Raw genomic sequence first — 144179 nt, forward strand, 5'->3', positions numbered from 1 at the left:
ATCTGAGTCAGAAAGAAGTTAAACAATCACGCTGTCATGAGCAAGCAGCTTGGGGTAAGATTTCGATGATGGTTTAATTCCAGGCAGAGGTAATACACAGGTAAGCAGTCCAAAAGGGCCAAAGCACAAAAACACGTGGCAGAAGGCAAGATCCAAAAACTTGAAAACGAGGTTGGATAACTACAAGGCAAACACAAGACTTGACTAGACTTGGCCATCGTGGCACAGGAACGCTGGGACATGGTAACGAGGTAAATACTCACAAGAAGCTGGTAAACTCATGCGAGACTCACACACACTTGTGCAAGGAACTGGCACGACACACGTTTAAATACATGGCATGATTATCCTCAATGAGGCACAGGTCTGGAGTGGTTCCCAGGAGCAGTCACTACGTATACGCCAGTGGCATGACCACGCCCTTGACACGGGCCTGGTTTAAAAATCTGGAGAATTAAGCAAAGAGCATAAAGGAGACCATATAGGTTCATGCTGGTGAAGTTTTTCTCTGCAAATGTACTGTAAAATAAAATATGAAGTACAGCACTGTACTTTGTTAAACTCTGGCTGCAGTGGCAGAAAGTAAAATGTGCTGGCTGCTGAAAGAAAACATCTATGAGAGGAATGCACTGTGGTGAGTCGCATTTCTGGAATGGTCATTCATAATTAAGTCTTCAAATTCTGCTCATATGTATTTTGCATTTTACTGCGGAATGGACTGATAACATTTTCCGCTAATTGTTTAGAGCCAAGACTGTGATTTTTTTCGTCATTAAGATGAAAGATAAAAATGTACTCTTTCAATTTAAACTGATTTCCAAGTTGTTCACATCTTAGAACAGATAAATATCTCGAGACCAAAGGGGACTTTTCATCCCCACTCCACTCTGATGCTGTGTTGCAGCTTACATGTTGTTCTTTTTTGTTTTATACTCTAGACACAGTTCTATTGGCTTGGCCATGAGAGGTCCCTTCACGTCGTAAAATACACGTGAACCTGTGTTTCATTCTTTCTCCAATAATAAAATCAATTACTAAAAGATTATTGTCATGTTTCTTAATATCTGTACACACCAATGTATCAGAATAACAATATATATTTCATGCTACATTGTAATTTATTTTCTTTTGTGACAAAACAACTGGAAATACAAATGTATGTTTAAAGAATGCAGGAATTATATTTTGTTCCCTAGTTTTTAACATGACGCTGCTAATGGCAAATACATCCCTTTGTTTGGCTCGTAAATTTGTAAATCTGACTCTTATGTTAGTGACTCATCAGCCATTAACTTCATCGCACATCACTGCATCAGATGCATCGTCTGGCAAATTCCAGATAATTAGTTGCTTCCAATACAAAGGGTTATGGGTAGTGGTTCTTGGCGGTAAACCTTCTAGTATGGTGCTGGACAATGACCTGGGAAAAAGACTGCTTGAACGATAATGTGAAAAGCGACAACTGCACAAATGTTGGGTTTGTGTCCAAATCAATAAAAACATCAGACAAAAAAAATTTGTGAACAAAAAAAAAGTCCAAGAAGACCATTAACCCATAAGCAAAGTCTGTTGTTTTACTTGAAGCTCACAGGACAGATGTTAATGCATTTTGCAAAGAAGGGTAAAAATGACAAGTTAGTTTTAAGGTTAAAAAAAGAAGAAGAAAATGCACTCAGACAATATGGATGCATCTATCAGTAACAGGGAGGCCGAAAGTGTATCTAATAGTCCTGTGGATTGTCACGAGTACAATCACCAATGCGGATTTACCCTCCTTGTTGAATTGTCTTGTGTTACAAACGGCGCATTACCCTCATGGAAGATAGTGAGATGTGAACCTCCCCCAGCACCCACCCCAACACACTCATTTACACACATCACTTCTGTAATTGGCCATACTCAAACAAATACAGTGTGACAGCCAAAATCAGCAGACAAGTTGGGACATTATGCTAATTATGATGTGTCATTAAATCTTTAAAGGAACGGCTGGCGGGCTCGGAGCAAGGACGGGTGTCGACGAAAGCTAGATCGGCGCTAGACCAATTCATTAGATGCCCTGCTACATACCCAGAATTCCCTCCCCCCGCATTGCTTCACTCTTTAACATCTCACCCTTTGACACCAGCACCCTAAAGCCCTGTAATTGTCTAGTCTGACCCAGTTAGGCGCGCACACCATCGCTTTGACACATCATCACAAGGTCTCACCTCAACAGGCAACGACAGAGAAATACTGCAGAATTCTACTAATGACAACAAACATACCACCGACATTGCTATTATATAATTACTGTCATTTGCTACCCAAAACTGCACCGACAGCATGTTATAAGGTCAATAAAATCAAGGAGCTCTTTTTTTGACACGGTTGCACATTTGTCATCGTGGTCAGTTGGGTTTTGTTTTGGTCATTTTTAAAAACTGGTATAAATCATAGTAGTCTAGCTACATATATAGATTGTATGTATTTTAATTCATCAAGACATTTCTTAAATGTAGATTTTGACAACACCAAATTTCTCGATAATATTCTCGACTTATTTTTTTTTTTTTTTTTTTGGGAAGCTACTGAAGTAATGTTTATCTTAGTAATTGTCCATCATGCTGGCCTTTTGGTCTTGTTGGTCTCTCTGTTGGTGTTTCCTTTCTTTTTAATAATGAACTAAACTGTTGGTGTAAGGGTTTTGAGATCAATGTAAAAAATTTTCACCCTAACAATGCCACTTGCGCTGAGATGCCCTGGGACTTCATTTTGGTAGGACCAGTCAAACAGCTGCCAAATGCCAATTCAGTACCTAAAATGAACTTTTAGCTGCTTTGCTCAATTTATCTTGAGACTTTGTCTTGTCTTGCGTGTACTTTAGGAACCAGTGATAGAATGTGGCAATACCTAGAACACGAGGATGTTTTGTCATAAAGTGTAATTCCAAAATGCCAGTGATTGTATTTTTAGTCAAACCTATTAAGTAAGTCAACAATTCAACGCAATTAATACACAAACTCAATTTCTTCTTCTTCTTTTTCTTTTGGCTTGTCTCGTTGGGGGTCGCGCATCTAAGCCTATCTCGTGCATTTTTCTCTCTAACTGTCATGCTCCTGGCTTCCTGCCCAGGCTGGGCGTGGCCAGCCAATTAGTCAGAGCACACCTGCACCTAGTTCAAGCTGATGCCTCCCAGTATATATAGGACTTGGGGGACGACTTGTCCTTCGCCAGATCGTCATCCTTGATGCTTCGTTCCCGCACTCCCATTCCCCTGACTTCTGCTCTCCGTGTACCAACCTACGCCTTTCCCTTGACCCCACTCTTGAGCCTGCCGCACGATTACTTCTGCCTTGTTCGGACTGCCTGCCTGATCCCTGACCTTGGACCGAATAAAGGTTTCCTCTATACTGTCGGCCTGTCTCTGGAGTCGTGCATTTGGGTCCACCCTCGAGCCCCGTTTGTGACAGAATGATCTGGCCATAACATGGATCCAGCCGACTCTGAAGCCCAGGGCAAACACCTGGTCGAGCAGGAGGCTGTTCTCCAGGTTACTAATCAATGTATCCATGAGCTCTGTGCCCGGCTGGAACTGTGGCTAGCTTCTCAAGCTAGCGCAGCTGCTACGCCACCGATGGCCGTTCCGCCTGTTACGGAGCCCTCCCGTGCCGGCATAACTCCGCTCTCCCGACCAGAACGGTTCTCAGGCGACTCCGGCAACGTCAAGGCCTTCCTGGCGCAGTGCGACCTCCATTTTGAACTGCAAGCGTCTGCTTTTCCCACAGACCGCTCCCGTATCGCCTTCGTCATTTCCCACATGACGGGGAGGGCAGAGGCGTGGGCCACTGCAGAGTGGAGTCGCAACTCAGAGATCTGCCCTTAATGGACGAGGTACGTCTGCGCGCTCACGCAGGTATTCCAGTACGTGGCTCCGGAACGCAAGGCGGCATCCTCTCTCATGACAATTCGTCAAAGCTGTCACCGCGTGTCTGACTACGCCATTGAATTCCGGATCCGGGCTGCCGAGAGTCGGTGGAACGAGGAGGCCCTCCATGACGCATTCTACCAGGGACTTTCCCCACAGATCCTTCGCCACTTCGTTGCCACGGATCTTTCGTCTTCACTGGACGCCCTCATCGCACTGGCCCTCAAGGTGGATACGCGCCTGACCGTGCAGGGGCAGATAGACGGCCTGAGGGAGGAGGAGACGGAGAGGCTCAGCCCGGTCACTTCCCGGCCACCTACGTTGCCTTCTACGTCGGAACCCATGCAAGTGGGGGGGCTCGGCAGCCCAGCGGAGGAGCGCTTACGTCGGCAACGAGATGGGCGCTGTTTCTATTGTGGTTGTCTGGGACACCTAATCGCCCGCTGTCCGGCTCGGCCGAAGCGCCCCGACCTTGGGATCTCGACGCCGGTGAGTGTGCGCTATACTGGCGCTAAGTCCGGGCGATTGCTTTTGCACCTCACAGTCGGGACAGACTCTCACTCGTGCGTAGTGACCGCGTTCATTGACTCCGGTTCGGATGCGGACCTCATACATCCTCGGGTGGTCGAAGCGTTACGGGCGGCAACCTTCCCCACACAGCGTCCTCGTATTGCTTACGCCGCCAATGCCAAGTTCCTCTGCCGCGTTACGCACCACACGCAAACCATACGTATGGACTTTCCGGACTCGCACATGGAGCGCATCAGTTTCCACGTTTTCAATTCTAGCAGCAGTGATATAATCCTGGGGAGCCCGTGGCTCAAGAGGCACAACTCCCACATTGACTGGGTCACGGGTTGGATTATGGCATGGAGTGAGAGCTGTCGCAAGCAGTGTTGCACCGCCGGGGAGGACGGAGGGATCCAAGTTGCTGAGCTTAGCACCGCCCCCGAATTAGCCACGGTACCCTCTTGCTACCATGATTTAAAGGAGGGTTTTTCAGAGTCAAAAGCAAGATCTCTGCCGCCGCATCGGCTTTATGACTGTGCTATCGAACTCCTCCCGGGTACCTCACCCCCCAAAGGGAAACTGTTCTCTTTGACAGGACCGAAGCACCAGGCAATGAGTCCCTGGCTACCGGACTCATTCACCCGTCATCCTCACCAGCCGGTGCAGGGTTTTTTTTCATTAAGAATAAGGATTCCACCTTGCGACCCTGCATCGACTACAGAGGATTGAATGACATCACGGTCAAGAACAGGTACCCCTTGCCCCTGATAGCTACAGCCTTTGAACTCCTCCAAGGAGCCCGGATCTTCACCAAACTGGACTTCCGCAGCGCGTATCATCTGGTGCGGATCCAGGAGGGCGACGAATGGAAGACGGCTTTCAACACTCCCACGGGGCATTATGAGTATCTCTTCGGACTGACCAACACCCCAGCCGTCTTTCAGAACTTCATTAACAACGTGCTTCGGGAGTTCCTGAATAAATCTGTCTTTGTATACCTGGATGACATTCTTATCTTTTCGGCAGACCTAACCTCTCACATTCAACAGGTCAGAAAAGTGCTCCTGGCGTCTGTTGCAGCACCAATTGTTCATAAATATGGACAAGTGTGAGTTCCACCCAGCATCCGTGTCCTTCCTGGGCTTCGTCCTGGTGGAGGGAGAGATACGCATGGACCCCGGGAAGGTCGACGCGGTGCTGCGGTGGCCTACCCCCGCCAGCAGGAAGGACGTACAGAGGTTCTTAGGATTCGCTAACTTCTATAGGAAGTTCATAAGGAACTTCAGCTCCGTGGCCAACCCTCTGCATGCGCTCACCTCACAGCACACTGCCTTCGCGTGGTCCGGGACCTGCCAGGAGGCCTTCAGCAGGCTTAAGGCAAGTTTCACAGCCGCGCCCGTTCTCATTGTTCCGGACCCAGATAACCAGTTTATGGTGGAGGTTGACGCATCTAATTCAGGAATCGGAGCCGTCTTGTCTCAGAGGAGTCCCAGGGACGGACGGATCCACCCGTGCGCGTTCCTGTCTAGGAAGCTGACCCCGGCAGAGAAGAACTACGACGTGGGAGATCGTGAACTGCTGGCGGTCAAGACCGCGTTGGAGGAGTGGCGTCACTGGCTGGAGGGCTCGCAAGTACCGTTCATCGTCTTCACTGACCATAAGAACCTAGAATACCTGAAGTCCACGAAGCGGTTGAACGCCCGCCAGGCCAGGTGGGCCCTGTTCTTCACCCGCTTCCGCTTTACTCTGTCCTTCCACCCAGGGTCCAAGAACAGCAAGCCGGACGCACTCACACGGATCCACGAGGGAGGGCACATGGACTCAGAGGCCGCTACTATCCTGCCAGAGGCGTGCTTCGTGTCCAGCTTCACTTGGGCGGTCGAGTCGCGCGCCTTTTCGTCGTTCAGTCTCTGCGGGGAGACGTCGTCAACTGGGCTCATACCAACAAGACGGTCTGCCATCCAGGTATGGCAAAGACTCGTTCAGTGGTCGAACAGAGGTTCTGGTGGCCCAACCTTAGCAAGGACGTGAAGGACTTCGTCAATGCCTGCCCGGTATGTGCGGCCAATAAGTCGTCTCGCTTACGACCTGTAGGCGAGTTGCGTCCGCTGTCCATTCCTTTCCGCCCGTGGTCACACATTGCGCTGGACTTCGTTACCGGCCCGCTCCCTCATCAGGGACTTTCACGCGGCTCATCCTGATGCTCGTGGGCCGTTGATGGGCGGGGGTGGGGGTGGGGGGGGACTGTCATGCTCCTGGCTTCCTGCCCAGGCTGGGCGTGGCCAGCCAATTAGTCAGAGCACACCTGCACCTTGTTCCAGCTGATGCCTCCCAGTATATATAGGACTTGGGGGACGACTTGTCCTTCGCCAGATCGTCATCCTTGATTCTTCGTTCCCGCACTCCCGTTCGCCTGACTTCTGCTCTCCGTGTACCGACCTACGCCTGTCCCTTGACCCCACTCTTGAGCCTGCCGCACGATTACTTCTGCCTTGTTTGGACTGCCTGCCTGATCCCTGACCTTGGACCGAATAAAGGTTTCCTCTATACTGTCTGCCTGTCTCTGGAGTCGTGCATTTGGGTCCACCCTCGAGCCCCGTTCGTGACACTAACACCCACTGTCCTCATGTCCTCCCTCACAACATCCATCAAACTTTTCTTTGGTCTTCCTCTCGCTCTTTTGCCTGGCAGCTCCATCCTCAGCACCCTTCTACCAAATACCACCCTTTTGTCAATTATATTTTATCTAATGCAAAAACGACATCCAAAAACCACAAATTCAGCATTCTTGCATTCATTGAATGTCTATCAAGAGTTTGAAGAAATACTGTTAACATTTGGTGGCTATAATTATATCAGCCGGTCTTGTCAATTTAGCAGGAATGTTGAAACTATAAAAGTCAACAACTACAGAGATGTGCTTTCTGCCTATGAATGAGATTGGATTGAAGTCAAATACAAAAAGATGAATAATCTAGATGGTAATAGGATCAGTGTTTGCTGTTTGTTTGCTATGGATGGTGTATTAAGTAGGAAACCAGGGTTAAAAGCAAGGATGATGAGCACAGGCCGCGTGGTTATCACTGTAGTTATCAACAGCCACAGACTGAGCTCATTTGCATGAGAAGATAATGCTGGCATTGTTGTACGAGTGTTGCTGCTAATTAGAGGTTGTGCGAATACTGTTATGATGCATTAAGCCCTTCATCATTAACACTGAGAAAAATTGGGGGGGGGGGGCCTAAAACAGGAGCTTGAAAAGATTATTTACAGGGTGTCATGTTGACTGACAACCCCACCCCCTAAAGGGTGTCAAGGGAGGGACATCTTGCGCTTATACATATAATCTATGTCAGAAGAGAACCCATATTGACATGCTATTGGATTTAAAATGATTGTAGGGTTGTGTGTGTTTTCACTGAGTCAACACGGATGCTAATCATGCAGACTTGTGAGCGATGCGTGTGTTTTTCTTCAGCGTACTGCACATACGTGTTTGCGTTATCTAAATTAGCTAATTAAATAGCAGAGTGGAATTGTCATTTAGTTTTAATTATATGCCATAAATGAAGAGAAGAGCCATTTTGCCCCCCCGTCTCTCTGTGAACCAGTCCTTCAAAAATATCACTGACTAAAACCCTAATATATGGTTGAGTTCGGAATTACAAAATCTGATGAGGCTTGGGGTAGGTGTCGAGCAGGGGTACAAAGGGAGCCGGTGCTAATTAAAGTCAGCTCTCTGTCAGTTCTAGTGGATAAACACTTGAAGAAGCTTTGCAGATAGACGAGAGATGCCTTTGTGTCAGAGAAAGCTCTCTTACGTGAAAACACACTCTGCAAAGGGTGACAGTCCCCAGGGAAAAACGTCTGATGAGGACCTTGTCTCCGTTTTTAAAAAGACAGAACAGGCCTCATTAAGATCCAAAGTCATATAGATATGCCCTTTGTCTAGTTTTATACCGTAGCTGGCAATAAAAATGACGCGATGTGGAACGAAAAATGGATCAGATTTGAAGCTAACATTTCAGACTATCATTTTTATTTTCCAAATAAATAAAAAAAATATTGCGGTCAATGGTTAGAATGTGTTACGGTCACGTTATTTGTAGAATTTGTATGCATTGCACTATAGTGGACCTTATTTTATCAAATGAATAGAGTGTATTTAGCAAGGACTCCTAACAGCAAAAAAACGCCTTCACTTTGCCAGGTTCTGTTGCCTTGACGATGATTTTGCAGAACTTCCTGGTCACGAGACACAGTCCAAGGCCTCAGTTCTTGTCCGTGTTGTTGAGGGTTAAAATGAACGGCTGCTGTGCCCGCAAGGGTGGCAGTGCCCGTAGGCAAAGCTGACCCTGTTGTCCTCCTCCAACTGTCTGCTATGAATCGTCAATCCTTGCTTCAGGCTATGAACACACAATGGGGGAGGATGGGTGTTTGCCCGGGGGGGTGTGGAGGTGCTGATACGGGCAGGCTGCATGGGCCAAAGACTCATTTTTGCTGCTATAATTACACGAGCAGCTTCTCTGCAATGCAACATCTTAGACTGTGTTTAATCCCTGTCAAACAAGGGGTTAATGAAAGTCGGGGGTGGGGGGGGATGGGGGGTTGAAAGATTAGGAGATTTGGGGGTGGGAGGTGGGGAGGTCAGTTTTTTTTCAAGGTTTTCCCTGAAGTCCTTACTCATTAGCTGATGTTTCCACATCAAAAGTGAATAACGGCAATGCCCCTTTAAAATATCTATCTATCTATCTATCTATCTATCTATCTATCTATCTATCTATCTATCTATCTATCTATCTATCTATCTATCTATCTATCTATCTATCTATCTATCTATCTATCTATCTATCTATCTATCTATCTATCTATCTATCTATCTATCTATCTATCTATCTATCTATCTATCTATCTATCCAAATCCATGAATCCCTTTTGGCTAGGATGACAAAGGCTCTGCCATCTTATTTTGGGACCATTTCCTCTAAAAACTGTGTTGTGTCGGCCATCCGGTGGTATGACCTAACATGAGGGTAATTGTGTTTTCAAGACTAAAAAATCTTCAGCGAGCAACCACAAAATCACATCATGTTAATAGGAAAAGCAAATGTTTTCAAATTGAAACACAAGAACTAGCACATTTTCCAAGCCTCTTATCCTCACAAGGGTGGTGGGAGTGCTGGAGTCCATCCCAGCTAACTTCGGGTGAAAGGCAGATTACACCCGGAATTGGTCTTAATCCATTACGCTTAAACTCACGATGGCAGAAAGATGTGTTCAAGATGATGTAAGAACGTGTCCAATAAGTGTACATGTTGGTGGCGTAACTGGTTAAATCGCTGGCCTCACAGCACACATTAATGCATCCATCCATCCATTTTCTTTGCCGCTTATCCTCACGAGGGTCGCGGGGAGTGCTGGAGCCTATCCCAGCTGTCAACGGGTAGAAGGCGGGGTACACTCTGAATTGGTTGCCAGCCAATCGCAGGGCACATAGAGACAAATGGGCACACTCACAATCACACCTAGGGGCAATTTAGAGTGACACATTAATGTAACATACAAATTGTTTTTCATTGTCAAATACCTGAGAAAACTCACAGAAGCGCTGGATGGGCACACATGAAGGCCAATAGCCATGAATCCTGATTCCGCAACCTTTTTGCTGTGAGGGTCCTATATCCAATTTAGGGGTAAATTATGCACTCCTTCTTGGATTTGGAAATGTGGCTGTTTGTAAACATTTTTGTCAACAACAACAAAAAGGTTTTCGCCATTCAACCAATACTGTACAAAGGTTGCTTCTCAATGTGCATCAGACACCGTGGACTCCTTGTTTGGACTGCTGAATATAAGTTAAAGAGGCAAGCCTGAGCTGGCTGTAAAAATATTGAAATTACGTCCACAAGAATGACATGAAACATTTGTATTTGAAATACTTTAAAGGTCTTAACACGCTGAATATATTAAAAACAAATTCCGTAGTTACCCACTCATATCAAAACCCTTTCCTACTTTCTGCAATGTGAATTTATGACATGATTCATAATTTTGCTGCATCAATTTACTCAGTAGAATTACAACATCTTGGGTAGTCTGTGTCCAATGCCCAGGGCTATAGGATGTTTTTTTTCCGTGGGCTACTTAACTTTTGCCTACAAAAGTTTGCTGTCCAAATATGCAATGACACCACAAACTCTAGAGGGTACCTCCCTCATACCAACCAGATCCTGATTGATCACTGTGTTTATACATTTCACATATTTCTAAAAGATGACAAAATAAAGATTTTTTCCCTCTTGAATTATACACAATAAACCTGCAAAATGAGTCCATGAATTCATCTTGTCGAGAGAAAAAAAACACCTTGAGAGACTACTCTTGATTTTCTACATCCTCACTCATGCTATATTGGATAAAAAGAAGGCTTTTTCTATAAAGTGCATATTTTTCCAAAATGTGACATGTTGGTAATGATCATCGATCGGAATTATTAATTACAGGCTGTATCATTTCATGATAATAATTTATTATAGTGAGCTTTGGTTGTTTTTTGTTTTTTGCCAGTCCTGTTTTTTTTTTAATCAAATTAATGAATCAAATGATTTCAATGAAACAAACTCTTGGGTGTAGTTGCCAATTATATGTCTGCGTTACTGTGCCAGGTCAAGAGGTATAGTTTGAGCAATGCCTTTGTTTGTTTTTCTTTGTGTAGTTAAAAGATTATGATAAAGTTCCAAAACTAAAAACCATGGTGTTATGTTCCTGGGTGTTTTAAAGTTTCCAAAATGGAGATTGGTGGGTGGAGCCTCATGTATAGCCGGCCGCAGCCTGGTTCATAAATGCAGCAGTGGCAGAAAAAAAAGGTGCCAGATTATGACCTTGTACAATGTCTTTGTCTCTTGCTGGAGTAATACTTACTGTATTATGTATCGCTGTCTTTTGTGATTGTGATTTTTTTTTTTTCATTGTTGAATTTTATTATGGTCAGATGGTGATTTTGGTTGCCTTGGGATCCTTTATTGGGCCATTGTTGCACTTTGGCACAGGGAGATGCATGGCAGCACATGCGCTTCACAAGAACCACTTAAATTTTGGTGTGAATTCATATAAATATGCAAATTGAGATTGTAGATTGCAGATTATATTCCATTTTATGAGAGTGGAACTTTTCTCCAGACCAAAGATTGACAATGGTCAAAAGAAGTGGTTAAACAGAATAGTCTCGTAGTCGATGTGTAGACTTTACTGCGTCACAACGACAGTTATTGTACAAGTTCCAACTGCTTGTGAGTCTATGAATGTATCTGAATGTGATCAGATGAGCAAGTGCCTGTGCAACTGAGTGAGTGAGCGATCTTGTGTTTGTAGGCGCGCACACCAAGTTGATGACTAAAAACTATTTCAGAGACCCCATCAATTAGTCCCAATGTCGACTCAACTATCATCACCTCGGTGTTGAAAAAAAATCCAGTTGCTGAACCCAGGAATATAATGTAGCTTGGTTGATACGTATACACCTTTTAGATGTATTCCTCCTTCATGATAACTATTATGAAGGCCACCGTATGTTTTAACTATCCGAGATGGATATATTTGGTATCTTTGTTCATAATAGTAAGGTAAAGATATTCATTGTGTATTGGCAACTGTTCCCATAAAATAGAATGTACGTCAATTTTATTTCACACTGTAACACTGTATGGAACATACAAGGCCCTGTGAAAGCGAGCAGACGTACAAACAAAAGGTAGTTGGCGATGGGTTTTTGGGAACTACACTACATTTCTCTTTGAGTGACAGCCAGTGGTATTTTCAAGGCTTTGCTTCCTAGTGAAGCCTGGGCGACAAACTGCACATCACAAGGCAGCCAAGATGGCATCCATTGCGCAGCCCTGCCACTGATCTCACCTCCATGGGCCGCCAATCAGACTCATCACATAGCTGCCTTCTGCTTGGTGACAGCAATCGGAGCCAAAAAAGTTAACTACTCCTGCTCCGGCCTGGATTGAAATTGTATGATGTATTTTTCAAAGTCACTCTTCCTCACCATTTGCGGTCACACTGCAGTGATGAGAACTCACTTCAGGATCCGGCTAAACCTTATCACTGTCAGTAGGATGGATACGGAGGCAATGTTTTTATTAAACAACTAGGGTCTTATCATGTTAGTTTACATCCCCTGTGCTGTGATCGATTATTGTTTTCACATGTTTTGTGAGAACATTTCTTAATTGAGAATATTGAATAGCATAATTAGATATTTGGTGTGACATGTGGTGTCTAATGGGCTTGATGCAGAGGTCTCATATTGTTCCCATAGCGAGAAGGATTTGTGATATGTTGTCAGGTCCTACTAAAAATAACTGAAGTGACAGCAGTGACTTGGTTGTCACTGTTGTCGAGGCTGTTGCGGATTTTCACAGTTGTGGCTCCTGTGCATCCATGTGAATGCGTGTTCCTGCGTACGTGTGTGTGAGCTCTGTGAGTGCAATTGTGCAGTTGTGTGTACGTGAGTTTGTGTACCGCAATGTTGTGGGTGACAGTGCTGATCGCTCTGTGATGACAGCCTATCATTGTCGCTGTGCAAGAGTGAGAGTGGCAGGGGGGCCTTTTCGGCATGTGCTTTCTCCACGCCTTCATCTGTCTGGAACTTCAGCTTGGCTTAACAAAGGAAAGGCATGGTAGTGGAGTGGTGTGCGTGTGCGTGTGTGCCCATGCGTGCACATGCAAGGTCGCTTGGTTTATGTTAGTCAAATAAATTTAGACACAGTTGACGACCACTATTTCCTACGAATCGTGAAGTTATGTCACTATTGTCACTTGCTGATATGTGATTACGCGATGATCCCAAAACACCTAAATGGCATTTTAAAGGCTTACTTTACAAATATCACAAAACAACGCTGTACTCTTAAAAATCCCATACTATAAACTGCTTAAAGCAAAGCACACAGGTGCAAAATGTACAGTACCTATACATGTAAACAGTTCCGATGTTGATGGTAAAGAATTATTGTAGTCCAGTTGAAAACAATGAACATATGATTGCGCAGTAAAGTGTTGGCGTTACATCGATGGTGCTTCCTGCACTGGTGGGATACTCAGCTGCTTTGTAGGCTGCTGAGACCGAACAACATAGCGGTTTTTGCTGGAATGGTTAGCGCTTTAGTGTTTACTGACCTGAAACTGCTGGATGCATGCATGGACAACATAAACTGGCGGTCAAAGATACACTTCGGAATGTTCCACTGAGCAATCAGAATCAAAATCTGCTTTAATGGCCTAGTGCGTAAAACACACAAGGAATTTTTCGGTCGGTGCTGCCCAGGTACGACAATCAGAACAAAAAAAAAGTAACAACAAAGCAACAAGAACAAAGAAGTAGAGACATTTCTGTTTATAGGAACTATTCCCTATAAGACGTGCAAAATGTAAAATCTATATACTGTAGATAAGTGTGTTAATGTAAATTGTGGAAAGGGAGCAGTTTAAAGTGACGTATCGTGCGGTCTACAAAATATGAAAAAAAAATATATATATATATGTATATATACATATATATACATACATACATACATATAGAGGCTTGTCCCATTAGGGGTCGCCACAGCGTGTCATCTCAGATGAACGCATATTTCTTTGGCACAGTTTTTACGCCGGATGCCCTTCCTGACGCAACCCCTCTGCATTTTAGCCGGGGAGAGAAGCTTACCGCACCTGGTATTTCCAGCCGGGCTCCCATCTAAATACTAACCAGGGCCAAACCCGCTTAGCTTCCGAGATCTGAGGAGATTGTGAGTTCTCATGGTAGACCGTAAGCCATATATAATAATATATATTACTAATACCAATACTGATTGAATGTGAGTGTCCTAAAATGGCACAAGGCAGAAAAATAGAGGGTTCTCTAACTAAATTGCCAGAGGGAAACAACAGTTTGAATGCCTGCTACTTTTGACTTTCAATTATCTGTCGAGTTTTCCTGACAGAAGGAGCAGGAAGAGCTGGTGGCCGGGGTGTGGGGGGTCCGAAAGGATCCTGCTTGCTGTGGACCTATTTCGCGTTGTGTGCAAGTCCTCGATAGTGGGTCGCGTGGTGCTGACAATCCCTTGAGCGGTTTTGATTGTCCGTTGCAGTCTGCTTGCCCTTTTTGTGGCAGCCCCAAACCGTTTGATGGAGGTACACATTGCTGATTGTATGACCGCTGTGTAGAACTGTCTCAGCAGCTCTTGTGACAGGCCATGCTTCCTCGGAAGCCGCAAGAAGTACATCCTTCGCTGGGCTTTTTTGAGGATGGAGTTGATGCTCGCCCCCCTCTTCAGGACCTCTGAGACTGTAATTCCCAAGAACTTGAAGGTCGCAGCAGTTGACACAAGACAGTTAGACTGTGTCTGGGGCAGCTGTGGGGAAGTTTGCCTCCTGAAGTCCACAATTATCTCCGCAGTCTTTAGAGTGTTCAATGCCAGGTTGTGTTGACCCCACCAAAGCTCCAGTCTGGCCATTTCCTGTCGATACGCAGACTCGTCGCCGTCTTTGATGAGACCGATGACCATGGTGTCATCTGAAAACTTCAGGAGTTTGACAGTCGGATGCCACAAGGTGCAGTCATTCGTGTAGAGCAAGAAGAGCAGAGGGGAGAGGACAGAACCTTAGGGTGCCCCAGATAGTGTGTGTGGATGAGATAGTGTCCCCCAGCCTCACCTGCTGTGTCCTGCCCGTCAGGAAGTTGTAACTCCACCGGGAGATGCCAGGCAAGACGCTGTGCTGGAGAAGTTTGGAGGAGAGGAGTTCAGGGATGATGGTGTTGAGCGCAGAGCTGAAGTCCACTAACAGGATCCTCGCATAGGTACCCTCACTGTCAAGATGTTCAAGGATGAAGTGGAGACCCATGTTGACGGCATCATCTGCAGACCTGTTAACTCGATAGGCAAATTCCAGTGGGTCCAGTTGGGGACCTGTGACCATCTTGAGGTGGTCCATCACAAGGCATTCAAAGGACTTCATGACCACAGATGTCAAGGCAACAGGCCTGTAGTCATTAAGACCTGAGACTGCTCCTTTTTTGGGAACCGGTAAAATGGTGGAGCATTTGAAGCAGGCTGGGACTTCACACAGTTCTAGAGACCAGTTGAAGACTTTTGCAAAGACAGGAGCAAGTTGGTCTGCGCAGACTTTGAGGCAGGATGGGGACACAAGGTCTGGGCCTGGTCCTTTGTTGATCCTTTTTCGTTTGAAGATCTGTCTAACATCCCCTTCATGGATGCTAAATGGTGGAGAGGAAGGTGGAGTGGAAGGTAGTGCGGCTTGGGTGCGTAGTGTGGAATTGTCTATTTTGAATCTGCAGTAAAAGCTATTTAAGTCATCGGCTAGCCCGCTCCTGTTTTCCTGTGTTTTTTTGTTTTTTTATTGGAAGGATTCCACTGTTTTGTTTTGTTTTTCGTCACAGTTTGCTACAACATAAACTAACTATACTAAAAAAAACATGTCCATGCTAAGAAATAAGACTTATTTTGTGAATAACAGTATCGGATTCCCGCCCCCAAATATCTTAGTTTGTAGATCCTGTCGTGCATATATGCCAGGGTCCACTGTACATGACAATCCAGTAAGTTTCAGGATCACAACTTGGTCCATATCAATAGCAATACAACTCATACACTGAATCAACACTGCAACTCAAAGTTCACTTTTATGTTGTCAAACATTATCATGTGGAATTATTAATTTCTTCTTTAGGGACTGATTTACACTGAAGGCAGTGCAAAAAGTTGCAAGGGCTGTTTTGCACATGGTATGCAATATCCAAATTGTCAAAACAAAGCTCTGCAGGGCTTTCGAGATGCTCACCCTCCTCCTTCTACTGTGTTCATTTATATCTTAAATGCTTGTATTGAAGAAACAAGCAGGGTCTATATCAAATTGAATACATTTACTACATTTAATATGGTGTGTTATTACAAGAAGGCATGTCGACTGACTGGTTAGCACATCTGCCTCACAGTTCTGAGGATGGGTTCTCTTCCTGTGTGGAGGTTGCATGTTCTACCCCGTGTCTGTGTGAGTTTTCTCCAGTGCTCCAGTTTCCCCCCACATTCCAGAAACATGCATGGTAAGTTAATTGAAGATTCTAAATAGGACATGGGTGTTAATATGAGTGCAAATGGTTGTTTGTTTCTATGTGCCCTGCGATTGGCTGGCGACCAGGTCAGGGTGTACCCCGCCACTTGAAGAAGATAACTGGCGTAGGCTCCAGCACACATGTGACCTAGTGATGATAAGAAAATTGATTGACTGATGTTATTACATATGAGTAACTAAAATGAAAAGTTTTTTTTTTTTTTTTTCACATTCATGCCTTGAGGAAAAAAAAGATAGTGTCCATTCTGGCTTTAAGGGTACAGCAGATTACCTAGAAAAAATATTTGAAATCATTTCATTTCTTGTTGTCCTCCTCCTGACAGGTTTCTTCCAATCGTAGATATTCTCTACTCTACCAATCATCTTGCAAGCACAACATATTTTATGTTCAATAAGGATGAAAGTGGGACAGAGGTGACAGAAGTAGGATGGATACCTTTGAGGCCATTAGTGGTGGGCCCAGCTTGTCAGCAGAGCTTTGGACCCCAGACGCGGGTGAAGGTTTTGATCATGTGAAGAAGTGTAGGGTGGTTTGATGAAACACTTTGTTTGTGTACATGATCTGGAGTATATGCCATTTAGTCTAACTCTTTGTTGAATTGTTCTGGACAATAACTGGTAACCGTCCTAGGTCTTCCCTAACAAATAGTAACTCAAGTGGGTTGAATTGCATGCCCACTTTGTTGTCCCCAGTTTGATTGTCCCTCAACACAGGTGGCTCCTGTGCGAGGTGGGTGAAGCATTTCTGAGATCTTAATGGGGCACCTGGCTATAACATGACCCTCCCGTCACAGTTCGCTTCCATGGTTTTACCTGTGTGTTTTTCCTTCCACCTCTCCATTGTTCCAGTCTGCCGGTTAGCCACACCCACCTCATGAACCACCAGGACAAAAAGGTGCTTCAAGTCATCAATAACCCACTATTTGAGCCTCTTCTGCTCACTCTCACATTCTTTGCCAGACTGTACGTCTGTTCTCATCCAAGACTCCCCAGAAATCGAGATTTGGATTGATCACAGGTTGTTGACCATGCCAATGTTCCTTCCTTGTCATTTCCTGTTGTCCCATCAGCCTTTTGTCTCTAAGAGTTCTGCCTTGGCCTGTCCTGCTCTCTGTTTGGCGCTGTAATGACATCACAGCATGAGTTTCTCTTTTGTCAGAGGATTATAACCGCAGGTCTAGGCTTTCCCTGGCTCTAGGGAGTTCTTGGTCTTAAGTTGTTGAACTGTATTACTACTCCCTTTTTTTTTCCTCTGGTGCTGTCACAATGAACATTATAGTAGTATAGTAGTAAAGTAAATTTAATCTCTATCCATCCATTTTCTGAGCTTCTTATCCTCACAAGGTTAGCAGGAGTCCTGGAGCCTATACAGGCTATCTTCGGGCAGGAGGTGGGGTACACCTTGAAGGAGTTTCTAGCCAATCGCAAGGCACATATAAACAGACAACCACTTCTACTCACATTCACACCTATGGGCAATTTAGAGTCTCCAATTGATGCATGTTTTTGGGATGTGGGAGGAAACTGGAGTGACCGGAGAAAACCCACACAGACATGCATCCTCCACACAGGAAGAGAACCCATCCTCGTAACTGTGAGGCAGATGTGCTAACCAGTAAGTCAAAATGCCTTCTTGTGAACATGCAATTCCACACTGGTAGGTTGGGATTTGAACCCTAGTCCTCAGAACTATGAGCAGATGCTCTAACCAGTTGCCCACCATGCCACCTTAAAGTAATTTTTTTTCCGAAATAAATTATTCACTGTACACTTTTGAACATAAATGCTGAAAAACATGTAATAGTTGAACTCAATCTGGAGGTATAGCAATAAATTGTTGTTGTTGTTTTTTAATTATTTAAATGTCACTATCTTGTGATGCATTGGACGAGCCTGCAGCCTTTTAACCAACGCGCCAACTTGTGACTAGTGACTAGCTTGTGACTATATTCAAGCAATTAGAGGCTTCAGGTGCATATACTGTACAGTGTTTTTGTGGCTCAAACAAATAGGCATGTGTGGGTAACAAAAAAATGTATTTGCTTGAGAAGTGAGTAGGGTGTGGTTTCACTGCATTGGCTGAGAGCGCAGAGAATGGCTTTCATTTTTTTATTTCATTTTTTTCCCACAATTTTTATTTTACTTGTCAGCTTTAACTATTTAAATTTGGCATGCTTGTTTACCATACTATTCTCTGTTGCACATCAAATTTTAAAATTTAGTTTTAACTTAGAGGGGTTTTATGAATTGATATAATTTATTACTGTAGTCTAGTATATTGATTTTGGGTTTTACTCATGCTGTGACATGAAGTCACAAATTTTTTCCCACTTTGTATTGTGCCATATAATCTAAAGTTTCAAAACTACTGTATGCTGTGTGCTGCTATTCACATATAGTGTAATTCCATGATAAAGTAAATGTTCGTGGGTGCCCCGTAAGTGCTGTAGAAGGTGAACAAAATGACATGGGAATCTTTTATGCCAGAATTAACCCATCCATATGCTGTTTGGATTTCATATATGATGATGCCTAAATGTTGTACAGATCTACAGATGCTGTCATTTGTTTTGTATGCCCCTTATGACAAATCAGAGTAAATTTTGGTCGACAGGAACAGGTGGACATAACATCACAGTTGCAATGGTTGTGTATTGATTCCTGAGAGAAGAGTTTTTTTTTTTTTTGTCAGATGCGAACTGCACATGAAAAACTTCAACAGTTTTTCCAGTGTCAATACCCCCTATAATTTAAAAAAAATATATGGTTACTCAAAATGACCACACAGATAATGTGTTTTTAACCCTACTATTTATTTGATTTTTTTTTTTAAATCAGAGGCCCCCACGAGCAATGGTTAAAACTGAAAGTGTACAACTATAATCATGGGAATTATTATTATGAATGAATGAATCAATCAATCAATCAATTCAAAATTAACCATATAATATCATATACTATCAGTGGGACAGGTAATAGGAACATCTACTTTACTTACCTACTCACCTACTTATTTGCTGTCTAAGGAGACTGAGCCATTTTTTATTCACAAAAATGTGTTCATTCAAAAATCAACGTCAGTTGAATCAGGGACAGTAAATAGCATATTTGGAATACCATCATAAAACAAATAAGACTGATATATTTTCTTTTTTTCCATTTACTATCACCACAAAAATCCCTATATCAACCCAAAAAATGAAAATTTAACAATGTATATTGGCATAATTATGTTCTAAAGACTCTACAGATTTTACAATGCTTTCTGACTCTAATTGTTTGAGCTGGACTCCGTTAAAGCACGTACGGTCAACTGACTCAATTGTTCCCAAAGGCCAAAAAATATTCACTCGATCAACATAAACATGTGACATTCTAATGTTAAACGCTGGCGACACGGTGAAAAAGCTGTACAGCATTGGCCTCACAGTTCTGAGGATCGTGGTTCAAATCCGAGCCCCGCCTGTGTGGAGTTTGCATGTTCTCCCCGTGCCTGCGCGAGTTTCCTCAGGGCACTGTGGTTTCCTCCCATATCCCCAAAACATGTATTAATTGGACACTCTAAATTGCCACAAGCTGTGATTGTGAGTGCAACAATTGTCTGTCTCCATGTGTCCTGCAATTGGCTGGCAACCAGTTCAGGGTGTACCTCCCCTCCTGCCCTATGATAGCTTGGGTTGGCTCCAGCACTCCCATGACTCTCATGTGGATAAGCAGCTCAGAAATGAAGAATTGTTGGATGTTAAATGCTTCTTTTGGAGATGAATGACAGCATGCAAGTCAGATAATAAAGTGACTAAAGTGATTTTTGTGATTCGCTTTTGTGTTTATGGTTTTGTATTTAGTGGCGAATGATTCAGTGGAAATGAACATCATATTTCCATCAAGCAATAAGTCCCATAATAATATTGGACAAGTGACCTAGATGACTGTAGGACCTCCAGATCTTTATCCATGCCTGCCCTGGATGTGGTCTGCCTAGAAAAAAGGCCTGAGGGCCCGTACTCTACCTCATAGTGATGTCTAATCTGGTTACCTCGGCAACAACAGGGATTAGGAGAATGATGAGGGAGGGGCTTTTCTAACGAGACTGGTCATATGCATAATTCATGTAAACGAGCAAAGAAAGGAGGGGCGCATGAGTATCTGATGGTTGATGAGCTTTTCTCCAATGGATGAGAGAGCCAAAAAAATATGTGTATGATTCAGAAGTATCACTAAAACTGAACCATAACCACTGCTTATTATAATGCTAGCTACTTATGAAGACACACCCACATTCATTTACCATTTCGAATGAAACCGGGAGTTTACGGTCATGCAAATTCAGTTCTGCTTTTATTGCTCGAAGGTGCGTTGAAAGAAAACATTACAGACACACATGCACATGTATTTATCGGGAAATATTTTATTGAATCAGTGGCGAGAAAATAATGTGAGGCTGATGAGAAATGGTGGCAGCCACGTGTTAATACCACTCTGCAGCAGTATCTTGGAAAGCTGTCATCCAATAAAATGACAGCAGGTCAATTCCATGGTATGAGTCACTCACTCGTGAGCAGATGTCTTGAATCACAAGATTATGGCTGCAATTTGACTGTGACTCAACATGCATAACACAAAAGTGTGAATCAAATGACTATTTGTAAAAAAACAAAAAAAAAAACGTGTGTCTGTATTAGTGTATCTGAATTCACTTGTTTATGTAGCTTCTCAGTGGACATGACAAACATGTCGCCCCTTCAGTGTCTGCTACACCGAGAGGCTGCGAGCGCCCCAACTAAACATACACATACACACATATCCTGCCACCTCTTCACCCTCTCCCTCCTCTTCAGCCCATGCATAATCACCCCCACCCAGCCTTCCCTGCCAGTGCACCCATGTCCAAACCAAACACAACAGATCAACAACTCGGCATGCAGATCATGTCATGAGATAAATTATGCGCAGCGTGTCAGCCTCATACGTGGGCTCTCGGCTGGCTGTCCGTGACATGTGTCAGGGTGCCCCTGCATCTCTGTCGCACGACGCTAATGACGTGATGCTGGGTTAGTCTGCATCGCACCCCACCTCATCTTCCAGCCTGCCCTCAGCCACCCCACCCCAGCAACCCCATCGCCCACCCATCACCAGGCGACAAGACAGCGTGTCACCTCCAGAGGGGTCGGAGGGGACAAAAATGTTTTAGAGGAATCAAGATGGACAAGAATAATAGCTAGTCCAGTACAAGGTGAGCCTTTTATTTCCAGCATATACTGTACATAGCATTTTCTATTCCCTTAAATATTTATGTCTGGCTTTGTTTATCAGCTCAGTGTAGCATATAAAACATCACATTTCAGACCTTTTTCAAATAATTTACTTGGCTCCCCTCCGTCCATCACTATCCCCTGCCCTTAAAAATATTTCCTCCATCCCCCCTCAAGATGGTGCATTTTTTATTGATGTTTTTTTTTTGGGGGGGGGGATAGTCTTTGTATGCAAATCCTGTCTGACTTGTCTGAATTATGTGTGTCTGTCCGGGAGCTTCTGTGATTCGGAGTGACTGAGGATTGCACACACGGTGATTGCATCCACTGGGCCTACTCTGAGCCTTGCATAAGTAATTGAGATGTCAGTATGTGTTCTCATATTCCTGCAACAAAACTGTAGAAAAACATGCACTGTTGAAGGTCATTTGAATAATTCCTTAATGGAAGGCAGACTTTGTTTTTCTGAATGCATGAAAAACCAAATGTCAATGATCAAAATCAAGCTGTGTCATATCTCATAGAGGCAGCCCTGATTCCTGGAGCACTTCACCCTCCATCTCTTTCTCTTTTGCTCTGAAAAGATAGATAAGGGAGAAGTGTCTTTGTGCATATCAAACACAACACAAGCCACTATTTTCTCTAGGGTCTTTTTGAAACACAAATTGGTTTGGAGACATTTTCCATGTTGACCTCTTTGATTCAAAATGGGAAATGACAGGGAAATGGTAGTTCTCATATTTAAATATAATCCTGAGAGGTCAGTGACGGAATTGCATATACAGCATACACACTGAATAATACAAAACCCTGGAAATCTTTGGAATAAAGAAGATTGTAGCTATAGACATCTCCTTACGGATCAGGTCATATCATTTTCAGTGTTTAGCTTTGTTGAGTTCTGTGAAGGGTTTGTTCTGGACAGAATTTGTTTTTAGCAATACTATAAACTAAGTACAATACACACCTAAAATCTCACCCACAACCTAAACAAAACTAATGCCTCAGAGATTATCTCCAACATCCATAAATCTAATGCTGTTAAACACATTACGTTAGGCTATCAAATAAGCCCTCCCACTGCAATAACATGCCATCAAGAAAAACTACAGCTTGTCCATCAAAAAGATATTCTTCGTCGCACAGAGGTTGCTTCATTACACTGGATACAGCCATGGCATCATATTACTAAGTGATATTCTCTTTATTATGAAAAATACAATCTTCGATATTTATCATATTGTTAAGATCTCGCAGTTGGTCCGAAACTGGTATTACGACATATGGAAGACGTGAATGAAGAAAAGCGAATGGACACTTAGATGAGTGGCTGCTGAATAGTTGTGTTCTGTATACAAATGGTGGACCTAACATTACATTCGGTACACCTGCACAAATTATCAGGTCAAAAGCGAAGGTGGGTACAGCAGCCAAAGATTCTAATGAAGTAAGAGTACTATTGCTTTAAAATAATAGAACTCAAGTCCAATTAAAAAGTTGTCCAAATCATTACTTGATTCAAAGTAGGAAAGTACTCGAGTAAAAAAACTACAAGGTACTGAGTAACTGGTGAGGACCTTGTCATTAACTTTTAAATCAGCATGAATGTCAAACAAAATGCAGTCAATTAATAAAATGTGTATAAATTCAGAGATTTATAAACAAGATCACTTACAGTAATTAAAATAGCCATCCATCCATTTTCTACTGTGGTTACCCTCACAAGGGTTGTGGGAGTGCTGGAGCCTACCCCAGCTATCTTTGGGCCAGAGTCGGTGTACACCCTGAACTGGTCGCCAGTGTGTTCTAATCTCACAAGTATATTTTGAATGTGAATCACTGAGAATAAAAATGATCTGTTCCAACATCAAATTGTTATAAATGACTTTAACATTCTTACCTTTCATATGCAGGTACGTAAAAATGAGACTTAAGAGAACTACAATGAAAAAAGAATCGCTGTTTGTCACCTTCTTATGGCGTGAATCTAGAATATTTTCCTGTGGAAAAGATGAGAAAGGCTTGCTTAAAGCAGGTGTGCATCCTTAAACTTCACAGTAAAATTCACAGTAAAGTACAACTGACACCTGTAAACACATAAAAGCACTTACCAGAAACGCCAACTTGCACGCTCGCCATTTTCAAGGCTGCCATTTTTTTGTACGGTGCCGGTATTGGTAACAGGAGTTCCGGGTGCCCACAAACAGCGACAAGCACTTGCATTGACTTGATACTGCATGTAATTACATTGTGTGAATAGTACAATTTTAATCTGCTTTAGATGGCCAGGTTTTTGAGTGACTTTTATTGTATTTTAGTTGAACTTTAGAAACATTCATGTTTGGAGGTTCCATTTTGTGGGGTTACCATGAGTACGATTAACATAAAAGCCTAATTTATGATGAATCTCTTATGTAATTACAGAATTCTGAAAAAATAAATCTATCTTGGATTGCTGGATGTTAACTAAGTTGAGGTAAAAATGAAGAGAGGGCTGTATAATAATTTCAATCTTTTTAATGTTAGTTGTTTTGAGAATTGAAAGACGAGTAAAACAAGTGTTACAGATCCAAAGAGACATTTTTTTTCTCTCTCAAAAAGACAGAAGCGGCTCTCTCTGGAGTGCACACAGACCCCGCACATTTTACATAGCGAGGCTCGGCAGCATAATTGAATCAAGTCCACAAGCTGACTTAAATCAACATAAAAATAGACTGAGGCAGGTAGAACACGTGAATACTGATAACTTCTCCCTGAATGCAATTTCCACAATGAAGCATATCATGAGCCAAACAGATTTCCCAGACTTTAGTTTCTGATCCAGAACAAAGTCTCTTAGCCGTTGTTGCTTTTCTTTGTTGATTCTCTGTCAGACATTGTTTGTTTGGTTTGAAGCGTTTTGGAAGGGAATTAAACTGTGTTGAGGTTCTGTACAAAGTTGGAGGTTTTATAGACAGCACACATGCACGCAGCGAGATGCTCAGTGGGAGCTTTGTCTTTGTTTAATAGTGACAATGATCGTCATGCCGCTATCATATACAAGCCAGGAGCAAGAGCATATGAAACCAAAGGAAAAGACTTTGAAAACTAGCAGGGTGTGTGTCTTTTCTCAGAGCAAACGTTTACTCGCACACACCTCCAAGCTTCAGAGCCTCAGAGAAAAGACCCAAGATGGATTAACAAGCCCTCTGTGGTTCACCTTCACATCCGAGTGACACTTCTGTTGCATTATCTTGACCAGATTCCATGGCTCTTTGGGTCCAATAATATACTGAATAGTATCATTGTGTCCTGCTGTGTGTACCTGGGTTCTTTCTAGGAAGCGTCAGACCTGAGTAAAGGAGCTATGAATTCCTCCTCATGTTCCCACTAGACTAGGTACGGTAGTTTTGTTATTCCGTCTGTGGCCTATGCCCCCACCCGATGCTGTCTGCTGTACATAATGCTTGCGGCCCTGAGAGGAAGCAGGCATTTACTTAAACAAAACCTTGAGGAAAGCCCTACCAATCCTCGGGGCTCACGTTCAGCAGCGCCCAAAACACAAAGGCTATGCAAATCTTTCCAGGCTGTGTTATCTACGCTCAGTTTCCGCTAGCACCACGGGAACCTGCATTGTGCCGTGCACGGCGATTATCGCATGTAATTTACATAGAATATGCACAAGAAACAGTGCACTGATCTCCAACAAAGCAAAGAAGAGTATCTGCTGAGCAGCTATCTGGTGCTACAGAAAAATTATAGGTTTAGCTGTGTGTGTATTAAACCGACAAAGCTTTTTTTTTTTTTTTTTGTGAACACTGTATCCTCCAAATGTTGCTTGTTTATCTATCTCTATTTGTTTTAGAAACCAACTCAAGCAGCACATATGTAGAAAGTTGAATCCTTCCACCAGTCTAATCTGCCCTTTGCCTGTGTTTCTTTTGTCATTGAATCCGTGTATCAACACAGTGAGGTGAAGCCCGATCGAGGAGGTGTGTAATCGCACAAAGCCGCTGCTGCTTAAATTGCTGGAGGTTCCACGTCGGACCAATAGTGAACGTAAGAAGTTGGAAGTCAAAAGACTGCAGGACGATTTCATTCAGACAAACTCTCTCTGAAACCTCAGACAGAAGGGTGCGATGAGAGATGAACTTCCTGATAGAGATGCTTTACCTACGAACATGCTGCAAAACGAAAACCTCCAAACCTACACTATGTTGAGGTGGGAGTCATCAAGAGGTCACTGTTCCTAATGATTTCCTTTCTGCTCTCTCTAAAGATGAAGGGTAAGATGCAGCTATGTATAGAATGGAGTGTAAAAAAAAAAATTAAAAAGAGAGAAAGCTTTAGGCGAGTATCGAAAAACAGAAACTGTCCATGCAAAGGGTGGTGCAACACAGATGCTGACAGTGAAAGACTTGAGGCTGTCCTGGTGGAAATCTCTCCCCCCAGACATCAGAAACTTCTACACTGTTGGATGTTGGAATTTGGTCAAAAACTAGGGTGGCTCAGTGAAAGACTGGTTAGAGCATCTGACTCATCGTTCTGAGGTCCGGGGTTCAAATCCCAGCCCACCTGTGTGGAGTTTGCATGTTCTGTTCTGTGTGGGTTTTCCATGGGCACTCAGGTTTCCTCCCACATTCTAATCTATGTATCAGGCACCGTTTCTGTATTTTTACTTACTTTGCCCCACACATCTGTTACTTGGTTTGAGATGTATTGCAATATTGTTAGAATTTTTATCTTATTTTGTATTGTGACCATTTTCCTTAGTGGTTTTCTTCAATTCAGCAGACAATGATGTCTCCAGTCAATGGCAGGGCACATTCTGCACATAAAAGAAAAAGTAAAACAGTTACATTTACACCTATTAACAACTTAGAATCTGCAGTTAACCTAAAATACAGTCCACATTTTTGAGGGGAGAACCCGGAGAAAATCCACACAAGAAGGACAGAACACTCAAACTACAGACAAACTAGAGCCAAGTTTCACAGCGCAAACCTCAGAAATCTGAGGCAGATGTGCTAAACAATAATCCACTGTGCTGGACACAGTAAATACAAAATAAAATACATTTGATGGACTATTTGGTTATTTTTTTGTGTTGTTTTGTCATTACTTTAAGTAGCTATGAAACAGCAAACAAAAATGGAGCGACCCTAAAAAAAAAAAAGAAAAAGCACACGGAGTATGCAAATTCATACCATGGTTTAAATATTTATCACATGTGAAATTAATTAGTGAACAACTTTGACTGTGGCAACATTTTGCTCTGGAGGGATAAGTTGAAATTTTACCGTGATTCAAACCATACATGAACACAACAAATCCCATCTTAACCAGAAATGCTCATTCGTAGACAGCCGTACATAGTGTGCGTATGTATACAGAATATTTTATTTTAAAAGTTATTGAACAAAACATTCAGGCCTCCCTGCAAAGGACATTCGTTTCCACAAATGTGATTAATTTGCTTTCATCTCACAATGACGTACACAATGCCATGTCATTTTGCTCTGGAGGGATAAGTTGAAATTTTACCGTGATTCAAACCATACATGAACACAACAAATCCCATCTTAAACAGAAATGCTCACTCGTAGAAAGCTGTACATAGTGTGCGTATGTATACAGAATATTTTATTTTAAAAGTTATCGATCAAAACATTCAGGGCTCCCTGCAAAGGACAATCGTTTCCACTAATGTGATTAATTTGCTTTCATCTCACAATGATGTACACAATGCCATGTCATCCAATTAAAAAAAAAAGTTTCCATGCAAATAAAAAATCCTCAATTTTGATAGTGACACTTTCAGGATGGTATTAACTCAATGTCAAGTTTCAGTGGAGTACAACTACACTTAATTTAATATAGAGAAGTTTTCTTCTGCCTGAATTGATCAGAATCAGGTTTATTGGCCAAGTGTGTAATTTTACTTTATTTGATCAGAATACACTTGTAAAAATAATTATACAAATATCAGATTGGTATATAAAATGGGCATTATCTTGCACAAAAATATGTAAATACCCACAATGTCTACTCTTGCGTTGTGTTTGAAATACATACCAAATCAATGGATTCTTGGTACTTATTCTTTATGGTTACAGTTCTCAGTGAAAATTACTGTATGTATCCTAATCAGTGAATAACACAACCACAAAAGCTCATTGAGGACAGTAGAGCAGATTTGGTAATAAGATATTATTTCCTGTGTACTATTAAAAATATACATTTGCTTTTCAGTTAGCCTCATGTCAAGAGACAATGTCAAGTAAAAGAGAAAAGCCCATCTGATGGGCGCACAGGCTCAAGTACACTGCTGCCATTAATAAATATAACAGTGGCGTTTCAGAGAAGGCCCTCGGAAGGCCAGTCACAAGCCGAGCATGAGTTTCTGCAGCACAATCGCCACTCTTAACCGGGTTATCAGTCCTGTCATCTTTATCATTGTTATAATCATTGCTGGTATGATGTAGCTCTGTCAACAGTCCTTTTTCTCTTTAATGTTGTAAACAGAAAAGTAGTGTTGCTTCACAAATAGCAAGCGCAAGGAGGAAATTGCAAATATAACAAAAGTGAGTGAAAAACAAAAGTATTACACTGGGCTAGGGTTGGGTTTTGCCGTGATTGCTTTAATGTGCAGCAAACAGGATGATGCTACAGAGCATATACGCAACTTGATGCATCATGATGACAAATGAATACACAACCAGAAATGGATGACTTAACAACTGCTTTGGGGTTTATTTTACAATTGACACAGAAAAGAAACAACCTAACCGGAACTAAAAATGTTTCTTTGTTTTTACAATTAATGTTGATAAAACATCGAAATGTATAGTCATTGTGCATCGCTTATTTATTTTCCACACCATTTCATGCATCAAATCGGATGCAAGTATAATTAAAATCATTTCTGTAAACCAAGCCAAAGAAGCTGAATTTTTATTTTTCCTTAAAAAAAAACTTTGTAACTCTACAGCATATATCTATGTACACAATCTGTTTTTTGTTTGTTTTGAATCATTTTAGTATATAAAATGACAATACAAAAGTTAGAGAATGCACACACCTTAAGATACAAAGACTGCAGTCATTTCAAATGATGAGATATGTCGAATGGGAGTACTGACATTTACAACTGTTCTCTTTGCAGCTGAAAGCAACATCGTTAAAAGAAGAAAATTGAAAAGAAAAACAATCATAGTTATTAAATTTGACAATAGGTGATACTTCACAAGTTGTTTGTTTTCTTTTTTTTTCTTTAGCAAACTTGCATACAGTGGCCACTTATGACTGACTGGAAGCAGCATTTCAGTTGTTCCAAATGTTCGTATAATCTTTTTTTAATACAATAAGCAGGCCATTCTTCTTCAAAACATTTCAATAACAGGAACTCAAAATTATTGTTCTTTTTACAAACGCAAAGTTTAAAAATCTAAGGTGCTACTTCAGTCTCTCAGCTTTTAGTGAACTATTTTGGGTGTATACATTAATTTTTTTTTCTTCATAAGTATAGTAGATTGCCATTCTTCCAATGCATTTTAAATTTTATCATTGAAACAGTAGTTGTATTTTTGCCATGAGAATATTAAAGTCATTTTTTAACCTTGATTCACGAAAATACATGCACAGATCAGACAATTAGCATATAAATATCTTGGGAAATAAGTGTAAAAAAACAACAAACAATTTGAAAAAAAAAAAAAACATCAACATGGTCCAGTCAGGCATTCATTACAACAGAAAAAAAAGTATTTTTCTGTTGGCTCAGTTCGGCCCAGTGCAGTAACTGTGAGCAATGTTGTTTTAGTGCAATGAAATTCTAGTCAGTTCTATAGCTGTCCATGTCCCTTCTCATTGACACCCTCCTCAAACTGACTCCATTTTGTCGAGTTTCTCTAGTTTTTCCAAAGCTGTAACAAACACCAGGTGGTCCTCGGGAGACTTGCCATGGGTCTTACTGAGGTGCAACTTGACTGCGTGTTTGCTGACGAATGTCCGATTGCAAAGTCTGCACTGGTACACGGAGCCAATGTCGTCCTCTGGCGTAGTCAAGGCTGACAGGGAACTGCCGAATGTCATTTTGTCCGTGATCACCTTTGAGGCAGCCTGCTGCTCCCGTAGGTGTTCAGCTGACAGTTTGGACAGGTCCTTCAAGCTGAATCCCAGGTGAGACTCCAGGTGGCTGATATAGGAGGAGGGAGTCCTAAACTGGGAAGCACAGTCACTACAGAGGAACACAGGCTGGCACGAGTCCATATTTTTGAGAAACTTAGTGCCACCAGTCCGTCGCAGCTGGTACTTTACATTGGCTAGCCAGTGGGATATGGTGGTCATGGAGAGGCCGGTGAACTTACAGATGTGAACCCTTTCTTGAGGTCCCAGGTCAGTCAGAGCGTAGCGGCCTTCTGGGGTCTCCCGCAAGCTGGAGGCAAACTGTGCCTGCAGGATGAGGAGGTGTTGAGGATTCCAGTTGGATTGCCTCCCTTTTCTCTTCTGCACTGGCGAGAGATCCTCAAGAGCATCCTCAAATGCACTGCCATCAGCATCTGATTTTTCTGAGATAGAGGAAGGCGTTGACGATTTGGGAGTCAGTCTCCCAGTGAGGTTCTTTACCATATCGGAGATATCCATGAGAGCGTTCTCTCTCAAAGGGGAGGAAACTGTCTCAGGCATGGTAATAATAGTTTTGCTACCATTTACAATATTGTTGACCACACTCCTGCTGTTGTTATTGTTACTGTTACTGTTATTGTTAGTGATTGACTTATTTTTACTTAGGTCTATGGGTTGGTCACTGTTTTCATACAAAGGAAAGTGGTTAATGGGCTCAGCAGTTTTGCCTTGAGGTATTGGGGTGAAGGCTGGCTTATCCATCATGCTGTTACTGATTTTGTAAAGCATGGACAGTGGGTCTGCAGCTGGGGTTACTGGTTTGGACGCCTTACCTAGGTGTGTGTTCATGATTGACTGGAGTGCACTCAGAGGGTTTATAAAAGGACTTTCTGGTGAGTGATCAGTAATGATGCCGAGACTGTTGCCGTTAGTCACCGGCGATTGGCACGCCTCGGTGCCACTCTTTGAATTGTTGTTATAGACATCCACAAGACTTTCTTTCGGCTCCTTCTTGCAGATAAGCTCGGACTCTACACTGCCTGGGCTAGTACTTCTCATACCAGATGCTCTACCTGTCGTGAGGTCATTTGGGGAACCCTGTTGCTCTCTCTGCTCTCTCAGTGCAGGAGAGGGGGACTTAACCAACGATGGAGGTCGGGCTCGCTCCACGCTCACCATCTTCTCCTCCTTTTCTTTCTTTACTGTGGTAGCTTTCCCTGTCACTTTCTCTACCAGCTCCTCCATGGCAGTGACATTGCTCCTGAGTGGAGTAGGTGAAGAAGGGCTCCGAGGTGAGTGGATGACTGAATTGGGGTCACTCACAAGCCCTCGAAGCCCACTGTTAAACATTGGCTGCATCTGGACACTTTGGATGGTGGGGGGCAGAACAGTAGTCGAGCTTTTTAGAGCACCTTGCAGCTGATATGCTGCATGAATGCTCGGATATCCACCCCACGTGGGAGTGCCTGTCTGAGCCTTGCTAATGGCGCTTGACACGGTGTTTTCAAGGGATTTAAGAATATCGAGACCTTCTTTAGGAGTTTCCTCCAGATCTTCTTCTCTAAGATATTTATATGATGTGGTGTCAGTCTCAACTTTCTCACCCGAGTCATCTCGCTCCTCTTTAATTTTTTTCTCCACTGGCTCCCCACATTCAACTTTCTCATCCTCACTCACTTCCCTCTTTTCCTCTGAGCCAGAGGAGAGGGCAGGGGACACAGGCTGAGACTTAATACTACCAGGTACAGGGAGTCTGGTGGTGGTAGGTGGCAGTGGGATAGACTGAATCTTTTCTTCTACTACAGGATCAAAAACCAGTTGCTTCCCTTTCTTGGATGCAGAATTTGTGACTTTCAAAAAGTGACCTGTGACCATCATGTGAGCAGTAAGCTGCTGCAGCGTATCATGAGAACTACCACACTCCATGCATTTCAGTATCTGAGCTTTTCGTGCTTCAAACTGCCATGTATAGCTGGCACCATTCTGGTAGCCATATCGGTTGTTTGCCGTTACATAGGGATTAGCTGCTGCTTTTGCATCTTTGCTGATATCACCAAGTGATAAATTGCATCCCCCACCCCCAGGATGGACAGACTCTGGAGAGCAAGGAGAAATGATAGTATCTTGCATCGCTCGTTTTTTAGTGGAGGAGGATACTAATTTAGTGGCCAAGGCTGGCACTGGTTCTTTGAGAGGCACTTTCTGGTAATGCTTGGTCTTGATCATATGAACACTGAGATCCTGCAGCGATTCAAATGAGTGGCCACAGTACATGCACTTCAGTACCTTCTGGGCATCCTCTTTGCCTTCCATCTCCATCAGGGAGCGTTTGCGGGGTTTTGACCAGCGCTTTCCCTGATCCTCCTCTTTGTCCTTGTTGTCATCTCGATAGTGGCCAGTCTCATTCATATGGACTGTCAAACCAACCAGAGTGTCATAGGCAGCACTGCAATCTTTACAGCGGAATTTGCTTGCACCAGTAAAGACAGAGCCATACAGCTTATTGTTTTGACGGTACAGCTGCACTGTGCTGAAAAGGCTAGGCTCTGGTAAAAGATGGTAGGGGGTCTGCTGAAGAGTCTTTGCAAGTGCTGCCTGGTGCCAGTCATAAGCCACACCACTGCCATTACTAGTCCCTCCACTGCTGTTCCCACTACTGCTGGTTGCATTCTGGACACTAACAGAGCTAGCTGCTGTACCATTAGTGTTAACAGTTGTGGTGCTAGTGTGGCTGACAGTGGTGCTGGAGCTCTTGCCATTATGATGACTGGAGACTGTGTTGACCCCATTGCTCTTGTTTGTGTTTGTTGTTGTTGCTGCAGAAACGGGAGCAGAAGAGGCAGGTTCTGAAGTGATGAGGGTACTGTTGACACTGCCAGCTGGAACAGACTTGGATTTCATGATGTCCATTGTAATGCTGGACCAAGAGGCATCTGAAATGAGGTTTGCATAGACTGCTTTCATCTGAGCTAAGCTATCTTGGAAAGATAGGCCATTGTTGGGTGAGAAGGGGAAAGTTGTACCTTCCTTCTCATGGCCATCCCGAGAGGAAGTGCTTTTGAAGTCTGTAAGTCGGTCACTAGAGTCACTAAGCGGGGACCCATAGCCAGCATCAGGGTTGGTGCCATTGCTGAGGGGAGAGTCTCTGTAACTAGGTGGTTGGCCTCCTTCCACATCATCCTCTTCCTCGTTGCACAGGAACTCAGTGTCCTGGCCATCTAATGAGAGGCCATCATCCTGGAGGTGCTCTTCCTCCTCTTGAGTGGGAGGCTTAAGTTCATCTTCAGGCATGTAAGCTGGAGCACAGACAGAAGACACAAGTTGAAGGAAATAAATTAGATTAGTAGAGTATATGTGAAATTATACCAAGAGTGATAAAAACTACACAAACCTAACACTCCATGTAAAATGTAGGCTTTTATTCTTACCCACTTTAGTTTGCTATCTCCTTATATTCATGCGTTACTCTATATTTTACACACATGTGATTATTAAAGCGTGTGGTGAAAAAAAGCCTCCTAGGGAAATATAAATCACTGCACTTCTGACAGTTGTCCTTTTCTTACCCAACTCCCTATTCCTTCACACATGCCTCATGTTTCCCAGGAAATGACTGGCTGTTTGGCCTTGTTAGTTAGCTGCATGTCCAACTCCCTTTTTCACTCTGTTTTTCTATTCTCTAAGCTTTATTGCCTCTCAATCATCCAGTCTGTTAAGTTCAACTCCTCAAATGTTAAGATTATGCAACGGATCTGGAGAGGGGAAAAAAAACACTAATTGGAAGGTATTGCAGCTTTTCCTAACCCACTCAACCAAGCTAAAGGTCACTCCCATTTCAGAGAATAAACACAGAAACTGACAAAACAAGGAGAGTATCTGGTAAACAGACAATACATTGTAAAAATAAAGAAATATTAGAGTACACAAACCAGAAGATGGAAGCAAAGTGTGTGCGTGTGTGTTTGTGTGTGTATCCTGGGTCAGGAAGTCACTCCAAGCATCTATAAGGAAGAAACCTATGTAGCGGTTTGGGGAAAACGTGAATGAAAAGTAGATCCTGCGAATGAAGAACAAGTGAGCACGACATGTCGGGTTTTATAGCTGAGATGGTGGGAGCAAGTACAGGAGAAAGAAAAAAGAGAAGGTGAGAGAGGCAGGGAGACAGGAAAGACAGCCCCCTAGCTTCTTCCTTTATCTCCTTCCTGCATGGTGAGATGTGTGTCCTAGATGCCAGTATCAATCTTTCCTGATGAAACAGATGTGCTGTCAGCCTCAAACGGCATGCTAACCTGTCATATCATAATCTAAGTGGACATAATACCTGATATATATACACTGGCACCATTTACTGCTGCCTGAGAGGAGATGGGTGGATGAGGTGGGGGAAGTGAGCAGCTGCACTGTGCACTGTGACTATGTGATGATGTGCATTTGAGCGCATCGGTTTGGGAATGCACGTTTTCCTGCACGCTCACCAATCACAATGCAGCTCACACTTAGCTGCTCTTACAGTGCAAACGAGACTCCAGCCACAATATTGTCTATAAATCAAGAGTGTGCTGTGTGGTGCTGATACAACCTTCTCCAAATGAGCAACTTACCGACCCTCTCTTCCCACCCCCAATGCCATACAGGATTTCAGTGAAATGAGAGCACTACAGGAGAACCTGGCTGCGCTTCAATCCCACTGACAGGCTGAGACAGAGACAGTTTCTAAAACTCCTGAAAATCCCTAACACAGCAGATTAGCATTATGTGATGTACTCTCTACAACACATCTGCAGAGTGTCTCCTATTAGGGTGCCTTCCTGCACAAACCTGCCTCCAGAGCATGAGGATGTCAATGCATATTAGGTATTTAATGTACACCGCATTCTGCAGAATGGCTCTAGCTATCAGTCACAATCACAAATGTACAGTAGGACTAACATAGCTGCGTCACTCACATCAGCTGCAGCCCAAAAACAGCTAAACCCAAATAGTTGAAAATATAGAAATCACAGCAGGAAAGACAAAGACAAAATCTGTGCTGAGTGACAAAACACAGACTGCAATAAGGAGGGGCTTCAAGCGATGAGCAGGTCGCCAGGGAACCCTTTGACGATCCTTGTCAATCAATTCATGTCCTGCCATGTTGTCATGGAAACAACAAAGAGGAAGCTATCAAAAGCGCAGAGACAAAAGAGTGGCAGAGTAAGACATCTGTAAAAATCATAGGCGGTAATCCAGATTGTTTTGCAAACCATAAATGTACATTAGTGATGAAACGCGGTTAAAGTTAGCCTGAAATAAATGATCTCTACCTTGCCTTTGAAATGATCAAAAGACAGGATGCTGAAAGCCGAATTGGCAATGAAAAAGTAAAAATGTTAAGAGCTACACATAAAACGTGTCGCTTCAACCACTGATACTTGAAGATGTGTGATTTTAACTTGCAACTAGATTAACCCACTCCTAAAAAAAAAACCACTTTGTATCAGATTTGTGTTCTGGATGCACATACAATATGCAATGTCACAGCAGGAGGAAGGGGCAGACTCAGGGTGGACTAGGCCTGGCATCACAGGCGGTTGGGTTGCAGAGAGGGTGATGGCTGTGAGCAGGGCCATCTGCACGGCCACCAATGCACTTGTCACTTTAGCTCGGGAACGTGCCGCCATCAAGGAGACAGGCGGTAGCTTGGCCAGGAGAGTGCCAGGATTCACTGTCACAAACTGCAGCGATCAAGCCCCGCCACCAGCCGCTCTTGCGACAACACATACCAGACCAGCAGGACATTAGCTTCTCAGCATATCACACATCTACAGTGTCCACGCATATGGTTCATATGCCTTGAATCATATCAAATACTGTACATTAAGTACTAAAAAGGTCGAGGTGTGTTTCTGGATGCAATGAAGGACCCCTTGAAAAGGCTAATGCACAAATGGAGTGACACACAATAAAGCTTTAAAGCGTTGGACAAACGGCTAACTGGCTTTAATAGGCTCAAGAAGAAAGTGTGACTCTTCTTAAATTCTTATGTGAATAAAAGGAAAGAAAATGCATCTCTTTCATAGAGTATTAAAATTTGATCCATCATAAGAAATTGTGTCATGGCAGTCTGTGGTGTCCTATGTAAATATTTGTTCTTGAAGAAAAGAACATGGGCAAGAACATGTGGTCCAGACATCCACAGAGGACAGAGACAGACAGTTGATTATATTTGGCAGTGAACGCCCTTCATCTTGTCTCAGTATAAAATTGGGCTTCACAGAGAAAACAAGCCTGACCTAAGTAGAGATCATCTTTAAAACATTCTCTCCCATAAACAGTGACTTATTTTATAACTTGGATTTCTATAAATTATACCATATTGAATACAACTAGTGTTCACGTCTGCATTTTGGCAACAAGCACTTCTTTTCAAAACTTTGCTCTCTCTTTTGCTCTTCTGCTTTCACCCTTCTACACAGAGAGACTGCTTGGTTGTTAAATCAATAATACTCACAGAGCTTCACCATTTGGCCATTGTCAAAACCAAACAAACCAGATAAGAAAAGCAGAAAGGAGATGAAACTAGAGTGAAAAGAGATAGATGAAACCAGTCAGCCTCTCCTCACCCGCCGCTTTTCTCCAACACCCCTTCTTCTATTTATTTACACACATTATTTATTTGATGTGCATTTGGGAAGAGGGGGCAATCACAGCAGTCATTTGCAGCACTAATGTCCAATCACAGACCCCTTCACTCATGTGATTTAGGCAGTGCAAGAGCGGGTTGGCGGCGAAGAATGCTTGTGTGGAGGCGGTTGTTATGTGGTGGGATAGGGGGGATCGTAGGCCGGGGCCATTTAGGCTGGTCCCTAATAGGAAACTGGCAGTCTTATTCCTTCCCCAGATTCTGTTTGTCACCTTGCTCTCCATTACATGCCTCTCAACGCTGATGGCTTTGGACAGCAGCTGATCAAAAAGCCATTGCTTGACCTACACGTTGTGGCAGAATGAGACGCACCCTGCACGGAGAGAATGGGAGGCGGGGGGTGCAGAAGGAGATGAGATGGAAAAAAAAGTTGTTTCGTATGGCAGATAGAAGCGAGAGTGCAGCAGTGAAAAGGGTTGGAGGGGAGGGGTGATTGCTCTTGGACCAGGACAAGAGGGCTGTAAATAAAAGGACATTATTATTTCCTCTGTCCCGTCATGTAGAAAAGCCAATTATGGTAATGCTGCTGCCGCCATGTCAGAGAGAATGTTGGGATGTGGTTCTTGTGAAGCGGCTAACATGAGAGCCATGGCCTGGTGAGGAACACAGACCTAATTTTGACAGGAGATTGTAGAGAAAATGCAGAGGACGGAAAGAGAAGGACACTAAGATATAGGAAACATAAAGTTGTACCTGAGCTTTGTTCCCTTAAGCGGTGATTCCCAACCAGGTTTCGTTGAACAGCAGTGTGCTGTGAAAGATGATCAGATGTGCGTGGAAAATTATCCATTTTCACGCACTTGGTCCAAAAATTCTGATTGATAAGTGCTTTTTGTTCACATATCTATGCTACCAACGTATCGTGGCAAGTAGAACAACCAAGCTCTTAGATTATGCTCATCAGATGGCAGAAGGCACATGCATCCAAACATCAATTTTATGTACCACTTATCCTTACAAGCCTTTCAGGTATACCGGAGCCTAACCCAGTTATCTTCTGGTGAGAGGCAGGGTACACCGAAACTGGTCACCAGCCATGTAGGGCACATTCACAACCATTCACACTCGCATTCACATCTTAAAGGAATTTTAAGTCTTCAATCAACTTATCATGAATATGTGTGGTATGTGGGAGGAAACCGGAGTGTACTGGAGAAAACCCACGGAAGCACGAGGAGAACATATAAACTTTACACAGGCAAGCCCGGATTTCAACCCGGGTCCTCAGAACTCTAAGACAGATGTGCTAAACAGTCTTCCACCATGAAGGAGGATTCTTAGTGGTAATTTAATCCAACATGCTAATTGATTTTTTTTCTGAAATGTTCACTGTTTAAATACTTGTTTGAAGGTTAATTTAATTAATTGTATTTTTATTTTTGTATTTATTTAATTGTTTGTTAGTTTTTTTAACGGTGTCGCCTTCCAGTTAGCCACTTTGGAAATGCCATAATTGTTGGATGCCCATCAAAAGCAGAGATCAGTGATTGAATTTCTTGCTTTGAAGGAGCAAGAAGCACTAAAGCTTTTCAAAAGGTTGCAAAATGTGTACAAGGAAGCTGTAATAGGCTACAGCAAGTTAGTCTCCAGGATCAAAGGTGAAAAACAAGAGACTGCTATAGGAAACCAAGGTGACAAGTAGATTTAACACCAATCCGATCGGCCTGAATTGAATAGTTAGCATTTTGTGCTGATCAGCTGATTGGCTTTAATGTCATAATTCGCTGATCCAATCAATGACATAATTGATTGGTTCCCTAAAAGACATTTACCTCATGTCATCGTCGTATACAGTATATCCAAATCCAAAAGCTAGTTTATTTTATTTTTGTCGTCTTTCTACGCTGCACCATAAATATATATCCATCTATCCATTATCTGAGCCACTTATCCTTCTAAAGGGTCGCAGGAGCATTAGAGCCTATCCAGCTTACTTCGGGCAGGAGGTGGAGTACACCCTGAACTAGTTGCCAGGCAATGGTAACACTGTAAATATCCGACCACCAATAAAGTTATTTAAAAAAAATTTGACGAGTGGGACAGACAGAACATGTTACATGGGATAACATGGGACAGACTACAAGACGAAGTTGGCCTTTCATGAATGTACTATGTCATACAACTGCTAGAAAATAATGTAGTCTGATACCACCGCATCCCATCTTTTGCGATCACTGGGCTTCATCTTGGCAACTCAAACATGACCGGATATGCATTTGAGTTACCATGGCGATGAGATGACAATCATAATGGATCACGCCATGTGTTCAAAAGAACAAGATGTGGAAAAATGTGTTAGTGTTCGCCGATGCTCGGGAAAGGACGTTCGCTTGCTTAAGATAAGTTCACGTACTTTTAATACGATACCACTCGCAAGCAAACAACAAAACATTATATAACCAAGTAAGGCCGAGAATTCACAGTTGAGAGAAAGCATGCAGGTAGAGTAATTTCTTTACAGTAAGTTAGGACCCATCAATTCTGTCATATTGGTTTGACCTGACCGATATGAATACATGACGTGACTAGAGCAGTGTTTTCCAATTTTTATTGATCCAAGGCACATATTTTGCATTTGAAAAATCGGATGATGCTGCAAATAGTGTTTGGGTCGATTCAGTGATCAAAACATTGTAGAGTCACCATTGATGACATCCCCATCATGTACCATCATTGATGACCTAACCCCATACACAGTGTGCAAACTTTTGAAAATGTTTGCGGACGGTTCCCCTTTCAAATCAAGTAACTCAATCACAGGTGTGCTTCTGGTGGGCATCCAACAGTTATAGTGAAGAAAATAAGTATTGCTATATTGCAAGTTCTTCTCCCACTTAAAAATCATAGAGGGGTTGGTCCACTGTGAACAAAATCCAGAAATCACAATGTATGATTTTTTTAATGATTTATTTGTGTCATACAGCTGCAAAAAAGTATTTGAACACCCATCTATCAGCTAGAATTCTGAGCCCCAAAGACCCATTAGTCCGCCTTTAAAAGTCTATCTCCACCCCCTGTATTATCCTGAATCAGATGCATCTGTGTGAGGTCGTTAGCTGCATAAAGACACCTGTCCCCCCCATAATAATCAGTAAGACTCAAACTTGTAACATGGCCAAGACCAAAGAGCTGTCCAAAAACACCAGAGACAAAATTGTACAACTGCACACGGCAGTCATTAGAAAATGGAAGAAGCTAAACATGACGGTCATTCTCAATCGAAGTGAAGCTCCATGCAAGATATCACCTTGTAGGGTCTCAGTGATCTTTAGAAAGGTGAGGAAACAGCCCAGGACTAGACGACAGGACTTGGTCAATGACCTGAAAAGAGCTGGTACCACCGTTTCCAAGGTGACTGTTGGTAATACAGTAAGACGTCATGGTTTGAAGTCATGGATGACAAGGAAGGTTCCCCTGCTTAAACCAGCAAATGTCAAGGCCCTTCTTAAGTTTGCCAATGACCATTTGGATGACACAGAGGAGTCATGGGAAAATCTTTTGTGGTCAGATGAGACCAAAATTGAACTTTTTGGTCATAATTCCACGAACCGTGTTTGGAGGAAGACGAATGATGAGTTCCATCCCAAGAACACGATCCCTACTGTGAAGCATGGGGGTGGTAGCATCATGCTTTGGGGGTGTTTTTCTGCACATGGGACAGGACGACTGCACCGTATTAAGGAAAGGATGACCGCGGCCATGTATTGTGAGATTTTGGGGAACAACCTATTTCCCTCTGTCAGAGCATTGAAGATGGGTCGTGGCTGGGTCTTTTAGCATGACAATGACCCGATGCACACAGCCAGGAAAACCAAGGAGTGGCTCCGTAAGAAGCATATCAAGGTTCTGGCATGGCCTAGCCAATTTCCAGACCTAAACCTAATACAAAATCTTTGGAGGGAGCTGAAACTCCATGTTTCTCAGCAACAGCCCAGAAACCTGTGTGATCTAGAGAAGATCTGTGTGGAGGTGTGGGCCAAAATCCCTCCCGCAGTGTGTGCAAACCTAGTGAACAACTACAGGAAATGTTTGACCTCTGTATTGCAAATATAGGCTACTGTACCAAATATTAACATTGGTTTTCTCAGGTGTTCAAATACTTATTTGCAGCTGTATCACACAAATAAATTGTAAAAAAAAAAATCATACATTGTGATTTCTGGATTTTTCTTTTTAGATTATCTCTCTCACAGTGGACATGCACCTACAATGAACATTTCAGACCCCTCCATTATTTCTAAGTGGGAGAAATTGCAAAATAGCAGGGTGTTCAAATACTTATTTTCTTCACTGTATGGAGGAGTAATAATACTAAGTTTGTTTTTTTTTCCATTAGAGAGATATGGGTATTACATATATGTGAATAATTTTTGTACAAGTTATCCATGTATCCACTTATCATTTATAAAACTGAAAGATTAACAATTCGGTAAATTTGGGGATAGTGAGATGTGGCACAATATTTGTTGTGTGCCACGAGAGTTTTTAAATGTAAAATATAGGACTTGGTTCAAAAAAAAAAAAAAAAAAGGGAAACATTGCACTTAAGTGACCAATATTCACAGTGTTCAAATACTGCATTACAAATACTAGAGAGCAGACCTGGGCATTTTATAGCCCGCGGGTCACATTCAGCCCGATGAATGACCCTGTCCGCCCCGCATGAGACCAATCATAAATTATCAAATAAATTTAAAACATTGCCATGCATGCAATACAGCTGTCTCTTTTATTTTGTAAAGTGTTACGTTCGCATTTACTTCCACGTAGACGCATGTGCAAGCCGTGAGCCGTGAGTGTAGGTAGACAGCAATAAGTGTTGCGAGCTAGGTTACCCTAAAGATATCAGCTCATAGCAAGGAAAAAATATATATAATGAATGCTGTATTTCCAACAAGACATGGACTACCAAGTACATCTTTACAGAAGTCAAAGGTGAAGCAGTCTGGTTAATTTGTGGTATACAGGTCGCTGTGTTAAAAGACAACAATTTGAATCTCCACTACATGACCAAACATGAGGGTAAATACAGAAATCTGTCTGGTGAAGAGTGCGCAAGGGAGTCTGAGTCTTTGCCAGCAAAACTGCAAAGCCAAAAAGGATTCTTTTTTAAGAAACGTTACACACCCAAAAATGTAGCCATTTATCACAAACTCCCCACAAAAAGTAGGGTGTATTCTGACGTGGAGTTTATTAAGGAGTGCTGATTAGAACCTGTTGTGCTGATATGCCCGGATAAAAGCCGAGCATTTGAGAATGTGCCACTCTCCCGACGCACTGTGACGAGGGGGGTTGAGGACATCGCTTGAAATTTGGAGCTTCAGCTGAAGAACAGAACTATTTTTCTGTGGCGTTGGATAAGAGCTGCGATTTTTGTGACACTGCCCAGCTGCTCCTCCCCTTATGTGGGACAACTGCAGACTTTCATATGACAGAGGTGCTAGCAGCAATGCAATAAATGAAAAGGAGCACCAATGGGAGTGACTTGTTTACAGAGGTAACTCCATGTTTTGATGATGTTGGGACTGAAATGGGACAAGCTGGCAGTTGCGACGACTAACAATTGTTCAAATCTGACTGGGAAATATGTTGGACTTTTGAAGAGAATGCAGGATAAGGTGACAGAAATTAATCCTGTGCAGAAATTGACATTGTTATTTTGTGTAATAGATCAGTGTTGAAAATTTTCCACGTTGTTGGTGCTGTAACTAGAATAGTTAATTTTATCACAGCAAACGAGACGAAACATGGTGAGTTGAGGTTAGTCTCGCTACAGGATTTTTACTCTTCCCTCAAAGAGAATCATTTTCCACACAGGAGAAGGCATGCTCAGGAGATTCTAGTCTTCTTTGGATCAATTTATATATGTGAACAGATATTCTCAGTGATGAAGTGCAATAAATCCAAACACAGATCCTTTATCACTGATGACCACTACTCAGCTGTCCTTCGTAAAGCCAGCTCAGACATTCAGAAATTTCGACGCCCTTGTTTGAGCCCAAGAAGACGGGATTATTCTCACTGAGGAAGTAAAAGAAGTGAAAACAAGTTAGAAGTTTCAGTGATTATGGAGATTAACAAGATAAAAATAAATTGCTCCGATGTAATGATTGTTTTTGTTTATTAGTTTGACAGGAAAGGCATGGTGGAGGAAGTGGTTCAAGCATTGGCCTCACAGTTCTGAGGACCTGGTTTCCCAGCCCTGCCTGTGTGGAGTTTGTAGGTTCTCTACGTGCCTGTGTTAGTGTTCTCCCGGCACTCCGGTTTCCTCCCACATACCAAAAACATGCATTAATTGGACACTCTGCCTGTAGGTTTAAGTGTGACTCTTGTCTCTTTCTATGTGCCCTGCGGCTGATCAAAATATAGAATGTAATGCATTTTAAAATGTGACAAAGTTGAAAATTAAGTTCTAGTTATAAATGATGTGGCCCTCTGACACAATTCTGGTTTCTCATGTGGCCCCTTGCAAAAATTAATTGTCCACCCCTGCTCTAGAGGAAAGATATTTACACGATGACATTTTTTTTTCAACTGAGAACAGCTTGACGATAGTGTTATGATTGAGCTAACCACATTCAGAAAAGATTTCAAGCTAAAAGTTAAGGAGTTCATCAGTTCCACTTTGTCATACCTGAACATTTGATGAGTTGGATTATGCAAAGATGTCAGCTAAAGAGCCGGATATTGAGGGTGAAGGCGAACATTTACTAATTCGTTGGTATCTGATTGTGGCCATCTCCTTGTATTCAGTTTCTTTTTTTAAAAAAATTGGATTCCTCCAGAGTGCCCTAGGGAGGCTCATCTTCAACTAACACCTCTGGTACATTTCCCCTTTGACTCCTAATAACCCATCCTTTCTCATTTAATACCATCAACCTCTTCCTCTCACCCGGACGTGCTCACATAAGCCTCGCTCCAAGTGGAATAATGGAAGCATATGGCCTAGGCAGCACCTACAGGGCCTTAAATAAATGCTGTAGCATTCCACCTCGATGTACCAATTTATCTCTCACCCGACTCTCCAGCCCGTTTCAAAATACCGCTAGCCTGAGTTGAGCTCAGCAAATAAAGGCAGATGGGACATGTTTTTCTACCGATACATTGGGTTGCATAATGGACCTAAGCAGAAAGTGCTGTCTGAATGTGAATAAGCCCTGTGCTAATAGGATTATTGTAAAATTCTGCACTACAGGCAGATATTTAGCCAAGCACCAGTAACAACAGTTTGCTAATAGAACCATGTAAAGTCTGTTTTTAAAAGAAAGAAAAGCATAAATAAAAAAAATCACGCTGGGTGGCGAGGTTCAATGTCTTCAGCAGCTGCCGCAATAGTGATGCAGGAAAATCCTCCATCAGCTACTTGGTCACCTTGAATAAAAGCGTCATGCCTAAATGTATCCAGTGGGGCTTAAGGTTGGGAATACAAGACTGTTGGTCAAGCAGAATGGGTCAGAGGTCAGACAGATAGTCAGTGTTAAGGTTGTAGAGGTCACGCTCTCATGTAAATATGTCAATATGTCCCACAGACAGCCTTCCCCATGACCTCTAAAAAGTGAGCTATGGCTTCATGGACACTCGGTCTAAATAAGAGTACATGTGCATATGACTGCGTGTGTAGATCCATGTCAGCCTGTTTAGCATGTGTATGCACGTGTGTGTGTTAGTGAGTATCTGTGAGGGAGGTGGGGGACGAAGGAAAGTATAGAGTGAATGAGAGAATAAAAGAGTCAGGAAAGAAGTGTGAAAGGTACTGCTGTTATATTTATAGAGTAAGTACTAGTTATACCAACTCAAAGATCAGTTCAGAGAAGCAGCTCGTAAGCCATAGCCAAGATTACGCTCAATTACAGAGGGGGTTTGTGCACGCACTCAGACACACAAACACAAGAACACACAGTAGAAGTTGAATGGCTAAAAATTTTTTTGTCGTTGATAGGTTATAAATCAGGCAGCACGGTTGCGCAGCTGTAAAGGATTGGCCTTACGGTTCTGAGGACCCAGGTTCGATCCCCGCCCAGCCTGTGTGGAGTTTGCATGTTCTACCTGTAGCTGCATGGGTTTTCTCCCACATCCCAAAAACATGCATTCAGTGGAGACTCTAAATTGCCCCGAGGTATCATTGTGAGTGCGAGTGGTTGTTTGTTTATATGTGGCCTACGACTGGCTGGCAACCAGTTCAGGGTGTACTCAGCCTCCTGTCCGATGACAGCTGGGTTAGGCTCCAGCACTCCGGCGACCCTTATGAGGAGAAGCCATTAAGAAAATTGATGTATGGATGGATTCAATTTACAACCAAACCATTACCATTAGTTTTACATTTAGTTAGAATCCTGTGTGTTTCTTATCAACAAGTAACCCGGTCTAATAATCCAGAGCATAGTGTGTTGTTAAATGGAAAATCATAGCAACGCTCAGCAATATTAAGCTTTTGGGGTTTTTTTTCTTTTTATATTTCACTTGTGCTTTTGTAAAGTTACAACATTTTTGGTAAATTATTCAACAAAAAAGTTTGGGCAATGAACGCTGCTGGCCTCGTTCCTCGCTGCCAGTCTTTTTGGTGCCACTAATATGAATATTTTTGGAGTAGCTGAAACTAGCCATGCTAACCTCTATTCTGGTGCACAAATAAAGAAGCTTGTTTTCACATTCTCAACCTATGCATGAAGAATGTGTCATCTTTTTGGCAAGACATTTCGCTGCTCCATTAAGGAGCATTAAAATGTGATGACAACAGCAAATGAGCGAGTTAAAAGTCCACTGTAAATTGGACCCTTACAAGACAAGCTGCCAAAAACATATGATTGGCAGTTAGGCTACGTTCACAGTCTAAGGCACGATGCCCAATTTGGATTTTTTATTACATCTGATCTTTTTATGTAAGCGTTCACATTACCAAAAAAATGCACCTTATACTGGAATGGACGTGTTGGTGACGTCATAAACATGCGCACAAAACAGGACGACACATTATGTGTGCACACAAACAAACACAAGTCGCGTATGTCTCATCATGAATTTGTGGCGATTTCAAGAAATTTGTGCAACCAGAGCCAAAATTTTCCAATATTTATCATTTCAAAAGTATATTATTTTTCGCCACTGGCAATTTTCAATTTTATGGTGTGTTTGTTTTGTCAAACAAATGTGACATTTGCCACCATTTTAAGACAAATGGCTGCCCCATGAGGATCTATACTGCACTCGCGTTGGATACATATCTGATATATATCCACACATGAAATAGGCCTAATATAAAAAAAAAAAACGGGGATTGTATTGTTCACATTGACAAGAATAAACAATGATAGATATCACGTTGGGCAAAAAAAACACATCGGAATTGATCTGCATTATGAACACAGCCTTTGTCAACTTCAAGCTTGAAACATTGACGCAGTAGTAAAGTCAACTCAACACTTAACCCTCTAACTCGGGCACGCACACACACACACACACACACACACACACACCACACACACAGGTGATGCTGCGAGCAACATTGGGTCTTCTTACACATGCAGTAACAACACATGGAGGTATTGACAATATATACAGCTCTATGTCAGTTGGGCAAGAGTTTTTTTTTTTTTTTAGCACACTAACTCTTCTTCACAGAATACAGAAGGCTTTAACATGCTGAGGATCAATACAGTGAACCAGCAGCAATCGATAGTAATTCATCTGGCTTTTTTTTTAACGTTCATTCTCAGTCACTCTCACAATGTACAGAACCACAGCAGCGCAATACATAAACACACAATCATGGTCATAACAGCATAAACACAGTAACACACACCTGAATGTCTGAAACGATTGCAGTCTCTATGCAAATGCAAATTCAATAAACCTGTGAGGAATTTATTTATTTTTATTGAGCATATCAACCCATCCTGCTCTCCTCTGCATAACAAGGCTTGTATAATTAAACCATAAATTTAAGGGTGCTCCTTTAATTACCACAGAGAATGTCAGGAGGCAGCAGAATAAACAAATGGCTTTGAAGTGAACTAAGAAAAAACACTTCAACAAACCCAAGGAATTATTCTATTCATTGTTGCACTTGAAAAGGATGACATGATTATATGTGTAAAGGGAGAATGAAATGCATGTCCTTCCTTTTCCAAGGAATGTTTAGAGTAATGAAGGTTTTCTGCGAAGTGAAGAGCGTAATAACCAGTATGAAGATTTCCCTGTTAGCATGACGATGAACAAATCTGTCTCTGCATGACGTAGGTGGGAGAATGTTTCAACGTGTGTTGACGCATTTGTCTCCCTTATGGGTTATACAGTTAGTGTATTGTATTTGTGTGTAGGTGCATAAATGGGTGTGTGCGTGTGCATGTCTGCGCACACAAGCACATTTCAGGTCAATGTCAACATGCAGGCCTGCTTCCCAACAGCTCAGCTAATTACACAAGAGCCCCGAAGGCCACTTAGAACAGGTTAGCTAATTAACAAACAGACTGATTGCAGATTAATTGAGAGGTGTTCCTAATCCCCCCCCCAAATACAATGACAAATGCTAACTGGTGCTAATTAGGTCGGTATGGAAGAGTTGATGTTGTATTTACAGTTGTAGTGGCTCATATGACGTACCTTTAATGCAGAGGCTTGTTATTTCTTCACAAACAAATATATAACAATAAAGAAAACTATAATTTAATCATGTAAATTATTTAATTCAGTTAGGACGTACTAGTAACTAATGGGCTACAGCGGATTGCCACAACAAATGAAAGAAAATATTCCACTTTATCCCTCTAACACACTCCTTCGTTGCTTCTCTCATATTTATCAGAAAAACAACTCCCTCTTGGTTTGGTCACTTCATTAGGCACAGCCACAGAAGCTAAACTGATTTAATACAAAAAAATAACTGGCTGGTAAAGCCTTCATGTAAAAAGACATTAACGGTCATTTTATTCATTTGGTTATAGTTTGAATGGATTTAGAGTGAATGTAATTAAATAAATACACACAATATTACAAATAATATGGTGCAATTCTACATCACATCTTACTATCATATATACATGCATCCAATTTTTAATGCTTCTCCTGCCCCGGGTAATGGGTAAACAAGGCAAACTCCATAGAGAAAGCCAAACGTCAAAATTTTGGCCAGGAAACTTTGGACTTAGAAACAGACATGCTAACCTAATACTCCACTACTCATTCTTCTACAAATCAGAATTGACAGCTCATAATGGGCTCATTAGAGGACACAGGTGTGCCTAATAAAATGGCCAGGTATTGGCTCTGATTTATCCAGCGCAATGCAAAGGTACACAGATACATACGTTCAAACAGACACACCTGTGATTTTTTTTAGCTGCCCCACTTGAATACACGCACTCATATTTCACCTTTCAACCTCTGACCTCCATCATCATCTGAGTCTCCCTTCTTTCTGTAGTCTTCCCTTTGTCTATGCACTCTTTTCTTTACCACCACCTGGACCTTTTTAAATCCCACATCACCTGATCACATACAGTGACTACAAATACACCCTCAAGCACAAACCCATATCCCACAGAACATTAAGCATACACATGCACACACACGCACACACACACACGTATATATGTGGCACGGTTGATGACTGGTTGGAGCGTCTGCCTCACCGTTCTGAGCACTGGGGTTCAAATCAAGGCCCCACCAGTGAAGGAGTTTGCATGTTTTCCCCGTGCTCAAGTTGAATTTCTCCAGGAACTCTGGTTTCCTCCCACATCCCAAAAACATGCATGGAAGGTTAATTGAGGAATCTAAATTGCCCGTAAGTATGAGTGTGAATGGTTGTTTGTTTAGAAAAGCCCTGTAATTGGCTGGTGACCAGTTCAGGGTGTATCCCGCCTCTTGAACGAAGATAGCTGGGATAGGCTCCAGCACTCCCATGACACTTGTGAGGATAAGCGGCTCAGACAATAGATGGGTGGATATATATATATATATATATATATATATATATATATATATATATATATATATATATATATATATATATATGCACACACATACACACAAAAAAACATGACAAGACAACAGCCAGGAGCAGCTGCTTCCATCTCCTAGCAACGGCCAGCCTGATACATGACCCAACGATGGATAATTACCGTAAATCACCACAGCTCACACACTAACAGGGAGCTCAAGGTAGGAGAGCTGGGGAAAGAATGGAGAACAAGGACATAGGGAGGGAGGAAGCAAAGGGGCGGGGGGAGATCAGAACTAGTGAGTCCAGACTGGTCATGTGTGGACTAATGCACCTTGAATAGCTCAAATTCATTTGCTTTTTGAAGCACACATCCATACTGTCTTTGGTGTGCAAATGCACTCTGTCACAGACAGTATACACACACCACAATGGTAAAATGGACGTACCAAATATATCCATGCATGAACACATCCATGTTAACCACAAGTTTTGTTTCTCACTGTGTTTCAATACCGTGGAGAAGAAAAAAAAAACATCCACCTGCAGCTACACAGGCTGTACGTATTATCATTGTAATCTGAAACTGTCGGTCCCGCCTCCTACTGAAGCTCTGTCAGAGGATTCAGCTCTGTAACACGCAGGCACCAATAAAAGTCCAGACAGTGCTGAAGGGTGTGATGTGATGACTCGGGAAAACAGCTGCATTGCTAAAAAAAAAAAAAAAAAAGCACTACTTGAAAATGAAAATGATGTGTTTTCATTTTCAGCGTAATTGGTTCACATTTTGTAGATGTATTGATTTGCTACAACTTCTAATTTCCTCCAGTGTTATTGTATTTTTGTGTTTAAAATAATTCCTGCATGTTTCATTCCTAAATAATGTGGTTTTAAGTTGCAAACCTTACTACAAATTTAAATCGGACTGGTTTTTAACCCTATCACATGTATCTTCTTTGTCCTTTCTCATTCCTTGCTCACTCTCCCTCCCACATCTTTTCTTTCCCTGTGCAAGTCCTGACTTTTGCAGACATTTGATTTGGTTGGCTTGATAGATTGACAGGTAATGAGGAGGTTGAAGGGGCAACGGAGACAGGAGCAGGTGTTCAGCACAGTCTTCTTGGGAAGCGCTAAGCTGCCATGTCCTTCATAGCTACACCTTACCATGCCACTCTTCTTCCTTGCTCACTTACTATATTCTTCCTCTCATTTCCTACCTTGTCCTCATTTTCCCCATCCCCCTTTCTCTTCCCGAGCAAAGAGGACTATGCAAGCCATCACACAATGACATGCTTGGACATGGATTGTCTTTCTAAGAGGGGAAAAACAGAACAGAGATGTGGAAATAAATGGATAAAGGAACAAGAGTCCCGTGGCAGAGGGAAACTAGGACTTCAACTGGTTCATTCAAACTGTTTAAGGAGCTGATGAAACTGATTAGTAGCATCTGATGTAGAGGAAACTCTTTTTCATCAGGTTATAGAATAACTATCCCCAATTATCCCAGAAATTATGATTGCGTCTCCACTATTGCACTTAGAAACCCAAAAAGACACATTTAACTCAAACATCTCAATTCTTGAAATCACAAGTGTGCAACTGAGGTCAGTAATGTGACATTTCATTTGACCTTTTAATATCATCTGGTTTCTATAACGATCCTTCATTTAAAAACCAAGCTAATTCCCACTGACTGATTCAATAGATAAGGTCTTAACGAATGTGTAAAGTATTTCATTTAAGTTCGAATGGTATTAATGTGGCTGTGCATTTCACACTTTCAGGGTCCATGATGGGGGCAGCAAGTACTCTCCCTGGCATGTTTCAAACCAAATATGTGTGCAATGAGAGTTTTTTTGAGAGTTTCTGCTTGAATTTTTTTTTAAAGATGTCAGAATAGACTCCAAGGCTCCCGTTTAGGTATGAACTGCTTCTGACACTCAACAATTGTTACTTTGTTGAGGATGCTTCAAAGATTCTCAACGGGGTGGTGGTCAGGTTATAATGATCATGACTCTTGGGTCTCCTTTTATGTGCATAGCAGCAAATTATTATTATTATCTGTAGTAGTGTACAATTGTACTGTAGGAGAATTAGTGTTTGCTTAACTCATGGAGCCACATGAAGAAATGAGGGTATGATGTAGCGCAGTTCTACATGAGTGTAGAAAATAATACGTGTTACTCAATAAATAATTTTTTTGACACCATGAATCATAATAGAAAATGTATATCTTTGTGTTTGTCTCAACAGTGTTTCTATATAACTCATGTTGGATTTCAATTGATTGTGCAGATGTGCATAATCACGTGTCCTCTTAGTTTGAGTCACTCTACTACTGACCTGTTTCAGTCCTGCTGACTCTGCACGACTAAGCATCATAGCTCGCCAACTAAGCACGCAGGTGGAGCACACAAGACCATTTAGTACGAGCAGATTTCTGAGAAGAATGAAAAGGAAGTATGGATAGAATTGAAAAGGTTCAGCGAAGGCAAAGATATTTTCAAAGAGTAATTTTATTCTGAAGCATATAGCCTAGTGTGCTGTTTGCATTTAAGGTTGCTTTACTCACAAGTTAAATGGCTAACTAACCACAGTTGGAAGAATATATTTTCAAGGCAGGAAAGGAGGGGCTTATTCTGCTGTCAAAAGTGCAGAGACAGTAGAGTTAAAAAAAAAAAAAAAAACAAGGCTCAGGCCCCATAAATTCATCCTTCTGGTTTATAACCAAACACTAAAGAGCAAGTCACCCTCCTAAATCAGCAGGCCTAGAGACTGTAGGGCTCAAAAGGGAAGCCTTTGCATGTTTCTTCAGGCATTCCTAAGAGGTGAACAAACTAAGGTGAAGCTTGATGAAGAATGTTGATTACACTCAACATGATGGATGCCATTGATTCACCGTTATAAAGGACTTTTATAAAGTGGGGGTTGTATTCAAATAAATATTTTATCAACGTTTGCTTTTAAATCTACAGCCCCACTAGGGGTGTGAAAAAACATCAGCTAACTCGGGCACGGAAATTGGTTGACGCAAAAATCTCTGCCTCGAGATAATAAAAAGTATTAATAAAAGCATATTTGCACTGCCCAGAAACATTTGGCTAATGTCCATATTTACCACATCGACATTTGTTACAGATGGACACACCGTTGGGCCAATGGAAAACTTTTGCCAAGAATGACAGCAACGTGCATGTAAGCGAGTTTTAAGACAATATCAGATGTATGTACTACTGAGATGAATGGTAGTTAGCATTTTCTATTTGCCTAAAATAGTAATCACTAAAGCACTAATGCTAATTGTGAAGGCTATCCGTTTTACAAAAGCTGTTCTTGTTATTTTCATTTCTGTACCATGTTTATACCATACACTCAGTACAGACATGCAGTTTCATGATAGAGGTCCAGCCCTAATAAATAAGAAGAAAATTCATCCTTGATGAAATAGAATCAACTCCGAAAAGATTTGATAGTGACAGCCCTAACACTCACAATGGATTTCATGTGGAAAACCAACACTTGGGCAGCATTCTTTCTGATTCATAGTTACGTAAATATTGCATCATCTGGACAGTCACACAGGTGCTTTAATTTTTCAAATTAAAGCCAGATGAGAGTGTGTAGCATTAAAGAGGAAACCTCCCAGCTTAAAATGAGCCTTCCTTTGATTGTCAGTGTTCTCAAAAAGAACCTGGTATGTGAAGAAAAGTAAAAAAATGTCACTGATGCACAACCACATTCAAACATACTTTTCCATCATTTAATAACTCTATAGCCACACACGTGCACAAACTTACATGTGGGCGCACACACACACACATACAGACTAAACACACAAACAGACATCCACATTTACACAATTTTTAAGCCCTCGCTTGGCATCAGCTGTCACGCAACCTGTCTCGAAAAACTAAGCAGAGACAGACACTGTCAACTTAGAGTGCCTCAAATGCCCACATTGAGAAAAGCAGAGGAGAAATCAGGCCTGTCTCCCGGTATAATTTGCACTAATCCTTCATGGGAGATAGTAAAGTCTATGGCATATCTGCCTAATAGCATCAGTCACTGGCAGGTTCTAATCTCATATTTAGACCCATTTCCATCACGGACTGACGACAAAGCACCAGCACACAGTGTGATTACCTTCTTCTTCTTCTTCCTCTTCTTATTTTACATTTCTGCATGACTTGACTTCTGATAATGGTGGGAGTTTGAAAAAAATGTAAGAAGCAAAACTTCATCTGTGTGGAGCTGGAACGAAAGTCATTCCAGGCAACTATAACACAGCTGGATTGAGGGGAAAGGAAGAAAGCACCTGGCTGTGTACTGAAAGTCCACACCTGTTGAACACACAATCATGCATCTGAACATTTACAGTCATCCAAAACAAATGTGCAACCAATAATGGAAACACACACACACACACACCTTTTCAGAGCATTTACAACATGTGGTGTTTGTCCTGCTCTGTTGGCTGCTTTACCACGTGCATTTGAATGCGGACTGGAGTGCATCCCTCTCTTTCAGACAGCACCATAAAAGACGACACACACAATGAGGGCTCTTTTCAGTCGAGTGGGGCTTGCCTGGGGGTAGGGAAGCACCTCCAAAACTGCCACAGTGCTTTAACTTGCAGCACAATGAGGTGCTAAGCCTTTCTGAATAATAAGAGATTACTCATAAAGATGACAAACAGAACAGAAACAAACTGAACAAATGCCCTTTAGTTGGAGCTTTTTCCCTACAACTGGGTGTGCATGTGGGGCTGTGTGCCTCTGCTGAAAGAAGGGAGACAAAAAGTAAGGGCAGTAGTGCAAGGATCCTAATGAAGCTGTAAATCAGAGTCCGATGAGAACAGACTGTGAAGGGAGATCACATCACTGGAGATCAGTCCAGACAGCAGCATGCATACGCACGCAAACACACACATAAACACACATAACAGAATAAAGATGAGAAACAGTTAGACACAGGCGAGCGTTCCAAGCGAGGCCAACTTACGGACATACAAGTGAGAACGTGTGCAAAAACACAGGGAGACCTAATTGCACGAAGTCACCTCTAAAACTCTATTAAAGTGTTTCCATGATGTCCCACTAGAACCCACCCATAGGCTCAGGAGTTCCACCTCTTTTGTTCAACCAAGCTCGTCGGAATCACATTGGTGGTGATGTATGGTGCCATAACTCTGATAGCCACAATCAATCTCTGGTCTAAAGACACATCCATCTTCTGAAATGCTGATGGTGGGGAGTCGGGTAGAGGTATGAGAGGCAGGAGGAAGGGGTGCTGGCCTGACCTCATTGGAGGAGGGTAGGATATGTTTGGGCCGTGGGGTACTACTGGAAGATGTGGGAGCCACTGAGTGATAACAGTCAGCTTCCATTGGGCTAAAAAAAAAAAATTTAAGACAAGACTGAGAACGGTGTCTTGCATACCCAAACTGTTCCACATAACATCCACGAAGGAACGGACTAAAATTTTCCCCAGACACACTCCAAAATCTTGTGAAAAAGAATATTTACAGAAGAGTGGAAGCCGTTATAACTGCAAACGCTAAATATTGCTAGCTGCTGCAATATTTATAGCAAAGTCTCATGATACAAATACACAAATAAGCTGAGTAAGCCTACAGTACACCAAATTTTGCTTATGTTTTCAAACACTGTAAGTATGTAGCTTGACTATTGAACCTAACACTTTACTCTGGACCAAAAGCTTTTCTTGGCTATTGTACGACTGAAACATTCAGTGTTGGAACTCCCACATGACACACAACCTTGGGCTGTGTGTATTGAGGAGGGGGTGGGAAGAATTACGTTGACTGAGACCAAAGAGTTTAAAAGAATGAACTACCCATGACCTCTAAGAAGGGTCACCACTCGGTAATATTGCCGCTGAAGATTTACCTCAGTGATGTGTCTTTTAACCCTTGTCGACAAAGATGGCCAACATTTAGACTGTCAGGAAGGCTTCTATGTTTTGGTCTTTTGGGGACTTGGCTCACCTAAATAGCTCCTTCTCCTTCTGGTTACCACCTCATAATACCCAAAGTTGGATTTTTAATTATTGAACGAAGACTCTTAAACTGAGCTGATTCAGAGGTTCTTTAGGTTGTTTGACCTGTCTGCGGCAAGTATCTACTGTTAGATGACTATTACTGTTACGTTTTGCATTGACTATATGTATACTGTAAAAGTTATTTCATGATTTCCATCGAAACCTACTAGCCTCCAATATGCACATTGAATATAAAAAGATCAATGATCAAAAAAACAAGATAAATATTTTTTTAAATCCACTATTCATGTAAAATAATCTTATCTGAAAAATAAGAAATATTTTAGAGAAGGCAAATAAAATAACTGAAATAATAAAAGACAACTCCCAAAATTCAGAATGCCTTTGATTAAACAAAAAATGTTCTGTTCTTCTAGTATGCTTTCTAAACATGTTTTTTCTTTCCAGCAGAAGCCTGAAAGTTTTCTGCTCACACTAAGACTTCAGCTCCACCTGAAGAAAATAGCCCCAAAGAATGGTGTTGCCTCCATCATGTTTTAATGTATGTATGGGGTTCTACTGATGATGAGCAGTACTGTGTTTGAGCCAAAACATACTGTACCTTTTGGAATTGTCGCCAAAAAGTTCAACCCATGTGATTTTAGTGGAACAAAACACATTCTCCAACTTGTTTAATAGTGTTCGCGTGTCTTTGTAAGATAAGGCTTCTATTTTACCACCTTCCCCCAAAGTCCACACATATGAAGACGTGTTGTCACATCTATGAAACCGTATGGGTGTAATAGTTGACAGAATTTAAATTTTGGCTAAGCGTTTCACTTGCGAACACTGCATTTGCTGTTAAGCAACCATGAAGAACAGAGAGTTGTTTATGGGAGAAAAGCAAACCATTTTGAAGCTGAGAGATGGGGGAAATCGATCAACTATTGCACAAACATTGGGCATACACAATCCTACATTTTTGAATGTCCTGAAAAAGAAAACGACTGGGGTACTGAGCAATGGTCATCGAACATGTTGAACAAGGATATCAACAGCAGTTGATGACAAAAATTCTGAGAACTATGAGGAAATACCCAAACACAACAGTCAGATACCCAAACACAACAGCCAGTGACCACCCTGACAACTTCCACAGGGTGAAAGTATCACTGTCCACTGTTTGAAGACTTGGAGAGGAGAAATATACAGACAATACCAAAAAGAGGCACGCCACTCATCAGCCAAAGAATCAGCAGGCCTGTTTGGATTTTGCAAAGTACAGAGATGAGCCACCAAGTTTTGAAACAAAGTTTTATGGACTGATGAGACAAAAAAGATAAACCTGTAACAAAATGATCGAAAGGCCAAAGTATGAAGAAGGCAGATCCTTATCCGCTTATGATTCTAAAACAGACAAGCTCGTATGTGAAGCATGATGAAGGTAATGTCATGGCTTGGAGTTGCATGGGTGCTTTTGGAATGATCTCAGTAGTCTTGATGATGTAACTCATGATGGTAGCAGCAGAGTGAATTCAGATGTGTATAAAACCATTTTGTTTGTCAATTTACAGAAAAATGCATCTAAACTAAATCGGTAGAAGCTTCATCATGCAACAAGAGAATGACACAAAACATACTCTCAACACAACAAAGGACTTCTGGGGAAAGTGGAAGGTCTTAGACTGGCCAAGTTAATCACTGGACCTTTTTCCCAATTGAGTATGCATATTACTTCCTGAAGAGGAAACTGAAACTTCCAGAAACAAACAAGAACTGAAAGAGGCTGGAAACCCATTTCAAATGAATAACGCAACAGTCTAGTGAAGTCAATGGGTCGTAGGATTGATGTACAGTACTTATTGGAAGTAAGGACATCTAAGACAGACGTATCTGCGAGCAACAGTATGGTTTCATGCCTAGAAAGAGTACAACAGATGCATTATTTGCCTTGAGGATGCTAGTGTAAAAGTACAGAGAAGGTCAGAAGGAGCTACATTGTGTCTTTGTGGATCTAGAGAAAGCCTATGACAGAGTACCAAGAGAGGAACTGTGGTACTGCATGCGTAAGTCTGGTGTGGCAGAGAAATATGTTAAAATAGTACAGGACATGTATGATGGCAGCAGAACAGAGGTGAGGTGTGCCGTAGGTGTGACAGAAGAATTTAAGGTGGAGGTGGGACTGCATCAGGGATCAGCTCTGAGCCCCTTCCTGTTTGCAGTGGTAATGGATAGGCTGACAGATGAGGTTAGACTGGAATCCCCTTGAACCATGATGTTCACAGATGAGATTGTAATATGCAGCGATAGCAGGTAGCATGCAGAGGAACAATTAGAACAATGGAGACATGCACTGGAAAGGAGAGGAATGAAGATTAGCCAAAATAAAACAGAATATATGTGCGTGAATGAGAAAGGTGGAGGGGGGAGAGAGGCTACAGGGGGAAGAGATAGCAAAGGTGGAGGACTTCGAATATTTAGGGTCAACAATCCAGAGCAATGGTGAGTGTGGTAAGGAAGTGAAGAAACGGGTCCAAGCAGGTTGGAACAGCTGGCGGAAGGTGTCTGGTGTGTTATGTGACAGAAGAGTCTCTGCTAGGATGAAGGGCAAAGTTTACAAAACAGTGGTGAGGCTGGGCATGCTGTATGGATTAGAGACCGTGGCACTGAAGAAACAACAGCAAGCAGAACTGGAGGTAGCAGAAATGAAGATGTTGAGGTTCTCGCTTGGAGTAAACAGGTTGGATAGGATTAGAAATGAGCTCATTAAAGGGAAAGCCAAAGTTGGATGTTTTGAAGACAAGGTTCGAGAGAGCAGACTTGAATGGTTTGGACATGTTCAGAGGCGAGAGAGTGAGTATATTGGTAGAAGGGTGCTGAGGATGGAGCTGCCAGGCAAAAGAGCGAGAGGAAGACCAAAGAGAAGGTTTATGGATGTAGTGAGGGAAGACATGAGGGCAGTTGGGGTTAGAGAGGAAGATGCAGGAGATAGGCTGAGATGGAAAAAGATGACACGCTGTGGCGACCCCTAACGGGACAAGTCGAAAGGAAAAGAAGACTTATTGGAAGTAAGGGCTATGCCACCAAATATTAAATGATCTAGATATAAAAGTTGGAATTCTGAACTTATATGAATAAAAGACACAAATGCAACAAAGTGAGCCTTTCTTGGATGGTAAACAATAGTACAGAAGGGAAAGGGATCCGGGTGAGGTGCTGTAATGATTCTGGAACTGCCTCAGATCAGGGTAACCCTTGCAAGGGCTGACAATGAGGATGGATGAAGGATGCAGATGAAAGGCAAATTGGTGATGGATGAGAGGATGTAGGGATAGAGATAGTAGACATAAAACGTGAACTCAAAAAGTTGTCAATAGGCATGCTGTGACTACACTGATATTGCTACATATTATAACAGCTGGTTACAATGGCTGTTCCTATATAAAACATGTCTTGGAATCTAGTGCGCTCCTTAACAGCCCCTCAAGTGCTAAGTTTCGTGTGCCTTCAGATCTCTAACGGAGGCCTAACCAGCCAGGAAAGCGGTAATCTCCTTGTCAAATGACACTTTTGTGGGAGGTATGCAGAATGTCAATGTAAGCTCAGAATGTTATAGTGAGAGTGTAACCAGAAGGCAGCCAATAAAAATGTCTTCAAGCAGGCTTGTTTGTTTAACTCCAGCAATAAAGTGACAAATATAAACAGTTTTTCTGAAGTGAAATGATGTTCATTATTCTTTGGATTAGACTGATCTTATATAAGTATGGCTCACAATGTACTCCTTATGTACACCCAGGTATCCAAAATAGTGAATACAGAGAAGCACAACCGCCATTTTTTTTGGCACCAAGCAAAGTGAACAGAGAGGGTCGAGGTAGTCGGTGGGAAGGGGGGGTTGTAGCGAGAGAAAATGAGGAGAGTGAACGGCGGGGGCGGGCTGAGGGTGTAGAGATGAGGGAGGAAGGGAACAAGGGAGAAAGGGAGGGTTGAGTGTTGGAATGAACTCTCTCAGGCTTTGTGCTGCGTGTTTCCCAAGGCCCCCGCCTGGCCCCTTTGATAAATGACACATGTCATTCTGTCAGCTTGTGACACTGCAGCTGGGAGGCCCTGTGATGTATGGCTCTGCTGAAAAAGGAAATCAACTTTTTTCCCTTCTCTCTCTCTCATCCCTTATACCTCTGGTCTCTCCCTCCTCCCCAGCCAGGACTGAGTGCATGGCCTTTTTATATGAGGATTTAGGTTTCCCCCGGTCTAGTGAGCTCCCACCTTCTCTCTCTTACTACAGCAATAGACATGCACGAAGCCAAGTTTAAGCTAGTCCAGTCTCACTGACAAGCGCGCGCAGCCACAAACACACACAGACACACACACACACACACTGCAATTATCATCCAGTATGAGGCTGATACTTCAGCAAAAGGGTCAAATCTGCACTGGAGTTGAAAGCAGGATTTATGACTAAAACAGGAAATACAGTTTTTCCGTTTTTTTTTTTTGTTGTTGTTTTTTTTTCAGCCAAGAGGTGAAAAGGGAAAGAGAGGAAGAAGTGTGTGTGGGGTGCGGGTTGGGGGCAAAATTCCGGTTAAGCAGGATGACTGGTGTCTCCCACTGGGTCATCTGTCATCCATGTGTTTGACTGGAGGATGAGTACATGCAGCTTAACTGTACACACACACACTCACTTACACGCAAACACACAGGAACTGGGAATGAACTTCGAAAAGTAAGCCACGCATAGAAACATGCAAGTATAAACATGAGCACTTGAAAAGCAAGAAAAAGCAAGAACCCTGCACCATCATCAGTCTTCAAACGCTGAAAACGCTTAAGATGTAGAGATGTTATTTTAGAGCGCAATCCAGTCAGTGAACTGTTCCCTAAAGGCCAACCTTCAGCCGTCTTCCTGGCTGAAAGCCTATCACAAAATTTAACTGACCCCACCTCTGAATGTACCACCCACGCAATGGGTGGGCTTAAGCATAGTAAAAGCCATCTCTGTCTTTCCTCTTCTTGTATATACTTTCTTATTCATGCTGTGATCAGAACCCCCCCTCCCACTCCCCCGCCTTCTGACATAAACGCGCACACACAAACACACACTCATACGCACTCTGGCACACAAAAATTTTCAAAAAACATTCATGCGCACACAATGTCTCCCAACAGCTGACCTGTTATTGGTGCTTTGGAGATTAGCCAAACAAGGAAAGAAAATAATGTGCAGAAGTCAAGCATGACAAAGAGGGATATGTTTCTCACAATAATATACACAAATAGGTCTGAGGGTGTCATGAAAAATTTTAGCCATGATTTTGATTGTGGCTTCCCACGATCATAAAAGCATTATAATCAAAGAAAAAATGCTTGTGCCACATGGCGCAGTGAATATGGAAGTTCCTGCTTTTTAAAAGCACCTGTGATGCTTGCAGTAGGAAGCATCTGATGTTATTTCCCCCTCCCTGGGAGTGCTTTAAGCTCTTTGACACTCCAGTAGAAGTTTACAGTAAAATTAAACATACAACAAAAAGAAATACACACATTGTATATTTGAATGAAACGTAGAATTAGTCTTTCACCTTTATTTCTGAATTGCAATCAGTATGAACAATTAGCATTAGAAGTCACATTATAATGGCAGTGATTTGCCTTCAAATAATCAAAATTTAAAGACAAACCCAATGGACAAGTTCAACCACAGTTTTCTTCTTCTACTCTTTATCTTGATTCGAGAGTTTCTCTCTATCCATGCACCACATTTCCCCTAAAAACGTGCACAGCAGGTATTAATTTGTATCTACTTTTATAGGCATTATTAGGTTTTACTTGTTAGTATTTTCTTGTTTTTTGTTAGTAGTTACATAAACACCATATTTTGAAATCAATTAATAATTATTATTTAAAGTGTCAATATCAATCAAAATAACCAGGATTATTGTTTTACCATCATTAGAAAGCCCTAGTACCCAGCACTACACATACACACACACATGATGATTTAGAATTACGTACTGTATGCCCAAATATGATGACAGCACATCCAGTAAAATTGCTCAGGAAGCACAGATAGTTTAAAATATGCTGTTAAAAAATACAAGAAGTCTTTTAAAAGTATATTTGTAGGTCAACCTGTAATATTTAAATGTATTGTATTTTCCTCTTAACTGTACTGAACAAAACTACATTATTTCTTTTTGCATATCAAATAACAATGAACTACAATTGTTGTTGTTTCGTAACCATGAAACTGCCTAAATGGGTTAATGACTTTTGGGGGTTTACACACTTCAGGACAAGCTTTAGATAACTATTTCTGGAATACCAGATATTATACATGCACTGTAAAAAGAAAGTAAACTTAGTTATTTGTGTCATGCAGTATATAATATATATAAAGTGATCTGAGCAGGAGGATGAAACTAGGTCAAAGGGAGAAAGAGAGCAAACAAAACACTAAAAGGAATACACAGATTGTCCGGACTGCGGCCACCTGGAGGTCATGACCTGCTAACGACCCCATGAGATGCCTTCCCCTGGTCAGGGTAGGGTTGTGTGGATGGGAGGGGTAGGTGGAAAAACAAGGCATTATTAGGACTGAGTGATGAGTGGTGCCGATGTCAGACGACTGCAGGGTGGAACAGTACCAACACTGCATTTATACATGCCAGAAGGCCCTCACAATTCTGTCGACAGCAGTGCATGTGTATGGCAAGCAGAGAGAGGGTTTCACCACCAATGGCATGTACCCCTTGTTAAGAAGCTGTCTCTGTGATCCACAGAATAGGCCATAGACATGTAGACAAACATTGAAAATATGCATTGTTAATGCCTCTGGAAGAATACACACACAGTGAAACCACTGTGGCTCTTTTATATTTTGTCACATGGTTTGATTTTCTCTTTGAAAATGGACAAAGGGAGGAAAGCAATATAAGTTACTGTGACAATTCAAGTGGAGAGAAGGCAGAGAACTTGCTACATCAAGTCTCCCTCATTCCTACACTCCCAGTTGCATAATTCTTCAATTCTAATTCTTCTCAATTAATCACTGCTATTGTTACACCATGGTAATACCAAAAACATTCTTGATGATCACAGGCACAAACAAAATTTCAAATCGCTATCATCCATCTCACCTGCCCCTACAGGATGAGGAGGGGGGTTGGAGGTGGATGAGTGAGCCGCTCATTGGTCTCCTTTTTTGTTTTCTGAAGGCCTAGCCAGTGCCATGATAGTGAAAAATTAACAGCATGCAGCCAAATGGGTAAAGGCGCCAGGGAGATGGAATCAATGTGCGGCATCTGCGGGAAGAGCAGCTATGTAAAACACTTGCCTTAAGTCAGCCGCATCCGGTTAATATTTAATCCCTCCATCCATCTCCACAAAGAGCATTTCCCTTTTAGCTTTAGCTGCCGTTTACTTTGATTACACACAAGCGTTTAGGGTGAGCGGGGGCAAAGCAAGAATGATAAGAGAGCATGCATGCTAAGTGATTTGCATGGGGGTGTGAATATTTTCAGGACTGATAATCACTCTGAGCAGGTCATTGCCAGTTTCAGACAGAAGAGAAGATATGGGCCGGAAGAAATACAACATTTTAAAAAACCTCAGTTTGGTTTATGTTGTGCGGGGGGGACGCATAATAATGTAACTCTAAAAACAGGCTGAATTTCCCTCAGAGGGCTTCGCTTATTATAAAACTCGATATGCAATTAGAGCGGGAACAGCAAAATAACGGGAAATATATGAAGAAAATTATTCCGAGGGAGTAAATCCAAAACTCACAACATGAACATATAAATGCATATATGTATTTCTGGAGAAGCTTCTGTACCAGCGTTGCTTTTTCACGCTGCCGATTGTGCTTCCTGCTTCTATAACACAACCCTATGCTTATTCTGTCATGGAACTGGAAAGTGCATTAATTACAGAACCCAACAGTGTGAGCAGTGTACCCAAAGGTCAATAAAATTTTGAAATACACCAAACACATACGATATGCACTGTGATTAGAATGCGGTACTTAAATAAACTGCTTTGTATCTGTTACACACAAACACTGAAACAACTATTGCCAACTGTCTGCATTACTCACTGCACTTTGATGGAGCATAACATAATAAAACCCTGTGCCACAGCAGAAATAAACTTGGAAAATGTAGAATGGCATGTGGAGACTATAGAATAATGGCCACCATGTGTTAAACCAACATGGTGGGTAACTGGATCAAGGCGAGCAAGGGCTCAGTCAACCTGGATTTGCAGTTTGAGACAATGTAACATATTAAGTTAAGTAGGTGAAAATGTTCTTTCACTACAAAGGAGGTAATGTTTTCAAGAAGTGATAAAACTGATTTACTTGAACAAGCCAAATTATTAGATAAACAGTAGCTCTCAGCATGATACAATGCAATTTTATACAAAGTGCAAACTACAAGCATATTATTGCATTAACTCCTCTCCTGGAAATTCAATTTTAAAAAACTGCATTTTTAACTCAGTAACGGCAGATTTTTTTTTAAATAAGCAAGAGTGGGCACGTGGTTGAAAAAAGTCTCTCACACCTCCAAAGACAGACAAGCATCCTAATGATCACAAGCACACAGAGTTATTGATCAGCAAGCTTCTGCTGCGGGCGGCTGCTTCAAAGAGGAAGAGGAGTCAGGCTGCAGGCTCTGTGACAAGACTGACAAGGCTAAAATGTTATTTTTCTCGCACGTTTGTCGACAGCTGGACATTGTGTGTGTGTGTGTGTGTGGTGTGTGTGTGTGTGTGTGTGTGTGTGCGTGCATGCGTGTCCGTGATGTAGCTTGGATGAATGGAAGTAAATGTGTACGTGTGTAGGGAAGAAAATGGTGGGGGCATTTGGCCTGCAATAATTTTTAATTGACACTTGTCAGTATAATGGTGGCAGTTACAGCTGTTGGGGGAGAATTTGTCCATAGTTTCATTCATCTGTCAGCTCTAATACCCATCGTGAAAGCTGTACCTCAACCCTTTTGCCAGCCAGTAAACTCTATACTCTGATTGGATGCTTCTGGTGCTCATCTAAAGTTGCATCCATCCTAAAGATATAAAACACCTGACCTCAGTTACCCATACTGTATAAGTTGAGGAGATGCATATTTAATGACCCAAACCAACAAGAGCCTTACTTTATGTGATAAAAAACAAGAGTGTCAAAATCATTTTTGTCACATTTTATCATTTTGCCACACTGTAGTTATATGTCTCCCTTAGAAAAAAAACACATTGTAAATGGAAAATCACCTCGTATTATTATTACACACAACATACACTTCTTTTTACTGATAGTTTATAAATCATATGTTAAGGAAAACAATTTGTTCATTTACTGTTCAATTTAGTTTAAAGAGGGATTTGGTCAAAAAAAAATTATTTTGGAACAGATTTTAGCAAGAAACTTAGTAGCTGCATATGATATGCTTTTACGGGTTACATAGCAAACCAAAGGAGGACTAATATTTATAAGTTTATAAAAAAAAAAGAAATGCATGCCAGTGAAAAAGAGTGAGGGTGCAAAAACACAGTTGAAACTACAGGGGTAAAGGAATAGATTAGGTGCGGAGAGAAATAGCAAGCAAGTGTGGGGGAGAGAGAGAGACAGAGCAAGAGAGAGAGAGAGGCACTAGATGATGCTGAGGCAGAGGCTCATGCCGGGTTTTGGTGTCCCTAGATAGGACTCTTCTGTAGTGGGCCCATCTTGTTTATTTGTTGATATCAAAGCTCTGCCTCTCACTCCCCGTACTTACTGATGTAATGAGTTGGTAAACTCCATGTTGTTGTTGGGTTTTTTGGGGGTTTTTTTTGCTTGCACTGAGGAATTCAAATACTTATTAGACAAAATATTCTGTAATTGCTCATGTTTTATTGATAGAAGCAACATGTTAAATTTCGTTCAAGCAATATTCCGCGTAGCCTCTTGAGGGGCCAAGGCACTGATCAAGAGCGCAAATGTACCCCCGGCAACGAAAATGTAATACTTTAGTTAAGAAAATTTTAGATGTCAGTTTCTTCTCCTTAAATTTTAGATGACTACTTCTCTTGAACGCTTCCCCTCTTATCTTCATGTCTTTAAGCAATGTGCCAAAGGAAAAAAAAAAAAAGATAATTTTTTTCCTTAAATCTTACATCGCGTCGATGAAAACAAACTAAAAATTCACTCCTATCAAAGAGCTGATAACAGCAACCATGTAACATTTTTTGTAGGTTTCAATCCAATCTTAAATTCCCCCAAGTAAAAAAAATGTGATTTCAGTTCTGCTCCTACAACTTGATAATATTAAAAATAGAAAAAGTTAAAACTTTTTTTTCTTTCGGCAGCTCAGTCCCAGAAGACAGATTTCTGTTTTAAACTTCATTCTCTCAGCATTTCATTCTTTATTTTTTTGGATCCCATGACTTGTTGCTGTTTTTATCCGCTGCAAGGCAGACAACAAAGCACATCTGGCTACTTTAATGATAAGATTTCCCATCATACTAAGCCACGTCCATTATAACCTCCCACAGAGACGGATGCTGGCTCCACTTTAACCATTAGGTAAAAGTGCGTGACTATGTGCGTGCGTTGCTTTGTCGTTTTCTGTGTTCATAAAGTGCAGTGAGGACAACACAACTGCCCGTGCTGGTGGCAGAGTACCCTGAGGGCACGTCTGGTTAACGATGCTCTGAAACAAGGAGGAGCTTTTTCTTCACATAATGCGTTTTATTTTCTCGTCTGTGAAAACACAGTGCTTTAACCTCACTCATACCTGCGTTTTGTCACTACTAAGCAATACCACTGTTGAGACAGCTTTTGAGCAAGTTCATTTCTAATAGCTCATAGTTGCAAGCACAGACAGACTAATCGGAAGCCCTCGGATCAACAACCCCGATGAGGTGAAAGTAACGTATTGTTTAACCTTAAATGGCCAGAATCCCACGTGTAGATGTAACAATTTGTTGGTGAGAAAGCCCAGGAAATAAAGTGGGTATCGATGAGGCCAATCAATGCCACCTACTAACGGCACTACTGCTCCAATTGTGGTAACCTCAAACCAAGTCTGAATACACCCCCCCCAACACACACACTATGAGGGAATCCCTAAAACACACACAGCAGAACTAAAGCAGGAAATAAAACAGGTTGTTGTGGATCGATTAGTGTTCCAGCTCCACTTTTGATTGCAAGGAGTGAACAAACTTGATAGTCGGAGGTGATAAATATGTGAAGCCGCTCTACCAAAGTTGTTTTTGTGCACCAGTGGGGGACAGAAAAAAAAGGTGGGGGCAGGGGGGGCTGAAAACAAGTCCTCCTGCAGAGGATGACTAACGTGGTATGGTTACCATTACACCCGTTCAAGTTATTCATTCCAGGAAAACCAACACCAGGTCGTGCTAAGCTACACTCTCTTAAACACTCTAGCACTATTAGAATGTATTAGTTTTCACTCTCTGTTTCACATAAAATGTTTAACTTTAATTTTAACGCATATATCTTTTCTTAAGTTATGGAGTGATCTTTAGAAACTTGTGTCATCTAAGAATTCTGGAAGAAACACCAGTCCCTTTGCTAAAACACCACTTTTCAATATAAGTGAATTGGAAATTCCCTTTTTTAAAGACAGCACGCTACCTACAGATGACACTTCTCGGGAGAGCAATGATAAATCTGAGCATACTGTTGATTTCAGGGGGAGAATATCACATAACAGTATCATCAAGTAAGAGCACAAAGGTCGCTGTGTAATCTTAGCTACCTCGAGCATGCAAAATCATTAATCCCTGAGCACAGCGAGGCTCCAGCTGGGAATAAACTGGAGGCCTTCAGCGAGGCAGCAACAGAAATGTGTCGGGGCGCTATTTTTTTTGTTTTTTTTTTAACTTTCACGCAACCAAAATTCATGACAGGCGTGTTATGATGTGGCTGTGATTTAATCCAAGGAGCATGGTAGACGCAAATGTGCAAACACATCAACGGAATGCTTTATTTTGAAAAGGGTTCACAGGAGGCTTGTCCTGTACGTAAAGATGCTACAAGTGGTCACTAATACAAAAATGAAAACTTCAGTTGGAAATGTTCTATCCATTCACCTTTTTAAGGAAAACAACATACTCGAAAATTGCCTCCGAGATGAAATAATTTTAAAGCGAACTGGAGAAAGGCAATGCGTTGCGCAGTAGTATATTCAACTTACTTATTACAAGGTTATAAGAGGAGTGTCAGTGGGGTTGGCGAGGGCTTACTAAAGGTCATTAACTGGCATTGTCTCCTGATGTGATTAGTCAGGTAGCAAAGTCCATTTGTCACCTGCACAGGCAAATTGAGTTGGTGCTGCACTAGGGGCTATGGGGACTGTATAATATCAGCTTGATTACATCAAGGCAGCTGCAGACTTGACACCTTACTGAATTTGTCAGCATTAATCGTTAGAGCCTTTCACAAATCCATCAGCTGCACAGATAATTAGGGCTCTCTCTAATGAAGCCGACGGGTATAACAACCTTACCCCTATCGCTCCCGCGTCTGAATGCACGCACACACACACACACACACGAAAAATGAAGCAAGCTAATAGTGACCTGTGGATACCCCCAAGTACAGCAAAGACAGCACTTCAATTTAGACATACTTTTAAAAACTGAGCTAAAAAATTGAGCCGTAAAATATGTTTTTTTTTTTTTAACTTTCACGCAACCAAAATTCATGACAGGCGTGTTATGATGTGGCTGTGATTTAATCCAAGGAGCATGGTAGACGCAAATGTGCAAACACATCAACGGAATGCTTTATTTTGAAAAGGGTTCACAGGAGGCTTGTCCTGTACGTAAAGATGCTACAAGTGGTCACTAATACAAAAATGAAAACTTCAGTTGGAAATGTTCTATCCATTCACCTTTTTAAGGAAAACAACATACTCGAAAATTGCCTCCGAGATGAAATAATTTTAAAGCGAACTGGAGAAAGGCAATGCGTTGCGCAGTAGTATATTCAACTTACTTATTACAAGGTTATAAGAGGAGTGTCAGTGGGGTTGGCGAGGGCTTACTAAAGGTCATTAACTGGCATTGTCTCCTGATGTGATTAGTCAGGTAGCAAAGTCCATTTGTCACCTGCACAGGCAAATTGAGTTGGTGCTGCACTAGGGGCTATGGGGACTGTATAATATCAGCTTGATTACATCAAGGCAGCTGCAGACTTGACACCTTACTGAATTTGTCAGCATTAATCGTTAGAGCCTTTCACAAATCCATCAGCTGCACAGATAATTAGGGCTCTCTCTAATGAAGCCGACGGGTATAACAACCTTACCCCTATCGCTCCCGCGTCTGAATGCACGCACACACACACACACACACGAAAAATGAAGCAAGCTAATAGTGACCTGTGGATACCCCCAAGTACAGCAAAGACAGCACTTCAATTTAGACATACTTTTAAAAACTGAGCTAAAAAATTGAGCCGTAAAATATGTTTTTTTTAATTTAATTTTATTGAAATTCTGTAATCCAAGGTTTTGTAGTGTTTATTACAATTGTATTTTATTATTGTGTACTTTAGTTAGAAAGGTTTGTCAGTCATATTTGGTCATATGTCACAAAGTTATATTATGTTGAGTAAAAAAAACACTTCAGGGACTCCCCTAATTTTCAATTTATTTTACAGTTAATTTTATTTTGTTACTTTCAATAAAAAAATGGATATGAAATGTTTTGGTGAAAATCTTAAGTACTGTATACAATTTTGAAGATAGAGCATTTTTTTTAATCTCCTCAAGTGATTAAATATAATGATTAATAATTTACTACGTTTGGACACCAATTGAAAAGGACGTTTTTAAAACCTGAGTACAAAAATTCTGGCGACAAAAAAAAGTAAATTTCCTTTCGTGTGGGCTATTATTAAATTTATAAAATTAGTAGCACTGAATAACTTCAGAAGGTAGGATTAAAAAAAATAAAACATTGTTATTTTTGTAATTTAGTTTCAAAGGAAGGAAGATGAGTACAAAGGTCAGAGATTTATTTATTTTTTTATTTCTATGGCGTATAATAGTACTGTAATTACAAAAGTGTATAAGCGCGTGTGTGCACGCCTGCCTGACTGTGTACGTTAGTTCTTTGGTGCGTTTGGAATCATGGCAGAGTGAGCGGGTTGTACTACCTACAACAGCAGTTTTGGTAGAATAGAAAACGTCCTGTATACTAAGTTGTGATAGAGCATTTACAACAGATGATGGCACTCAATGGACAATGTGATGGATCAATGGGGTGTGAGATGAGAGGGAGGGAGCACGAGGAACGCAGGGGTCAAAGAGATGTCATGTTTTCATGCAGAGGGCTAATGAGAGTCACTCTGATTCCAACGAGGGGGACCTTTTCCAGAGGGGTATTACATTAAAATAACCAAAACCCCGACATGCACACATACACTCAAGAGAAGAAAAGTCCATGTGCATGTCTTAATCTGACACATTTCCTCACAGTCTGGGCCAAAATTAATGTTGGAGCGACTTTGCTAGAAAGGCAGACAGAAATAAGTCAACTGTGAGCACCGGTTGCATATTCTCTACTCCTTCACATCATCATCATCATCGTCCTCCTCCTCAACATCACCAGCAGCTGCTGTACGCTTAAAAAGATAAAACCTGCCGAGTTCAAAGTCTTCAGCGGCTGGCCCTCCTCTTCGACCCGCTTTGCACCTCATATTTCAAAATCTCTTTAAAATTCTGTAACTGTCTTTTGTTCACTCCAGTTGTTAATGCCTAACTTCAAAGAGTCAGCCTCATTAGCACAGAGGTAGAAATCCCTGTCACTCATTTACATTTGTTTAAAGGCTGCAGGGAGACGAGAGGGGAAAAGGGGGGAGTCCAAATCCAAACCACTACAAGTCAATGGTGTCAGCCCTCTGCCAACACCTGGGTTTATCAGTTGGACACAGTGTAAATATTAGACTCGCCTCCAGAACTGGATATCGATTTTGATACTAGACTGATTTTTGGTGGGGACATTGGGTTGATTTGAATTGGAATACAAATATACAACCACAACACTTCTTAGTAGGAAAAAAAAAGGCATATTCTCTTATGTGACTGGTATTTCATTGTTTCGGTTCATTTTTCAGCACGCACAAAATAATTTTTGCTGCAGTCTCTAAAAAACAATTCTCTAATTGTAATTCAAAACTTTTTTTCTGATCCTTGCTGAGACAGCGGAGGGGCTGAGTGTTAAACCTGACAACGCATGCCTACCTTTATAGAGGGGTTTATTGAAGTATATCAGGAATGAACAGATCAGAGAGAGGCACATGACAGGCGATCAATCAGCGGTCAAATCAAGGATGGCAATCCTCTAATAATACAACACACAAAAAAAGACATGTCTCTTGCCACTTTCTCACCCTCCCACTCAACATTACTCACTCTTTGGGCTCAAAACCTCCCTTTTATTGCCCAAAATTGGACCATGCAGGTCAATTATCCAGCCCTAAACATTCCTGCTAATAGATGACAAACAAAAGGGATTATTGTACAGAAACGTGTCATTTTTTCTACAATTATTCACATATAAAAAAAAAGTGTGGAGGTCAGGAGATCGTAGTGATAGTATATAAAATGTAATTCAAGAGTTAAATCGTGAGTTTAGTATGCAGCACAACTGAAAGGGTGTAGTGTGAGAGAGACCACATAAGAGAATATAGAACAAATAGGGTAGAGTATTTGGCTGGAGGTGTGAGAAATAGCCGTGGAGAGAAGGGGCAGATTATACCTGCTGATCGCCGCGGCTCTTGCTGCTTTCTCCTCGGCATAGTGACCGTCAGCCTCCACGGTGTTTCTCATGCAGGAATTACAAAGAATTCAAGACTGTCAGTGATGAAGAATCATCCCTTTTCGGTGGGAAAGCGTTTTGATCTCGGAGCTGAGGATGTCAGTCTTCTTTTACACGCTGCCAGATATTTTTAGACGTAATAGCTGGATTGGCTCCAACGATGTGGGGCTCAAAAATTACGAACAGATTGGAGCGGTTCGGGAGACCTTCATGTCCGTCAAATATCATCTTCTTTCATCTCCCTTGTGGCCGGGTCGGAAAGCGGAGCAAAAGCCCCAAAGTTGCAGTTCACTTTTGCTTGATTAAAAAATAAATAAATCAATCAATGTTCTTTGAAGGGAGCGGTAGTTTGGTGCATTTTTTGACACAGGACAAAACTAAAAAGAAATGAAACAGTTAAGTCCGGTGAGAGCGCCAAATACGCTTCTTGATTTAAAAAAAATAAAAAGAGTCCTTTGAGTTTCTCTCCGAGCCAAAACCCTGGAAGAGAGGGAGAGAACACACGCAGGCATTAGATGGGTTAAGGTCAGTCCCGTCGCCAGTACGCCACCTCAGCCCGGATACAGCCTCACTAGTCTGGCGGAGACTTTTCCTCCCTCCCGTTCAAGCCACTTTCTTTCGGTGTGCAAACAAATAATGAACGACGATTGTCTTGGTCTCTTACCTACGCTCTAGGAGCGGCGCAAATGATCATCTCATCGAACATCTCGAGGACATGTCGCGTTTTGGGTTGGCTGTTTGATGTGGTTACAAGGAAGCAATCACTTGAGAGGGGAACAAGACGCATCCAAAGCTTTCCCTAACAAAACGTCACACCGGCATGGACTATTAACACGTTTGTCTCTTAAAAGAACGGGGAGGGGGGCAAAGGAGGGGGGGGGGCCTCCGGCGACAGATACCCCTCCTAAAAAAAAAAGTCAAAATTGAAACACGACGGATCCAGAAGCCGTTTGAGCCCGTCTCAACTGATAGACAGACGCATCGAGTGGCTTTTCCTGCTACATTTTTACTCCTCCCCTTCTCCGCGAGCGTCACCCCTGACAGAGGAGGCTACCTGTCAATCTTTTTAATTGTCTTGTCCCTTTACCCAACCAACTCTCTCTTTCTCTCCCCTGCTTAGCTGTAAAAAAGAAAGGCGACAATCGCAGCCCATCGCACTCTCATGTCGCCATTAAAAAGGACACAGGCAAGAAACTCGAGTCACATTGAAATAATACTCACTACGTCCGCGTCATATTCATGGAAAATGAATACAAGTACAGCGGCAACAAAGCTGTGTCAAGCGAGAGATACTGACGTCGTTGACATATTAACGTCGCCCTAAAAAAAAAAAAAAAAAAAAACGAAAAAAAAAAACAAGCTATTCAATTCGCTAAGGTTACAGGTGCTACACAGCGGTTTAAATATAACACGTCACTTAACGTCCAGAGTTTATCGCTGATTGTGTCTGGATATGAGTCGACTGTTGAATGAGAACACGTGAGTGACGCTGTTGTTATGTTGTGCGAGTTAACGGAGGTGTGCTGGGAACCGAGCTTTGATTCGTTTGGCCCCCACGAGGAAGTGAGGTGAAGTCCGGGAAGAAGAGGAAGCGGAGGGGGAGGGACTCCAGCGACGTCCACCGAGTCGACTAGCCAGCGTGTGGAGCTCGCTTCGTGCTGCGCTTCTGCTCTCTTCGCCGCAACCGAACGTTTTGTGTTAAAACGTCCGCGAGCGGACGGCGGACGAGAAAGCGGGGCCGTTGTGCTTGTTTTCGGTTCGAAACAGCATAATGGGGCTGTTTGAACAGGACTGGGCCTGTAATGTCGTGCGCTCGGACGACGAGCCTCTAACAGGCTAACGACACATCAAGTTGCCAGTGAACTTTGTCACGTTTCGGGGGCGATGGCCTGTCCGGTGTGGGCGACAAGTGCGCCGAGGGCGTTTTTGGTTTCTCTCGTCGGTTCGACACGGAGAGGCACCGACTCACTTTGTGGACTTGTTCCGAGGCGCCCCATCATCGACATGTCGTACTCCGCGCACTTCATTGATTTTCAAGGATCCTCAATACCGAGCAGCATGAAAAAGGTGGTCGTAAATAAGCTGAGTTCCAATTTTAGAGAGGCCGCCTCGGTGCGAACTGTTCCGGTTCCGACCCCCGCAGACGCGGACTTGCTCGTTAGAAATCGGTAAGTTGTCGTTTCTCCACGTTTTAAATGAGCGCCGCAATCTCATCTCACTACGTGTGCGTTGGTATGGTACGTTTACAAGTTGGAAATAAAAGAAGGGGCTTTAGTCGTACTTGCCTCGGTTCAGCCATGTCCACCAGACGCCGCAATCATCCACATCACAAGATGGCAAAATACGTGAGGAGTAAGAGCTGTACTGTAATTCCAAGTTCCGCCCTCTCTGCATTTGTCTATCAATCCATCTCGGCATCTCCCTCTCTCTCGCTCGCTCTCTCTCTATCTTCATGTCTGTCTACGTCACCAACCTGCAAACACAAAGTCATGGGGGGCCCACTGGTGCCAGCAGATGAGATGATGGAGGAGATGCAGCACCGTCTTTTCAGCTATTCAAAAGAGCTTTGGAAAAGTGATAGTTATGCACAATTCCGTTACAAAGACTTTAGGACTAAACACAGTTCGAAGTGGCCAGTGCTGCTGAAAGCAATACCTTACCTCTGCTTTTTATCCGATATGCATGCTTGACCTGAGCTTTTATGTTAAATGCTTCTTTCACAACCATCTTTGGTTTTATATTGTGGCATTTACACCCTAATAAAATGTAGTTTTGCGCCGGTAGGAGTTAAGATCACATTATGGATTATGATTATTTGCTTGTAAATGAAGACCTTTGACCCTCAGGTACTTGGCAGTTCTTGATTGCGGTAATATCATAGCTTTGTGTGTCTTGGTTGTTTTAATTCAGGTAAGGGAGTAAGAAAGAGTAAAAAGCACATTAAGTTTTTTTGAAAATATTGTTAATTTTTCTGTACAAATAGGAATCATGTAATATCATGACTTGTCTAAGTTCGTACAACGTATTAGAAATGTTTTTTTACATTCATGAAAAAACCATAACCATGTAAGACAATAATGGAAGTGTAGAATTTATTTGACTATATGCCAGTATATATGTTTATGTAATACAGTAATACGAGAACTGTAAGATTCATCTTGTTTTTACATAATGGATGGATGTCAGTATCACAACTTGCTGCTTATTTGAACGCATGAATTTTCTGTTTTGCCCATGCTAAGTTTTATTTTTCATTTCTAATCAAGTTATTCAATCGCCTTGACCTATCTCTAGCTGGCAGAAGCATAAACTGCACATGCCACATGTGTGCAGGAGACCCAAATGCTCACCTGTGAGAGAGCAAAAACAATTTATTCACTTCCTCCGTATCGTATTTCTTGCCATCAGGTTGCCAAAGATGAAAATGTCGCCCTTGTGTTGAACTATGTACAGTTTTCAAAGTGCAGTTTGTTATGAGTGTCTGAAAGCAATGAATCATGATACCAGGCATTGTGTTGTGTGATACAAGCATTAACTGCCAGCGGAGTCTGCAGCTCTTATCAAGGTAAAATAAAAAGTGTATAATTCCCAGAACAAGTCCAAGTGGAGATGGATCAAGATGGTTATTATCTTAACCATGCAATGTCTCATCTTTCATCTGAATTTTTTTTCATCTTTCAGGTTTGTGGGGATCAATGCCTCTGATATTAATTATTCAGCAGGCCGTTATGACCCAACTGCAAAACCACCCTTCGACGCTGGATTTGAAGGTATCGGTGAGATTGTCGGCCTCGGCCTTAGCGCCAGCTCCCGCTACACAGTTGGAGACACCGTGGCCTACTTCAGCAGCGGCGCCTTTGCCGAGTACATTGCGGTACCCGCCAAGGAAAGTGTGCCTGTCCCTTCAGCGAAGCCCGAGTTTCTCACCCTGTTGGTCAGCGGTGCTACCGCCTACATTGCCTTGAAGCGTCTAGGTGACCTGGCGGTAGGCGAGACGGTTCTGGTCACAGCGGCCGCAGGAGGAACGGGACAGTTTGCTGTGCAATTTGCAAAACAGGTCGGTTGTCACGTGATCGGAACCTGTTCATCCAATGAGAAAGCAGGTTTCCTTAAATCTATTGGGTGCGACAGGCCTATTAACTACAAAACAGAGGATTTGTCCAAGACCCTGAAAAACGAGTACCCAAATGGCATTGATGTGGTTTATGAATCGGTCGGGGGCAGCACTTTAGAACTGGCAGTTAACTGTCTGGCTAAAAAAGGCCGGCTGATAGTGATTGGCTTCATCTCGGGCTACCAGTCTGCGTCAGGCTTTCCGCAGTTTAGAGGGGCAACTTTACCCGTAAAGCTTCTCCAGAAGTCGGCAAGCATGCGAGGTTTCTTCCTTCCTCACTTCATGAGTGACTACACGGAGGCTCTGACAAGCATGATGCAGATGTTTGCCACGGGTAAGCTTGTGTGCGAGGTCGATTACGGGGATTTGACCCAAGAGGGGAGGTTTGTTGGCCTGGAGTCAGTCTTCCGAGCAGTGGACTACATGTATGCAGGAAAAAATGTCGGCAAGGTTGTGGTAGAAGTGGCACCTCCCTCTAATTCTAATAGTAAACTGTAAATATTCAACAAAGAAATTGTACTTTTGCTTTATAATCAATACCAATACAGAATGTAATGAGGTCATTTGGCACTGTCCAGTTTTCCCAATTAACATGTCAGCTATGCAAAACCTTTGTGAAATATTTGACATTGTAATTACAAATAAAAAGTGAGTTATCGCAGTTTTAAGTGTTGTCTGATCTGTGTGATGATTCGACTGCACTTTGCACAGTCAAAATTGAATAGAAAAAAGGGATTCATTTACAAATCTTGCATAAATGTATATATTTAACCTCTTTTACAGTCGCTGTTGCAAAATGATCACAGTATTTAATGCTCATACCCACTTTCACTTATTTCAGACCAGATGCCTCACTGTGCTGGCTTTTAGCGCTCTCCCCCACTTCATCTACCATAAATGTTTTATAGACTTCATTGTTTGTCTTTTAAGGGCTTACGTAGATATGTCAAAAGTGAAAAGTGCTCCAGGTGTGCCTGATATTTTATTGCCTGTGTGTAGCTGACAGAAACGCAATCCACACAATCAATCTTTGCCTTCACATGCCCCTAAGTTGCACATAATAAAAAATGTCCGCTTAACAAGCAGTCTGACTCCAAATTGGTGTTTGGCCTCCAAAAAGAAAAAATAGTTTTTAAGTGAGTTACTCTGGCCTACTTGCCCTTTGACATGCATTTTGATTGCCATGTTTTGTATTCAAAACAAGAAAATAAGGATATTTAGCAGTAAACCATGTGCACATTCTTCAGGCCAAAGAAAATGCATGTAAAAGATGAATATCTTCTGGATTAATTACAGTATACGCCTACAAAATTTTAAAAGGCACCAAATAGTTTTCAAGCACTTTCAAGGAAAGTTTATCAAAAGCATGTAAAAAAAACTGGCAGGGTTGGCTGGAGCCATAATACATCATGGCCGTGTTATTTCCTTATCCAGGTGGCAGCTCGCAGTACAACGCAGTGTGATATACTTTACAGGTGTGACCCAATAAGCACGGTGGCTTCTTTTCACCAGATGGGACAAGAAATCACAGACGGACCAAGCCAAATTTGCTTCATCTCTGGAGCAAAACAAGTAAATTCAAAGGAGGCATTGTGATTGCCTTGAGGTCGAAGCATGTACATATATACATATCAAGTTGACGTTTTCCTTTTGTGACTAGATTAAAGGCTACAATTTAAGTGGTGGTACCGGGGTGGTGTGTGTGTGTGGGGGGGGGGGGGGCAGGATAAATTGAGCAAAAGCACAAACAGGTGGTGATCATTTAATTAACACAATCACCTCTGTAACACCCCTGTTGCTTGAGCATTATGGAATAATAAAAAAAAAAAAAACAGTGACACAAAAGGTGAGAGTGGTGCTGATGCACATGGATGTTTAGGTAAATTTAGCATGCTTGACTACTGTTTGCATCTATGTTGCATGGCAATGAGGAGGCCAGGTTTAGCATCTCTTCAATTAACAGGAGAAGCCTTGTCTGTACGTCCTCCAGGGCCCACCTGTACCTCAGCTGATTAGTGAGCAGTCACAGCCCCAATTAGAGAACACAGGAACCTGGAGAGACAACACTCTTTATTTAATTGGACTGTGTTGCAGACAGAGGCTCCTTACAGGCTACGTAGGGAAGCAACCTGGAATTGTTCGGCATAAACAAGACATTAAAGACTGAGAGAGTATTTTCAGAGGATTTTCTCCATAATAGTGCCAGTATGGGTCTTTTGTCTAGGAGTTAACCATATTCTCTCAATTTAGTTTAAGAGTGTTGTGTCTTCCCCATGAGAGTCAATTTACATACCAGTTACCTTGAGTTGTCAAAAATTGTCTTTTCAAAGGTACTTGAATTTGAATGACATTTATTACATGAATGCATTAATTTTGATTAATTACAGAGAAATTGAAAAATGATTTTAAAAACTCATTTTAATCACATTTTGTGTTCCTAACGCAGAACCATTGTCACCAAACAATTTCCTGGTCCACACTGGCACACGTCAGAGCTCGGCTACCAAAATAGAGCAATAGCAAAAGACAGCGTTGCTAGGACCGAAGGGGGGCAAATTTCATTAAAATAATAATAATAATTAATTACACAGTGGAAGTTTTGATAAGTATGATTTTATGCAGGAATTCTCTGCGCAATAAAGTGCTTCAACCCGCTGACATAAAATCCGACTTTTTAACTGCCACACAGAAAGGCAATACGGCCCTAAAAAAACATGTCTAAAAGTTTAACTTTAGGTCTGTTTAATTTGGGCCAGTGATATTTTGTATTAGTTTTTCTACTGTTTTGTGTTGAAATGCAATTTTTTTTTTTTTTCAGAATTAATGATATTTGTCAATTATTTGATTGTTGTTAAACTAAAATACAATTCAATCAAAATGTTGCTTTTTAGAACAAATATTGTTGTACTATTAAAATGAAATTAATTGATTACTTAATAATAATTCTTTATAATTATAATAATTCGATCAGTTCGGGAGTACCCCTCCTCCTCCATGATGATGGCTGGGATAGGCTCCAGCACTCGTGTGACCCTTGTGAGATTAAGTGGCTCTGAAAATGGAGGGATGGAATTATAATATTTAATTAATTACAAAGCCTTTAATTATATAGATTCTTTTCCCCCACTCAAGTCCCACCCCTAGTACAGGTGTGGAGTCATCAGTGTAGCAGTTCACTGGCTGTCTCTCAGAGTCTGTTGACTTCCCAATCATTGACCAAATGTCTGTATCAATGTTTGTCTGTCCCAGTGACCTTGCATCATTGTGACCGACCATTTCAGGGTGCCCCAAAGTTGGCTGATATCACTGCTAAGCAATGAACAAGCTCAGCAGAATTGAGAATGAATGGGTGAATATTTCCAGTGGCGTAGAACTGCACCGCATCATACAGCAGTACTGTATGTTGTATAAATTGAGAACATTTAGTTGAAGAAGGTCACAATATTAGAAGGACTTCCAATATGATGTAACTCATCTGTAGTGTAATCTACACAAACATAAATGATATCTGATGAACTCAATCGTGGGATCTACTTAAACAAATGTATTTAGGCAGAAATTTGGATGTAAGAAAATCTACCGAATGTGGCCTATGAGTGAATAATCTAATTTTCCAATGGGTAGCATTTATATAGGAACAATGGAGTGCCGTACCTAAAATGTAATATTACACGTATAATTAATTCTTTTGAAATGTATAATCCCGGGTGATACTGCCGAATCCCAAACCAAGAAAGTCTCTCCATTACTTTTTTTTTTTTTTTTTTTTAATCTCAGGTTTCAGCCAGCTGTAACATGTGGCAAGAAACAAAGACATCATCGCTGTTATGTGGACCGCCAGATGCCTAAGGGACACTGGCTGGCTGTTGGCGCTGCCAGACAGTCCAGTTTCTTTCCCTGCAAGTCAGTCAGACACCCTCAACTCCCCAACTCCCACAGCCCCCGTCACTCCTGCCTCTGTCTAATTACCAAACCTAAAACCCCACTCAACTAATTAGCCACAGCAGACCCGGGAACTGTGAGTAAAGGTAAAGAGATGGCTTCATTGAGGAGTGGGCCTGCATGTGCGTACGTGTGTGACAAGAAGGGAGACAGAATGCAATATTTGAGCCGCCTTTAGCGAGCCCATCTCTACAGCCAATTAAAGTCATTTATTAAACTCTGCAAAAGCTGTTGAGTTGTCCATGACAGGGATTGGGAATGTTTACGGAGGCCATATACATATGTACTCCACGTGCACACGCTCTCATACCCACTCCTTTTTCCTTCTCCATGCACTTCCACATGTCTGAGAAGAAATGGCAATATGTCTGTTTCTCTGTCCATCATCACTACCAAAACGCAGTAGGATATGAATTACTATATGGGACAGCACCACTTGTGTAAGTCTTAATAAAGGGCTGAAATAACTTTATTAATCAAGTGCCTATGATTAATTGTAATGAAGGTGTCATCCATAAACTCGATTGAGTAATTCAGGGCTGGACACTTTGTCAGTGATGAGGGTGTTGGACAGGAGGGGGTGGGGGCAGGCGAGTGTTGCTAAGGGTTGGGCTAGTTGCTGCCATCAGGAGAAGATGCTGAAAAAGACACAACCCACTCCTGGGCAAACTGGCAGCCTTCATACAAGTGACAGTTATGAGATACAAAATAGTGGTGTGTTCTGCTTAAGAATTTGTGTGTGGCCTTAGCGGCCATACTAGTTGTTCAAGAGGGATGCAGTTGCGCGTGGGCCTCTGACACATAACGGAGGACCTCGTTAATGAACAGAAAGTGTGTGAGAATTTCTGTTATAAAGACCTCTTTTTTGCACACTAAAGTTAATCATTAAGCATTGATTTTCGGGGATTGGAATAAAATGTAAAAGTGATGCTTGGAATAATTTAAGATAAAGAAATAGGTATACACACCAACATAATCTAATGAGATGAAATACAGCAACCTTGTTATAAATATGAGACAATATTTATATAATACAGAAATGTATACAAATGCGCCAAGAACATTTGAAATTACGATTGACAGGCAGGCAGAGAGGCCTTCAATTAAAATGCTTATTTTAGTTGTATTTTGCAATTGTGTACAGTCTCTATTTAGAAGTGTTATTTATGACAATGTTTTCATTGAGAGTGACAACGATATATTCTACCAAGCATGGATTTAAGAGGTTATATTTTTACCATTGTTACTTTCCCACCACCCACAGGACACAAGTTAGTTGACAAGATAACAGGATAACAGAAAAACGGTACAGTAACAGACTGCAGTGATATTTTGGCAAGGATGTAACATGGAAAAAGCAAGAGCCTGTTGAATGTTGGTGCAGAGCCAAATAAAGGATTGGATGTATTTACTTTATACTTTGCACCGCACCACAATGGCGTGCGTCTTCCATTCGAAGTAGCATGCAGTTATAGCCATCTTCATGAACACAGAATTTGTAATAATTATCATTGGATTGGCAGGACATTGGCCACCGTACCCTATACAGCTGCTTATCAGTTCTGAGGTTGTGGGTTTGAATCCAGGCCCTAATCAAGGGAACTTCGGACAGTTCAATTTGCCATCATGTATTCCTTTCATTGTGTAATGTGCTGCCACGGCAATGACGCAGTCCCTTGCAGTGAAGTCTGACTACGCATGAGGTGACCACCCTCGACAAAGAAGATTCAGCGAAAACCAAGCACAGTATGCAAACACCTTCATTCTTTCGCTGTGTGTTCTGGATGGGTCAGGACATGTATACTGGGATTTTTCTTCAAGGAACAATACAAAGACCGCCTGTTACTGTGTTACAGTTCACTGGCGCATGTGCAGTTCTGAACTTTCACTATTGATTTTAGAGCAATTGACATTTTTGACACTTTGCCAGCTGTCAGAGCCTAAATCAGATAAAAATGGAGTGTTTCAACTCCAAGTCAGCTGCTAAAATAGGAGTCGACAGTGAAAACCTTGCAATTCAAAGAGGAATGGAATGAAAAATTCCCTCCCTCCAACCAGCAGAGGACCAAAGTATCTAATATGCCACGAGACTTGAAAGCCTGTGATTATTTCCAATTTGAAATTGCAATGAGACAAAGCACATGCATTTTGAAGGGGCATTTCCTCAAAATTCACTTGTATGAATAGCAAAAATAAATGCACGAAAATCATTTCAAGCTCCAAGCAGGATTGGCGTCGATTTTGGGTAACCACCAGAAGCTATTCTCAAAATCTGAAATAAAAGAATGCCTGACTAATGTGATGGACACAATGTGTGAAATGTGTGTAAATGACAACCAGAATTAGGCAAAACCCTCTCTCAGTTTTAGAGGGTTCTGCTTTTTAAAGTTTATATCAAAGATGAAATGATATTTTAGTTTACTTTCTATGTTTGTTGTTTTGAATGATAAGGATATTTAGTTTTAAGATTACAGTATTTTCTCAAGCTTGTTTGTGTATACTGTATGTGCCATAACATTGACTGGTGAACAGCGTAGTACCTGTCTCTTGTCCAAAGTCTTCTAGGATTGGCTCGAGCAGCGCCAGACCCTGACAAGGATAAGCAGTACAGAAAATAGATCGACCATTGGAGTGTGCAGATGACACCTCACAGCTCGCGTGCTACAGCACAAAACAACCAAGCAAAGAAATGTACTTGTTTTATTAAATTGCAGACATGTGGGGTGTTCTAAGGGGAACTCACAATGTACCTAGTATGAGCATACATATATTTAAGAGCTTTAACATTTAATTCATCAGTAAACTAGACAAAAGTAATTTAGTATTCTATGGTTTACTTATTGATCAATATTTAGCCATATTAAATATTCATCCATCAACTTTCTTTGCCGTTTATCCTCACGAGGGTCGCGGGGAGTGCTGGAGCCTATCCCAGCTGTCAATGGGCAGGAGGCGGGGTACACCCTGAACTGGTTGCCAGTCAATCGCAGTGCACATAGAGACAAACAGCAACACTCACAATCACACCTAGAGACAATTTAGAGTGTCTAATTAATGTTGCATGTTTTTGGGATGTGGGAGGAAACCGGAGTGCCCGATGTATATCACTAAAGTACAGTAAATTCGATGAGTAAACAGACTTTCAATGAAAAATGCATATCAAGTAAGTGAATTTCTCTATCTAAAAAAAGAAGACGGGATGCCAGTCTGGTCATGGCCAAGTGCAACAGCATCTACACAACACTGTTTTACCAATATTGTGCATCTGCATGTGAAATGAATCATAAAACACCAAGTTTGTATGTTAAAAATATGCATTTTAGCTGGCTTCACAACCTGCAAAAAGACACAAACAATACCATTCAAAAGATGAAATTGCACTCCGCATTCATCATTTTCATACCTACATTAACCCTTTGTTAACCCTTGCGGCAGTCTCTGGAGGAGGTCTGGGTCGCCAACTGCATTTGTGGAGATGTAGATATGCATTAAGGTGAGAGGTAAGGACAGTATTCAACCCTATTAAGATTAATGGGGGCATCAATGCCGTTGTCTTGCTGACCAGCCCTCGAGTTCCATTGGCCGGATAAAGAGGAAACGAGACGGTGCTGGGAGGAGGAGAGAAATATGAGCATCCTGTCGACAGGATAACGGACAGATCCTCAGTCCCGTTCCCCTAGGTCCCCTTGTCCTCATTCTTTACTGGCCGAGAAGGCTAGCCAGACAGCGTTTTCTGCGGCCAAGGACACAAGGGTGTCAGCAACGCGCCTGGGTAACATCGTTCATCAGGCCGCATCGGTAATGGGTAGCTCTCGGTGACAGTGGTCATCAAGACACAAAAGCAAAAGGGCTCATAAACATTACATGACAGATGGCTGGGTGGACAGCTTTGGACAGGGGAGGGGTGGACTGGATTGAGAGTGAGAGATAAAGTGTGATAGTGAGAGAGAGGCAGAAGGATAGAGGTGGAAGAGAGATCTTATGAAACGTCTCAAGTGCGGAATGCTTTATGAACGCTCTTGTCCGGTGTCAGCTGTGAAAAGATGCACTGAAAATCACAAAGGAAATGCTTTGTGGCCGTTGTCCAGCAGAGGAGCTGAGTGCCGTTAACGCTCATAAATCAGCTTGTAATGGGGGAAGAAATCACAAATCTGTTTTACGATTCAACATACACCAGCCGGCCACAAAATTAGATTGCAGCCAAAAATCCAAAACAGTGACTTTGTCCAAATAATATTGTTCAGTTGAGATTCACATTGTCAGAGTGCTATTAAATTAACTGTACTTATTACTGCGGGTGCAGTTTACTGCATTGCAATACATCAAGCACTTTTCTAGTATTTTAACTTTCATGTGCCTCAAAGATTACCACAAATATTAGAGTCACCACTCACTGAATGATGCAATGCAGTTTTATACCACTGAAAATAAAGAATTTTAGTCATGTTGGGTGTAAAGTAATACATCTCTGACAGTGTTGATCAAAGCTGAGCATTAGATTGGTTAATATTTGATATGGATATTGTTTGGGGTCTGGTTTGATCTCATTATGTTGTGACTAGTTAGTGTATATAGGAATAAGCCTGTCCATGTAAGTGATGGACCGTAATTAATTTCATTACAATGCAGTTGGCCATTTAATGAACTCGAATAAGGTACAGCACTGTAACCTCAAATGCCTTATTCAAGATTTGCTGCCAAGAGTTATTTTCACCAAGATGAAACTGGTTTCAAGCAGACAAAGAAAAAAGTTCAAACTTGTGGAGAGCGAAACAAGCCTAGAGCCCTCATATGTCAGAGGATTTCATCAAACACATCACTGGCACGACTCCGTCTTTGAAGAGTTTGACTGATAAGCGTTGGAGGAGTCGGCCTGAGGAGGATGCTGTTGTAAATAAATTGTGATCTATGCAGTTTGAAGCGGTGTGAAAGTAAAGAAATAATTATGGAGGTGGTGACAATGAAAAAAATGTGAGAAACAGGTTGTGTGAAAATGAGCTGAGGGTGTCAAGGCCGTCAGAGAAGCGACTTTAAAACCTGTCACAGGTCCCCTCGGAACAAAGGCAATTGTTGCGTTAGCAACACCTTTGTCATCTGCTGATGTTTACTTCATAGTTGCTCATTTATCTTAAAGTCACAAATATGAGGTATCATCGTAAAAGCAAGGGAAAATGACTTTACTTGCTTTACAGTGATGCTGGAGGCCTCTTCCTTTGTTTAGGTGAAATAACCTTGCCAACTCATAATCGTCATCAATCCTTTGTACCCGTATAGAAAATGGAAATGAGAATATCCATCACGTGTGCCAAATGTCAGTATAACTGATGGTTCAGTCATGGGATCCCCTTTTGCTTCGTACCCTTGTCACTGTTTCGGAGTGAGAAGTGAACATTATCTAGCGCCGTGATCTGATTTAGTCTGCGCATTTCCATCAAGGAGAGCATTTGGACTGGATGATGCACAACGTCTGCAAAGAGGCAGCTGGCAGAAGGTTTATGGAAATCTAATATGAGCGTTTTTGCTTTGTTGGACGTGTTATTCAAAGAGTGGGCAGGCGACATGTTTGATATAAGACAATATAACGAGGCAGAATCTCATATTTTTGAAGTGTTTCTGTCAAACTGCTCTGAAGGATGATGGGAAAATCTGTGCAAACAGGTTTTGAGTGGGGTGTGCTAAGACTAAAATACCAAATGTTCACAGTGAAAATCCTTCGGTAAATAACAGGAAACGACCCTTGAGAAGACGATGTGAGTGCCAGAGAGCACAGACGCAAGGCTGTCTATTAAAACATGTATTTAAACACATAAATAAATAAAAAGATTCAGTGCAAACAGATGAACGGAATAAAATGGAAGCATCAAGCCAATGTTGGGCTTTTATCAAAAACACACGGCGTGGAAAGATATGGTGGTGCAGCTGTGGCCTCAAGATGCTAATGGAAGTGGGAAATATTCATTGTGGATAATGTGATAATTGTCAATCCAAACATATCAACAGTTAAAACGCTGTGGTGGTTCAAGTTAATGTCTCTCCTTCCTATTTGTGTGTTTATGTGTGTGAACACTTTTGACGAGGTAGAGACAGGAGACCTAACGCTGCAGGATGGAGAAAGGTGAACGGGAAACAGAAGGTGCCCATGGAGGAGGTATATGACATCTGTCAGGATCCAGGGTGGGTGGGGGATTTAGCACAACCCCCGCCTACCCCCTCCCTCAGTCGTGGGTCACCCATCGCTGAAGTTGTCACAATACTGTGACACTTCACTGGCAATGGCGAGAAAGAACCATCAGGAGACCCCCAGACATCCACGGCATGCACATATTTGGATTAAATGTATCAAAGGGGAGGGGGTGGGAGCCATTTTGTATTTGTTGTTTTTTCTGCTATTGTTTTTTTTCCCTGTCCCTGTACAGAAATGTAAGCGCCCCCCTCCTCTCTTCATGGCCCTGGATGGAAGGGGTCAGCTGACATAGGAAGGTCGACAAACAAACAAACAAACAGAAGGTATTAAAACTGAGAAAAAGAGAGCAGAGGAAACATGGCAGTGTGTTTTTATCAGTGTGAGGTTGATGACATGTCGCAGCCATTACTCCCAGTCGTGTCCTTTGCCCCCCATTGGTTGCTACAACACCGCCTGGCGAGGTTGCCAATGTCACGTCAAAACGTGCATCTGCAAGGAAGATTTCACCATCGTGATCACCTAATTGTTTCGTTCGGTTAGTCTTGTTGTCTTTTCTCAAGGTGGCCTAGGACCGTACATCTTGATTTGGTATCTTTATTTCACTCACCAAAAGTCAGTTCCATTTTTACTAGCTGAGAGGAGACCAAACAAGCAGATTATTATCCATCCATTTTCTTTACACCTTATACTCACTAGGGTCGTCGGAGGGCTGGAGCCTAACCCAGCAACAGTATCATTGGGTGAGACAGCGGGTAAACCCTAAACTGATCATCAGGCATTTGCAGGGCAGAACAAACTAGACAGATCTACTAGATCTACAAAGAGTCGCACTCACAATCACACCTACAGGTAATTCAGAGTCTTCAGTCAACCGAACCTGCATGTTTTTGGCACGTGGAAGGAAACCGGACTGCCCTGAGAAGAGCTATGCAGGCGTGTAGAGAACTCTGTACAAGCAGGGCTGGGATTTGAATCCTGCTCCTCAGAACAGTGAAGCAGACATGGTAACCAGTTGCCCACCATACCACCCAGATTATTATGGTATTTGTATTTATTTTACAACAGGTAGTAATCTTAACACAATCTTCTTATTTTGAGAACCCCTGATTTAATGTTTCAAGTTCAATACAACAGCAGGCCTCACAAAACATCAGTCAAGCCAATAACATAGGATTAACTCTGTCTGAACTCATATTGAGGCAATAACTCAAGTGAAAGAAAAAATGGACATTATCATTGTTTATTTGTCATAAGATGGGATGTGTGTATTTTTTTTGATCTGCTGGACAGTTCCATCTTGACTAAATCATTTATGTACGGTAAATGTTTGGATTTCTGAAATCTTCATTTTTGCCTTCATAAACTCTAACCTTTGAAGGATTCTTCCTTGACTTGCCATAGCTCCAAATATTTCACTTTTTTTTCTACTGTAGCAATCATTAATGGAAGTGCACCAACTACTCGTATTGTGGCATTGCTCAGCATAAGATGGTTGAAACTGTTAATGGTCAATTGACTAAGTATTACCCTTATTCCATGAAATTCTGATTATTGTTAGTCCTGTATTACACATCTCTGAGAGTAGAAGTTTTCTTTCAGCTTCTTGTTTGCACTGCTGCAGCAAGTAAATGGAGAATGAAGACTACACTAACGATATAGGAAGATGTAACTGAGACAATGACACTGGTATCGGCATATACGAAACAGCGAAAGGTGCCAAGCTGACAGCGATATATTTCCCCCAAATGGCCTTGCTACAGTTTAAAATGTCATTGCAAATTAATTGTGGTTTTGTCAGTTTATACTTTCTAATTTGTGAAAAATCATTGTATTGTCATCTAAATAAAACCTGTTGCTAATGCTTGCAGTGCATGTTATTTTGGGGGTTGTTTTCTCTCACCACCAACTTGAAAATTTTTCAAAGTGATCATTCGGGGTACTAAAATTGTCATGTGAAATGTTCATACCATTTCCTCTCCGCATCAGAATAACCCATTCTAACCATCAGAACAGTATTTGTGGTTATATGAATTGTTTTTAGCTTCTGCAAGCTTCTGACTCACTCATCTGTATGCGGAGTGTGCCATTTAAAACCAAAAAAAAAAAAGCATGTTTCTTTTGTTTATTCTTTGCATCGTCTTTGCCTTTCGAAGTGGAATTCTGACATCAGAGATGACAGGTGTCTGTGGGGTGGTGGAGGAGGAAGAGATGGTAAGAAAACAATCTTTGACTGCCTGTGGGTGAAGGCAAACTCCTCCAGGCAAGGCGGCCTTCAGCGTTTAGCTGGGGGCGCAGTATCAAAATCACAGCCACTGCTGTACCCCTAAGGCACTAATCTCAACCAGTTACCGTCAAGTGCTGCTGCTTCTTCATATAATCCTTCATTTCTCCCCTTTCCCTCTGCTCTTTTCATCTCAACCAGCCTTCCACTGTTCCAGACACAATCCACAAAGGTGAGAGGATAAGTGACAGCTTGAGCAGACACAGAGGAATCCAGATACAGCATCTTGAAGCTTGCTAGCATTATTTCTTTTCTTTATTTTTTTTTAGTTAGACCCCATAGTCCAGATACTGCACCCAACGATATCTGGACCACAGTAGATCACAACACGTTTCGATTCTGGCCATCTATACTTTTTCGCAACGTAGTTTGGTGTGTGATCACTACAGAATTCCTAATTTAGGAAGAGTAACCCTTCACCAATCGATGGGTGGGGAAAAAAAATAACTTTGGAAGAAAGGCATGTGAAAACCATGAAAACTTAATGCTGCAGTATTTAACATTTATATTATATTATATATTGAATTATATTGAATTTTTGAAGCACAGTGGTTTAGTAGTGGTCAAGTAGATTCAGCCCATGCACCTGACAGTTCTGAGACTCCATGTTCAAATCTTGGCTCCAAACTTCCTGTGTGGAGTTTGTTTGCTGCTTGAAGGTTTATTTTCGCCTGATATTCTGAATTCCTCCAACATTCCAAAAACATGGATGTCAGGATGACAATTTTTTTCCAAAGATGTGAATGTGAGTGTGAATGCATGTTTGTCTATGTGTGCCCTGCAATTGGCTGGCAACCAGTGCAGGGTGTACTGGAATAGGCTCCACTTTACCTGTGGCACTAATGACAGTAAGAAAAAGGATGGATGGGAGGGTTTTCAACATTTCTTTATGTCTTACCTCAAAATGATAACCAAATGTTTACACAGATTCAATAGAATCTATTCATCCATCCATTATCCAAGCCACTTATTCTCACAAGGGTCACGGGAGAGCCGGACCCTATCTCATCTAGCTTCGGGCTAAAGGCGGACTATGCCGTGAAGTGGTCGCCAGTCAGTTGCAGAGCAGACATTGACACCATCACTGAGTGGGAATCAATCCCATACTGACCGCACCAAAGTCAGGCATGTGTACCAGTACACCATCAGTGACTCCTCAATAGAATCTAATATTAGTTATTCTAGTTTTCATATTGTGTAGAACAGCGTTTGTCTTTTTGTTACTAATTTTCTCTTTTAATTGACACATTTTTATACTACAGAGGTTTTCACTCAGCTGTATTTTGGATGTTGCATGCAATAAATTACACTGACAACCAAACCATAGACGTTTAGTGCCTTGCTCATGGCAGGCTCGACAGTGTGGAGACGGGAGACTAGCATCTCTCCAACCATCAATCCACAATCTTCATCTGCAACAAAAATTCAACTTTTCACCCTCTGCTACCAATGCCAAGTCTGTATAGACTAAGCTGCTAATTCTCAGAGTGTGCTATTAAAGAGCAAAATCATTATGATTAAACACTCTTTGAGATTTTGTAATTCTGGGGTCAAATGCTGACGTGTTACAATTTTAAATGGTGTTTTCATTCAAGAAGTGACATATGTAAGGACATAATTCTTTAGCACAGGCTAAAGAATATTTCCATACATTTAAAGTTGTATTTCTCCTTATACTTTGAATATAGTAAAAAGTGTATCACAAGTATTGTCATCATGCTGACAAACAGACACGGGCTGCAAACATTTCTGACTTGGCCTTGCGAGTCCTCTGGTCTGCCTTGACACTACAGTATTCATGCATTCATTGACGCAGACACTAGGTGAAAGCTAGTGTATGTCTGTCTTGTGACTGAGCGAGCTCGAGATAGAGGGGGTGGGTGGTCCGATTGGAGGGATACGGGGGAAGAGAGGAAATGGAGGGAATAGATGAAACCTTTCAGTGCGTGTCATCATCCCTGACATTCTGTAGGGCTTGACCTTAACAAAGCAGCATTGTGTCCGAGACGGTGCCTCATCACCGACTGGGAACGCGCAGAAAAAGAAAAAGAGAAGTCTTCAGAGACCCCCAACACGCATGCATGCATGTGCGCACGCACACATATAAAGACAAAAAAAACACTTATTAGCTGGGACTCCATTAGTGTTCAATTAATACTCAAGCTTGATTTATTTAGCAAACTAGTATTATAATCCGTGCATCAATGTTAGGTTAATGATCTGTTATGAATGATAAATGAGAAATTCATCCATAGAATAAACATTTTACATAGATTAAGATGGCGAATAGGTTGTGTAGGTGTCATTTCCTCTGTCAAGAATCGAGTATAAATTTTAATAATGTTCTATAATTAGTAGAAAAAAAGGTAGTTATTTTGGTTGCAAACAGAAACTGTGAGAACTTCTTCTTGTTTGCTACATTTCATGTTTAGTATTTTTAAGAAGATACAGTCCTGGTTTAGGGAAACATTACTTTCTCCCACACCATACAACAATAAATAGCAAGACCGATATAAGGAATTGGAAAATCCATTTCCACAAAACGACATAAGGGCGGCAAATGGGTCAAGGAAGTACCATTATATTTTCGTGATGATCTGGACAAAGGTACAGTTACAGTAATCTATTTTCACCATTTGAGTCACTGTGGCATCAGTGGAACGGTTTACCCTCTAGAATAATAATGGTGTCCGTTTTTCATCCTTCACGAAGCAAGAAGTAGTCTCTTTACCAATAGACTGACAAACACGAAATTTTGCATCCCTTTTGCCACTACATCTTCGGTGGAGGTCTGCTCCCTACTGAGAGTCATTCTAGCTGTACTGTGGTGTCACTGTACTGATCATTACAACACTAAAACAGCAATGGTGTACAAAAAAAACTTGTCCACGAGGAGGACAGTGGGTTCAAATCCTAGACCTGCCAGTGAGGAGTTTGCATGTTTTCCCCGTGCCTGCGTGGGTTTTCTCTGGGAACTCCGGTTTCCTCCCACATCCCCAAAAAATTGAACATTAATTGGACACAATAAATTGGCCCTCAGTGTGATTATGTGTGTGACTGTTGTCTATCTTCCGTGTGACCTCCAATTGGCTGCCAACCAGTTTAGGGTGTACCCTGCCTACTGCTTGTTGACAGCTGGGATAGGTTCCAGCACTCCTGCAGCCTTTGAGAGGATAGGCGGCTCAGAAAATGGATAATCATGATTAATGCCTTAAAGTCCTGCCTTTAGTTTCAAATGTATATACAATAATATGGTCACAGATATCCTTCTATGACATGTTCTGTCATTTATCTATACTGTAGCTCCATAAAAAAAAATAAAAGAAAACTTCAAATCCTCCCATTTATATACAGTGTAGTAATTAGGCAGGCACAAAATTTTATCACCCACACTTTCTCATTGATTGCCTCCTATTTTTTAGGCAGATTTAGTGTCAGCTGCCACACTGATATTCCCAAAATATGGTTGACCTTTGAGGGCTACAGATGGTTGAGAGCACAATTATTCGTTCTCTTTACTCTTTGGACAGCTTGTTCCTCTGGTACTCGTTACCATATGCCAGTCTCCTTAAATTATCCCATTTATGTTATTAAAAATATTAAATGCAACACTATTCATTTTTGATTGTGCCCATAACATGGACACTTGCAGTCATTTTTTTTTTTTGCATCGAGAAGAACTTTACGAGCTCAGTCACTCACATTATCATTCCCTCTCTTTCTTAATTAATTTAACATATCCTACAGTATGTACTAAGCTTTCATTATGGTCAGTCATCTTTTTGTCTTTTTGCGAAATGTCACGTTGAATTTTCCACCCGCAACATAAAAACGGTTTCTCGATCAATAGAAGTCACAGTAAAAGCTGCACGAAACTTTGGTTGTTTAGCAGTTTGAGCCTTACTTGGGATTTACTTTTTTTTTTTTTTACCTCATCATGCAATCTGTTCTAATGATGCTCAGGCCCCATCAAAGTAGGGACCCCTGTGGTTCCTGGGGGCCCCTGGGCTCAGGCACTGTTGCTCGGCTTCAGTTTTCTCCCCTCTGTGAGACCTTGCACAGTAATGAGAAACAAAATTTCAAGAAAACCAAAATCAAACAACAAAACTCCTCTTTTAGATTGACATCCAGCCTGTGCTCTGTCACCCTTGCTCGTTTTCTCCTTCTGTATATCAAAAATAAAGATTGTTTTAATAGAGCAGTTCAAACACTGTGGCTAGCTTTTGTTCAATACAACTTTCTCTTCCTCCCATGACACATTATAAAGGTATATGTGTACTTGCGAGCACACACACATACACACACACGAGGTCACACTCACCTCAAAGGATCTGTATGTGCACACATACCAGTTCCAACTTACTGGAGCGATGCAAGACGAATGTGAAAAATATAGCTTTGTAGCCAAATTCCCTGTTGACCATGGAGCCCACATACATTTTGTCAGATGGTAAAAAAATTCAAAAGTAGTGTCGCACAGCAAAGATCATCTTATGTGAGAGTGAGGTCAGGCTGCTGCCAAATGCAGATTCACTGAAATTACACAAAGATTTCCTGTGTCCCTGCTAAAAGCTGCCAACTCTATTCTTACAATTGACTTTACTCTCTGGTCCAAATGTTGACATCGGATTCACTCAAGCAGCCTTGGACAGCCAATTTTTTGACAGTTTAGTATGTTCAACTCTGAAGGGCAAGTCCCTTAAGAGCTAATCCAGAGTGACAACCTCCAACGGTGTAAACTGTAGATGTGTTAAACTAATTTTTGTCATGAGCCTCATTGTTTGTAAAGCTTTCCTTCAAAGAGCCCCTTCTGACTGTGAAACTGTTTAGAAGTTTCATCATTTCATCATAGTATTCACTGCCACCTGGTCAATAGAGGGTGCTAGGGCACCATCAGTTCAGTTCAGGGTGTAACCCGCTTCTCGCCCAGTGATAGCTGGGATAGGCTCCGGCATAGCGGTACAAGATAAGTGGGACAAAAAGTAGATGGATGGAAGGATGCCTGGTACAGGAACATTGGTTTGGACAAATATCATGATGACAAAAAAAAAAAGAAAAATATTGTAGCGCATATAAATGTAATTTAAATGCTGATAACTGGCAATTTTCCGAGGTTTTCTTGATCATCCATCCATTTTCTGATCCGCTTATCCTCACAAGGGTCAACAATAACCAGAATCACTGGGAATAAGATTAAGCACCTCAAATGGGACAAAAAGTATTATGGAATCAGCTGCATTGTTGCCATTTTGACTGTATTCTTCATCTAACATACTTTCAGTGGTATTACAACAAAAAAGAAATTGAAGAAAAAAAGGGTGGTCTTATAACTAGCGCCGTGACAGTATCAGGAGCCAGGTCAGGTTTGATAAACCAGGGGTCGTGAGTTCGTATCCCATTGGGGCCTCCACTCCCCGAGAGGGGTTGCGTCAGGAAGGGCATCCACCGTAAAAATTGTGCCAAACAAATATGAGCGTTCATCTGAGAAGTCACACTGTGGCAAGGCCAAACAGGACAAGCTAAAACAAACTTACTTTTTACAGTATCCGAAGAACGTATGAGGTTAGTTTGGGCCTACACTAACACAACTAAGCATAAATACCATGACAACTTGATTGCATTACTAAAACCAAGATAGCTGCAGATTTCCAGTTGAGATATACTACAAAATCTTTCTTGAACAAACAGTTGTTTTAAACTGACATACAATATTCAGCCTCAGCCCAGGAACAACTAATTGCTAACACCTGCGTACAGAAGGGAAGTAGCCCCCCCACATCCCCTACTCCACCACCAGCCCGCCACCCCACACAGGGGCAGCACTTCAAACACACTGACACAATTATTACTACTACAGCAGAAAAAAAGAATTGCTGGATTTTTCCCCTCACTTTGCAGTAATTGAAAACACTGAACAGCACAACCATCACAAACTAATAAAACATTCTTCTGTGACTTTGGTGGACAAATAAAGTTTAATGCTCATCATTTATTTCAGTCTTACCCTTCCATTCGGCTCTGAATGTTCTACAACTCTCTGACAAGAGTGCATCCTTCATTCCTCATTCTTCCTTAAATTACGACTGCCATTGCATATTTGTTGTCAGTGTGTGTTTAGGTGGTAATATGTTATGGTTAGGTAATATGTTTCCCTGTCCTTCATCCAATTTGCTTGGAGTCAATGGGGTTTTGCGAATGTGTGGAAAGAAAAAAAAGGGGGGAACTTGTGGCCAACTGAGGCTAACTGAGTCTCCTCAGGTGATAATTGGCGGCTGATGCAACATCCAGGCCCATGTAATTAATTTAAGTGTGTGTTGTGTGTGTGTGTGGGGGGGGGGGATTTATAACTTAAAGTAAATAGTACATGCTCCCATACATGATGAAATACACAATCTAATGTATTACTTTACCTCATTACTGAGTGATCCCTGAGTCTTCTGCTTGGAAACTATTTTGTGTAGGTTCACCATATTTTGGTTAGCCAAAGAAGGGAGGACTTTGTCACAGTGGGTGGTTGGAAATAAATTCCATGAGTAGTTACGTAAAGTGCAAAAGCATTTAACATTCAGGTTTCATAAATTAATAAATGAATGACCTACAACAATATATCACTACCAACAGATTATAAATTCTGTATCGATCATCTGAAAAAGACTGGAAAAGAAAGTACTTTTTGACTGAATCAAACAATCCATTTTCTATACTGCTGCTCCTGTTCAGGGACGCAGTATATCCGAGGCGGTTGCGTGACACTTGTCGGAGCGCGGTATATACGGCAATGGCTACAAATTATGCGTCAAACGTGTACAAATATTATACCAAAAATGAGACCGGTATCATGTTCACTTGCGGAAAAAAATTATCTGTCCTCAAATACAATTAACGCACGAGAATTAGAAACATTGAAAGAGAGAAAAAGCCTCCGTGCGTCTTGGTCATGCATGGCAACGCTATCTAGATGACAAGGAAAAGTGTAACTGTTACATTGATATACTTTGAAGTTATCAAACAACTGTTTATCCATTCAATTACTTACAATGTGAACATGAGTCTTTCCTTTTCCCTACACATCCAATTTATTGCACATATTACGTCTATTATTATACATATATAATGCAAACATGCACATACTATATCTTTATATTGATATTTTTGATTGTCCTTTCATATCACAACAAAACTGATGAGGTTTGACATAGCTGACTGAAGCCGAACCTGACTATTTCCTGTAAAAGAAAACAATAAAGCAAGATAAAGGCAGTACAAGGAAAGCCAAAACAGAAACATTTAGGACATTTAAATGTAATGAAGGTCTTTATATCATTACCATTTAATAGAGGAAAGAAAGAGAAAGTTGCTGCTCCTATTAGACTGATGTCAGTTGATCAAGTTGTTTAAAAGAAACATGGCAAAGGCCAATGCTAATTTCTTTATTCTGTTCCGATTCATTCTGATGGCAGGCATCAGTAAGAAGCCAGCCTTCTTCCTCGAGCTTTGTTCTCTGCTGGTTCCCAGTGTGAGTCCCATGTTAATTGGGTAAATGACGGTGTGTGTACAGACGGTGCCACCCAGCACTAATGGCAACACCAGCGATCACAACAAAAGGGCCACACCAGCTAAGGCTACATTTGTGATTAAAGCAAAGCAGCCATGGTGAGGTGTAACAAAATGGCATACAGCGAGCTTTGAAGCTTATTTACGGCGCTTATCTATTCTCTACCACCCGTGGCTATGAATAAGATATGGATGTATTATTCATCATAATGTATGGCTGTAACTCATATGCAGATTAACACCAAATATTTTGTTTTTTGCACCAACCTAATTGAACTTTCTTTGTTGTTTTAATCCTACACCACCACAGAATGGTTCAAATAATGAAATAAAACTCATTGTGTGAAGTTTGATGAAACACTTATATTTCCGTGTCTTTTTGGAAGCTCGCACTTGGAACAATGGGATTTCGTGGGGAGACTTTTACCTGGAAAATCAATTCACGGGGAGGCCAGAGAACCACGTTAGGCCTAAAAGCTCACTTTAAACTCAGTCAAAATACACAAAATGACACAAAGGGTCCAGAAATAAAAACATTTCAACGTTACACCTTACCTTACACCTCTAGCTATATTGTATTGCTCGGAAGAAATAATATCGTCTATATGTCTTACAAACAGAAGACTTTTTTTAATTTTGTTAGTATTCAAAGTATTCAAAAACATCAGTTTCATTTATTATGTTTTACATGTTGTGCATTGCATTTCATGTATAATTCGACAAAATAGGTCAAAAGTCCATTTTTGTCAGTGTTAGGAGTTACAATCTGGAGCTATTTACTCCAGAAAAAAGCACCTTTCATTAGTAGGTTTACAGTATGTTTTATACATCCAATCAATCCGTGTTTGGGTGTAGCTCAGCATTTAAATAAACCTTTATCAGATTGATGGTTAAGTCACAGAATTTCCTAAAAAGTGTTTTGCTTCACTTTCATAAATGTGTGAATGAAATTCCCTGTGCAATGTATTTTTCAGCAGCACAGGGGCTTGACTGGTTATAGCATCTGCCTCACAGTTCTGAGGACTGGGGCTCAAAACCCAGCCCCGCTTATGAGGAGTTTACACGTTCTCCCCCAGTACTCCAGCTTCCTCCCACATCCCAAAAACGTGCATAAATTGGAAACTCTAAATTCCCCTTAGCTGCAATTGTGAGTGCCCTGCGATCGGCTGGAAACCAGTTCACGGTGTATCCCGCCTCCTGCCTTGAATACAGTTGGGAAAGCCTCCAGCACTCCGAAACCCTTGTGAGGATAACATGCTCAGGAAATGGATGGATGGATTTATTTTGCCTGACCAGGGGTTCAGCTCCCTCACCCCATCTCTGATCGTAGAAGCAGCCCCGCTTACTGATATGTCACTTTATTGATTTGTCACACAACCACCGTTTGTGCCATTTTTATGAGGTTAACATCACAATTGTCAATTGTCATCTGCTTCCCATTTCTAGTCTGCAGCTGCTTTTTCTGTGCACACTGGATGTAGCTGCCAAACTGAAGAAGGAGAAGCTTTAATTATATCTGCTTATGTATGCTTCCTTCCTTTATCCAAGCCGCTTATCTTCACAAGGATCATGGGAAAGTTGGAGCGTATCCCAGGCGGACTACACCCTGAACTGGTCGCCAGTCAGTCGCATGGCAGATATCAACACCATCACGGAGCGGGGATCGATCCCACACTGCCCACACCAAAGGTAGGCGTGTCTACCACTACACCAGGGGTGCCCAGACTTTTTTACCCCGAGATCTACTTTTCAAGCAGCCAGCCTCTCGCAGGCTACCGACGACAGGGGGTGGGGGTGATGCTCCCAATGTTATGTTATCAATGTTATGTGATATATTATACTATATATAAATGTATATGTAGATTTAAAATATAGAATTAGCTTTTTGTGCACAGTATTGTCTGTGCTTTCATCCTGGATCAGGCTGTGCTGAGGTGGAATTTTAACACTGCACAGCATCTCATCCTGCACTTTTTACTTTGGCTTCAGACCAGACCTTTCTCACTCGAAAAAGAGAAAATCTCATCCAGTTTCACCACTTTTCTTCCATTATACACATACTCTGTCATTCATAGCATTTTAAAGCAACAGCATTTCTTTTTTAACTTTCTCCATTAAAATCGAAAGTAAATATAAGCAGCTTGTTTAGCTTGTCTTTGCTCTACGTTGGCCAGACTGTGTCGCAAACTAAAGCAGCGGTGATTGACGCTGTCATTATAAAACACTTTGATGGGCTGCATAAGTACTGTCACATTTGTAATTATGAGTGTACGTCTTTAAGAGCAGGGATGGGGGGGCGGGTGTAAGGTAAACTAGGAAAAAGAAAGTGTGGCAGAGCAGCGGTCATTGTTAGAGAAAGTTCCGTGTGCTGCCTAAAAGAAACCAGTGACTTCTTTTCATTTTTTTACAGTACATATATGAATTCTGGCATTGGATGTAACAACCAGTCATCCCTCACTCATTAAATCACATTAAAAAATGCCACAAACTGAATAGCTGTATGTTATACTTTCAATTTGTATTGAATTTTGTTTCTGCGCGCAACTCAGAATATCTGCAAAGAGACTGCATCAGTGGTGTACAATAGCGCACGCGTGCATTTTAAAGGGATCATTGGCTGCCTTTTTTGGGGGGGGGCACGCAGTCCCGGAATCAGCCAAGACTGCCTCGCGGTCAACCGGTCGATCACGATCGACGCATTGAGCACCGCTGCACTACACCATCAGTGACTCTAAGCTTGTGTATGTTTTAATATATTTTGGTATTTTAAAATGTTGTCTTGGCCTGGACTAAATCCTAATAAGTTGAAGCAACGATTTCGTAGTTTATAAAAATTTATATATATTTTTAATAACTTCATTTTACAATTTACCCTAACCCAATACACATGCATGCATAAAGGAATTCTTGTGGTAAAATGGGAGGCAGTGAAATAAAATCCAATATTACATGCACTTAAAGAAAAAGAACACAATGTTTAGAACTTGGAAACTTAGCTGTGCTAAAAGATCCAAAGAATAGAAATCCAATAATTAGCCATATGTGGAGCATTAATTCAAGAGGCCCTGTAGCTCAGTGGTTAGAGCACTGGTTTGATAAACCAGGGGTTGTGGGTTCGTATCCCACTGGGGCCTCCACTCCCTGAGAAGGGTTGCGTCAGGAAGGGCATCCGGCGTAAAAATTGTGCCAAACATATGTGCGTTCATCTGAGATGACACGCTGTGGCGACCCCGAAAGGGACAAGCCGAAAGAAACTTACTTATGTGGAGCATTAATTCAGAGAGATCCCAATTTCTGACACTACTGTATATGAGTATTAGCAAAGACAGTTGGGTTATTGTAGTCACTTTCAGGCACTAACCCCAGGAGCCATTATTGTAACCGCCCACCCCACCTCCTTGTTACCATTTTGTCAACACCACATTGTTGAAGAATACTGGCTCTATCTGACTCTGCTTCCTTGTTTGTCTACGTCGCTTCACCTACAATGACATGGAGCGACTGTCTTGCCTTTAACTTGGATCTAGCAAATGTCCCATTCACAAAAAAATGTGCTGCCTGGGGTTATGTGGAGAGGGTCAAGGGCCTGTGGTAAAGTTATTGTAAGTTTTGCAAAGTTAAGAAAAAAAAAAGACTATGGAGACTTTTGTCATATTCCTCTCTCTCTCTCTCTCATCTACTAACTTCACACAAAATGTAGACTTCAACAATCAAGAATACAACTCTAAATGTAGCATACTGCTTTTTTTCTCTCCCTTCTAAGGAGATTCGGACCAGACTTTCACACATCTTGAGACCACCAAAACGTCGCAAACATAAACAATAAGCAGTGTGGTAGTGTTTCCACATCACTCGGTTTAGGGTTTTTTTGGAAAGAGAGGTTTTTCATTTTAAATAAATTCAATAATCATATAATCCTTAATTTCTTCGTTGTTGCTTGATTTTTATTGTAAAGTGCTTTGTTTCATTTGCTTTTGTTTAGTGAAGTGCTTTATACTCAAAGTACTGTAGAGCTGAATTCAGATGAGAAGTGTCAACAGACAAAAAGGACAAAGAAATATGAGCAAGAGGTCTTACATATTGTCTTTACAGCAGGGAGGTTGATGAGAGAACACGTCCTCATACATAAAGTTCATTCATGGCTGTGCTTTCAGAGGAAGTCGATGAGGTACCAGGTTTAGTTGCTGCAGGTAAATATGACGCACAGTCACACAGTAGGACTTAAAAGAGCTTTAAAATAGACCCAGTCTCTTAACACCTTAGACAAAATTCCGCCTCATTTTTTTTTTTTACAGAAGATAGAGAAAATGTTGGAAAATTACTTTAAAAAACATTATATTTGTGGTTGAGACCGACGGAAAACTATTTAAATGACTGCAAAGTATGGATGACACGCTTAAAGAAGTACAAATCACACATAACAGGTGGCATGATGAAGTTTGGTATTTGTCATGTGTTGATAAAAGTCACACTTTCTCACAGCTTTGTTGGTAAATTGGAGTGTTGTATATTTAAGTTCAAAAATGCGTTGATGATTGCATCTTTCTTCTTGTGTTGGTGCTGGTGAGCATGGGGGAGCATGTCTGAAATCTGTTTTTCCATCTGCATGCATACACTAACACCTGCCGGGCTCCAAATAGCAAACGATTTGCTGTAGTTCCGCATAAAAATGTAACATGGAATGCTGTCCAGCAGGCTCAAGCTTGTTTTCCTGATGATTCAATAAATGCATCACAAACTCCCACTTTTCAAAGGAAAAGCTGATTTCCATGCATACACTTCCTAACATGTATGCTTTTTTTCGTTTAATATTCCGAGTACGATTAACTCAGGTATCTGTTTCCATATAGACAACATCTCCAAGGTGTATTTGATCAATTGGGTTTAGAATGATTACATCTTACAATTTTTCCAGCATGATAAAAAAAAAAAATATGCACTTCAGTGAGTATATTCATATACATATCCATCTTCTTTGCTGATTCTGTCAGGTTTGGGACAGTTTTGTCAATATGCTATATGCTTCTCATCTTAAAATGTTTCAAGTACTGAATGGATTAATCTGTTAGATAAAGATGAAAATTATTTTGTTCAATACCTAACTGATTTGAAACTGTACATCGCTAACAAAAAAAACCCCTCCTACCTTTTACAGACCATAAATTAAAGAGAAATTGTAATAACATTGTATCTTTTTTTATTTAGAGAAAAAAAGGTTATATAAGGTTACATAAATCTGATTATTGACTAAAGTCTCAAATGAAATTGTAGCCACTGCTTGCTGACTGGAAGGTGGCAAACTTTTTCAAAGAAATCAGATCTACCGTATGGATCATGCAGTGCAGTTGAATTAAGCCCTTGGGGTATCCATGATGTGTCAGTTATAGACACACCAAGGTTCTTTTAGCTAAACATTTACGCAGTCTTTTGTAAACTACCTGCTAGCTGCAGGATGGCGTTTGATTAAAATTCAAAGGCAAGCAGCAGTCATAAGAGTGTCGTAAATTCAAAGGCAGCTAAGAAAAATGACTAAGAAAGCTGTAAACATGTATTTCTATTGAATGCTATTGAACCTTTATTTATCCGGAGGAGGCAATTGACAGCTTATATATATATATATATATATGCGTGGAAGTCTCTGATAAGTCTGGGGTCCACTATAAAACAGGACGGGATCCAGGAACGTTCTTCAGGACCATATCCCTCCCAGTCCATCAGGTATTGGACCCGCCTCCCTCTACGGCGGGATGATAGAAGCCGACGTACCGAGTACACCGATCTCCATCTCCCAAGTGAACCTGGACACAAAAGCATGCCTCCGGAAGTATGGGGACACTCACGGCTTCCGTTCGCTCCCCTACATGGATCCGGGTTAGTGCGTCCGGTTTTCTGTTCTTCGAGCCTGGACGAAAGGACAGAGTGAAACAGAAGGGAGTAAAGAAGAATGACCACCTGCCCTAACGACCATTCAATCTTTTGGCGGTCCTCAGGTACTCCAAGTTCTTGTGATCAGCAAGGACCAGTCACGGCATTTGCAATCCCTCCAGCCAGTGCCTCCACTCTTCCAGCGCGGTCTTGACTGCCAATAATTCACGATCCCAAAGGTTATAGTGCTGTTCTGCCAGAGTCAGTCTCTTAGATAGGAAGGTGCATGGGTGAAGTCTCCCATCTCTCGCACACCTCTGGGAGAGTACTGCTCCTATTCCCGAGTTCGATGCATCCACTTCCACCACAAACTGTCTCTCTGGATCTGGCATGATGAGGACTGGGAGCTGAGGTGAAACATGACCTATGTCTGTCGAAGGCCTTCTGGTAGTCTCATCCCACTCGAATGACTTGCGGGGTGAAATGAGGGTGTGCAATGGGGCGGCTATGGAGCTGAAGTTCCTGATGAACTTGGAGTAGAAATTCGCAAATCCAATGAACCTTTGAACCTCCCTGCAATTCGTGTGGGTGGGCCATTGGAGAACAAACTCGATCTTACTGGCATCCATGCGAATCTCTCCCTTGGCCAAGATGAAGCCCAAGAACATGACAGAAGACTGGTGAAACTCATACTTCTCCATCTTGACATATATGTTGTGTCGTCGTAGCTGCTGCAGCACCTCCCTGACATTCTCAATGTGAGAAACTTTGTCTGAAGAAAAGATCAAAATGTCGTCAAGGTAGACATTCTTGTTAAGTCCTTCCCACAGCACGTCATTGATAAAATTCTGAAAAAACGCTGGCACATTCGTCAGACCAAATGGCATCACCAGGTAGTTATAGTGGCCTGTTGGTGTATTAAAGGCAGTCTTCCACTCGTCCCCATCCCTGATGCGTACCAGATGATACGCATTTCGTAGATCCAACTTGGTGAAGATCCGAGCCCCCTGTAGGAATTCGAATGCGGTGGCGATTAGGGGAAGAGGGTACCTGTTCTTCGTGATGATGTCGTTTAGACCCTGATAATCAATACAGGGTCGTAACGAAGGGTCCTTCTTCTTGACGAAGAAAAATCCCGCTCCAGCAGGTGACGATGAAGGTCGCATGAGACGCGCCGCCAGCGACTCCTTCACGTACTTTTCCATAGGTTGGTGCTCCGGTCCCGTCAACGAAAATAGCCTGCTTTGATAGGGTGAGCTCCAGGTAATCGATAGAACAATCAGACGGGCAGTGCGCGGAAGGGACTTGGCCTTAGCCTTCGAAAACACTTCCTTAAGATCCCAATAACAAGACGGAACTGCTGATAGTTCTGGCACGAGTTTCAACTCCCGTAGGTCTACTGGGGCAATCTGCAGTTCCTTCTCTTTTAAAGCCCCGAGACACAACTTGCTGCATTTGGCGCCCCATGCCCTGATTTGCCCAGTCAATGTGTGGGTTGTGTTTCTTACGCCAAGGGCTGCCCAGGATGACATCACTGTGCCGGGAGTTAAATACGTGGAAGCTTATCGGCTTGGTCTGTGCGTCTGGAAATGTCATCCTCAGAGATTGCGTACAGTGAGTTACTCAGCATAAAAATTTGCCATTGGCCGCGTACGCGTAACGGAACCGTTGCGTCTGGAAAACCTCTGCACTCAAGAACTCAACTACCCATGAATTAATCAGATTGGCGTCGACCCCCTGTGCTCAAGGTGATTTGAAGCAGTGTGCGATTCGAAACCGGCGCATTGTAATTCACACTCACTGGAGTCGTAATCTTGAAGGCGGGACGCTTGGCCCTGACCGGACAATGGGTTTTTAGGTGACCCAGCCGTAAATAGTAAAAGCATCGGCCCTCTGCCTGCCGTCACAGTCGTTCCTCTGCTGGGGCATCGAGCCCCTCAACCTGCATAGTCCCCATCATGGTTATGGGCGTCTGCAGAAGAGGGGCCAGTGGTGTGGAACTGAACTGCTCTCCCTCTAGTAGCAAGTCCACCTGTCCCTGGATCTCTAGCCTCTGGTCGATCCTGAGAGATAAGGCGATGGTGGGGATATGTCGAAGGCAATCCGTACATGGTCCGTTGGGAAGGCTGAAGCCTGCAGCTCGAAGTGGAGGTCACACTGAGCAAAGAAGGGCTTGACGTTCCCAATGAGAAGCGTTCGGGCCGGGACATTGGTGTGTACCCGAACCGCTAAAACTCCGTGACCGGTGGGGTGGCAGGAGCAACCTGGACTGGGGTGGAAACAGTGGTGGGCGCCACCGAAGTGGTGTTAGCAGCACTAGCCTGAGATGCTAGCCATGGCTCTAATCAGGCACAGATCTCGAGAAGTCTTTGGTTGGTAACCTGAAGAGCAGTCTCCTGCTCGGCCAGGCGTCTGTACTGGATCTGTAGAGAGCGGTGGATAGCTGCTGAGTCGGCTGAGTCAATGTCGTGGCCAGATCGATCAGTCAAAAGCAGAACTCTAGTGTGGACCCAAATGCACGACTCGGTAAACAGGAAGACAATTAAAAGAAGGTCTTTATTCGTTCCAAGGTCAGCAGTAACAAGGACATTAAGCTTATTGGGTTGCTCGGAGGACAGGTAGAGGTTGATACATTGGGATTCAGGATCAGAAACAAGGGAATGCTGGAACGAGCCATGGATGGCAATGATTTGGCAAAGCCAGACCGTCCGCTGGGTCGTATAAGTACTGGGGTTCACTATCGCCGATGAGGCGTAGGTGTGCGCCTCCTAATCAATTCAGGTGGTTAGGGGACCTGCAGGGCTGGGACCGGCAGGACCATGACAGTTTTCACAGGTGTTCAAATGCTCATTTCAGCAGTAACATAAATAAGTTGTTTGAAAATGATCAATTGTGATTTCTGGCTCCTTTTTTACTTTTTAGATTGTGTCTGTCACTGCACCCAAGATGAAAATGTTTGACCCCTCCACCTTTTCAAAGTGGTAGAACTTCCAAAATACTTATTTTCCTCACTCCATACACCCATGCACATAAACATTGCAGAAGTATTTGGACTCAGACTTGCCATCTAAATCTCCTGACATTACAGGTAACGAATGACAATCGAATTGTTACTCCTTGTATTATTCCTAAATAAAGGCATTATGATTGTTCAACAAAATTCAAATTCAATTTAATGAAAGAAAAACTCTCCAGCGCCCTCCTTGCACCCTGGTCACAGTTTTTGGGGGTGCAGGGTTGTCAACAATGAATAGACCGCGGCTATGATTCTATCCAATAGGCAAGTGTTAGCTCATTTGTACAAATAGACTTATTTTGAAACAGATGCTTTTATTTTGACACAAGCCCCGTAGAACCAGAAGTGTTGTGACTCGCATTTGTGTGTCATGCACAAAACTGAGAAAGAAAAAAAAAAAAACAACAGAAAAGAGGGGGCAACTCCAATCCTGTCCAATCCAGTATGCAGTCACAGATTTAGTGTAACTCTATACATCATGCCTCTGTGTATCATATATTGTTAAATAATTCCATTTGGAAATCCATACATGTGGAATTAAAAAATGAGTTTGTGATGTTAACTGGGACTTGGGTTTATTAACAGATAAAAATGCTTGGATTACATTAGACCAAAAAATTCATGCCAGTGACTCGCTGTGTCGGCGACCCCTGACAGGGAAAAACTAAAAGTCACTTACGTTGCATTCCTGAAATGTGGGAAATTAGATTTATTTATTTTGGATTGTAGCAGTTGCGGCCTTAAAGCATTTGAGGTGAATGTAAACAGCAAAGATGGCTCATCACATAAATATGTTTTTAGTTTTGCTCCTCAAAACACATTTTGACCTCCAGCAAACCTAATAAAATCATTACGTGCTTTAAAAAAAAAAGAATATCTTATTCTATAAGAATTTAATACACAACATTGAATAACTTCATGCTGGCAGAGCAGTATCTTCTTGTGCACTCAATACAAAGTGTGTTATGTGAAGTTATGTTGAATATTTAAATAAAGCAAGATAACTATATTTTCATAATCTAGTAAATAATGTTTTACCAGTCACAGTCTGTATTTCTGTATCAACTTGGTGAAGTTGGTTGGGGTTGAAATTGTTTTAATTTGTCGAAGTTTGCGTGGCATTCTAGTGCACTTTTCTTGTCTGAATGTTGGAAAACTCTGACTTGCAATGCTAAAAAACAGCATTCAATGTAGGAAAAAACTAACTTAATGCACACTAATGTCATTTTTGGAGATGGCTTAATAATTGTGCAGACAAAAGTTTACCTCTTTTTTTTCAAATGCTTCAAGGCCTCAAGTGCTACAATCCAAAATAAATAAATCAATTTTAATTTGGATGTTGGGTGAGTCAGTTGAGGTTTTCAAGATTTCCGGATGGATGTGGAAATGTATTTGAATTGAAAATGCTTTTTAATCATGTGAGTTGTTCTATAAAAGGTGCTTAGATGACAGCTCTACTCTGTGATCTGTAAGTTTTATCTGTACATTAAAATGTATTGAAGAAAAGTTGATTAATAATATTTTATAAATTGTATTACAGACTTTTGACATTTTTATTTGAATTGATATAATTATCAATAATTGTCAATATTTTCCCTAATGTAGTTGTAACTGTTTGGACCATGGGAAAAAAATGGGGGAAAATTTTATTTATTTATAGCTTATTACGGCCTGGATATCCTGTTCTGGCCTACTAGAGTTAAAATTGGGGGGAATGTGGCCCAAGTTATTGTGCGGTACCTATTCTCACTTTGAATGTCACATACAACATAAATGCTAGTCTATATTTTTGCAGCAACTAGTCAGCAACAGCCCTGTTGATAGAATACATCAATAGAGCTTGTGCACCTACGTCATCGAAGTCACGTGGCTGGCCATATTGACACTCTAACAGAGCATTCTTCAAAGCTAAGTCGGTTGGAGACAGCACGAAAATATTTCTTATAGCATGACGCCCAGAGTTTTGTCCGATACCGTTACCTTTAAACATTTAGACGGTGATAATAAACGAAGGTATGTGAAAAAATGAGAGACACTTGGCATAGAGGACCCATATTTAATGCCGAAGTTGATGTTATCGCCGATAAGAAAGTGGACTGTTAAACCCGCTTCCGCTTCACTTGGACAACTGGATATACACATGGATCTGGTGAGTAAGTCGAAGGTTTTGAAAGCGTAGAACAGTCTGGACGCATACAAATACTTCATTGTTGGATCTGTTCTCAGTCAAGAATAAATCCCACATAGTGATGGAGCCACTCAGATTTTTTCAATACAAATACCAATATTTAAATAAATGACCCCTGGTTTTACAGCAACTCGCATTCATTAACTATGATTGAAAAAAAAAAGACAGCGAATCGGCTCCTCCGTAGAGAAAGCGTGTTGCGGCCACACATTAAACTTCGGTAAAACTCTCCGTGACAGACGTTTTTTTCTCAAATGAGTTCAATGCATATTTAAAGAAAGCCCCTATACACGGAAGCATATTGTGGCCACACATTAACCTACGTAAACACCACTGTGACGGACGGTTTAGTTTCTTTTATTAAATACGCATTAGACACATTTGAGAACAATGCATTTAAAAAAAAAAGGCTTTCAGGGAGAGGTTTACTGAAGTTTAATGTTTGACCGCAACACACTTCCGTGTATGTTGGAGACGACTCCCTGTCATTCTTTTTTTAACGCATTGTTCTCTAATGAGCCAACTTGGCATTATAAATACTTATTGGGAATTTGAGATTGAGAAGAATAATTCCTACCTGAAATGAAGTGATCACTACACAGTCATGTGTATTTGCTTGGGCACCATCCATCACGTTTAATTACCGAAATACATCAATCTTTTCTCATCTTTTCAGCTGGTATTGGGATTGGTATGATCTCTTTGAATATCTGTCTCGTCTGTTGTAACAACAAACAGCACAACAAGTCTCGGGCATTGTGTATATTCTGCTCCGGTTCAATATCCTCCACACTGTCAAGCAGCTCTTTTTGACCTGCAATATTCTTCTATTCCTTTCAGCTTGTCCCATTAGGGGTCACCACAGCATGTCATCTTTTTCCATCTAAGCCTATCTCGTGCCTCTTCCTCTCTAACACTTCTTGTCTCTTCTCCTCCCTCACAACTTTTCTTTGGTCTTCCTCTCGCTCTTTTGCTTGGCACCTCCATCCTCAGCACCCTTCTACCAATATGCTCACTCTCTCGCCTTTGAACATGTCCAAACCATCGAAGTCTGCTCTTGCATCCAAAACATCCAAATTTGGCTCTCCTTCTAATGAGCTCATTTCTTATCCTATCCAATCTGTTCACTCAAAGGAGAACCTCAACATCTTCATTTCTGCTACCTCCAGTTCTGCTACCTGTTGTTTCTTCAGTGCCACCATCTCTAATCTGTACATCATGGCCAGCCTCACCACTGTTTTATAAACTTTGCTCTTCATCCTTGCGAAGACTCTTCTGTCACATAGAACACCAGACACCTTCCACAAACTGTTCCACCCACTTGAACCCGTTTCTTCACTTCCTTCCCATACTCTCCATTGCTCTGTATTGTTGACCCCAAGTATTTAAAGTCATCCACCTTCGCAATCTCTTCTCCCTAGAGCTTCACTCTTCCTCCTCCATTCTGTTTTACTTTGGCTAATCTTCATTCCTCTCCTTTCCGGTGCGTACCTCCATCTTTCTTATTGTTCCTCAGCCTGCTCCCCGCTTTCACTGCAGATCCCAATGTCATCTGCAAACATCATAGTCCAAGGGGATTCCAGTCTAACCTCACCTGTCAGCATATCCATTACTACCGCAAACAGGAAGGGGCTCAGCGCGGATCCCTGATGCAGTCCCACCTCTACCTTAAATTCTTCTGACACACCTACGGCATATATCACCGCTGTTCTGCTGCCCTCATACATGTCCTGTACTATTCTAACATATTTCTCCGCCACACCAGACTTGCGAATGCAATACCAAAGTTCTTCTCTTGGTACTCTGCCATAGGCTTTCTCTAGGTCTACAAAGACACAATGTAGCTCCTTCTGACCATCTGTGTACTTTTCCACGAGCATGCTGAAGGCAAAAAATGCATCTGTGGTACTCTTTCTTTTTTGACAGGCAATATGGCGCCGTGAAAATGGTGACATCACGTGCACGAGCTCTATTGCTTATTATACTTAACAGTTACACGGCTATTGCTACATGTTGTGTCATCCCCATCTTTGTTGTGTTCTTAACCAGTCCCTTCTTTCTTTCCCTCTCTCCCATAGACAAGCCCGTGCTTCCAGAGGTACAGCCGACAACAGCAACACCATTTGCTATACTGTATTTATTATGTAATACTGCTAGTAGTAATGGTAAAAATGTACCTCATCATTACTGTTAATTAACATAGCATTATTGCTAATACAATTATTGTTTTCCACTTTTTAGCTCATTCCTACCTTAATCCCCTTCTCTGTGTCCCCATCTCAACCCAAAGGGTCGAGGCAGACAGCCATCTCACACTGAGTCTCTGCTCTGAGGAATCTTCCTGAGAGGTAGAGTGTTCTCTCTTTTCTCTGTTGACATCGTCATGTGGAGTTCATCTGATTTTGGGCAAAGTATGCTTCGAGACTAATTCCATATGAAAAGCACTCTGAGAAAATGTTATGAATTGTCGCCTCATACTGTCATTGAAAGTGACTTGACTTGCTCAAATGTAGAGCATGCACTAAAAATGAAAGAGTTTGCATTCAAGCACTTCATGATGCGGAATGGTCTCAAAAACTAATAAGGGGTGCCAGTGCTGTGTTCTTAAGCACTGTCGATAGAGCAAATGAAACAAACACGAGTATATCAGAAGATGTTACGAACTCAAAAGCGTTCATGTTTCTATATTGAAAAAAAAAACATTATTGGTCCTAAAGTAAATGAACATGAATGAATCTTATTGTTTATTACTTACAACATATATTGAAATGTGTTTTTCTGTTTTGCAAGTGAACTAAATCACCATCTACACACTGCATTCCATCTTCAGTGGTCTATTTGATCGAATGCAATGCCCTACATTGAAGGCTAGAGTCCACCACATAAGGAAACCGATCATGTGTGACTCAGATGTGTAAACCACACAGTGTGTGTGTGCTTGTGTGTGTTTGTGTGTGTGTGCGCGCACCAGTTTCTCCTTCTGACTGAAGGAGAAAAACAGCCAGGAAGAGTCTATCAGTGAGGCCCCCTGCTCCAGAACATTCTTGATGAAGCAAAGGTTGTCTTCATTAGGTGCATTAATATTCATGACAAATGGTAATTTTGACACAGAAAAGGTCTCAGTAACCTTTCCTCGTGCATTTTTTCACTTCTCAAGGAAATTACAGTCCGGCAATGGCTTAATTAATGCTTGGTTTCCTCGCCGCGTCGTTTGAGGGCCTGTCACTTTGAGGTGGGGAATCTGTCTCACACTGACAGCGATTGAGAGGGAGCGATAGAAAAAGAGAAGTGGAGCTTTTTTTTGGCAGGGATGCGATCAGATGATATGACACAGTTATTTAGCATTAAATCTTCCATCTCTCTTTTGACTCCCCCTCCATACCACACCATCCAAGCTTTTGTGATTTCGCCTACTTCATCCTCTGGTGTGCGTTCTGGTGTATTTGGTATATGGAGGATGTCACCCTCAAGGCCCTGCAGGCCTCGCATTTCAGCCTGCAGATCATGAGACGTGACAGAATGTGACTTTTCACTTTCCTCTCTTTATCATCTCAGGGATGCTTCTGCAACACAGCTTCAATGCCACTGAGCAGCAGAGCAGTGCAGCCCTAGACGCATTTGCCGTCTCTGTCGAATATGAAAACAGTTCATGTCACACGGCATCACTGACTGAACAGCACACGGACATCTGACTTATTTTCCATAATGCATCTGTTTGAAGGCAGTTTACTATTACAGAACAGAGTTTATGACCATATTTGGGATTTATTTGAGAAGTTCAAAAAGTGGTAGTTCACCTTTGATTTGTCTTGATTTTAAAAAAATGTGTGAACACTAGGTAATAATAATGTAATAAATATTGTAAAATTGTTGATTTCAGTAACGTTTTATGATAATGAATTGCTGGAAGTTATTGTTGTTCAGGGGAACTTTATAAGGCTCCTTTTGGTAGTTTTGTCTACTATAATCCAATGGTACTGCAGCCGAATAATATCCTGTATGTCATTTTGCTTTACTTGGGGAATCTTGATCCAGTGGACTACAATTTTGAAAAGGCTTTTCAATGTCTTTTTAGGGAGCCATGTAAATCTCAATGCTCCATTGAAGAGTGCAAACTCTGCCAGAAAATGGAACACTTTGATTTGATTTACTACCTACCTACCTACCTACCTACCCACCTACCTATCTGTCACGAAACTCCGGTGTGGGGTTGGACCCAAATGCAGGACTCCGAGACAAGGACATGATGTTAGGCGTAGTTTTATTCAAGCTCAGGTGGCACAGAAACACTGTGTTGAAGATAACTCAACACTACACTATTTTCAGTGGTGGAGATTCCTACTATCGGTGAATGCAACTCACAAACTCGGGGCACAACGCACAATGAACTGGCGAATGCCAGTGACCAAAACTCCAACTTAAATACACCATCTAAATAATGTCCCAGTATGAAAGAAGCTGTGAGCGGTGACAGGTGTCACCAGCCAGGGCAGTGGCCACGCCCCTCTAGGCCCTGGTCCATCCTGGCTCATGACACTACCTTAGAAAAGTGCAATGTTTGGATGCTGAGGTTTTAAAAAGCGGACCTATCCCACTTGTACAATTTGAATATGAATGTTTCTCAAGGCTCCGTCAATTGAATAAGTGGTTATGTCAAGGGCATGGCAAAGCCACTGCCCTGGGTGGTGCTTCCTGTGAGGGGCATGGCCAAACCACTGCCCTGGGCGACAGCTGTCACGCAGCTGCTTGACATTGGACACTATTTAGACCAGGCATTTAAGTTGTGAATGTGTCATTGGCATTTGCCAGTACGTTGCATTTGCATGACTGCATTTTGGGATACTCCGCTAGTGTCCCTAAGTCACAAGTTTTCTTGTCACAGCGTATCTGTGCCCCCATAGTCTTGTTACGTTTTTCTTCTCGTCAAGTGTTGCCTCGTGGTTATCCGACTATGCTTCATGTTTTAGGATCTTGTCTATAGCCTAGTGTTTTTGTGCTTTTGCCTCTTTTGGACTGCTTATCAGTTTGGAATAAAACCACGCTTTACATCATGTTCTCGTCTCGGAGTCCTGCATTTGGGTCCACCATCGTGCCGCTTGCACATGACAGAAAGAACTGGCCAGAACAGCACCCAGCAGGGAAAATGCGGCATCGTTGGCAACCCTGCCGGGCACGCCGCAGGTCTGCCTCCCAGCGCACTGAGCTCACACTGCGCTGGCAGCAGAACCACAGCAGATTTTCCCTCACTCCGCACTGACGACCAAGCCACAGAGAAATCGACATCTCACCGGTGACCAACCCTCGGCCACCTGACAACCACGCTCCGGTGGCGACCGACCCATGGCTGCCTGATTACCATGCCTTGGTGGCGACCGATTCCCAGCCGTTTGATGACCATGCCTCAACGGCCACTGATTCTCGTCCACCTTCCGCTCCTGTTCCGGTGGAAACCGCTCGTTGACCACGTGACGACCACGCCTTCTGCTCCTGTTTCGGTGGCGACCGCCTGACGACCATGCCTCGACCGATCCTTGGATGTCTGGTGACCACGCCTCGACAGGGAGCAATCCTTGGCCGCCTGGTGACCATCCCTCAATGGTGAATCGGTCGCCGTCAAGGCGTGGCCATCAAGTGGCTGTGGGTCGATCGCCACCTGATGACCACACCTTAACTGCGGCGATCGAACTACAGCCGCCTGATGGCCACGCCTCGACTGCAACCGATTCTCGGCCGCCTTCTCCTCCTGTTTCGCTAGTGACCGGTCCCCAGCCGCCGGACGATCACGCCTCGACAGCCACTCCTGTTTCGGCGGTCACAGCATATGAATCCAGTTCTAAAGTTTCCATTCACCTTTATTTGAGCGAATGATCTTTTTTTTCCTTTTTTTACATTTCCAGCAGAATGTGACAAGACACTCAAGGTAGAAACTCGTAGTATGTTGCAGTTGAATTGTACATTAGCAGTTCTAGAATTAAATTTCAAGAGGGAAGAACCTTTTGCAATCCCTGCTAGCTTTGGTTTGCATTGTTCGGAAGTGTCCACCTGGGGGAAAGAGATGGAAGAACTAGTGGCCAGGATATAGAGGGTCTGCTAGGATTGGACCTGCTCTTGTCCTAGTTCGGGTGGCATGAAAGTCGTCAAAGGTGGGTCGGGTGGTGCCGACAATCCGGTCAGGAGTTTTGATTGTCCATTGCAGTCGAAGTTTGTCTTTTATTGTGCCTGCCCCAAACCAGATTGTGATGGAGGTACACAGTACTGATAGCATGAGCGTTGCGTAGAATTGTCTCAGTAGCTCTTGTGGCAGGCCGTGCTTCTTCAGAACTTTTGCTGGGCTTTTTTGAGGATGGAGTTGATATTTGCCTCCCACTTTAGGTCCAATGAGATTGTAATTCCCAGAAATCTGAACGGCTGCAATAATAATAATAATAATAATAAAAGCATGGCCATTGGGGTACACTGCTGGAACGGTACTGGTTTGCACTCCTGAGTTACACTTGAGTGAAATAATGAACCTCCAACTGCTTGGGAAGTGACACCATTTGCACAATCTGACATTGTGTGCAGAGTGTATGTCCTGCCTTAAAATTCTGCCACCACTACATGTGCATATCCGTGAATGTAACAATAAAGAAATAAAGTAAATAAATAAATAAATAAAGCTAGATTTACCCGCAGGGTAGCAATTAAGAGTGCTTGCTCTTTGTCTTCCCATCTTCCTCAGTTATTATATCATGTGGCAGTGGCACTTGTTTATTGCATTTTAACCCCTTAGAAACTCACTTTTATGTGACTCTAACCAATCATCAAGCGCTCTGTCAGCAACAACTGTGCAGACAATATACAAAATACACACACACACACGGATCAACACCCACATAGCAATCTACACCACTCACTCCTTCCATCTTGCAATAAGACAGTAAAACATATGAACATAAGGCAGCATTTCCTTTATCATGTCCCATAAAAAACAGTAATTTGCTGGAGCCCCTTGTAGCACAGTATGGAAGCCAGTGTGTTTTCCTGATAATGTAGAGATGACAGATAGCTCCGTACTGGGAGGTTTCACTTCACTCCTGGTACCAGTGTAATAAATTGCGGAAAGAAAGAAGGAGGAGGGAAGGAAAGAGGCGGTCAGAGGAAAGCAAGAGATGGGGTAACAGATAGCGACTACTCTGACATCTCTCTTCTCTGCCCAGTAGAAGACTGTACTGTGAGCACTGATTTTACGCTATGAAAATATAGGATTAATTAGTCTGGCACGGAAGGCAGCCCTGTCTCATTACTGGGAGTCTACACCACCACATCTTCCACCCCATTGCCGTCCCCCGCAAAAAAAAGATATTGCCACTAACATAGCCGTCGCACTAATGCCAGAAGACAAAGTCCTCCTTTTCTCTGTACATTGCCCTTATTATCTTATTTAAAGCCACTTAAGGAGGGTCCCAAAGGTGGAGTACACAGTGGATTCTTCACGCTGTGCATGCACCACTATAATCAGAGTTTCTCCTCGCTTTTCGCCTTAGTTACACAGAAGAAAATGTAGCTTGCACAGAGTTTCTCAGATGAGTGCCACAAGTGTGATTGGGTGGGTCAGTGGTGGCACACTTGGCACTTTGTCACAAGGAATAATTAGTCTACAGAGACTTGCCCCTGACTGCGTTAATCCTCAATTCTTCTCGCTTTATCCATTTTCATAGATAACATGTGGCACAGTCATTGTCTGTACTCTCCTCTGAAACATCTGAGAATCTCCATCATAGACTGCACATGGAAGGTCACCACACAGCACTTTTTCACACTTTCAAGTGATCTTTGAGTTGATAATCTCGCAAGAATTATTTTGGTTCATCATCAATGTCAGTGTATGATGTCCCTTGCAGCTGTGCTGTTTTCCTTTTGCTCTGTTTGTTTTTTCGTTTTTTTTGTTTTTTGTTTTTTTTTGCAATACATATCCCAGAGATCGGCTTTAAAATGTTACTTTATTCGTTTTTTTAGGCTGTCACAAGACATTGCCTATTGCATACACATGCAAAAATTACTCAACTATTGTATTTCACTTATCAACTAGGAATTTAATTGACTGAAATGATGACACTACAATGAATAATGTTTTTTTTTGATCCAGAAAAAGATTATTTTCATTTTTTCTTTTGGCATTGTATTTTTCAATTCTTCCAGTTTCCACCACTTATCCTACAAGGGTCACAGGTGAGCGGGAGCCTATCCCAGCTGAGTTTGTACAAGCCACAGGGCACTTTACAATACAGTACTGTTGCATTCCTACAACACTGATGTACCAATTTTGTATGTAAATTCCTCAGACTATTACCAACTTAGGCCAATGTATTAATAAAATCATAATTACAGTAAATATCTGGATTTAAAAAATTCTTGGCATGAAATAAAACGGTCAAATGTAAAGCAGGAACAAAAAAGACAAACAGGCTGTACCTTTGTTTCTGTGGTTGGCTTGCATACAAGAAGGCAGTCAAGTGCCTCCTTATGACTTCTGCAAATTATTCAATAAGTTGTTGTTTGTATTAACAATGCCAATGTCATAAATCCAAGGCAGTATTGAGTGCCCTACGTCACTATGCATGTCTTTTTTTCTATTTCTGTTTTGTTTTAAGTATCATTCAAGCAGACGTGAAGCCATCAGCATTTGACAACTTTGGCTACCTGTTAGCATATCATTCACTTGCCCACGGCTTGGCAATTGATGCTGGAGTTGTTGTTTTCCTTTCGGCTCGTCCCTTTCGGGGTCGCCACAGCTTATCATCTCAGATGAACGCATATATATGTTTGGCACAATTTTTACGGCGGATGCCCTTCCTGACGCAACCCTTCTCAGGGAGTGGAGGCCCCAGTGGGATACAAACCCACAACCCCTGGTTTACTAAACCAGTGCTCTAACCACTGACCTACGGGGCCCAATTGATGCTGGGGTAGCATTGCAAAATTGTTGGCTGCCAAAACGTTTTTCTGTTACCAACTGCAGTTCAGCACCAATTTGAGAAGCTTGATTGCTGTCACACTGCTCTGACACAAAGTTCAATTTATGCTATCAGTTGCAAGTTTCTTGCACTGACTTTGGATTATTGTGCCTCATCAACCTTTAACACCAATCGCAGAACTTCTGAAAGTGAGGTAGTCGCATTAGTGACACTGTGGCATGCATTCAGTTTGGCCAAATAATTACCATGACAGCTTCAAACATGAGACAATGTTGACCCCCTCGTTTAGTTCGGGAAAATGTTCGAAGTCCGAATATTAACAAGACGTGAGACTGTCAAGAGCATCCACTCGTGACAATGACCTTGTTGCCCTGTGCACCATGCACACCTTACAGCCAATTGCAACATGTTGTGGAGCCGACATCACAAAACCTAATTAGAACGTTGAGTCAATCAGCATCCCACAGGTACCTAACATGGCTTTAGAGAACAACAAACCTTTGTAATTGCCCCGAGCATGATTACAGCTCTCACCAGGACAGGAGTGCTTCAAACATGCTTATTTTTGTTTTTGATTGCCGTGTTATTATGTACGTTAATTGTGGCACGCAAACCTGTTGGAGTGAGCCTGGAGATGGAAGTCAAACTTGATAAGCAGTCAGTAAAATAAGACGGCACAAAACAGGGCTCCTGCAGCGGAAATAAAACAGCTTTAATCCACCAAATTGTTGTTTTGAAGCGTAGTTAGATCAGCATCTCCATCAAGCGACGAATATAATTAGCCAGGTTGCTTGGCGATAACGCCTACTGTCACTCCTCATTTACAGGACCGGCTGGAACTCCACTCAATTAAGTAATAAAACATGTTCTTTGCTATTACCCTCCATCACACTAACGCCAACGGCTCCTGGTTAAATTACTAAGAAAGTTTTGCATGGAAGAAATTCATATTCCATAGTAACATCTTTTCCTCATTTATACTGTGAACTCATTTTAACTTCATCACGATATAGTTCTGCAAAAGTCACCTGTGAGTGAATATGCAACAGTTTATGGATATACATTAATGGACTCTATGCTGTTTTAAAAAATATGCCATTGGGGCCTCACCAATCTCTTGATAAAATACAGAATCCCACTTAAAAATGAATTCCTCAACAAAAAAAATAATCAAGAAAACCGACAGACTGGGAATAGATGAACTGATTACGAAAGCTGTAAAAAGGATGGAGGATAAAAGTGTTATGGAATTTATTCTAATGTAAATACAAATATGAATACTTTCCATAAACTTCCCCAGCTATCAATTACTCCCAAAAATATGGTAGATTTGGAATCATATGAAAAGAGAGAACTGTGCAGCATTACAAGGAGTAATGAAAGTGTCCCCACAGTATTTATGTGCTCACCTACTTGTCACGGTAATGTTCCTTCTCAGGAGTGTCAGCAAGCTGGGTTGTCTGTTTGTGCCTTACACCAAAGAAGGATAAAAACAGCTATATTAGCAACGGGGATTTGTGCTCTCAAGCAAATATTGCCCTCTCCCCAAACCCAGGCCACTTGTGGCAGCCACCAGAGACCCCACTACTGGTGAAGAAATGTGGTCTGATGCAAATGTTGGCCTTCAGTCAGAACCCTAAAGTCGACTCTGAGGCTGTTAGCCCCATCCTACACTGCTACGTTCACTACTGCGGATGCATAGCCGTCATTTTAAAATTGTACTGTAGTGACTCACCTCACTGCTTTTTTTTTTCTAGTGGCTCTCCAGGGCCCCCCCTCAGCAACACCCACCCATCTCTGCACTGATGTCTGAGACCCTCACCTCTCAAAAGGGATAAGCCTCCTCTGCAAACTGAGATATGTCAGTATTAAAAATGCCAGAGATACAATATGTACATACACGGTTCGGTAGAAGAAAGTCAGCATAGGTGTCATAAAGAAACACAGTCGTATATTGCTGATCATCTGGGAAGCGTCATTTTCACTGGTCATAACCCAACAGTGTGTAACATAGTGAAAAATCCTCATCTATGACCTTGGACAAAGTTTGTATTAACTTAAAACTTTGAATACCCTCCAACAGACTGGTGCGGTTTATTTAACTACCAAAACAACTTCCGTTAACCCTTTTAAGATACTCAAATAGTGAAAATTCCACATTTTAATTTCAGAAAGTTATTAGCATTAATCATCTATCACAAGATTTGTTTTCATTTTACGTCAGTCAGACTGGGTTTATTTCATTACATTATTTTTCTAAATGATTATCGTTTCATTGCGTCATTGATTGGCTTTCATTCGCTGGGCTGAATATGTTTCTCTTGATTCTGGTTCGGTTTGTGTTCACACAAAATGTGTCATCACCAGGGGCAGGTGGGGTGCCCAAAAACTATAGACATGTAAGAGTGCAGTTACTTTACAAAAATATGACTCAAGTAAAAGGAAGAAGTAGTTCTCCAAAAAATTACTTCAGTAAGTGTACATAAGTACTCAGTGAGTACTGTGAAATAATGATAGATGGTGGTGGATTTCGTAAAAAGGATGGAATTGCCAGTGGTGAACACTTATTTCCAGAAGAGACAGGAACATGGAGTGACCTAGAAGAGCAGAGGTAGGAACACACAGGTGGATTATATTTTGGGTAGACCGTGTAATCTGAAGGTTACGGATTGTAAGGTAGTGGTGGGGGAGAGTGTGGCCCAACAGCATAGGATGCTGGTGTGTAGAATGACTCTGGTAGCAGGTAGGAAGATTAAGAAGACAAAGGTAGAGCTGAGAATCAAATGGTGGAAGTTGAGAAAGGAAGAATGTTGTGTGGCATTTCGGAAAGAGGTGAGATGGGGTCTAGAATGGACAGGAGGAGCTCCCAGAAGACTGGAATACTACTGCCAAGGTATTCAGAGAGGCAGGCAGGAGAGTACTTGGGGTGCCTTCTGGTAGGAAAGGGGAGAATGAGAGTTGGTAGTGGAACCCCAAAATACAGGAAGTCATCCAAGGAAAGAGATTAGCAAAGAAGAAGTGGGACATGGAGAGGACTGAGGAGAGGCAGGAGGAATACATTGAGATCTGACGTAGGGCAAAGGTAGAGGTGGTGAAGGCTAAACAAGAGGCATATGACGAAGGAGGAGAAAAGGATCTCTACATGTTGGCCAGACAAAGGGATAGGGATGGGAAGGATGTGCAGGAAGTAGAGGTGATTAAGGATAGCAAGGGAAATATTTTGACTGGTGCAAATAGTGTGCTCGGTAGATGGAAAGAGTACATTGGGAAGTTAATGAATGAAGAAAATGGGAGAGAAGGTAGAGTAGAAGAAGCAAGTGTAAATGACCAGGAAGTGGCAATGATGAGTAAGGGGGAAGTTAGAAAGGCACTGAACAGAATGAAAAATGGAAAGACAGTTGGTCCTGATGACATAGCAGTGGAGGTATGGAAATAATTTGGAGAAGTGGCTGTGGAGTTTTTCACCAACTTATTCAATAGAATACTAGAGGAAGAGAAGATGCCATAAGAATGGAGGAAAAGTGTGCTAGTTCCCATTTTTAAGAACAATGGCGATGTTCAAAGCTGTGGAAATAGAATAGAGGGAATAGAGAGAATGGAATAGAGGAATACAGATGATGGGCCACACAATGAAGTAAAGGAATATAAGAGTTTGAGCTTAAAGTAGTTCATTAGATGTTGCTACATCCTGTGTATGAAAGTGTGAGACTGTAAAGTGCTGAGTGTGTGACTGGTGGAACGAAACAGGGTATGTGGTGCAACAATCTGCAAGAAGGGAATGTTTTAGAACAGACGGTGCTAACTGCAAGGATGGTGCGGAGACGAGAGGACTCAGAGGCAGTTGGTGGAAAAATTACTGTCAGGAAACCACCACCAGGAGGAGCCGGGCCAACATCCGGCGGACCAAAGGAGACCAATGAGAGAGAGCCAAGGATACCTGCAGGAGACACAGAACCAATAGTGAATTAGTAGATTGTACTTTAAAATTGTTATGGGCAACTTGGATGTAGAGTACGTCGGCTGCAGGGAACAGAGACGTACAGGGTTGTAATGAGAGGGACCCGAGACCCAGGTGTTTGTTGAAGGAATAAATCCACTCGTGTGTGAAAATGCTGGCTTCCTGATACCTTTCTATTGCAGAACGAGCGCGCATATTGTTGGATGAGTGGCAGTTGGGTAAGGTCACAAATTGGAGTCAGATTACTAACTTGAGTTTATGATGATTTAGAAAAAAAATTCCAACAATCTATGGTGACCCCGACGTGATGCAAGAGAGGTAAAAGAAGTCCGGGACTTCGAGAAAAACCACAAGAGTCTGGGACTTGGGTCAGGGACCCACGTCCACACCAGGTGATGACCTGACAAAGGAGCCACGTGTCCGACCGTCTTTCCTCTTGGGCCCACAGTGAAACAAGGTAAGCAGACTCCTTTTCAAATTCTGCACATTGGCAACGCTAAATTATAAGAGGAAGGAGGAGGGGAACGACGTAAAAGTGTAATAGTGTGGACATTAGTAGGGTATAAAATCTGGGATTTACCTACAAGAATAGTTTGGAACTATTCGTGGTTACGATACGGTTTAAAATCTGGGATTTACGTATCAGTGTGGAAGCGGTGTGAGTGTGAAAACTAACATTGTTCTGCGTAAAAAGTGGTTGGGACACGCACGGGTGGATTTCAAGATGGCGAATGAGAGGAATTGTTATAGGGGTCTCGGGTCCAGCACTTCAGACGAACGGACTGAAGTCTGGTCGGAGATTAATGGTCATTACACTAAGCTGGAATCACAGTTGATTAGTGGAATAGAAAGTAAGAAAATTAAGAAGGAAAAAGAACGGAGTCAGAAGTTGTTTCTGAAATTAAAGAGGGATGAATTGTTTCGCGGAGAACCCGGAACATGGGACATGGCGAAGTTAGCGCGGCAGTTAGAGAAAAAGAAAAGCAGAATGTTGGCAGATATTCGAGATATGAAGGAGGATCAGAGCCAAGTCAGATGGCGACAGCGTAATAAACTTGAGAAGGAAGTGAAGAAATTGGAGAAAGATAGACGAGCAATTCACCAATTGGCAACTATCGCTACTGCACTGGCGGCGATAAAAGAGGAAAACAGTGAGAATGAGGTGAAGAAAAAGGATGAAGTGATTGAAAAAGTGGAAGAAAAGACGGGATGTCTGAGAGCCATTTATCCACAGTTGTCAGACTCGCGACAGTATGTGTTTGCACCGCCACCGTATCCAGTAATGGCCCCCGTAGTCACCTTGGGGGGCAGAATGGTTTTAGATGTAGAAGATGAAGGTTCACGGATGGCGCCAGCGACCATACAGTTGATTGAACAGGCTGTGAATAATGAGAGAAAGAGAGTGCGCGGGAAACAGCAGGGGAGTGTGGAGTCCCCTGTGCTGGCGCCAGGGGCGGAGCTAGCAGGAGACGGGGGCACCACTAGTGCAGGGAGTAAGAGGACTCCGAAGCTGATGAAGAAGGAGGCATTGCGGAAGTTGTTTGAAGGACATAGGGTGCAGAGTGAGGAAAGAGAGATGTTAGAGGAAGTGATGACGGGGACGCGGAAACATGGGCTGGCAATGCCCAGCGACCCTGATCACCGCGAGGAGGAAGTGGAAAGTGATGAGGAAGACGAGGTGGTGTTACGTGAACAGCGGCAGATGCTCAGAGCATTGAGTGAAGGAGAGAGGCTGGGCGATAGTGAGGAGAGCATGTCCAGGGCGGAGCAAGGCTATAATACGCATAGTAAAGGGAAAATGATGACACAGCAGGAGCAGCCTCAAACAATGGCACCCCTAGTGGTGACTCATGCTGGCCGTCACTATGAGCCTTTGGTGCTTCGGGATGTGGCTGCATTGGTGGAAAAATCCCCCCCCCCCCCCTGCATAAGCCTGGATTACTAAATTCTTAGCTGCCATGTCAGGACAGGGAGTTGCATTGGGGGATTTTAGACAAGCCATTTTGGGATCATGTTCCCTGATTCAATTACAGAATATTGAGGGGGCAGCTGGCCCCCGCCAGGTGGGGAGAGAAACGCCCCTGGCGGAGATCTCGGAGGCGTTGTTTCGGGAGCTGAGGGCGGCCTTTACCTCCCCAATGGATGTGATGCCAACAATTTTTAATTACGGAAAAGATGTGACTCCCGAGCAACATTATGCTCAGGCATTGGAGCTGTGGATTGAGACCACAGGTAAACACCCAGGCAGCTATCCTGAAGCTGAGATGATGTTCAGGACGGCGATGCTGAACGGCCTCCCGAATGAGGTGCAAGGGATTCTGAGAATTGACCTGGACATTTTGGTCTGTCCGGAACCGAGATTTAAGAGGCATTTGATACACCATTCCCGCATCTACATGGAAAAAGCGAATAAAGATCACAAGGAAACTGATGCTCTGGCAGCTAGTTTGGTTAAACTACAGTTGGCAAGGTTGCATGGTGAGGCAAAACAAGAAAAGGTTAAACAAAAACAGATGTATCAAACTCCAGTGGGGGCTGGACGGGGCCGAGGCCAAGGGTTCCGTGGTGGATACAGAGGGCGTGGTCGTGGTGCCCCCCAGGTCGGGGGCGGAATGGGTTCGCTCCAGGGACTTGCTTCAACTGCGGGTCCCCTGATCACTGGGCACGTTATTGTCATGGCGACCCACCACCACCAGGGGTGGAGCAGCAGAACCAGCCAGCAGGGCCACCACACCAAGGGGGACCGCAGCAGCCCCGCCCGTGGCCACAGCCGAATCCACAGGGGAAGTATTACCAAGCCGACCTGTGGTACGGCCCGGACGAATAGGGGGGCCTGGGAAGCTCGGAAAGCACTGGCCAGGCAGAGCCAATGCTTCAGTTGACAGTGGCGGACACTCCGGTCCAGATGTTGGTGGACACTGGAGCAACACATTCATCAATCAACATGCCACTGCCAAGTTCAGCGTTGTCGAGACGAGTTACAATGTTGGCCGGCTTCTCGGGACGTCCTCAGACTCTGCCCTTTACCGGCCATTGAAAACGGAAATCACAAACACTGGACAGAAACTATATCATTCATATGTTCAAGCAATGGACACACCCATCAATTTGATGGGCAGAGACATGTTGTCAGCATTGAGAGCCCAGATATTGTGCGGCGAGAAGGGACTTACAGTGACATTTCCTGGCGGACAGGTTCTGGAATGCTCCCAGCCTGTGACACCTAGGGGTCAGTGGTTGATGGCACCACTCCCCACAGTACCTGAAATGGCACGGATCTACTGGGCTAGATTGAAACCTGAGACTCCACTTGGGGGAGGTGTCTACTCCACTTACCTCCTGTGGAAACCGTGGATCCAGGCATTGGCACCGTACCACCCCCTAGTGGACACATTGCATTGCACTCTATATTACAATAGGGATTCGGATGAAGTATATAGAGATGCTTTTGAAGAAATCGAGGGAGTTGATTGGACACTACAGTCACCATGCATCTTTGTAGGCCCAGAGGGAGTGGCAGCGAATGTGCAGTTGTCGCCAGAGCAAGAACAATGGCTCAAAATGGGTGAGGAAGGTCTGCCCCATGTAACACTGGCTGTGTTGCCAGGCCATGAGCCCCGCCAATTGGGGCCCATTGTGAAACAATTAACACAACAACATGACTGGATGATGACTGAGATTCCAGATGTGTGGCACTCGGCCGCAACCAAAAGTTACAGGATAATGGCAAAAAAGGTAGATGAGTCAGACCTTGAATTGGTCTTCCTGGACCGCCATCAAGGGCGGAACCAGACGGACCATGAGTCTGCACAGGCGATGCTGGATCAAATGCCACAGACCTTGTGGTCACAGGGTCCATTTGATGTTGGTTTTTGTCATACGGTTCAACCGATCCAATTGGAAGTTGATTGCGCCATTCAGGTCCCCCGTCCTCAATATCGATGGCCGAAGGAAGCAGACAAAGGTATGGAAGACACAGTGGCAGGATTGTGGCATGCGGGGGTGTTGGAAACGTCGGCGTCCTCTTGGAACACACCTCTGAGGCCAGTCCAGAAGGTTGATGGGGTGACATGGAGGATGGCCCACAATTTGCGGCCAGTGAATGACATAACTATAACTCCAGTTTTGCCAGTTCCTGACCCCCATCGCATCCTGTCCTCCCTGGATCCTCAGAAACAGTGGTATACGATAATTGATTTGGCAAATGCATATTTCTGTTTACCACTGGCTGAGTCAATACGACACGTGTTTGCATTTTCTTACAAAGGGGTGAAATTGCAGTACAAACGACTCCCACAGGGCTTCGAGAATTCGCCGGGAATCTTTAATCAGGTATTGAAGGACTTGTTATTTTCATGTGAACTACCCCAAGGCTCAGTGCTCCTTCAGTATGTGGACGATCTCCTCATTGCAGCCGAAAGATCCAACCAGTGTGTGGAAGCCACACGAGCAGTGCTGTTGAAGCTTGGTGACCTGGGCTTCAAAGTGTCAAGGAAAAAGTTACAGTGCTGTCGCAAGTCGGTTTTTCTGGGCCGTGTCATCACACCAGCCGGTTTGGCTATGTCCCCTAATCACCGCAGCTCCATCTTGCGACACCCACGTCCAGAAATAGTGCAGGACATGCTGTCTTTCTTGGGATTGTGTGGCTACAGCCGAGCCTACATCCCATGTTATGTGGATAAAACAGCAGGCCTGCGGCCCCTGGTCAAACAACAAGGGGTCCGAAATTTGAAGGCCACATTGCAGTGGACCCATGAGGATGATGCATTGTTTGTGCAACTAATTCAGGAATTGGCATCAGCAGCAGCTTTGGCTACCCCAGATTACACTAAGGTGTTTCATTTAGATGTAGCTATTAGTGAGAAAACAGTGAATGCGGCATTGTACCAAAGACATGGAACAAACAGGGCAGTTTTATTGTATTGTAGTGTGCCATTAGACGGAATTGAATAGATACAAGAAGACTGCGTTAGGTACGCGGCGGGCCTGGCAAAGGTCCTACAGAAAACGGCACATGTGGTCATGGGGTATCCGGTCCAGGTGTTAACAGACCATGCGGTGTCAGCTTTTGGCGCATCGGCGGCATTTACGTTGACACCCCTAAGACAAACACGGATAATGAAGACATTGATGGCACCAAATGTTACGTATGTGCCTGATGATGTGAACATGGCTAATCACCTCCTGGAAAGGGCACATGAGTGTGCTCTGAAAGTACAGAAAGATCAAAAGGTCCGTGAGGACTTGTATGTGGAACGATTGGAAGGTGGACGGGTCATGTTGACGGATGGGTGTTGTTGGCGTGCCAAGGATGGGACACTCCACGCGGCAGCGGCAGTGGTGGAGTGGAAAGGTTCTTTCTTCCTCCCGGTGACAGCTCAGAAGTTGACAATAAAACCCTCCGCCCAGGCGGCTGAGGTGTTGGCTCTGGTGTTGGCCTTGGAACAGTGTCCAGGCCAGCAATTAACTGTATATATTGATTCGGCATATGCAGCGTCGGCTGCCCTGATTGACCTAAAGAGTGGCTGCACAATGGCTGGCTAACAGCGAAAGGCAAAGAAATTGCTCATCGAACTTTGATGGAGCGATTGTATGAAGCAAATAAGAGTCCCCACGAATTGGCAATTGTAAAGGTCCCGGGACACTCAAAGGCCAACACCATGGTGGCAAAAGGTAATGAGAGGGCGGAGGCTCTCGCGAAAGAAGTGGCTGGGTACACCCCTCAGGATGAGACGATGTTAGCAACCACGGCTGTGGTCTGGGATGGGGAACCCCCGGATCTTCCAGTGGCACCCGAGGTTACACTGGAAGACATTATGGACGCACAAGGTAAGTTGTCGCCGGAACAAAAATCTATGTGGATCGCATCAAAAGCGGTCAGGCAATCGGATGGTCTTTGGGTGGGTCCCAGAGGCCACCCGGTCCTCCCTGAAGGACAACTCATGACCTCGGTGTTGACTGAGGCCCATACAGTGACACATGTGGGGCCTCAGGCAATGCTTCCAAAACTTCGTCAGTGGTGGCATCCAAGGTTGCAGGAGGTGGTCTGGCAGTTTGTGGCGGCTTGTGAATTATGTCAAACATTTAATGCACGACCGACATTGAAACCCAAGCCAGGGGCATTCTCCCCTGTGGCCTGGCCTGGAGCAGAAATTGTAATTGACTTCACGGACATGATTGACAGGGTCAACGGGAAGCGGTTCCTTCTGGTCATTGTGGATTCTTATTCACGTTGGCCGGAGGCGTATCCATGTGCAAGGGAAGACACCACGTCAGTCGTTAAAGCTTTGGTGAATCATTATATTCCGACACATGGTTTTCCTGCTTTAATCAGATCTGATAATGGGACACATTTTAACAGAAGTTATGGGAAAGAGTAGTGGAGGCTCGTCTCAGGACAGAAGTAAGTATTTGTGAGCAACCGTATGGTTTCATGCCTAGAAAGAGTACCACAGATGCTCGTGGAAATGTACAGAAGGAGCTACATTGTGTTTTTGTAGACCTAGAGGAAGCCTATGACAGAGTACCAAGAGAGGAACTGTGGTACTGCATGCGCAAGTCTGGTATGGCGAGAAATATGTTAGAATAATACAGGACATGTATGAGGGCAGCAGAACAACGGTGAGATGTCCCATAGGTATGTCCAAAGAATTTTAGGTGGAGGTGGGACTGCATCAGGGTTCCGCGCTGAGCCCCTTCCTGTTTGCGATAGTAATGGATAGGCTGACAGACAAGGTTACACTTGAATCACTTTGGACCATGATGTTCGCAGATGATATTGTGATCTGCAGTGAAAGCGGGGAGCAGGCTGAGGAACAATAAGAAAGATGGAGGCACGCACCAGAAAGGAATGAAGATTAGCCAAAGTAAAACAGAATATATGTGCATGGATGTGAGGGGTGGAGGAGGAAGAGTGAAGCTCCAGGGACAAGAGATAGCAGGGTGGACGACTTCAAATATTTAGGGTCAACAATACAGAGCAATGGAGTCTGTGGTAAATGAAGTGAAGAAACGGGTCCAAGTGAGGTGGAACAGTTGGTGGAAGGTGTCTGGTGTTCTTTGTGACAGAAGAGTCTCTGTTAGGATGAAGGGTAAAGTTTATAAAACAGTGGTGAGGCCGGCCACGAGGTATGGATTGGAGGCGGTGGCACTGAAGAAACGACAGGAAGCAGAATTGGACGTAGCAGAAATGAAGATGCTGAGGTTCTCGCTTGGAGTGAACAGGTTTGATAGGATTAGAAATGAGCTCATTAGAGGGTTAGCCAAAGTTGGATGTTTTGGAGACAAGATTCGAGAGAGCAGACTTCGATGGTTTGGACATGTTCAGAGGCGAGAGAGTGAGTATATTGGTAGAAGGGTGCTGAGGATGGAGCTGCCAAGCAAAAGAGCGAGAGGAAGACCAAAGAAAAGTTGTGAGGGAGGAGAAGAGACAAGAAGTGTTAGAGAGGAAGATTCACGAGATAGGCTTAGATGGAAAAAGATGACACACTGTGGCGACCCCTAACGGGACAGGCCGAAAGGAAAAGAAGAAGAAGTGGGTACTGTGAAACTGGTAAGTAATTTCTGATTTATTTTCTTTTAGCTTTTTTTTTAATCGAGCATGGATGTCAAATATAATAAATACAGAACAAGATGGGAATGTGCAACTTTAGATGTTGCCCAACTTTCACTATAAAACAAAAGTAAATGAAATACACGAGTCAGATTTAGCCACAGTAAATGGTTTAAAATGAACGTTCTTTGTTTACATAGGTGAAATATACTCACCAGGCAGAGATGGCACGAAATACAATAGTTGTTCTTTTTCATTCTGTGGCAGATAAACATTGATTGAATGTGGGGTCTGTGTTCTTCTGCCTCTGCTGACTGCAATTTCCACACCATTGTTTCTGCTGGGTATCACATAAATCATGCTGAAAACTGGGGTGGATCTTATATCTCTGTCAGGGCCACAACCAAGAACAGGACCCAAAGTGCATGACTGAAATGCAAGTGATAGTTCAAGAAGAGAATTTTAACTGCCTGCCATTAGTATACCTGCAGACAGGCAAACTAGGTTTAGGGTCGGACACAGATTTTTCTTCACAGTAAATATGTGACAGAGCATCTGGTTTACCATTCCTGGAACTAGGTCTGTAGGAAAGCACAAAGTTAAATTTAGTAAAAAAAGAAATAAATAATAGAGCCCATTAGCCTGCCAAGCATTCAATCTCTTAGCAGACTTCACGCACTCATGGTTCTTGCCATCTGTCCATACTAAAAAATGGGGCCTAATTTCTCTTCGCTGGAGTCAGTTGTTTTTTTTAGAAAGGTATGCACAATAATGTAACTCACCATCCTTGAGACTTTGCTGGGAAAGAACTGTTCCTATTCCTCTTCTACTCATGTCCTACTGCTTATCTGAGGTCGAGCTGTGGGGGAAGCCGCTTCAACCAGTACGCCCATACTTCCCTTTCCTCAGCCACTTCATTCAGCTCTTCGGAGGGGGGTGCTGAATTTTTGCTTGGCTAGCCAAGAAGCATAATCTCTCCAGCACGTCCTGGATAATACCCTGGGTCTCCTTCCGGTGAGACGTACCCGGGACAACTTACCTCTGAGGAAACTCAGTTTGGCTGCTGGTATTCTTTCGGTCATGACCCAGATCTAGTGACAATAGGTGAGGGTAGGAACATACTGTATAGATGTCAATCAAGAACTTTGCCTTTCGCATGCCTGACACAAAGTCTACATCATGACAAACAGCGCACCGACCTGGCTGTCGATCTCACATTACATTCTTCCCTCACTGGTCAACAAGGCCCCAACATACTTGAACTCCTTTACTTGGAGCAAGATCTCATACCCGACCTGGAGATGGCACGCCACCCCTTTCCCAGTGATGACCATGGTCTCAGATTTGGAGGTGCTGATTCTAATCCCAGCATCTTCACACTCATCTGCAAACCACTCCAGTGAGAGTTGGAGATCAGTGCTTGATGAAGCCAAAAGGACCACATCGTCTTCAAAAGCAGAGATGCAATACTGTGGCCACCAAACTACGCCCCCTCTATGCCTCGATTGCACCTACAAATTCGCTCCATAAAAGTCATGAACAAAATCAGAAACAGAGGGCAGCCTTGTGGCCTTTCCTCACCGAAAATGAGTACGACTTACTGACGGAAATGCGGACCAAACTCTGACATTGGTCGTACAGGAAATGAACAATGCATATCAGGGGGTTCAGTACCGCATGCTGCTGAAGTATCCCCCTTGAGGGATAGAGTTGAACACCTTTTCCAAGTCCACAAAACGCATGTAGACATTTTGCGCATACTTCCATGCACCCTTGAGAACCCTGGCAAGGGTGTAGAGCTGGTCCACTGTTGCATGCCCAAGAAGAAAACTACACTGCTCCTCTGGAATTCGACTTCCCGATGGGCCCTCCTCTCCAGCACCCCTGAATAGACCTTACCGGCTGAGGAGTGTGATCCCCCTGTAGTTGGAAAAAAGGGGGTCCAGCACCCCAGTGTGCCAATCCAGGAGCACTGTCCCCAATGTCCATGTGACGTTGGAGAGGCGTGTCAACCTCGACAGCCCCAAAATGTCCAAATCATTTACAAACTCCAGGTGAATTTGATAAAGAGGAGCTTTTTAACCACCTTGGTGATTTGAACCCCAGAAATAGGAGGGTACACCTCAGAGGTCCCTGAGTCTGCTTCTTCATGGGAAGGCATGCCGGTAGAATTGAGGAGGTCTCTGAAGGTCTCTGACTCGCAAATTGAGTTGAGGTCAGGAGTGCTTCATTCTCACTATACAGAGAGTGGATGGTGCACTACTTCACAATCTTGAGACGCCAGATGGTGGAGCAGAATTTCCTCAAAGTAGTCTGGACGTCTTTCTCCATAGCCTCCCCGAACTACTCTCATGGCCGAGTTTTTGCTTCAGAAACCACCAAAGCTGTATTCCGTTGGCCAACTGGTACTCATCACCTGCCTCAAGGACCGATAGGACTCCTTCTTCAGACTGACTGCATCCCTCACCGTTGGTGTCCACCAACGTGTTTGGGGATTGCTGCCACAACAGGCACCGCCCACCTTATGGTCACAGCTCAAGTCGGCCACCTCAATAACGGAGCCATGGAACATCATCTGATGTCCCTCTCTCTGTGGACTGGTACCAGAACCCAAGCGTGTGTAGGGGTGTGTTCAACTATATGTAGTCACAACTTCTCAACCTAACACACCAGCTCAGGCTCCTTCCCTGCCAGACAGCTGACGTTCCATGTACCTAGATCCAGCTTCTGTAGAATCGGATAGCCAAGGTCCCTGCCTTCGGCCACCGCACAGCTCCCACTGTACCAGCACTGTACTATAATCCTATAGCCCCTCTCACAGGTGGTGACCCCATAGGAAGGTGGACCAGGTTGCACTTTCGGGCTGTGCCTGGCCGGGGCCCATGGGTGCAGGCTCGGCCACCAGTCACTTGCATTCAATCCCTACATCCAGGCCTGGCTTCAGTGGGGGGACTAAGTGACTCGCGTCCCAGCAAGGGTAACCTCAATGCATTTTTCTTTTTCATCAAAAGAGTCTTAAAGCCAGGCTTTGTCTCTTATTTTGTGCATATTTTTAACATCATAAACATTGGGATCAATTTCCTCAAAATTAGGGCACATTTCAAACTTGAAATTCTCCTCCTGAGTGTATGAGTCTGTGATATGGGAGCTACCCACTGATGACGAGGGTGGGTCTCCTCTGTGGGAACAAAGTGGAGGACTGGCTAAGCTCTCTGCCATGTCAGCAGCATTTTGCAGAAACCAAAAAGCCTCACAGCTGTCGCACATTGAGTCACACTGTGATTGCTGTGTGTTTGTGTTAGCCTCAGCTCACAATGGTTGATCCTGAGCAGAACTCAGACCTGGGGCAACACAGACAAAGGAGGAACATGCAGAAGAACCACGGGTATTTTAAGTAAGGAGATCCAGCAAGATCATGGCAACCTGCCACAGTTTGTGGATTGGAAGTTCAGAGACTATTTATTTTATTTTTTTTGTAACATAATTGCAATTCTGTTTTTGTTCCATCCTGAAGTAGCAAAGACATGTGGATGGATGAAAACGTTTGAAAAATGTCATTTTTTTTTTAAGTTTAGCCCAGAAGGGCATGGTGTTTTTGATCATGGTTGTTATATTATAAGAGCTCTTGATAAATTCAATAACACTAATTCCATTAGTACACCTCAATAGTACTCAAAATGCCTCTTTTTAATGTAACTGTCCCCATTGACTAATTTACTGCAGCTTTTCACATGTTTTCGATCTACTAAGCTACTGTTAATGAAAGCATTCCCTTCCTCAAAAGATGTGAGCTGACATTTGAAAGACCAGACTTTTCCTCTTGGCTGCAGAGCACATTTTACATGGTACTTCTCATTTAAGTGCTTGCAAAGCAAGCTATGTTGGTTATCAAAGCAAAGCATTTTTTTAAATGAACAAATGTATTTAAGCAAAATCCTGAAATTAAATGTATTATTTGACATTTGAATACCATGAAAGGACTCTATGATTAGCTTATTTTCTCACTAAAACCATGAGAACTAATTTCCTTTTTCAACTGTATGGTAACTAGTCAATTTTATACAGGCCTACTTACTATTTGCACTTAAACACTGTCAAAAGGTTTTTGGGAGATACTACCAGCCACTATTTCTAGTGTCTTGTGATTTTTTGTGTACTGTAAAAAATCTGTCTGATCATGTTTGCTGTTTCTCCATTAACTAGAGTTTCACATCTGATATGTTCACGTTCAATCAAATCGCCTCTCAAATGAACTATCTTCATAGAGTACCTAACAGCCTTAGGTTGCTATTTCATACTGAAGATATTTGAAGCAAATCACATTACAACTGGTGTGCTTAGCGCGGTGTGTTTCTACAGTTGCCCACTGAACAATTTTGAAGTGGGCCAAATTGAGGTGAGTAGAGTAGATTAAAGTAAGTAGAGAGAAGAGAAGAGAAGAGAAGAGAAGAGAAGAGAAGAGAAGAGAAGAGAAGAGAAGAGAAGAGAAGAGAAGAGAAGAGAAGAGAGAAGAGAAGAGAAGAGAAGAGAAACGACTGTGCAATGGAATGGAAAAGCCGCACAAACCTCCATTCACACACACACACACACAGACACGCACAAACACATATATTTAAATATATGTCCATCCATCCATCAATTTTCTTAGCCTTTTATCCTCACAAGGGTCATGGCGAGTCCTAGACCCTACCCCAGCTGTCAACGGGCAGGAGGCAGGGGTACACCCTGAACTGGTTGCCAGCCAATTGCAGGGCACATCGAGACAAACAGCCGCACTCACAATCACACCTGGGGGCACTTTAAAGTGTCCAATTAATGTTGCATGTTTTTGGGATGTGGGAGGAAACCGGAGTGCGCAGAGAGAACCCATGCAGGCACGGGGAGAACATGCAAACTCCACACAGGCGGGTTCGGGATTGAACCCGGAACCTCAGAACTGTGAGGCCAACGCTTTCCAGCTGTGCCACCATGCTGCCTACATATATATACTATATACTGTATGTGAATAGAATAAATCTGATTTCAAAGACTCTGCCACTCGTCAATGAAAATGATTCCAGTTTTCACAGTTCAGGTGATGAGATCATGTACATATGCTGTTAAGGGTTTGTGTCAAACAAACACACACATACTTGCATCAGGAAGCTAATTACTGAAGCTCATGCATTACTGATACAATCTCTTCTTTTTCTCCCCTCCCATGTCTAATGGCTGTGACAGTAAATGAAGAATGCCTGGGGAGGGTGGGGGGGGGCATTTTCATTGTGACACATTTAAGAGTGCTAGCAAACGTGATGTGCATGTGTGCATCTGTGTGCGTGCTCGTCAGCCTTGTTACAACACTTCAAAGTGATGTCACAAATCACAAACACACACACACACACACACACACACACACTGAAAGCGTGATAAGATCTGCTCAAATTCTCCATCAAAGATCCGCCATTATTTGTCATCCGTCACCACTGTGAAGAGGCTAGAATGGGGCGGTTATATTTCGATCTAGATGCATATAAGAAAAAAAGGGAGGGAAGGGGTGGGGGTGGGGCTGGCAGGATTGTTGTGGCACCAAGGTAGTCCAGGCATTTCGGCATCTCACAAAAAAACCTCCATTGTTGATGAAGGTGACAGGTGACCGCAATTGTCTTCTCTGTATTATCTGGTACACAATGTCTATCACGTAAAATGTCTTTTATGTTTCACGTGGTCCGATTGCATTTCTGTCAAGAGAACAAGTGTGCTAATTCTCTCTGTAGCTTTGAGTCAGGCATTCAGTGTCCAAATTCAAATTCATACTGTGCACGTTAATTATGTACAGCATTGAATCAAATCTACCAATTTAGGTGCTTAACTCTGTACTAAATAACTCAAATAAAAGAATTGAACGGCTCACACGTTGCATTCAGGTCAGTTGTGCATTGTTTGCAACTGAGTAATAAAGAAGCTCCTTGTTGCTGGCAATTGCATCTGAATTAAATCATAAATCCATCTGATTGTCTGAGGAAGAATGAAGTTCTGCCACTAGCACTAACATAAAGCTTTAGAATCTGACTTGATTGAACAACGCGTTGTTTGGAAACCCAAGGAAGATGTTTTGGGGTTTTTTTTTTATTTTCCTGAAAAGTTGTACTTTTGGAGATATGATTCCACACAAAAGCGACGGTATACAGCGTAAAATACATGGAAATACTGCCACTTTGTACTACACTCCTTCGTCCACCCCATGTGTCACACATAACATCAGCAAATGCCCGTCATCCATCGTTTGGGGATGTAAAAGGAGCGGTGAAAGGGCAATGACTTATTTATCAATTCCTTCAAAATATAGTGAGTGCCAGTTTCATTTTGTTGAACAAAGGCCATCAAGACATTCAATTTGATAAACACGTTTCTATGTCTCAACACCAGTTTTAGCAACAGCTTCTTCTTCTTGTTCTAAACTTTCCAATACGTCTTTTTTTTAGCACAACTTACCCTCATTCCCGCGACTTTATTTCTCCTTAGTATGACTCCTCTTCCTGCATTCCTCTCTATCTACTGTATCTACCGTATTGTCCAACAGATGCTGTCCCATTTGTACTCTCCCAGTGACATTCTTACGGGGGATGCTTCAAGATGAAGGATGCTCAGCTCTCATGGATCACACTGACACTTGCTCAGCATCAGCACATTATGAGCTACAGTTGCCTGACACCTCGTTATTGTTCCACCATCTAAATATGAACAATAAGGCTCATCCGACGCCCACGCTGACAGCACATTTGCTCTGATCACTCCTTCATACGGGCACTTCCCTCCTTTCTATTGGGCTCTCCAATTTTAACCCACTCAGAACACCCCAACAGGACCCGAGCCCGCAGCCTTGCTTAGAGTTTCAGCCGCTGATTCGCCCAACCACAGGGCAAGGCTAAAAGAGCATGAGGCAAAGGGCAGGAGGAGCTACTGAGTGGACAATGATCTCATCTTGAAGGCTCCCTCGTGTTTTGTTGGAGGCACTGAGGGGCAGTTGTGTTTCGCCCCATCCATTCAGGCCAAGTGTACATCCTGATGCTTCAGTGGCTGGATGTTCCTATAATTGCAAGGCCATCAGTTTGATTCCAGCTCAAGACCTTAGTCTTGTAGCCATGACTGCCTCGGCCCTCAACTGCTTGTCACTGAAAACTGTCAGTTTAGCGCAACATTTTTGAAAAGAACTTGAAGAGATCCGAAACCGTTGGACTTCTGAGCGTTGTTAGAAACATTAGCTCAACATTCATTTGACCTATAAGGCTTTTCATCTGCAGTACAGCAACAGATCTGTCTGATTTGATTCATTATGAAGAATAAAAATGTAGATGTGAGTTGCTGGTCAGTGATGGATGGTGAACTCCTACGTGAACATCCAATTCACCTTCGGCCGTCCTATTTTTAGCAAACATTACTTCCTGCTTTGCTGTTGAATACAGAAGCGGGTGCTTATGGGATCATAAAGAATCTTTCAGTGTACAGTGGTTGGAAGTACAGGGCAAGAAAATAGAGCAGGGTTTGGTTAATGGACTGTTTCTCCAGCCATGACACTGATCTGCACATCTACAGTATGTCACCGTTAAGATTTCACACCCTCCACCAGCTTCTAATGAGACTGCTGAGGTCCCCGTTGACAGCATAGCTTACATAAAGAGCAGGAAGAGAGGGGCGATGATGGCTGGATGAACTAGTGGAGGAGAGCAGAGTGGGGGAAAGGAGGAATTGAATAGGAGAGGAGCACTGAGGCTTTGTGAAAGGAGAAGAAATTAACAGGACCCCAGGGATGGTCAGATCACAGCCACAGTCCCTGGAGAGCACTTACTGCAGGTCCCTCCCATGCTAGTTCCGCAAGGCAGGGGCCACTAGGGGACTCCTAGGGCTACACTTCACAAATGTGGGGCTCAACTCGGTTCAGCGTGCAAGCTGGTTAAAAGTCAGGTTGGAGGGGAAGGAAGCTCACTACAATTATGGCCTGCTTTAAAGCACTCAAAAGCTGGGAAATTATAACAAGCTCAGATGTGTTTAAGATCAATTTGGGAATAAATCCTCACAATGACGTATTCTTCTTCTCTCAGAAAATTACACTCAAAAGGCTAACTCCCATGTAGGGAGTTTTAGGGGACCGAAATGTCAAGCAGATCAGTAGGAATGAGGGAATAGGCCAATAATATGCGTCCGGTTCAATGACACTGACACCTCCCATTGGCACCACCATAAATTTGGGACTGCACTTTCGCAAAGGACACTGTAGCAATCACATTCAATAGGAGCGAAGAGAAAAACTCAATACAGCAAATGAGATCACGCTGAGAGTGGAGGCCTCACTTCCTCACTTTGGATTAGGAGGGAAAGTAGCAGAGAAAGAGGAAAGTCATATTATTTTGTTTGTACTCATTTATACACATTTCAGACTGCGATGAGGGCGGACACCTGCAGTCTTGTGTTATGAATGAAAACCGAGATGTTTGTTCATCCTCACTAAGAGTGTTTGCAGTCTTTGAATTCCTGCCCCTCGTTCAACATTTGTGCACAACAGAAATATGAGATCGATCAACTCTCTTCGTGGCAAATACTGGAATTTAACAGCAACACCGATCACCAGGCAATCAAAGGACACATACAGTGTTGATAAACAGATTTTAGACACATATTTACACCTATGGACAATTTAAAGTCTCCATCTAACCTAATAGGCATGGAATGTTGGAGGAAGGGTAGTACATGGAGAATTCCCCTGCAGTGCACAGAACTGGAGCTGAGATTCAAACACTGGACCTTTTAAAAGTGAGCCAGCTGTGCCGACCACTAACGACTACATTGCCCCAGTTGTGCCGACCTCGTTGCCCTAGATCTTGAATAATAATATTAATACCTTTCTTCAGATGTGACTGATTGGTGAGTGTAAATAAAATAATCAAAATGCACACAGCAAAATCGACAGCGTGTTTTCAGGTTTCCACTGCATAACTGCACGCTGCACTGCTCGCCATGTAAAATAACAGCGCCATTAAACCTTATTCCAAGGAGTGATTAAAAAATATTTGACAAGAAGGATTAAAAGATTTGATTTGACTTCGTCTGTCACACTGTTTATTTTCCCAAGATGAATCAAGCCCTACGCGGCAGTGCTGACACGAAGCAGATGGTTGCAGCAGCCGTGGAGAAAGGTGTTATCGCGGGATGACAGTGAAGATCTGCTATTGAAACAAGCGGGAAGGAGTGTTGGCATAAGGTAAAGTGCTCCCTTCCCTCAGTCTACATTCAGTATTGCAACTGTGTGATCAAACTTGGGCTTGTCTCAATGCACGATTTAGATTTAAACTTCAAACTCTGGCCATTCATTTTCTGTGTTGTTTATCCTGTTAAGGGTTGCAGGGAGCTGGAGCTTAATCCCAGGAATTCTGGGCAAAAGGTAGATAATAACTGCATTGCTACTTAGTCACAAGGGACCTTTAAAGAGAGACATACATCACACATTCACTGTGTGTCACGTGCCTGGATGAAACTCATGCAAGTGAACCATTACACCATTATTAAAAATGAAGTCTTCAGAGTGCCAAACAATGCATGTCTCAATGCAGAAGTGGAACTGCTTTTAGATCATTCTTGTTCCACTTTACATTACACAATATATTTTCATACATTTGGGTGGCAGTTTTTTACCTTTAAATTGTAAAAAAAAAAATTCCAAACCTAAGTGTAAAGTTTGGCAATAATATGAATGTTTTTGAAGTACAGAACATCTGCCAGTGATTTTGCTTTCGAGGCAAATAAACCATGCTCCACCAGCTCAATAACAAAAGATGAAAACATGAAAAAGATCTGTTGTTTTTCATCACTATGCTTACTTAAATACAATTACATTTTTTTACAATGAATCACAGAGACAGTTTGTTATGAGAATTACTGGAAATTAAAAGTGAAGAATATCCGAGTGCCTACCACAAGTACTGTATTCAGTACTGTAGCTACCTAAAGCGACTTTTCTCACACAGGTCACTAATGTGTTTGATTTACCCAGTGCTAGTGGCCTCGACTTAATGTGGTTTTTTCCATTTCTGAATAATATGTTTTGGGATACTGAAAAAATAAAAGACACATACTGAATTGAATGCATCAGTCAAAAGAATTTATTGAGGGTAACAAGAAATGGAAAGTGGATACTCTGGAATGCAATACTCATTTCCAGAACTAAGTTAGCAGAAGCTACAAATGAAGCTCACTTAGACAAGAACGGAAATGGAAGGAAGCAGGAAGAAGTAAAACTTTACTCCTGCTTCACTATAATCCTATAAAATGTCTACGTGTGTGCCTTTTTTAACTGCTGTCCCAGCTTTTTTTGAAACATTTTGCAGGCATCGAATTACAAATGAGACAAGAATTAAAAAAAAAAAACAGTCATAAATCATTAACATTAAATATCTTGTTTATGGGCGGCACGGTGGTTCAGCCGGGAAAGCATTGGCCTCACAGATCTGATGACCTTGGTTCAAACCCTCCCCCGCCTGTGTGGAGTTTGCATGTTCTCCCCGTGCATGCGTGGGTTTTTTTCAGGCACTCCAGTTTCCTCTCACGTCCCAAAAACATGCAACATTAATTGGACACTTCAAATTACCCCTAGGTGTGATTGAGAGTGCAGCTGTTTGTCTCAATCTGCCCTGCGATTGACTGGCAACCAGTTCAGGGTGTGCCCGCCTCCTGCCCATTGACAGCTGGGATAGGCTCCAACACTCCCCGCAACCCTCGTGAGGATAAGCGGCAAAGAAAATGGATGTATGGAAGATGGATCTTGTTTATGTAACGTAATCAATTGAATACTGGTTCAAATACAATACATATTCTGTTTTCATTTACATTCTATAAGAACGTCCCAACTTCAGTGGAATTGGGATTTGTATGTTTTTATATTTACATTTTAAAAGAAAGCTCCATCTTTTTTAAATTTATTGACGTTTGAAGCACTTTTCCACTATATTTTGGGCTTAATTAAAACTTGTGCTTTTTTTTAAAATTCAAGTTTGAAGCGTGGTCAACTAATCAGTTCCCTATTCAGTCAGTGCTTGTCCTATAGTGTTCCAGACCTTGAGGAACACAAGCTGCGTTCCGTTCTCAGTGTGTTTGATTCTTTTCCGGGGGTGAGGGTAAGCTTCTCGATGACGGAATGGAGATTGGCTGGCATTTTGGGAGGTGCTGGCTAGAGTGTGCTGTCAATTCGTCTTGGTTGTTGAGGTGTGTGTGGCAGGGAGTGTTTGCCGTTTAGACCAGTGAAGTGTGTGTGTGTGTGTGTGGGGGGGGGGGGGGACTAGGGGCGTGAAGCAGGGATTAACATGATCAAAGAGACAAATGCAGAGCCACATGGAAAATTAAGAGAGAGTAAGAACAGCCATGCGGGCCCCATACAATATCGCCCCCGCCCATCATATAATAATGTCCAGGAAGGCAATGAATTAGAATTGAACCACAGCTTAAGATGCCCTCCACCTCTCATGCAAATAAAAGATTTTTAAAAAAATCTTACTGTACATAGCATTAGTTTGCACACCACATTGGAGTGATGTGCTTGCATGCACAGTATCAGAGAGGAAATAAGCAAGAAAATAGAGCTTAATAAAGTTGCACCTGAAGCATCGAGGACACACACACACACACACACACACGCACCGAGAGCAGAACATATCATAGCTGGCATGCTAATACTGCCAAAGGGAAGCCAAAAACTAATAGTGGAGACATTAAGGAAATGATCCCCAGCCTGATGTGTTTTCTATTGATGGCGACTAAACACAATTGCTATATTTATCATACGCAGAGAAACAGAGCGAAAGAGAACGCCCCCCCCCCCCCACACACACACACCATCCTCTCAGCCGTCCCTCGCACTTGTCCCCGGGAGAGTGATGAGAGTTGTCTGCGGGAGGGAGAGTAACTTCCGTGTTTCTTTGTGTGCATTCAAATGTGTGTGCTTGTGTGTGCACGAGAGAGACACTGTCAGCTATCCTTGTGGTGGATGCATGCGCTCAGTCAGTTTCGAGCACATGAAGTTACCAAGAATTCAAATGGTCTCACTGCACGAGTTCCATTCCATTTTCCAAGCCGCTCATACTCAGAAGGGTTCGCGAGAGTGCTGAAGCATATCCCGTCGAACTGTGGGCGAAAGGCAGACCACACACTGGATCGGTTGCCAGTCAGTCGCAGGGCACATAACTGACACCATCACTGAGCGGGAATTGATCCCACACTGCCTGAACCAAGGTCAGGTTTAACAGGGAATACATAAGCATATTCCTTGCATCAATTTAATGAAAGTCCACTCTTTCAGATGTGATGTGAGAACACAATACTTTACTACAGTTCTGTTGTACTGTATGTTAAATCTTTCAAGGACAGAGTTTAGCTATGCATTGACTTAGTGGTGGTCCTCGTTCTCCTAAAGTCCACAACAAGCTCGTTGGTTTCCCTTGCGTTGAGGAGAAAATTCCTGCTGCATCAATCCGTCAAGTTTTCCACTAGCTTTATGTCCAAATTGCCTGTCCATCCTGGATGCTAATATTGGTAAAACGAGGCGGTGCCTCGAGGTGCTCCAACGTTACTGATCACAGAATCAGAGATTGGAAAATATTGATGAACAATACATATTGACAATCACTGTGATTTCACGGGTGCGTATGCACCCGCGTGCCATCGCACTCGCAAATCTGTACAGTCGAGCACAAAAAAATCACGCACGTAAAATTTGTTACGAGTAGAAAAACATAGATAATGAAAGACGTCGCTTATTTTGAGTAGTCTTGCCCAATGTTCCCTCTAAGTTGCGCCACTGCGGAATTGCGCACTTGTGGCACACGCTCAGCGCACGTGAAAACTGATCCAGCGAAGTGAAACACAGCCTGACGTCTTTTTTTTTTTCAACATGGAAGCACACGGTCTCCTTCTACTTCGTACTTTACTTGACACTGCCGCCCTACGCTCTTAAAGGGTTACACTTATAATTACAAACAGAACACACACCCACAACTTTATATCTGTGGGCATGACTGACTACACTCGCACATTTTTCAAATGTGAGTGAAACCTTGGGCTCACAACTGCACAACATTTTATGGGCATATTTTTTTACAAGCACATGTTGTATCAACTAAATTATAGCGTCCAAAAGATTTCAAACAGGAGATTGACTATGATACACAGCATAATGCGATTACCATGCGCCACCAATATATTAATAATTTCTATTCCTGTAATCATATTATGGACTAATGAGATTCAATGAGCCTCATTCACAAATCATGCAGACCATGTTTGACGCACAAATCTGTAATTCATCAATTTGTTTGCACTTGGTGTGTTTGTACTCTGCCAACAAATTTGGAACCTGTACGCACAAATGGGCTCCAACAGGCACAAATAAGGCACCCAGCTCGACGTTTGATGTTGTACAGTCAGCACAGTATCTTGTAAAGTACTTGATCAGTTCTCCCCCCGTGCCTGCGTGGGTTTCCTCCGGGCACTTCAGTTTCCTCCTACATCCTATAAACATGCATGGTGGTTGAAATGATGACACCAAATATGCCATAGGTCTGCAAGTGAATGTGAATGGTTACTTGTCAACATTGCCCTGCAGTTGGCTGGAGACCAGTTCTGGGTCTTTACCGCCTCTAACCCAGAGTCAGCTGGATAAGGCTCTTGCATAAACGATAGAAAAAATGGATGGCTGTAGTGGTGTCAAACAATATTTGATGCTCTTAACACCACTTAGATGGCTTGAGTAACACTTGCAAAACCGAGATATTCCTTTTCAGTGTAATTGAAAGCTTCTGCCCCATTAGATTCAGTGTATGGTACTGTAGCCTTTGTGCTTACTTGCATTCACCCAACCAACGCACAGACCGCCTTCAAAAACGGAAGTTGTATCTAGTCACATGAGATTCATCATCTTTAATGAATTGTCACTGTTAAGCCATATTTGTGGTTGCAAAGTGGACACGTCAGTCATCCAGTATGGCGCCAGTGGTGAGCTGTAACCAGATGTGGTCATGGAACTAATGATGTTTTGTGCACATTCTCTAGTTTAACTTCGGAATGAATTCAAGCTGATTAACATGATTATTATATGTTGTCACTTTCTGGAATTAGTGAGCTTTCCCTATGTAGCGACGTTTCGAAAAACAAGGATTGTGATTAAGCACGCACAACGCTGTAGTAGTTGTGACTTTTAGCTTGTCCCATCAGGGGTTGGCACAGCAAGTCATTCGGATGATTTGTTTGGTGCAATTCTTTCAGCGGATGCTATTCCTGACACAAATCAGTCAATTGCTATCCGAGTTTGAGACTAACAGTGTATTTTAGCTTTGGCAGGGAATCGACCTCGCGCACTCTGCATGAAAAGCAGCAGAATGCACCACAGTTTGAGTGAGGTTCAATGTTAGAGGAGTTGTTCTGGTTTTACACACGTTAACACTCAGCACTGGCAGAGATGCATTGATGACAATTCTTCAAATTTATGGACAAACGACACAATTGATTTCTGTGCCCATGTGTCGGGCAAGAATTCAAGCACAGCAATTTATTTTCTCTTGTTGCTGCCTGAGGACCCGATTACAAAACCATGTTCATATCAAAGCAGACTTGGTCTCATTGGGGCCCCTCGTATCCACGGTCATGATTAAAGAGGCAATCTTTTAACAATATGTCTCAAAGAGTGCATATTTACACATTACATTTTACTGTAAAACAAAAAACAAACAATTCTGCGTTCTGAGTGAATGAGAAAAACCTCCAATGGAAGATGTGCGGATGGATGCATGTGCATTCATGAATGGTGAAACACGGGTCTGTTGTGTTTGCATTGCTCAACGTAAGACCAATTGAGCTTCTCCAAAGAAATGCGCAGCACATTCTCAACCCAAATATACACAATTCATTAAAAACTGAATTTTTGGATAAGACCAGGTGGATCAAAGAGGTGTCAGACGTGCTGTGACTGTGACTTAAACATTGTTGCAACTGTTGATGTCATCTGGATGTGCAAAGGAATAAGAAAAACAAAAAACCTTTTCCCATTTTAACATTTTTACAAGATGGTCGTACAGACGAATTTGCTTCCTGTGCATACATTTACAGAGAACAGCAAAGTTCACTCCAAGTAACGAGCATCTTCCTGATTAGTCAACCGTGAATATAATGTAATACTTTTACTGTGCATCATTTGCAGCCCGGTCCGTCTTTGTCATCCTCGCGTCTCACCTCTCAATCCCCGAGTCTCCGTCCCCCCCCACTGGCCTTTCCTGCTCTCCAATTAAACTTCAGCGGCAGGTTTCCATCAGCCGTCTGGTCATTTGCTGCAGAAAGCCTGTCAGGAAATTAACTCATCACTGGGTGACAGCTGCTAATTTCTCCCTCCTTCATGTCACACAAGTGGTCTGCTGCAGTTAATAACGAGACATCCTGCGCTGATTAGGGAGACGCGCACAGACAGGGAGGGTCAGAAATGCATACAATACAGCGCACGATCACTCGGTCCGACATGGAGAATAATAACTGCGCATATGAATTGACAGGCGTCCGTATTTAGAACAGAATCCTCAAGAGTTTGTCGGGGATGCTGCTGGACGACACGGACCCTGTTTTACTCAATCTCACTTTGATTGACGCCCAGTAAAATGCTTCAGACTGACTTAACTGAAGTCGATGTCAAAAAATGCTTGCATGCTTTCAAAGTACATTCAGAAGTTGCAATATAAGGTACTCTTGCACAATGTAATGAACGAAAGAGCTGGATCAGAAATTCTGCCCTTGCAAAAGATTATGTTGCTCAGACACTGTCAGACGTACTTCATTTAAATTATTTATCATCCTGGTTGAAAATGAATGAATTTCATTGAAACCTTTTTTTTAAACCTGTCATTATTGATTACAATGCAGTATTTTTATAATAATAATCCACACTTAACCATTGAAAAAACCTATGACGAATATAAATGGCTAAACTTGTCACTGAGAATAAAAAAAGTTTTTTTCCCATGTTTGACACTATTGTATCATTAGTGAGCCCTAAACACAAACGTTGCCCTTCATAAATGTAATTAGTTCGCTTTTTTCCCCATTTATCTCAGCATAACCGACACTAAGTCATGTTTTATAAACTTTATGAATCTCACTACCACGGTGAACAAAGGATGAGCGCATCAGTCCTGAGGTCTTGGAATTGAATACCGGGTGGTTTCCTCTTGCTTTCCCAAAAATATGCATATTAAACACTTATTACAGAATATTACCTAACCTTTACTTTTGAGTCAGCTGATATATAGTTGTGTGTGTGTGTGTGTCTGAGATGAGATGTGCATGACATTTGTTAAACGCTCAGGCCTCTGCTGAAAATGGAGACATTAAAAAAAAAGGATGAAAAGTGCGACTTTATAAATGTTGTATGAATGTGAGAAGAGGAGACCAAGACAGGTTGAAAAAGCAGACTGCTGTTTTGTGAAATTTCTGGCTGTTTTTGTGGGCTTTACTGCTCTTCCACTTCTGTGGCCTCACCTCTCTCAACATCCATCTGCAATCCTCTCATTTCTCCTGCCCACTCGTCCACCACTTTCTCTCTCAGCCCACCTTCTCGCTTAGTAAGTGTGCATGTGTGTGTGTGTGTATTTGTGTTCAAGGGATGATCTTTTGATGCCCTCGTAGTGTGAGTGCTTTCTCCCTCTACTTTTAGCGGTTGGCCATTGTGCTCATAGCCGTCATACTGCTCTCCCACTCACTCCATCAGAAACTACAGGCCTGTGTAGCGGCGTAAATGAATATTGATTCTCCCTCCAGTGCCAAATACTGCAGGGGGGTAAGCGGGGGGGGGGGGGGCAGTGTGTTACACGCAATGAAGGGAATTGGCCTGATGGGGGAAAGGAAGAGAGGACGGCGATTACGGTGATGGTGATCATTGTAGTGATAATGATAATGGTGATGATAATGACTGTGTTGGTGATCAGAAAGCATGATGGGAGCTATCACTTAATGCATGTATGTGCATGGAGGTTTCTCACTGGACAGCACAGTGGTGGCAATGTAATTGCCGTATTGGAGCTGAAATGACATGACAATCATGGCAAACACGACAATAAAGTGTCAGGACAACAATGAAAACCTATGGATGCACTTGGTATAATTGGCTTCAATCTTTATTGTTAGAAATGAAAATGAATTTAGAATACACAGAACTCACAAAGAAGCAAATGGCCTTCAAAGCGTCTGCATAATGTAGCCATAACACAGTCTCAGTGATGCACAAAGCAACTAACTACAAGATGTGCTTTCAAACTATGCAAAACAGTGTTTTGCAGCTAGCTAATCATAGGCTAATGACTACAAAGGATAGAAGAAAAAAATTGGAGAGCTTCAAGTAATGTTAAACAAAGCCATAATGGAGGGGGGAAAAAACAATAGAAGCACTCCAAAACTTCAAAGCAGATTACATAGAGACATCTTATTGACGAGCATTTACAGTTTGTGATTCTAAAAGTAAAACAATCTCCCAGGAAGGTGGCATGGCTTTCATTTAGCTTTATCTGGGTGGTGCTAAAACACTTTCATCTATTTCTTTTTAAATGAAATCCTCTTCCTTCTTCTCACTTGAGTTCGGGTGAAGGGTGACAATGAAAACTCAATTCGTGGCCAAGTTAAACGGCACCCGTCTAATTATGGCGCGTCATCGGGATGGCCCTCAGCCTCCTGCTCTCCGGCTGTGGCCACTTCATACACGCCTCCCTCTACCTGCAGGGTGCAGTTGTCCAGCTCGGTAACGATGTAGTGGGTGCCCTCGTCATTGACGATGACCTGGGTGAGACCTTCCTTTATCATCCGAGAGGCTGCCAGCTGCAGCAGGTTTTGCATTTCCTCCTGACCTGCCTGGTTAATGACCTGCACCTCATCCTCCTGTTTGACCACCGGCCGGGCTTCACTCTGCACGGTCTCGGGCATCTCTGGGGGCGCAACTTCGTCGGCGGAAGATGCCTCACCGAGGATTTTCTCCTGATGGTCCATCTTGCTCACAGCACTGAGGAGTGCATCCAGAGCTGTGGACGACTCTGACATGATCTGACTTCTTTCGGCGGCTTCGGAGGCGCCTTGAGCTGCGGCCTCGAGCTCCTCGGCAGCCTCCCCTGTTGACAGCACCACATAGCGGGTGTTCCCTCTGGCGAGCTGGGTCCCTGC

General features: G+C 42.5%; 3 protein-coding genes, 1 long non-coding RNA gene and 1 other non-coding gene across 10 annotated transcripts in view; 1 reads left to right on the forward strand and 4 right to left on the reverse strand.

Moving 5' to 3' along the window:
* Positions 1-22302: 22302 nt before the first annotated feature.
* On the reverse strand, positions 22303-23780 carry LOC133500364 (uncharacterized). Its single transcript, XR_009794869.1, has 3 exons — positions 23711-23780; positions 23486-23616; positions 22303-22386 (listed from the first exon to the last, which is right to left on the reverse strand). It is a non-coding gene; the product is annotated as an uncharacterized LOC133500364 (long non-coding RNA).
* Positions 23781-28409: 4629 nt separating this feature from the next.
* LOC133500362 (teashirt homolog 1-like) lies at positions 28410-71656 on the reverse strand. Of its 3 annotated transcripts, none has more exons than XM_061818947.1 (4): positions 71023-71656; positions 70299-70838; positions 32940-33212; positions 28410-32849 (listed from the first exon to the last, which is right to left on the reverse strand). In XM_061818947.1, the coding sequence occupies exons 2-4, from the start codon at positions 70336-70338 to the stop codon at positions 29671-29673; spliced, it is 3492 nt and encodes a 1163-aa protein (XP_061674931.1). In that variant the 5' UTR covers positions 70339-70838; positions 71023-71656; the 3' UTR covers positions 28410-29670. The 3 variants fall into 3 exon arrangements, with proteins under 3 accessions (XP_061674931.1, XP_061674929.1, XP_061674930.1); XM_061818945.1 differs by having other exon boundaries at positions 28410-33212; positions 71023-71157; positions 71580-71598; XM_061818946.1 differs by lacking the exons at positions 70299-70838; positions 71023-71656 and adding an exon at positions 61667-61686 and having other exon boundaries at positions 28410-33212.
* A 268-nt stretch (positions 71657-71924) lies between these two features.
* LOC133500363 (prostaglandin reductase 3-like) lies at positions 71925-75140 on the forward strand. Its single transcript, XM_061818948.1, has 2 exons — positions 71925-72526; positions 74040-75140. The coding sequence occupies exons 1-2, from the start codon at positions 72243-72245 to the stop codon at positions 74968-74970; spliced, it is 1215 nt and encodes a 404-aa protein (XP_061674932.1). The 5' UTR covers positions 71925-72242; the 3' UTR covers positions 74971-75140.
* A 39223-nt stretch (positions 75141-114363) lies between these two features.
* trnat-agu (transfer RNA threonine (anticodon AGU)) lies at positions 114364-114436 on the reverse strand. Its single transcript has one exon. It is a non-coding gene; the product is annotated as a tRNA-Thr (tRNA).
* A 28627-nt stretch (positions 114437-143063) lies between these two features.
* Positions 143064-144179, reverse strand: part of znf407 (zinc finger protein 407) — a 232131-nt gene continuing 231015 nt past the window's right edge. For 3 of the 4 annotated variants that reach the window (XM_061819990.1, XM_061819991.1, XM_061819989.1), the window contains one exon: positions 143101-144179. This exon is cut by the window's right edge and continues 287 nt beyond it. In XM_061819990.1, the coding sequence (XP_061675974.1) occupies positions 143664-144179 (516 nt within the window). In that variant the 3' untranslated portion in view covers positions 143101-143663. The other variant, XM_061819993.1, reaches the window with a different exon arrangement.

This window comes from Syngnathoides biaculeatus, chromosome 5, assembly GCF_019802595.1.
Source record: "Syngnathoides biaculeatus isolate LvHL_M chromosome 5, ASM1980259v1, whole genome shotgun sequence".
NCBI lineage: Eukaryota > Metazoa > Chordata > Actinopteri > Syngnathiformes > Syngnathidae > Syngnathoides > Syngnathoides biaculeatus.

Coding starts and splice junctions, on each gene's coding strand:
- LOC133500362 (XM_061818945.1), bottom strand. CDS start 70,338: ATGCCGAGGAGAAAGCAGCAAGAGCCGCGGCGATCAGCAG. Junction 33,213..70,298: donor AGAGCCGCGGCGATCAGCAG/GTATAATCTGCC, acceptor TCTGTGCTCCAG/CTTACATGCCTGAAGATGAA.
- LOC133500363 (XM_061818948.1), top strand. CDS start 72,243: ATGGCCTGTCCGGTGTGGGCGACAAGTGCGCCGAGGGCGTTTTTGGTT. Junction 72,527..74,039: donor GACTTGCTCGTTAGAAATCG/GTAAGTTGTCGT, acceptor TTCATCTTTCAG/GTTTGTGGGGATCAATGCCT.